Source organism: Cydia amplana, chromosome Z, assembly GCF_948474715.1.
Source record: "Cydia amplana chromosome Z, ilCydAmpl1.1, whole genome shotgun sequence".
NCBI lineage: Eukaryota > Metazoa > Arthropoda > Insecta > Lepidoptera > Tortricidae > Cydia > Cydia amplana.
Window position 1 is genome coordinate 5926972 of NC_086096.1, and position 128731 is coordinate 6055702.

Genomic DNA, 128731 nt, shown 5'->3' on the forward strand with positions numbered 1-128731 from the left:
TTAAGGAGAATGGAGCCAAAGAGCTCTATGTTGATTACAATAATATCAATAAACTGTTAACTTCAAACATGCCAACACAGGTACTCTAGCTGATTTTAAAATGATATAATTCTTGCCACGTTATTTGTGACTTATTGCCTATTACTGTCTAATCTGATGCCCGAGTTGAATGATACCTCTAGCACAATGTTTATAGAAGACAAGTAATAATAAACTAATTTATAAGAGTCGAGAAGTTGTCTTCGAAATAAACGCGTTTGTGCGAGAGGGTCTAGTCGATGACGGGCTTAAGGGTGCGTTCGGTTCGCTATTAACTTGGAGAATAACGAATTGTGCTCAGTTGTCACCGACGAAACCGTCCGGCGAGCCTAGGAAACACACACGTGTAAAAGAGAGGTGATCAACGTGCGTTCTCATGGCTGAGCCATGCCCTGTCTTTGGCGGCTGAGACGTAAAGTAACCTATACTTGGTCAACCAGATCTTGACAGTAGAAAAAGGCGGCAAATTTGAAAAATGTAGGCGCGAAGGGATATCGTCCCATAGAAAATTTGAATTTCGCGCCTTTTTTTACTGACAAGATTTGGTTGACCAGCTATATATAATTTGGATAAGGAAGATATAATGTTGTACATAAATGATATGCTAGGGTCTTATACGGTTCCAAAAAAGTTACGTCCAGTAAATGATTCACTTTATGCAAAATGAAACTTATGTATAAAATAGAGAATTAAATGTACCTACCTATTTCCGTGAGAATATTGTTTTAAACCTTTACTGAATGCCCATTGTTAATATGAGGTCATGAGTTTCCAGCGCGTCGGACGCACCTGTGCACTGTGTATATTTTCGTACCCTACGTCCGTTATGTTACAAATTCCGATCTATGTATGGCCAATGTTTCATTGTCTTGGAGTTATGAAACTTAAGAAGGAAATATTTTGAGATAATTATAAGTGTATATTTTTTTCTAACAAATAAAAAGTTTTGAAATTATATATTTGTTTTATTTCTATCTACTAAGGCCCATTTTCTCTAAAAACTATACGAATAATAAAATAAATAGAAATAGGTGCGCTAAGACTGCATAATGGGATATAATACTTTTTTTTTGCCACCCGAATGCACACTTGATCATTTTGCTTGCAGTCTAATAATAGATAATGAAAGTGAACATATTGTTAATTGACCATTTGTAACACTTCTTTCAACAATAATAATAAGGTTTATTGTCTATGTCCCAATAATTTAAACTACTTTCTTTATCCTGAATAGGCATATAACGACATTTTAAAGCGTTCCTAATGAAACATAATGCTACTCTAATTATTTACAATAAAACAGTAATCTCCTTGTAAAATCACTTTTTATTAGAACCATCATAAATTCACACAATTTATAAACACAGTTGTTGACATTTCGTTAAGAGCAAGTGGTTTAAAAATAAAACAGCATACGTACAATTGTGTGAGCTCCAAACAGTTAATTCGCCTTTTATTTACCCAACAATAAGTATCAGAACTATTTATTTAAAGGATTAAAAAAGGTGTATGTGCTAACACATACCTAGTTAGGTACCCGCTCTTTGACTATCCCAACTACCTTCCAACCTGTATACAAAGCAAAGGTGGTTTGATGTTTGATAACAGTAATATTATATATGTAGGTATGTAACGGTGGACAATATTTCAATAGGTAATCAATTCCATAATTGTGGGATTCGATTGTCAAAAACTTGTTTTATTGTCATGATTTCAACCACTTTTAAATAAAAAAACAACAGTTATTTTCAGAGTATTTTAAATTATTGTCAAAGCTTTACAAGCTTGCGGCGAATTTTCTTTTTGGAGTCTATTCCACTCCGCGGTATCAACATGTATAACCTCACGATATACTGATTTCTTTAAAAGGTAATCTGCTTATTTAAAAATCTAGAAATCATAAAACTCTTTTATTATCCATTGTACCTCTACAAAGCACATAGTGGAGCAGGCCCCGAGTGGCTGCGCGCGCCGCCCGTGCGCAGTAAATTTCCAAACAAAAGTATTCGCAATATTGTAAAGTTTGGTGTATTATTTCCATCTATCGTAGCCCCGCGTGACCGCTGCCATACTTGGGGCGGATGGGAATGATTTATATGTAGGTCTATTCCCATCTGTACCCGGCAGGGACAAATGGGAATACACCAAAAGTTTCCTCTTAGACGTGAGTACACTGAGTACCGGGGCGGCGCGCGGCGCCGCTGCGGCCCGAACAGGTCCTAGTCAGATCCAGCTACTGATCCTGTTCTAACCTAACTACGAAGAGAAACGCCCGCCCTTATGCCGCGCGACACTGGCGATTAACTAACTTAATACATTATACATATAACATACCAATTGAGTACACAATTCAGGTCTATTGTATTTTAAAATAGCAAATCTGTTTGAACATCTAGTGTTAAGTTAGTTAAGCGCTCCCCTGGCTAAAGCGTGCGACCCTGCGACAACAACACACATAAATACTTAACATAATGATATCAATTGTAATGGAGCAAGCAATCTCCTCTATATTTAAACACTTTATACTTATTAAAAGCAGTGAGTGATTTCAATAATCCAGACAACTAAAAATATCTTACTCACAATTAATACTGATGAGCTTAACTAAAACAAAGTAAATATTTCTCAGACAATTTGATCACAACACTTCGATTAATATGAAATAAACGAGTACAAAATATATTTAAAACTTGATTTACATATATATCTAGGCGTTATACATAGGCAAAACAATCTTCCAAAACGCTTTTACGTTAAATAATCATTCTCGAAATTTTTATCTTGGTCTTAACTTAGCACCCAGCGAGGCTCTAGCGAACCGCCGACGTTTCCTCTCACTCTAACGACCCTACAGCGAAAGAGACAACCGGTATTAATTTACAAGTGAATATAATTACACACACATGAAGAAACGTGTTGACTTACGTACACAACAGGAGTTAAGCTTCGTCAATGGGAGGGTTGTCCCTCTCGCCGTTTTTATGTGATCAAACTAAATATTCGTTTCGGGCGGCACAAAACAATTACAAGTAGTGTAAAGTGACTTCCTACACGAACACTACGTCATAGATGTAGTACATAAGTATATTAGGTACAGTCGCCATCAGATATATCGGAGCGGCCAACGGGCTCAAAAATATCTGAACACTAAAGATCGGTTTTCCTAGGATAGCGGTGCCGTCATATAGCGGCCGTCTCCATACTAAATAATACGGCTAAATATGGATGTCGTAGTATTTGTATGGAGACGGCCGCTATATGACGGCACCGCTTTCGGAGGAAACCAAAGCTTAACGCCTTGACAATAAAGGTGTGTTCATATATTTCTGAGCTTGGCCGCTCCGATATATTTGATGGCGACTGTACCTAATATACATGTATAGTTTATACCAGTGGCTAATAACGATTATTTTAAAAAGGTACGAGATGAGTGCGCTTCGAACAAAAGGGTACGTAACCGGTGGCTCGCGGAGCTGTTTTACCATTGTCCCGGAATATTTACATTCCACTGTCCTCACAAGATATGTACACTTACACGATTCTTTGGTTCCGTCGTAAACTTTAACGTTAACATGTTTGTGATGATACCTTACAAACTTTATTATATATACCTACCCTTCGCGGTCACAGTTATTCAAATAAATTACGCACACGTGTACTTATATACTTACTTAGGCAAATAATTACGTTCAGTACCAACAAAATATAAATAATCATCAAAGAACAACGCTCATAATCACATCCATGCCGTAACTTAATAGTTTTAAAGCTTTTCTGTACTTATTAAAAATAAATATCAAGCGATAGGAAACGAATTCCGCAATAATACGCCCCCACTAGCGCATACACTCAACATGGGATTATACAATTTTCTATATACTGCTTAAGAAGCAATGTTTCGCATATTGCTGCAAATTCAAATCAAATCAACTTTTTAGGAGAGGGCATGATATTCGAGGGACATGACATGATGGACTAGCATTTAACAAAAACATAACATTATCAACACAAATTATACTAAGTAACTAGTCTATCTTTTTTGAAAGTTTGTTTCTGTTCAGCTTCTAACAGTTAAATCTTATTAGTTTAGGTAGATGTTATTTAGACAGATACCTATTAAAATGTCAAGGGATTTGCCGTAGGTACGTTATAATTAACGAAATTTGGTGACCTCGAGGGTTTAATAAATCATTACATAATATTGCTATTATAATTACAAAGTGCCGTGATGAAAAGTGCAAATCTTTCGATGCAATAAGTATTCATAATCGCAGTGATAATACGTGATCTTTTTATAATTCGTGGCTAGCATTCAGTTACAGTTAAACGGTATATGCCTACGCAGTAAAATGGATGTCTAAAACAGCGTAACTTCTGTGTGATAGGTTCATCGTAGGATTGTACTATTTGTACTCGCTATTTTAAAATACGTTTCTTTATTATATTTACACGTTATCAATTTAGAGAATAATAGAGTTGGGTGTATGCGCTTAGGTCATGTTTAGGCCAAAACCACGCCGGTGCGATTAGCCATTATAAATGATTGCCGAGCAAAGCGTCCAATCATAGCATGGCCAGCTAACACATCAACCGACATTTTAGGTATTAAACAGAATGTAAACAAATAAAATCTACTGACTCGGTTATTCGACCAATGAGACAATACCATAGTATCAAAACTCCAACCTATCTTAAGATCGGTTTTCCTAGGATAGCGGTGCCGTCATATAGCGGCCGTCTCCATACTAAATAATACGGCTAAATATGGATGTCGTAGTATTTGTATGGAGACGGCCGCTATATGACGGCACCGCTATCAGAGGAAACCGAAGCTTTAGTGAACTATGGTATTTATAACAGACAATCGCACCAGCGTGGCATTCGTGTTAGGTGTTTAGCAAACGATGGCCTCCGAGATGGGGTTCTCGGTGATGCGGATGACGGGCGAGTGGCGGCAGGGGCGGCGGCGCTCGGCGTCCGACAGGCGGCGGAACAACACGATCTTGGTCGGCGAGAGCGGCGCCACTGAAACCCAACGTCATTAATGCCTCGCCCACGTTCATATGTAAACAATACTCGGAAAACATATAAAAACTCGAAAATGCGCGTTTTCCCAGAGATAAGACCTAGCTAGATCGATTTTTCGCCCCCGAAAACCCCCATATAGCAAATTTCATCGAAATCGTTAGAGCCGTTTCCGAGATCCCCGAAATATATATATATATATATATAAATAAATAAATAAACAAGAATTGCTCGTTTAAAGGTATTAGATAGATAGATAGATTAGATGAGCGAATTCGCTCGACGCCGGCGCTTGTTACTTCGACCGTCATTTGTTTATCCCACATGCACTGTGCTCAGCGGGAAGCGTCGGCGTGGAGCGAGTTCACACTGAGCATTTTTCTAATGTAGTCAAGTCTGGTTCAGTACGTCATGTAGATACTGAATCAAGTTTTACTCGGTTAGATTATTCACATTCTTTAAGCATAGACCTCAGCTAACGAAGCAAATTGTTAATATCAAAACATTTTGTGAAAAAATATAGTTGTTAAAAAGCTTAGATTCTGACGCCAAAACTCCGTGACTGCTATGTTTATAATTGACAGCAAACACAACTCCCGCTACGAATCCTCGCACATCTCTGGTGGAAATGCAGCCTTAAGAGGAAAGAAAGTGCGATTCATAAGTGCTTGTTGCTAGGCCTACATGAATAAAGTATATTTAGATTGACTGATTGAAAATCAAAGTATTCCTCACATCACACTTTCACCAATATTGCTGCCACCTACTAGAATCTATGGATTAACTAGACTATAGATAGACCATCAGCATTTGTTCAATAATCAAGGAAACATAAAATATTTACAGTGGATACAAAAAATATAATTTAAAAATGTTGGCGTGTCATACTAAAAACAACAAATACTATTATGTAACATATTAAAAGCACTACGGGGATGTAGTCAACATATATTCAACATGCGAAAACAATAATATCATTGGTACCATGGTTTTAAAGCATATAATGTTATGTTAGGGCGCATGTACACGGTGCCGCCTCCGCGCCGCCGCCGCACCTTCGCGCTATGTACACGAGACGCGTAAAACCCGCGGCGGCGGCACCGTGTACACGCGCCCTTACGCTTACGTTGTCTAGGTACAACGGATATCATTATTTTCGCAAATAAAAAACAATAAATAAGAAAATAAGGTGTGACTTACTGTTTCTACGAAAGCTCTAGACGGTCACAGCTCCCGGCTGGGATTCTCTATGGCAGGGCGTGCTTATTTTTTGCAGTTGCACAACGCCTACCGTGGTGAAAAATAAAACAAAATAAATAGAATGAGAAATAACACGTGCTGTTGTGGTGGCTAGAGAAGTCTTGAATGTGTTCGATTAATTGTAGGTAAATATATCTAGCAAAACAGTTATTCTGAGTAATATTTAGAGCACTACAAGTAATTCTTTAGCCACTAACACTTATGCAAGGAATGACTAGGAAAATCGAGTCTAATATCATGTTTGTAATGTTTTAATGATCACTAAAAGTAGATAAAATATTAGTGACGTAAATTTTTTGTAGTAAGTAATAGATATCGTAGTCGTCCTGTCATAAGGTTATGAATAATTACGTGAAATAAGGACTAAGAATAATGTTTCTAATAGGTATAATACTGTATATGGTACGCGATGTAGAAGAGCATGCACTCGATGTTCAATTTGTTCAACGATAAGTTGATATTAGATTTATAGAATAACAACATAATTGTGTTAAAATACATTTAGACATTTACACGGTCACCTACAGCTCACAACTAAACCTACTAAAGTTATTTGTATTTTTTTATTATAATACACGGAACTCAACTAGCTATTCATATTTCTATAGACAGCCGTAGCTTTAATCTACAGGTTAGCGCACACAACACTAATTGTAAGTAAAAGGGGAAACTAAGCAGTACCAATTAAAGCTCTCCCGCTAATACATACCGGATTAGGATGGCCGCAAAATGCAATATCCAGGCTCAAACGTAATTAAGAAAACAAAGAAAAGGTTCAGAACATATCATTTAAACAAGTTACACATCCATTACATCCTAATATTGTCAAGTAAGACTTTTTTGATTTTATTTTACTGAACCAAACAGAAAAAAACGGGTAAAATAAACATTGACAACACTAAATGATTTTTAAAAATTTAATGCCGGGCGAAAGCCATAAAATTGTTTTTCTACTCCAGCACTTAAATGTGTCAATTAAATGACTGACAGTGATATCTAAAGCAATGTCATTTGAATGCTTTGTCTATAGGCTCATAAGATGACTGCTAGCAGTCATCTTATGAGTATAATACAACTGCTTTATTTTTTTTAAAGATACAAGTTCCGATCATCTTGATTGAAAGAGGTATGTTTTCATTTACAATAATAACTCTTTTTTTTTTTGAAATAATAACTCAATTTTTTTTAAATAATAACTCTTTTTTTTTAATAATAACTCTTTTTTTTAATAATAACTCTTTTTTTAATAATAACTCTCTCTTTTTTTTTTTTTTTTTTTTTTTTTTTTTGCTGCAGCTGTCATAGAAAAAGTAATGTATACAACAGCTCATAATTGGTTCTTAAAATTCTCGGGTCTTTTTTTACAAAACTCGACTTTTTTTTTTTTTTTTTTGCTGCAGCTGTCATAGAAAAAGTAATGTATGCAACAGCTCATAATTGGTTCTTAAAATTCTCGGGTCTTTTTTTACAAAACTCGACTACGTCTCGTTTTGTAACTTCGACCCTTGAATTTTAAGAACCCTTATTATATCACTGTTGCATAAACTACTATTATCTAAGTAATCTATTATCTAACAAAATATTTGAAAATTGTTTACATTCCAAGTATAAACAACGATTAGTAAGACGAGTAGGGTGACGCCTTGGAGGATATAATCAAACGGAGACGCCATGTCTGTAATTTTGTGTACAAAACAGTCTGCCGATTTTTGCGGGGGAGGGGAACGTCAAATGTATGAGTAACGTAAAAATAGCCATGTCAGATAAACGTCAGTCCATACATTGTGTATGACCGTTGGCCGCCTATTTTCGACAGAGGGGAAAGCCTGTCAATGGCTACTCCGTTTAGTTGTATCCTCCAAGGGTGACGCGGCCAAACAGATGCAAAAATAGTGTTGACTAGTTATTTAGTAATGTTATGTAATTATGTACGTTTTCTTAAGGGTTCGGTGTCGTAATGGAAGGTGGCGTTGTGTACCAGTGGTTGCATCTATCGAGCGAGGCGTGGCGTGGTTTAGATATTGGTAATATGTTGGTCGTCCAAATGCAAAGCTAGCCGGTGCACATTCGCACTAAACAGCATGACAATGTTCATGTTGTTGTCTGTATGTCGATTATAGTGAATAACACATTAAAAGCACTAAAAGCAGTCATTTCTTTGAAGATGATTAACCTTAGTGACTATGCTATTATTATATAACAACGAGTAAATGACTAGAATACATTCACATTTGGTACACATTTTAGTAATGATTAATTCGTTATATTCTAAAATTACACCGAAATTACAGTCGCGTGCATAGACTTTATAAATTATATAAAAATATCGCGAGGGGACGTCATAATTATAATATAAATACATATAATTTCGAATTTGGTAGACATTTGAATAGGACGGAAATAGAGACGGAAGGCTGGAAATTAATGATTGTTGAAGGTGTTATAATTCGATATGCACGCGTCCGCGGTGAAGACCCTTATTATAAGACCCGTCATTGAGGGCTTGGTCAAAACTCTTTGGCAGTATCTGTGGCATAAGTATTTGGCAACAGACTACCTTAATGTAAGTTTATTTGGCAGATTCTGTGTTCAAAATTATTGTGTATGTTTATATTCCATCGTGATTAGATATTTTATCCGAATACATGTAATAATAATATTTTAAACACCCATGCCATCCATTGTATCGAATTCCTTAACATTTATATAAATCCAAAATATCTAAATCTTTATTAATTAATTAATATTTCGATATTTTTTTGTAGGCATATATCTTCAATCCAGTAGTAATTTAGGTTAAGTATAAGAAGTTCCAACCCTGTGAAATTGTGTCAAATACAATTCAACTTTTTTGTTTCTCACATTTGAAACGACACCATAAATACTAGCACTGTACTTATTTTTCGTTTAACTTTTCGATAATTCATATCAATAACTAATTATGTAATTATGCATAGTAGCTAACCGTAACATGATGCGAATATTGTAGGTAAGTGTTTACTTATCTAAAATAAACCTTTTGCAAAGGCTTTTGACCTTTTGCAAAATCAGTGGGCTCGATAAAAATGCTTTTCCGATTCTTTACGTTACCTACTTACCTGCGACCACAGACATCTGAACTTTTTAAAGACGTACAAAGTTGAACTTTTGACTGACAATGAAATCTAGTGCAACTGTGCAAATGCTCCCGACTTTATATGTCTATGATAAAGCACCGACCAATGATTTAACATTTATATCTCAAAAATGTCGAAAATAAATTGAGAATTCACTTTGGTGTAAATAAATGGTAATGAATATTCTATGGGTTTTAATTTCCTTTATACCATATTCTTTTTTTTTATTGGTCGATGCTCTAAGTTCAGGGGTCCAATTTGAATTGGTTTTCAAAATTTGACATTTCGGCCGATATACCTATCACATAAGCAGCGATAGTGTAGCCATATGGTAGGTATGCCATTTCGCCTTCTGCCACTGTCTGAAGTCTAATCTGGCCTGGCCCCAGTTGGCTCTGGGCATGGCCATAAACAAAAGAATATGTCAGAACGCGTAAAATAGTGCAAAATATTGGTTGTCAAGCGGTTACCTTTGACAATCCACTAAACCCTTTGACCGCCAAAGACGCGCAAGGTTACACTTAAACACCAGTTAAATATCAACCTTCATGCGTTCCAATAAGGTTTAGGATGGCGCGTTGCATAGAATAGGCGTGGCGTTCAAAAGGTTCAGGAGCCTCACAATACCATCCACATCAACGGAATATTTTGCACTCCTTTCCGCGATTGAATATACTCCTTTGTCTAGGGTCATGACGAAGGAAATGACGCTGACTAGTTCCATGGTTCCATGGTTGCGTTGGCGTGGTCGCGTCCAGCGGTTTACTTACCGTAGCCCTCGCCCTGCAGGAACAGACGGAAAGCCTCGGAGATCTTGCCCGGCTGCTCTTCGAGAACCATGCCGCAGTCGGATATCTGAAATCAGTCGTTGGATATGTTTACCACAATGAAATAAATATGAAGCGTATTTCTGATTTAATGTAACGATTCAAATGTGGTATCGGAGGTACCTACGATTCAGCCTAAAGGAACGTTAGACAATGTTAAGCCGCATTGAAGTTGTCAGCGTCGATAGTTAAACCAGTGAGACATCTGTAGTGGTCATATATCATATACCTTTATCAGGTAGAGTTGTTGAAGATAAAGATAAAAGATTTTTATTCGTGACGATCACAAAACATGTACGGACATGTACAGACAACAACAGCAAGAAAAGAAGAAATCAATAAGTGTGCATCACGAAATGGACCAGCAGGACTCAGCATAATGCTAGCTATAAAGCCAGCGCTGGTCTTCCGTAGGGCCCATTCGGTGATGCCATCACAAAAGGAATAATTAAGAAAATAGAGAATACAAAAAAAAAGAAAAAAATACATACAAGAAAAATAATTTAAAAAAGAAAAAAAAAGAAAACATACTTGGACAAAAAATTACAGTAATATTATTATGAACGCGACCATACCATGGGTCAACGCTTGCCTGCAGCTTCTAGCGTCAGCGGTGACTAGTTAAACAGGAGTTGAGGGGGGGGGGGGACGACGACGTAACCGTATCCTCTACATGAGGCGACAGGGCTCCAGTGATGTTCAGCACGGGCGCTTTGATGGTTTCAGCGTCAATAGGTACCAAGGTGTGACATATAATGGACATACCTTCATCCAGGTGGAGTTGTTAGGGTGTAGCCGCCCATTGAACGTCACCGTATCCTCTACATGAGGCGACAGGGCTCCAGTGATGTTCAGCACGGGCGCTTTGATGGTCTCAGCGTCGCGCGCGATGCCGAGGTCGGTGCGGTGCAGGTAAGAGTCAATAAACAGCGACAGGTTGGTCGGGTTCACGTTGCGGTTGAAGTGCATGCGGTACATCTGCGCTAGGTCGTGGTTTCGCTCCTCGGGGAACTGGAATTTACAAATTCAAAGTTTATGACTTTAAAGTTAAAGCTTATCGTGTGGTCGGACCAGGATCCATGACACGCCAGAGATCGCTATTAATGCTAAATTAGCCGATATCTTTGACCATGACTGTACTCATTAGTCGCAGATATCGACTGCCTCTGAGCAGTCCAAACGAAATTAAGTAATTCTTTAGAAATGTAAAAAAACTCGCTTGTTAAATATAATTTTAAGAAAATTAAAGTAAAATTCGCCATAATCAATAAAATAATATGATTTCATGCAACACGTTCGCACAGCCGTCCTATCCACCACTCAATTTGAGTTTATCATAATAACACATACCTGACTTACTAATTACTATTGTCATACAACAAGGGAACAAATCAAATTATTTTAGCCTTTCAAGGACTGCATATACTTGAGAATTTGGGTGTTTATCAAAAGCTTGTAACATGTAATACAAGTGGAAGTACCTTTCTAACAAAAGCTGTCTAAAAGGGACTTCCACTTGTATTACAAGTTACAAGCTTTTGATAAACAGGGCACTGGTCTAGTGGTCTGGACGTTATTCGCGTAAGCTGAAGACGCTCGATTCCGGCTTCGGCCACCGGAGGGCTTGGTCACTTTTTCTTTAGTATATAACTTTAAAAACCGGCCAAGTGCGAGTCGGACTCGCGCACGGAGGGTTCCGCACCATCAACAAAAAATAGAGCAAAACAAGCAAAAAACGGTCACCCATCCAAGTACTGACCCCGCCCGACGTTGCTTAACTTCGGTCAAAAATCACGTTTGTTGTATGGGAGCCCCACTTAAATCTTTATTTTATTCTGTTATTAGTATTTGTTGTTATAGCGGCAACAGAAATACATCATCTGTGAAAATTTCAACTGTCTAGCTATCACGGTTCGTGAGATACAGCCTGGTGACAGACGGACGGACGGACGGACGGACGGACGGACAGCGGAGTCTTAGTAATAGGGTCCCGTTTTTACCCTTTGGGTACGGAACCCTAAAAACAGAAGATTTGATGCAACCCTTAGTAGAAAGACAAATGAAATTTTCGACACATTAAACCCATCTAATCACGTGATAACAGGTCAAATGAACTCCCAAATTATTGATTTAACGTGGTCGAATAATATCGCCAGCAATATCCGGCATAGGAGGCTTTGATCCGGACAGCGGCGGCGTCGGAAGTGAACCAGGTATTTCACGATGAACTAGGTATTCCGCTGCAGTTTTAGTTAGCCTAAGCCAGTAAATATCCGGACCTAGCTTTTATTTCAAAATAAACCGATTTTAATAACAACCTTTTTTTTATATAACCTATATTGTGTCCCACTGCTGGGCAAAGGCCTCCCCTGTCTTTCCCCTTTTATACAAGTAATAAAAAAATAGAAACCTACCCGATTGGTGAACCATATGTTACGACATCTTTAGTTACGTAAAAACCCTTTAGCTGAAAATGTATTGCTGGAGAGTTGATTATTTTATGTGTTGAGGCAACCGCGCCAACATCTGGACACTGACACCGATTGCTAGATGTCGCTAGAAGTTTCAAAGTAACGTCTCCCAAACGCTCTATACCTTCGGCGCTTTTAACAAATAGTAGAGAATCCCATAGTCCAATAGTAAGATCGACCTTAACTAATGTGCTTACCGGATTTACGGTTTCGACCGCACAGGCAATAGGGACCAGAAAGAAAAAGGTAAGTACCTACCTCGCTGTTGAATGTATATGTTTAATGCTTTCCATTGGAGTTTTAGCTCGTTTAGTAAGCACGTCAGTGTATTTAAAAAAATGATTTTTAATTTTTTTATTAATTAATAGACTAGATGACAAATTTTTATTTATGGTATCAATCAATCAGGTTTGTTTTTAGGATCAAATGTCTATATGGGACCCATTGCATTAAAGCAATACAAAAGTCAGAAATGATAGTCAAAGTCCGACCGTCGTACTTCACTCGCGAAACGCCCCGAACAAAACGCTATATGATCGTGACGTCAAGGTCAACGAGATCGCATCTTGAAGTATGAACAAAACAAGAAAATTGCATTTTTGGCGGTGAAATATTGCGTTTATGTATATAGTTGCTATACAAACTTTTTTTGGATAAAATATGAGGAATAGAATGGTATCCTTAATTATTTCGTTTTTGAAAGTTAAAAAAAACTTAAATTTTGAAACGTTCAGGTGCTGTATTTTTGTATTAATTCCATATATTTTTTTAATAACCACAATATTGTGATAAATTGCTCATTTGCTATCTATTTTACTAGATTTTGTTATAAAATTCAACATGTGTCATCATCCCTATTGCAACCATGAACGTTTTCATTTTCAAATATTTTATTTGACTCAATATAATTTTAATCCGGTAAGCTCATTAGCGAAGGTCAATCTTACTTGGGATTTTAGACTAAGATGAAAAAATTCATACAAGAAACTCGAAAAGTAGGTGCTTAAGGCATTCAGTAATATCTAGGGCCCGTAAATTCGGTGCCAGGCCAACGTACTGTTTAAAGAGGAATACATACTGCCGTATTCGAACTTCAAGATATTCACAAGAGACGACACGTATTAGATCTATTCTAGATACGTTATAGTTTAGATTTCAACTAGTTCTCTTTTGCAGCGCAATTCGGGCAACTAATGTCACTTTTACGTTAGATAGAGTTAGATATCTATTAGATGTGAATTGGATCTCTAAGTCATATCTTGTGGAAATCGATCAAGAGTATCTCCAGAATCGCGCAAATGTCAAATTTGACAGGTTAGATCTTAAACATATCGTTATCGTATCTTGGTGATGCCTAAAAGATATCTAATAGATGTCTATTTCAAAATCAGAATCGGGCCCATATTAACTTACATTTATAGACGGGTCTAACGCGAAATTTATTCACATACCTTTATTTTTTTAAATATTATAAAGAGGAATAATTTTATGGCTGCATGTTTCTTTCCTAAGTCTTCTCATACAGTGTAGGTACTAAAACCTAAAATATACATATGAAAAGGATAAATTTATAGTATATTCGCTTTGGCACACATCATTTTGTTAAAATAATCGCAAAAGCTATGCCTATTTCATAAAATGTATAACGCTTAACAGCTAGGCAAACAAATGACAGCGCAATAGAAAATTTAAAATTAAACCCAGAGTTAAACGTTGACAGATTAGTTTCGTTTTAAATTGAGGTTAGACCACACCGCCTGGTTATATTAAATTAGCGGTTAACAGCAATAACTTCCAGTCGGTAGGTAATAAAGGAAATGTCAGGTCGTGCTCCCGCGCCGAGGCGACATGCCACCGCAAATGAGCCGAACAAACGAAATTGAAGATAATAAGTTTACATTGAGCGAAGTACTCGCGTTTCTTCGCATAAAATCGTATTATCTTGCCCTTGATGGGTGTTTTATTGCACATGTACAGAGTGCTGTATATGTATATTGGCACGTAACGCGAAGGAATGAAAGTCTCGACAAGGCAGCACATTAAAAAAATATTTCTCCACATCCATTGTAATCCTCAATCTTTATCCGTTTTTCTTATAGGTACGTATTAAACGTGCATGTTTTCAATACTTAAATTCTAGTCTAAGTCAATACCGTTATTGACTTAGACTGTCCGTACAAGTACACAGTAATATCCCTAAAAACCCCTTATGCGCCATTAGTATTAACAAGTAACATTCATTTTAAACAGCTGGGAGTTTACATACGTATTAATGCGGAAATGATGTACAGACAGCATCAATAGTAGCGGATAAAACAGCGTTCCAAAAGTATCTGCTTGCCGAGATTACTTCATCTAATTGTACTACATACATACATATAATCAGTAATCACGCCTATTTCCCGGAGGGGTAGGCAGAGACCACGGATTTCCACTTGCTACGATCCTGACATACCTCTTTCGTACTACATACAGGGACATATATATTTTTGTTAAGCTATTAGAGAATGGCAGATACTTTCGACGCGCAGTCTGATCCGTTACTTACTGTACATAGTGTATAAAGTAGCATGGTATACCTTGCCGAAGTGGTGCCACATGAGATAGTCCAGCACGTTCTGCGTCATGCCGCGGGCGCGCAGCGAGCGCGTGTTCATCTTCTGGTAGGCCCACTCGATCCAGCCCGACTGGTTGGACGTGCAGTTGATCAGAGCCAGAGCGTCCACCTACAACATACGTGGATAATAAGCACCAAATTCTCGCCAAAAAATTCTAACAGTAGAAAAGAATGCTGCGAATTCAATATCCACTCGGATGACGACTGCAGTTCGGTGGTGACATTGCCAGTTGCCACCAATTATAAAAGTGGTAGGAACGCAGCCCCACGTTACCATCTGTCACTTATTCGAGTAACGATAGCTTTTATGTACATATAAGCTATCGTTACTATAGGGGCTATAGAGCCCGTAACCCAATTGGCATATCACGCAAACTCAATTTAAAAATTTCCGTCTGTAAAAAATAATGCCGCAAATTCAATATCCACTCGGATGGCGACTGCAGTTACTATATATAAAGTTCGGTGGTGGTATTGCCACCAATTATAAAAGTGGTAGGAACGTAACCCCACGTTACCATCTGTCACTTATTAGAGTAACGTTGGGCGGGTTATATGTAGGTATAGCCCGTAACTCACTTAGCATATCACGCAAACTCAATTTAAAACTGCGTATTCCTTCTAAGCACGACTAAATTAAAAAGACAGGAATTTTCGACATCCACCGAGTACAAATTTCCTCTTTTGGGGAACACGACATTTTTATTAAGGTAAGTATGCGAAGTTTTGATATGGTTGGAAATAATCTTATTACTGACTTTAAATAAGCCAGTAAGTATCAAACAAAGGATGCCCTACATGCCTTTTCATTCATTCATATTTATTGAAAATAACTTTCATCGTATTGGAAACGGGATTTGCTTCGGAAAGTTTTATTAAAATATAGTTCGGTCGTGCAAGTTTTCTTCATGTTTTAGCGTGTTCAGCGACATAAGACTCACGTTCATTTCGACTAGGTCGGCGCATTTGGTCTTCATTGTTATTTTATATTATTTTGCATGCCAGTTGCTGGTAAAATGTGTGATTTTTGTGTTTCATGTATATAACCAACTTATGCACCACTTTTTAGGCAGAATAAATGATATACTTACTTAAATCGTCCTTTTTCCGAGCATTAATTATGTAACAAAGTATAACCAAATTGTATACCTTCTGCGGGTAGGCCAGAGCGAAGCGCGCTAAGATGTTGGCGCCGGCGCCGACGCCAAACCCGATGAACGACTTGATGCGGAAGTGGCCCTGCACGTAGTTGAGCTGATTAGCCAGCTCGTCCATAGTCGGGTAGATGTAGCTGGAACAAACGATACACAAGTAAAGAACAACACCTAAAGTATATGTAATATAATTATAATGACAACCACATGTTCAAATCAGTCAGCCTGTTTAGACTGTAGAACGCTACATGTACCTATATCCTATAATTATAAATTGTTCGTCAATCGATACGCAGGTTTAATCTAGATGTTTACAATTATAAAATGATGTATTTTATCATACAAAAATGGTTGTTGGGTAGTGTCCACCTAATAGCTTATCCATTAGTATTATGACATACCCATGCCTATTACATATAAGAGTAATTGACCACTTAGTACACGCCTCAAAGTCAGGTAGCATACTCGTATACTAGATAATACATAAATAAAATCAACTTCAATATGTAATCAGGGAATTAGGAAATATACGAAGACATACGTACGTGTCTTATAGGGACCTGAAGAACCTAGCTGAGGACCGCGAAAACTGGCGCATACTCCACCGACAAGAGCCACGCTCTTAAATTATGATGATGATGATACGTACGACCGTAGTACGTACCTATACATATTAAATATGCATTCCTGTATCCGATTAACGAGATTAAAATAGATTAAACGAGTATCAAAACTACTCCGTCTGTTACGTAACGGAGTCAACTTAGTACAGCCTAAACAGACTGATGTTGTAAATTGCTTATTATCTATGCCTGCGACACTATATAAGTGATATTTCAGTCAACTGAAAAAATAGAAATGCGCGTGCATTTGAATCTTGATCTTAAAACACGCCTTTTAAAAATGGGAAGTAGGTACGACAAATCGTTATACAAATCCAACATGTTTCGTTTACTTCCGACAACCGGTAGCTGGTATTTGTTCGATACATAGTTATTTACACAAGCGAGTACGTAGATAAGTCCGAAACGAGCCCGATAACTGAAAACGTACCCGATCGACCAAGTTACATAATACTGCGGCAAATGAACTCAAACTTTATAACCAAATTGTGCACGTAGCAACGATAGTCACGGCATGTTTATTAACATCGTTATTATAAACGGATATCAGCGGTAATAAGTGTGGCTAGGTATAGGTAGAGGTAATTAAGGATCCAACATTTGTTTATGCCGTGAGGACACAATGTTCCGGCTGATGATTTTTTATGCCTTAAAGAGGCATGGCCAGGCTAGACGGCCACCTACGTAGGTAACCTATATCGAGCGAGGGTTACATAACACTGCGGTACCAACGATTCCGCTGGCTCCATTCCTTCCGACAAGAGCTATTCAAATGCAAGGTAAATACGAGTGCGAGGCGATAGTGATAATGTACCGAGAATTTGTAAATGCATCCCCATCTTTAAAAGATTTTATTTTACCGGCTGTCGTTTGTGGCGTTTTCGTTCGTTGCAGAGTTCGACCCATCCACTTGAAATTGAGATTTTGCGTAGGTGTAGGAACATATAGTATTATAGTTGACTATAGAATTATAGTCTGTTTTTAATTTACACTTATTTGGAACTAAGCTTAAGATAAGAAAATCCTGCTAAATCAGTGCCTATATGCAGTGGAAGAAATTTATGAAGGATGAGAGATTTTGATTAAAGGGACTTATGTAGTAGCTTATTTATAATACGATTATTTTTCTCATCATGATTATCTAATAGATATGTATTTATAAATTCAATGTTATTGACTGCAGTATAGTTGCTAATGTTTGCTGTGTATTGTATTGTATAATTATTATTTAAGATGAGTTATTTTTTGACATATATTTTATTGCTATTTAATTCTAGTTATTTTATTGTACATTAATGACATTAATGTTAATATTCGAACACAATCTTGTATTGTTATATGAATAAATAAATAATAATAATCGGTTAACTAGGAAGTTTTTAACCTCATCGACCATAAATGATACTCTATAATACTTAGAAATGTTTTATTATGCTTGGCCATGGCCCGCATAATAAACAAACAACCCTTGAAAAAGGAGATATATAAAATATAAACCATAACTAATAATAATATCGTACTGCTGAATTTAACTAAGTATTAAGAACATAAAACAGACCTTGAAACCCTAAATAATATTCAATAATAACTGTTATTAAGTAAGAGTAATTTTAATTTTTCTGGCTAGACTACTTTTTGAGCAACATAACTTACGTTTGTCAGCTGGGACAATAACTATTTATCATTATCAGTAGAGAGGAAAAGTTTTATACGGCAGATTAACCTGTTGTCTATGTACGATAAGGACTCTGGCCGAATTTTTAGCACAACCGAGGTTAGAACCCACGATTTTTGATAGTAATCTAGAAGAAGGGCGTGTTAGACTTTTATTAGTACGAAGTAAGCGCAATTCCGTAAAAGATAGCTACGTAATTGAAGTATTGGAGGGTGTATGAAGCAAGTATCTAAAAGGCATAAGCGCACGGATGTTTCACAATGGATACACCCCCATTTGATTGGCAGCGGGACACAGAAGGCGGCGCCAGCCCGTCGCGACTGTGTCCTATTAATGCAGTTTATTCAGCTACAAAAGAGACACTTCGGGTGACTGACGTACGTTTCTTGCAAGGGAGTTCTGTACAAGGTGTAATGACACAAACAAGTGAAATGAGCTATATGGGTAGGTAGCTAGGAGGGACATATTTGCAAGTAAGGGTAACATTCCATTTCTGACCGCAGCTGCACTACTGGTACTGAACGCGCCGCTGTTACTGTCAATTTCCATAGTAAAATTGACAGTAGTGCAGCTGCGGTTGGAAATGGACTGTCACCTTAAAGCGTAGTGGAGCGTCACAGAATTACAAGGCAACTGTCGTTACTTGTCCTAAAACGTCTTAAGTCCCGTCGTGTCGTCTCGCAAGTGTGAATAACAACTTGTAACAGTTGTAACGTAATCTACAGTTGAACATATAGGTATGTCCCTAAATTAGTATTATTTAGATGAGAAGTCGAGACTACAACGTCAGCCATTTATACTTGGCAAGCCATTTATACTTGGTAAAACGTTAATTTAAAAATTAAATTATCCTGCACCAACAATCGTTCAAACCAAAGACTGTTTCTACATTTAAAACAAAAACGACAAGTCTAAAAACATACGGCTAGCATCAAAGTTTTGAAATAGAAATAACTAGTTAATATTTGACAGTCTTCGCAGTCGTTAAAGTAAAATCTTTCCACATGAATAATTTCTGAAAGTATGTAGAATTGTGCCCCCATTGGTGGCCATCGCCCCCACCGGCCATTTGCCGTGCGCCGCGTGCAGTGGTCATTTGTGGCTTCGCCGCCCCGTAATGCGACCATCTGGAGGAATGCAGCGGACGTGACCTACTTTGCGACCATTGCAGAATGTCATTAAATACCTATTTAATTTAACGAAAACAGAAAAAAAAACATCTTCTTCCCAGCGTTGTTGCGGCGGGCTTTTGCCATAACTCATGGCAGCCTGCGGTCTCATTGACAACTAATAAAATTAGCTTTGGCACTGGTTTTTACGAAAGCGACTGCCATTTGACTTTCCAACCTATACGAGTCATGTTTTAAAAAGGGAAACCGAGCTCAGCGGGCGGACCAATCTCTTCATCGCTTTCAGTTACATAACTAATCCCCTGTTCGCATTTTCACATTTTTTCCCACGGTTTTATCGATTCTGTATAGGGAATGCAAATCGGTTATTTTTTGTATGGAAATAACCGCGGTTTCGGTTAATAACCGATTATTTCCATACAAAAAATAACCGAAAATAACCGATTTTCATTCCCTAATTCTGTATGAAAATTAAATGTAATGTTACGAGTATTCTTTTCTTACGGAACCCTGGAAATGGATGGCAACAAGTGACGTCAACAACACAGCCAGCTATTTTGATGCGTTTAGATCCTTGATTATAAACTTATATTTCAATTGTATGTAAGTTAACTTGTATGTAAGTTAAGATGACATTCGGATGGCAACTGTAGCTACATTAGTGTAAGCGTTCGGCGGGGCGTGCAGCGTGGCGTCGAGCTCCCAAGTGATTTGAGCAGCGTGCACTAAGGCCGCTCCTATACGCTTGCATTTGTTTAACATGCACGCCGCGCGCCCCGCCCCGATGCACGCCCAACTCGAGCGTCCACTCAGGCCTTACACTTACACTTAAAATTATGTGACGCTTTCGGTTAGGCCTATTACTATCTTAATATACGAGTAAGTTCTACCCTATATAAATGTTTGTAATGCTATTAATAAAAAAGTTTAGTTTAGGTTAGCTCGGTCGGTCGCAATTCATGGTCGCTTTCAAAATTCAATAATGATAATTGTCATCTAGAAAAATAGACAGGATATTTAAGTAAGTTCTTGAGAACGCATCAGTTAGTCGCAATTCGTCCTTACGCCGAAATCGTCGGAGCCCTTGGTTAAACCTTCAACTTTGACTTGTGAATTTCGGTCAGGGCCATCTTGGTTATCTACGATTTTCAACTCTGCTGCGCATATATTAAGGCTTAAGAGTGTTCGGCTACTTGCTTTGCCCATTGTACGCCCGTTGGGTACGGCTGAGTGACAGAAAAGGGGGCCCTTTCATACAATTCAAGTCAACCGACATGAGGAAAACCTTACTTAAAATCGTAATAATTTCTGGTGAGGTGAGAGTCAGGATGGCGGGTGTATGGAAACAAAAATAAACAAAAAGCATACCATATTTTAGTACCTAATTTGTACTATTTGGTACCTCCTATAAAAAAATTAGTACCTCACGGTATTTCAAGTTATTACCAAAAAACGTTACACCCGCCAACCTGACTGACAGTCAGAATGGCGGGTGTATTTTATTACGCTATGATCCCGTGATTATTGATAAATTCTATAAAAGCCAAATTTTAGTACCTTTTTAGTACTTTAATATTCAATTATAAATTGAGCCATTTTATTTGTGGTTTCCGAGTTTTACTAATTTTACACTTTGCATTGCTATTAAAAAATTTTAGGCGCTTTAATTTTTCACCGTATCTATATCGTTTTTAAGAAAAAACGCTACGCTACAACTATTTTTATTACGCCAGGATTTAGTACCTTTCATGTTTAATCTGTTACCCTTTCACGGTTAATCTGTTAGGTTCAATTAACTATGAAAATTACGTCTTACAAAATATGGCCAGGCGCCATGTCAAAGGATGCTTCCTAAGAAGAAATTCCGCTCTTCATTGTGCATGTAATTGTGCACCTAATACCTACTCTTAAGTACATGGTGATTAATCAAATAAAACTTGCAAAGTATGTCTGTTTGTCAGTATATTAGTGTGATGAATATACTTCTTTGTGGGATCCCGTTGATGTCCTTGTTTTGCTAAGAAATGCTAAGTACCACATACTATATTTTTATTTTCTACTGTGAGTACGATTGAAATACATACCTTTTGCAAGCAATATTTTCATTAACTATTCTTACATGAGGTATTTCTATCGTCTTGGTTAGTTTCTTAACTTATACATAACTAACAAAATACCACACCCGGTAGTATTTTCATGTTTAATATCCAAAAGGTTCTATACAGGGTGGATTTTCTTTTTGAGTCAGTGAGGGCAGCTACCAGATCCCGTGCTGCTACGAGAAAACGGTCTTAGAAGACCTTCCCTCGATTTCAAATTAATAAAGATTGCCTTTTACAGATTTTGAAAAAAACATACAGGGTGCGAGAAAAAGGTCATTTTTGCAAACTTTTTTTTTGATGCCAATCGATCCCATTCCTATTGAGGATCAAAAGCTTGTATGGAACAAAAAAAAATCCGGCTAGAAAAGCCACAAATCGAGGAAAACTTTTCCCATACAATTTGTATGAAAATGAAAACTTTTATTTTTCACATGCTATATTTGTATGAAAATCGATTCCATTCCTATCCAGTATCAATAGCTTCCTAGGGGTTAACTTCCGATAATGTACTAAAAAGCCACAAATTAATAAAAACTTTTTCCATACATTTACTATGGAGAAAACGTGAAATTTTATTCACAAATTTCTATCTCGCCCATCAGTCTTACAGCAGTAAGATGTCTTCATACAGTATTATGATCTTTAAATGTAACAGGAACAGGACTGATTGGGTAGATAGAAGAATGTGAATTAAATTTCACGTTTTCTCCATAGTAAATGTATGGAAAAAGTTTTTTTTAATTTGTTGACTTTTTAGTACATTACCGTAAGTTGACCACAAGGAAACTATTGATACTGGATAGGAATGGAATCGATTGGCATACAAAAATAGCATGTGAAAAATAAAAGTTTTCATTTTCATACAAATTGTATGGGAAAAAATTTCCTCGATTTCTTTTCTAGCCGGAAATTTTTTTTTTGGTTCCATACAAGCTTTTGATCCTCAATAGGAATGGGATCGATTGGCATCAAAAAACAAGCAACAACGGTTGCACTCCGGGAGTGCCGATAGAAGTGAAAACTCACCACACTATGTTACCGACGCCCGGTAACACGATACATACGTTTAGCGGAGGTATTCTATTTATTTATTATATATTATTATCATTCTCAAATAAGATCACACTTTTTCATTGACATGTTTATTTACATACTGCCATGACAACGTCAAATTATTTGAACATAGGTAAAGTCTTGAAAAGGAGTCCGCAACATAAATGTCAAATAACACTGAGTTTTTCTTTATTCATTTAAATGCCACGTGATCGCCTTACGCCCCTTACGGTCACGTGATCGCCTTACGCTGTCTCGAGTTTATCATTTTTTCCCCACCTCAAAAAGTGCCCAGCGCCGCTAAAGAAGTTTTCACTTCAAAAAGTTTGCAAAAATGACCTTTTTCTCGCACCCTGTATGTTTTTTTCAAAATCTGTAAAAGCCAATCTTTATTAATTTGAAATCGTGGGAAGGTCTTCTAAGACCGTTTCCTCGTAGCAGCACGGGATCTGGTAGCTGCCTTCACTGACTCAAAAAGAAAATCCACCCTGTATAGAACCATTTGGATATTAAACATGAAAACACTACCGGGTGTGGTATTTTGTTAGTTATGTATAAGTTAAGAAACTAACCAAGACGATAGAAAAACCTCATGTAAGAATAGTTAAATGAAAATATTGCTTGTAAAAGGTATATACGAGGGGTATTCAAAATATTCTCGGTATGAGAATGAAAACAAACAAGTACGAAAAGTTTGATATTTTTATTTTTCAATATACTCCCCCCCTATGTTCATACACTTAAAAGATCGATCAATTATTTTTTTTAATCCCTCGTAAAAATATTTTTTATCTTTCGTGTAAAAATGCTCCTCCACTGCCGCCTTCAATGCTTCATCGTCAGAAAATTTATTTCCACGCAGATCCTTTTTAAGATTGGGGAGCAAAAAGAAGTCGCTGGGGGCTAAGTCCGGGGGGGGAGGAGGGAGTAGGTACGCTCAGGTATGCGACGCTGGGCTATTGGCCGACACCTCAAGTCCACCATACACGTCCCCGTCGTCCCTGTATCTGCCGTCGCGGATCAGGGCCGAACCCACCCAGGGTCCCATTGGTGGGTGGGTCGTCCCTCCTGGGCAATGCTAGTGGTCGGATCGGGCGTCGCTACATTTACCAACTTACCCCGGACCACTAGTAGCAAAGTATGGGGGCCCCGCCAGGCGTGGGCCACGCATAGTGATGTGGCATCCCCACCCGCCAGGTGTTCCTTTCCTTACCCTAGAATCCCATCTTTAATCCCATGATCCAAATCGTCAATTCCTGTCTTTATTCCCGTCTCTACATTCCTTCTCCTGGGGTTTGCAGTCCGGAGCCTGAATGTGCGGAATAATTTTTCCGCACATTTGGGACCCGGAATGCAAACCCCAGATTCTCCTCTCCCAACACCATCCCTACTCCACTCCAAGAGGAGAAAACCTCTTTAAAAAACCCCAATCTAAGGTGGACCAATCGTGCCGAGAGATGCGTGGCTGAGGGGGAGCTCAGTCGCTAACGATGACCCTCGATACCGGGCGACCTCGAGGTGTATTTAGCCTTGTACCGGCAAGCGGGGCTCTGCTGGATACTGACCACATGTTTCCCTAGCTTCTCGTGGGATTTGTATGGAGAACACTAACAAAAAAACTGAAGGTACCCTGGAAGACCTATGCCAGGAACTAATGCCCCTGATGGTAGGTGCGGAAGATTCTGTCCAAACATCGGAGCAAGCAATGGAGGGAGTGGAGAGCGCCGACATGGTTGAAAGGAGCGATACTCATTGCCCAAACAACCCAACGGAGGCTCCCAACCCTGACACACGCAAGTCCGTCAAGAAATTGACGGGCTCTGCGAAGGGCCGCTACAAAGCTCTTAGAGGACTTGGAGTTGCGCACGAGGAAGCGCTACAACTGTCCGCAAAGAGCTTTGCGGAACTTAAAAAGATGGGGCACAAGTTCGGGTCCTCACGCTCCAAACCTGAGCCGAAATCGGCCAAACGGCCGCGCTCGGAGGAGAAATCGCCGCAGGGTAACGCCAGCAAAAACCCAAAGGTGAGTGAGAGCCCTCCAACCCAAACCCAACCCCCACAACCGTACAACGAGGTCCTTAGCCAGGTCCGGGTCGGAATCAAGGACTCCAAGCCGATGAATGTCGCGCAAATGGGGTCCCTATGCAACACCATCTTGCAAAAGATTGCGACTCTGGAGATGGATGAGGGACCAAAGTTTAAGGGTTACGCATACAAGCCAGGCTGGTTACTCATTACATGCAGTGACCAAAGATCCAAAGCCTGGCTTGAGGAAATAACACCAACCCTAAAACCATGGCCGGAAGCCAACCTCGGGGTCATCCCTGAAAATGAGCTTCCTAAGCCTAATATAGGGATGGTGTTCATTCCTGAGATAGACGACTCCAAGGTCAAGCAGTCGCTATCTCTACTCTATGCGCAGAACCAGGGGCTGCACACAGAGTTATGGAAGATTCTCCACACCAAAGTCGAGAAGGGCGGGGTTATGGCAACCCTGTCTCTGGACGACGTGTCGGTGGAGAACCTTCAAAAAAAGGGCCTCAAGGCAAACCTAGGTTTCCGGGAGGTCCAGTTTCGGCTAAAGGGCCAACCTAAGACCCAACAGCCAGGAACGCAACCCACCCAAAACCCAACACCGCAGCCTGCAAACCCTGTCCCACCCACCACCCCAACCCCAACACCCGCCCCAAAGGTGCCTTCCGGTCCAAAGCGGGCGGCTCCTTCCACTTCCAATCCCACTCCAGGATCTTCGGGGTTGCAGCGGTTTCTCGCCAACAGGGGAGGCTACAGGGGCAAAAACCGCCCAAGGGGTAGAGGGGACGGAGGAGGCCACCAAGGGCACAGCAGTGCCCACCGCCGTGGCAAATAAAGACGCTACCAGGGGTAGGGGGATGATGTTCCTCCAGGCCAATCTACACCACGCCATAGCGGCCACAGCGGTCGTAGAAAAACTCTTCGGCGAAAATGGCCTGGACATCGCCCTCATACAAGAACCATGGATAAACACCAAGTCCATGGTAACAGGACTCAACAGAGCAGGAAAGGTACTAAACTACGAAAAAGGTGCTAAACCGAGAGCCTGCATCGTATTTAACAAAAATATTAACTTCTTGCCTGTTACAGAGCTATGCAGTGAAGATACAGTAGCTGCCTATGTCGATCTCAAAGGGAGAGGAGCACTGAAGGTAATAGTTTGTTCCGCCTACCTGCCCGGAGAGAAGCAAGACCCCACAGAAGAACTGACTAAAGTGCTAGAGTACGCTCAGGCACAAAAGGCGGAACTTATTGTGGGATGTGATGCCAACGCCCACCACACTATCTGGGGGAGCACTGGAATCAATAAAAGAGGTGAGTTACTATCCCAATTTATCTTTACCAATTGTCTGCACTTGTTGAATAAGGGAAACACGCCCACTTTCGTAACCAGAGCTAGGCAAGAAGTATTAGATATAACCTTCGCTACTGAAAAGGCGGCCAGCTGCCTAGCCGACTGGCGTGTCAGTAGTGAAAACTCAATGTCGGACCATAGACATATTTTGTTCAGTGTTAAAGATTCTCTAGATAGGGAACCACTAACGCGTAGAAATCCAAGAGAAACGTCATGGGAAGCCTATAAGGCTGACCTTGAAAACCGTCTAAAGGATGTACCAAAATATGTCAAAACACCAGACTCTCTCAACGTAGCAGTTAACCTAATATCTGAAGGCATACTTAGGGCCTACGAACAAAGCTGTCCGTTGAAAGAGACTAAAACTACTAACACAACAACGTGGTGGAACAAAAGGCTAGAAAACCTCCGTAGGTCCACACGTCGCATATTCAATCACTCGACCACGCCGAATGAGTGGAAAAGGTATGGTAGAGCGCTGACTGAATATAATAAACAAATCAGGAAGGCAAAAAGGAGGTCATGGAGAAGGTTTTGTGAAGAGATTGCCCAAACTCACAAAGGAGCACGAATTCACAAAATACTCTCAAAGACACCGACGAACTATCTCGGTCTTCTTAAAAGACCAGATGGCACTTTTACGAACACAGAAGAGGAAACTCTAGACTTGCTCAGAGGCACCCACTTCCCCGGTTCGTACACAACCAGTAACACACAGTTATGCGCCCAAAGGAATAATCAAATCCACAGGGCACGCAATATCGACTGGAATTTGGCAACTAATATCTTCAGACCAAACAAAATTAAATGGGCATTGGAAAAATTTAAACCATTTAAATCAGCGGGAGAAGACGGAGTGTTTCCAGCGCTTTTACAGCAAGGACAGGACCTCCTCCTCCCGCATCTGGTCAGAATATTCCGAGCAAGTTTCGCGTGGGGAATCATACCAGATCAATGGACTAGGGTCAAGGTACGCTTTATACCAAAAGCAGGGAAAAAGGACTATTCACAACCTAAATCCTTCAGACCTATTAGTCTAACATCGTTTTTACTTAAAACGATGGAAAGAATCATTGACCAGCACATTAGAGCGAAATACCTGGTGGAAAGACCACTTAGTGTAAACCAACATGCTTACCAAAAGGGTAAATCTACGGAGACTGCCCTACTTGACCTGGTTGACAAGGTGCAGAAAACCCTAGAGGAAAAGCAAACCGCTCTATGTGCGTTCCTTGATGTTGAAGGTGCTTTCGACAATACGCCCACAGAGACCATACTCAACGGTATGAAATCAAAGGGAGTAGACGAAACCACCACCAGATGGGTACATAGCATGCTCTCTAACAGAGTAGCCACTCTGACCCTCCATACTACAGAACATGAATTTTATACCACAAAAGGGTGCCCACAAGGAGGAGTTTTATCCCCACTATTATGGACCCTAGTAGTGGACCAACTTCTTGCAATTATGTCAGGCCAAGACTTTGACACACAAGGATATGCCGACGACCTTGTAGTCATCGTCAAAGGCCCTTGCCTCCACACAATATCCAACTTAATGCAAGGAGCTCTAAACACAATATTCAAATGGTGTAGAGAAAATGAATTGTCCATTAATCCGAGCAAGACTGTATTAGTACCATTCACAAGGAAACGAAAGCTCGAAAAGCTTAAAGAACCAAGACTTAATGGACAAATAATACCATTCTCAGAAGAGGTCAAGTATCTAGGGGTTATTTTCGATCAAAAGTTAACTTGGAACCCTCACCTGAGAAATATTATACAAAAAGCGAAAATGGCCATGTGGTCTTGCTGTCGAATGGCAGGAGCAAGATGGGGCATAAGACCCAATATTGCTATGTGGTTATACACAGCGGTAGTGAGGCCAATTATCACCTACGCCTCCGCAGTCTGGTGTAACAAAACCAACCAAAAGACGGCAATAGAAACTCTAAACAGCCTGCAACGCACGGCTTGTTTAACAGCGACAGGCGCCTTCTCCTCGACTCCGGGGGCGGCCCTAGATGCACTGCTGGACATTATACCACTCCATCTGCAGGTGCAAAAGGAGGCCAAGCAGTGCGTCTACAGAATATGCACGCTAAATAGGCCAAAATGGCGCTCCCAAGCATTAGCCAAACTAAAGGCCTGGGTTTTTGCAAATAAAACCCTTAGCATGCCCACTGATGACACACATACCGATTGTCATTTCACCAAACTGTACACAGTAGAAATACCTCCTAGAGACAAATGGACTAACAACCAAATGTACGTTGAAGAGGGAAGCCACATCTGGTACACGGATGGTTCAAAGAAAGGAAATGATGTAGGATGTGGGATCTATGGTGAGAGACCTAAGCTCAGAGCTAGCGTCAGCATGGGCACAAAGGCCTCAATCTTCCAGGCAGAAGTCTTCGCCATCAACAAATGTGCGGAGATTAACCTGGACAGAAACCTAAGACACCAACATATCTACATCAACTCAGACAGCCAGGCTGCTCTGCTGGCACTAGAATCCCTTGAGTCAAACTCAAAACTAGTCCAGAACTGTAAAACAAACCTAAATGCACTGGCTAACTCCAACAAAGTCACACTTAGATGGGTACCAGGGCACTCCGACATTAACGGAAACGAAGAAGCAGACGAACTTGCAAGAAAGGGCGCAGACACACCCCTGGTCGGCCCAGAACCGTTCTGTGGAATCACAAAACGGGATGCATATTCTCTGCTCAGCGACTTAGAAAAAAAGAGAGCAATCGATTGGTGGAAGTTCGCTAAAGGACAAGTACACTCGAAAGCTCTAATCAAAGGGTTCAACAGCAAAATCGCTAAGGAGCTGCTGGGGCTCAAAAGGCACAAAACTTGCGCGGTGACTAGAATACTGACTGGACACTGTAAGTTGAACAAGCACATGTTTCAAATTGGCAAGAAACAAGATGCGACATGCAGGTTCTGCCAGGAGTCAGAGGAGACTGCAATGCACATTCTCTGTTCCTGTGGACCACTAATGTCAAAAAGAAGTACCTACTTAGGGCGGCATGTATTGCAACCCTATGAGGTACAGAACGTTACGGCCCAAAGCATCTGTAATTTTCTGGATGCAACGGGCATTAGTAATGAACTTTAAAGGGCCGTCACAATAGATCAATACTTGGTCGACGTGACACTCAAAGGCCCGATACCACCCCAATAATAATAATAATAAGTCCGGACTATACGGTGGGTGAGTAACAGTTTTAAACCCACATTCAACAATAGCTGCCTTGGCAATATGAGCAGTATGGACGGGGGCGTTGTCATGCAGAAGCAGAATACCTTTGGTTAACTTTCCTCGCCTCTTTTCTTTAATTACATCCTTTAATTGACGTAGAATGTTAGCGTAGTACTGTCCTGTGATATTTACACCTTTTTCTTTATAATCGATTAGTAATACTCCTTCACAATCCCAAAATATCGTGGCCATGACCTTGCCAGCTGAAGGGATGACCTTGAACTTCTTGGGATGAGCTGAACCCTTAATGTGCCACTGCATGGACTCTTGTTTACTCTCTGGGTCATAATGATGAACCCAGGTTTCATCTCCAGTAACTATTCTTTGCAGCACCTCATCAGGATTTTCACCGCACAGGTCAATAAAATCGGAACAACAAGCTACACGCATGTCTTTTTGAAGCCGAGTCAGCATTCGCGGAACCCATCTTGCACTTACTTTTGACATATTAAGATGGTCATGTATAATATCATGTACGGTACCAATAGAGAGATTGGTTACTTGTGCTATAGATTTTACCTTCACTCGACCATCTTCCAATATAAGTTTTTCCACTTTATCAATATTTTCTTGTGAAGTAGCTACTACAGGCCGGCCAGGTCTCCCTCATCTTCAATACTCTCCCTTCCGCGTTTAAACTCGCTTGACCACTTTTGAATGGTAGATAAAGAAGGAGCAGACTCACGGTAAACACAATCCATATCCTCTTTTATGGTTTTTTTATTTTTACCCTGTTTTGTCAAGAATTTTATCACGCATCGATGTTCTAATTTAGTTAACATTGTCAATTCGCACATGATGTTCATGTTTGTTCAGCAATTGCAGAAAAACAAAGGACTATCTCGGTTCGAATTATACTTTTTTTTAATGTCAATGAATAAACCTTAGCGGCCAGTAACGAAAGAAATTTTAGAAGAGGTCGTAAGATATCAATACCGAGAATATTTTGAACGCCCCTCGTATTTCAATCGTACTCACAGTAGAAATATAGTATGTGGTACTTAGCATTTCTTAGCAAAACAAGGACATCAACGGGATCCCACAAAGAAGTATATTCATCACACTAATATACGGACAAACAGACATACTTTGCAAGTTTTATTTGATTAATCACCATGTACTTAAGAGTAGGTATTAGGTGCACAATTACATGCACAATGAAGAGCGGAATTTCTTCTTAGGAAGCATCCTTTGACATGGCGCCTGGCCATATTTTGTAAGACGTAATTTTCATAGTTAATTGAACCTAACAGATTAACCGTGAAAGGGTAACAGATTAAACATGAAAGGTACTAAATCCTGGCGTAATAAAAATAGTTGTAGCGTAGCGTTTTTTCTTAAAAACGATACAGATACGGTGAAAAATTAAAGCGCCTGAATTTTTTTAATAGCAATGCATAGTGTAAAATTAGTGAAACTCGGAAACCACAAATAAAATGGTTCAATTTATAATTGAATATTAAAGTACTAAAAAGGTACTAAAATTTGGCTTTTATAGAATTTATCAATAATCACGGGATCATAGCGTAATAAAATACACCCGCCATTCTGACTGTCAGGTTGGCGGGTGTAACGTTTTTTGGTAATAACTTGAAATACCGTGAGGTACTAATTTTTTTATAGGAGGTACCAAATAGTACAAATTAGGTACTAAAATATGGTATGCTTTTTGTTTATTTTTGTTTACATACACCCGCCATCCTGACTCTCACAATTTCTGGAACATTTCTAATGGAAATAACAGTGACTTCTCGAGATCGCACGTACCTACTATGAATTTATTCATTCTCGATAGGGTTGTTTTCTAAGGACAAGTATAACTGTGATTTGTGTGTTAAGATTTCACGTGGAACGCGTGTAAACCTTTCTTAGTAGTCTTTAAAAACTTTTTTTCTACTCCAGCACTTAAATGTGTCAATTAAATGACTGACAGTGATATCTAAAGCAATGTCATTTGAATGCTTTGTCTATAGGCTCATAAGATGACTGCTAGCAGTCATCTTATGAGTATAATACAACTGCTTTATTTTTTTTAAAGATACAAGTTCCGATCATCTTGATTGATAGAGGTATGTTTTCATTTACAATAATAACTCTTTTTTTTTTTAAATAATAACTCAATTTTTTTTTAATAATAACTCTTTTTTTTAATAATAACTCTTTTTTTTTAATAACTTTTTTTTTTTTTGCTGCAGCTGTCATAGAAAAAGTAATGTATGCAACAGCTCATAATTGGTTCTTAAAATTCTCGGGTCTTTTTTTACAAAACTCGACTACGTCTCGTTTTGTAACTTCGACCCTTGAATTTTAAGAACCCTTATTATATCACTGTTGCATAAACTACTATTTTAACATTACCTACTCGCCCAATAAATTAACCAGTTCAGCGTATGTTACTCATCAAATTGTTATGTCTCGGCCTCCGCTTGATTTGCTATTTAGTGAGCGGGGTTCACTCGTTATTGTGTATTATATGTTATTTGTTGTATATGTCACCGTAAAATTGTAAACACTCGTCATATTATAATCTCGCTAGTTACATTATAAACTGACGGTAGGGAGATTATAATCTAACCTAACCTAACCTACGTTAGATTATAAACTAACGGGTTCACAATCTTACGGTGTCATATATATACAACAACTTAAATAACACAGCAACATCGAGATCCCATCCTGATTCACTTGGCACCACTGGTTGTGGTATAAGTATTTGAGGAGACAAACCGGATCGATGGCGATGAATACGTAAAGCCCTTGCTACACGGTCGCCGACAAGCCCCTCAGACCGCGTGGCCTTGGTCTGGACGGACCGTGTAGACAGTTGTTTCCAACAAAATTTGACCAAAACTGACCAAGGACAGACCAAGGTCAGACGGTTAGAAGGCTTGTCGGCGACCGTGTAGCAAGGGCTTAAAGCTGACAGCTTGCCGCGCCCGTATTTGTTCTGTAACTTACCACTGTATGCCGAGCAGCGTGGGGACACCAAAATCAACATCACGTATAGCTATAACTTCATGCTATATTGACACTTCACCAGAAATTAACCTTTTTCGTGCGCCTTGACGACGCCTGAAAGTACGCGCACTTTATTATTTTCATTTAGTTTGGATTTTAAATAATTCTGTTGACAGTTGCAAATGCATTGTTTTTGTTGTAACTAATCCTAAAAAGATCGATCATATTTTTTTTAATGTTAAAAAGAAATCTAATAATACGTAACCGCTCATATCGTAATAAAGCATCACCTTCTTTCTCGCACTCGGCCGTTAAGTCAATAGGTAAGTACTTAAAGTACTCGAACAATCTAGTCAATTCACAAAAAAAAAACATTCCAAACGAAGTGACTTGATAGGCGGAAATGCGGAAATGTAATTGAACTGCAAACCCTGACCACGAGTGTAAAAAAATAAATTAGGCTAATCTTCTAGGACTGTTGAATCCGTAAATCGCCAGTTTTAACATTATAGTCTGGCGTTAAATTAAACACAAGTCGTCTCCTTCACGATTTTCGTAGACATCTCTTCTAAATACCTAAAACTGGTATGGATGTGTTCCTCGTGGTCTCTAGAATACGAATTGACCGGTTTTAGTTTATGGAGAGGGGGACGTGTCGATAAAAAGGGGGGGAATGTGGGCGGCCGACCAGCATTGATATTTGTTCACATCTTGAGTCCTATGGGACCGATCGGTTCGTGTGAGGTGTCGTTTGAAAGAGTATTAAACGTGCTATTATTGCTTCATAATAACTGTAGTCATAACTGTAGTCGTTTAGAAAATATTTTAAAATATATGATTTTTTACCGTGCATGGATGGCATAAGTACTGACAAAACATGCGTCTAACTCAATAAATTATAACTTTACCGCAATTAATGTTATTACAAAATATACGAGAAATTTCATTAGCTTTCTAAAAACATAAGGTTTGTTGGTGTATGGTATTATATAACCATGTAATGATGAATTTTGTTCAGCATGGGTCACTACGCACCGTCACGTAAATGGCGGGCGACCGACCACAACTGTTCATTGTTTCTCGGGTTCTATTTTACTGATCAATTGGTGATGGATACCATTAGAAAGAATGTTAAATGTACAATAATTGGTTTCTAATAACCGTAGTCATAACTGTAGTCATTTACAAAATAATTGAAAATATATGATTTTTACCGTGCATGGACATAAGTACTGGTAAAACATGCTTCTAACTCAATAGATTATAACATTACCGCAATAAATATTTTCAAAATATACGGGAAATTTTATGAGCTATCCAAAAATATAAGTTTTATTGCTTTATAATGTTGTATAACTAAGTAATCATGAATTTTGTTCAGCATGGGTACTGTGCACCGTCACGTAAATGGAGCCCGGCCATCGTTGAGTTTTCATTATATTTCAGGTTCTATTTTTCTGATACATGGTGGATACCATTTGCAAGCATATTAAATTTTCTGTGAATACTCGATTGTTTGAAATCTGAGGCCCAAAATAACCATTTTAAAAATATTAAAGAAAATGTTTAATTTTTACCTTAGAGGTTTGCTTAGTGACTGAAATAATTTGAGAAAGAGATAATGTAGTAAATATAGCGTGAAATTTTTAGAGTAAAATCAGCAAACTATTTATTAACTTTCCAAAAATATTGTTTAGTTACCGTACAACTATAAACATATATGTAGGTATGCCAGGACCAATTTCGCCAAGCAAGCAAACACACGGCGCGGCGAGCGCCTGGTAGACCAGCAGCATTCTATATTATTGTTTGACAGTACATTTTATAATGTAGGTATCCAAAATGATAAAATATCGATATAAATGATGGTTTGTTTGTTTTGTTTTTTTATCACAGGAAACTTAAGTATAGTTTGACTCTTTTGACAAAAGCCCAGTTCTAGGTTCATAACATCGTTAAGTTCGTAGCTTTCATGATTGCAAAACCACTGCATATGAAGTACTTAATATCTGTGTTGTTATTTGACTCACGCGTCTACACGTAAAACGTTTTCAAACCCACTCCGTAGTTAATAATTTAAAATCACCTTTTTAGTGAGATCTGAGGCTTGTGGCGTTAAAGAGATATTTGTCGCCGCACGCTCCAGGATGCAAAATAAGTGACTACTATTTGAGTAGCAGCGTATGTCCACATAATAACTATCCGTGAAGTCCGGTTTTAAGTATAGTAATAGTAAGATAAGGTCAATATTGAGTAAACTATCTATATTATATTTATTTACTATTTTATTTTACGGTCTAATTTATAGTTTTTGCTTACCTATTGATTCATTGGCGTTTGGCATTGTAGTTTTAGCTTGTAAGTATGACTCTATTGACAGTTATAAGATGTACTACGGTATTTAAATAACGCTCGTCTGTAACTACATGATCTTAGATCTATAATAGCGACTCATAACTTCTCTGTTCGACTGTAAGTCATACAAGAGAGTTAAGTAGCGATTGCGATATAAAAAGCTATAAGTAGAAGGCTTTATCACACGTTTAGAACCTTAAGTGAAAATTGCAGATTATTACTCATATAGATGTTAAGGTTGTTCAATTCACTTTGAGCTATAAGCTATAATACTAGCAGCTTAACATGCAATATAGCGCCCAAAACAGCTACTGTAGATCTTAAATCTTTAGATGAACCTTTTAAACACTTTTATCTCACCAGAGCCTGTAAACTGTAAACTAAGACTATAGATGTAGCTATTCTAGAGCCAGGCTGTCTTTAGGTAAGAAAATAGGTGCTAAGTGTCGCCTAATTGTTTGTTGGGATTTATATGACGGTGCGCAGTGACCCATGCTGAACAAAATTCATTATTACTTGGTTATATAATATCTTACACCAATAAATCTTATGTTTTTGGAAAGATAATGAAATGTCTCGTATATTTTGTAAATACATTAATTGCGATAAAGTTATAATTTATTAAGTTAGAACCATGTTTTAGCAGTACTTATGTGCATGCACGGTAAAAAATCATGTTTTCAATTATTTTGAAAATGACTAAAGTTATGACTACAGTTATTGAAAACCAATTATAGTACGTTTAATATTCTTTCAAATGGTATCTATCACGAACTGATCAATAAAATAAAACCCGAGAAATAATGAAAAGTTGACACCGATCTCCTGCCATTTACGTGACGGCGCTTAGTGACCCATGTTGAACAAAATTCGTAATTACTTGGTTATATAATATCATACACCAATAAAACTTATATTTTTGGAAAGCTAATGAAATTTCACGTACATTTTGTAAGAATATTATTGGAGTAAAGTTATAATTTATTGAGTTAGACGCATATTTTATCAGTACTTATGCCATCCATGCACGGTAAAAAAATCAAATATTTTAAAATATTTTGTAAATTACTAAAGTTATGACTACGGCTATTAGAAACCATTTATTGTACGTTTAATAACCTTTCAAATGGTACCTATCAGCAATTGATCAATAAAATAGAACCCGAGAAATAATGAAAAGTTTACGTCGGTCGCCCGCCATTTACGTGACGGTGCGTAGTGACCCATGCTGAACAAAATTCGTTATTAATTGGTTATATAATATCATACGCCAATAAAACTTATGTTTTTGGTAAGCTAATGAAATGTCTCGTATATTTTGTAATAAAATAATTGCGGTATTGTTGTAATTTATTGAGTTAGGCGCATATTTAATCAGTACTTATGCCATCCATGCACGGTATAAAATCAAATATTTTAAAATATTTTGTAAACGACTATAGTTATGACTACGGTTATTATGAAAAAATAATAGCACGTTTAATACTCTTTCAAACGACACCTCACACGAACCGATCGGTCCCATAGGACTCAAGATGTGAACAAATATCAATAATGGTCGGCCGCCATCTTTGCCCCCCTTTTTTTCGACCCGTCCCCCTCTCCATAAACTAAAACCGGTCATTTCGTATTCTAGAGATCACGAGGAACACATCCATACCAGTTTTAGGTATTTAGAAGAGATGTCGACGACTTTTCTCGAAACAGGCCGATTTCCACCTGTCTATTATTAACTGTCAGTGAATTTAATGTTATCTACGATAGAACGCTTTCAATTGGGCTTATTTGAAATAAACACGTAAAATATCAAGTGACTCAGTACCTATCATTTAAATGCCAATCAGACGGCCGAAACATTATCCTTAAATCCGGCCATCCGGGCTGTAAAGTCAAAAACGAATGTATATTATTATATTCGATAGCGTTTTAAATTGGCATAAATGTAAACCTTTCTATTGTAATATTTCCGGCGGTGTGATTCAAAAGGTGCGGCTAGAAATATTGAATACATTTGTATTCAATATAAATCGGTTGATATATCTGTAACAGATAGTTTTGATCCCAGATCAAATTGTTTCGAGATCAAGGGCGAAACAATATTCTTTATTCTGAAGAACGATGAAAACGGCAAATTGAGCGAACATTACATAGAGTGAGTACGTAACGTTGCGCCATAATAGTTGTGAAATGTAACTTTATTTTAAATTATACTAATCATATCTGTACCATTCATTTACTTAAGAGCCCATCAACGTGCATACTAGCGCCACTTAATAATCGTGATTATTTAAATTTAACGAAATATATTTAAAAAAAAGAGGGCCGCTACGTACTGTATATTGTATTCAAGTACCTTTTGAATTACATCAAACTAGTTTCTATGTTGCTGGATTCGTCAATCTATGCGTCCAAAGTTAAAATGGCCGTTTTTGTTTTGAGATTAGTTTTGTTTGTAGATTGACGAATCTAGCAACATAGAAACTAGTTTGATGTATTCAAAAGGTACTTTAATACAAGATATAGTACGTAGCGGCCCCCTTTTTTTAAATATCTTTCGTTAAATTGAAATAATCACGATTATTTAGCAGTGGCGCTAGTGTGCACGTTGTTGGGCTCTTAATGTCTTAAGAGCCCAACAACGTGCACACTACGACGCTCATTCCAAACCGTTGAAAATATGTACGTACTGGTGGTATTTAGCATATCCTGGTCGAAATGCTGATATATGGCTGTTGTAAAATAATACGAAAGAGAAAAGTAGTGTAGTGTGAACGTCTCCTTATGGATCATAAATCCCATCCGTCAACATTTATTATCTCGTCCATTAGCGACCCCAATCAAAGCTGCGGGACTGCCGAATCGTTTCCGCGAATCCGGGCTAATTGGGATGAATACGTACCACGTTTCAGTTAAATTCAGATTAGTCAATATTTGTGTTGAATAGCTAATACATGTATGAATTTCCTGAAAGTTTTGAAGTTTGCTTTGTTATTACCGAATTCATATACATGGGACAGGATAAGTCCTCAAGTTATATACAAGTATGAACCGAACCAAGCAAATATTATTCGTACCTACGTTTTTTTTTTACCAATATGTTTGCATGAAATAACAATAACCCAATGCGTCGTGAAACTAACTACATGTATTTCAACGGCACTTTTAAAGTAATTTATTCATCGAATTTAAATTGTCACTCGCGCGACATGTTTGCAGAGCCAGTCGCCATTTTCAAGCACTATTTTTTTTATTTTTTTTATTTTAGTTATTTATTACACAAAAGTTACAACTTTTTTGTTAAGGACAAAGCTCCACAAAACTACATTACGCAACATACATACACACACATACATTTACACACACATTTGTTTGACTGTGGAGTCGCACTATTCTATATAAATAAATTTATGTTATAAGTAATAGGCTTACATTGGTATTATAATACTAGGTAATGAATACTCTATAGGGCAACACATTCCCCTATAGTGTATTCAAGAGATACATTTTAAGACTGTTTTTTAATCTACTTTTTTTGGGCTCTTTTACTATGTCCGCGGGCAAAGTATTCAGTAAATAGGGTAACCTTTTCTTAAGTGTCCTATCGCCATAATAATTATACACCCTAGGTACTTTATATTTGCCCGCCGTTAATGCTCTGGTGTTATGACTATGTTTGACTACATCCCTGTGTTCTTGGCTGCCGTGACTGTTTATAGCTAACATATAATAATAATCTTTTATCTTTTGCACCTGACTGCGACTTGTTTGCCGACCAAAGTCGTAAACTTTTTAAAGATTTTTTACGTTTCTGCGAATCAAACATGCAATAGGTAGCTTATTAATCGCTTTATTATTACTTACTTAATTTTACAGTGCATTGGTGTTAGCTGTAATGCTGTAAAATTTGATTTCAATAAATATCATATATTTAAGTTTTAATCCCAGTGGTAAAATTTTACATAATTTAAATAATTGTCTAGTCAGTTTTGCAACTGTGTTTTATCTTTTTATTAACTAGTAGTTTTAGAAAACGGATTTGTAACAATTCTAATTTATCTATGTTAGTTTTAAACGTGAGGCCATAATAGTCAAGACCGTAACTAATAATAGACTCTACTAAACAAGTATCTATAAATACATTTCAACGTGCTAACAGGAACTTTAAAACTAAGATGGTAAAATATGCTTAAAAGTATTCTTAATTTATTACAAATGAAATCTACATGAGTTGTCCAGGAGAAGTTTTCGTCGATTTTCATGCCAAGTTATGTAAAACTGATAACTCTTTCTATGGGCTGGCATTTACAAGTTACGGAATCAATACTATGTAAACAATGGAAACTATGTGTGAAAATGGATGGGATATCGTTTTTTAGGTACCAAGTATGGAGAATGTATTAGCATAAGTTTTGTCTTATCGGCATTTAATACGATTCCATTATCGTGAGACCACTTGACAACGGCATCGACGTCCTCCTGTACAAGCCTGCAGGTCTGCTCGAGGTCGGTGTAGTGTAATTTATTTACGTTAAGTTTAGCGACACATTGAAACGGAGTATTTTTTTAGTTTAGCCAAGTTTAGCGTAACATCGGTAATTCCAATGCGTTGCTTTTAATAGTAGTTAGTTATTCAGATACCGATTAAAAGTATACTCTATACTAATTACTATGCATGTATGCATGGAGTGTGGTACGAAGCGTAGCATGTTTTGGAAACTAATGCATAATATTGATCCAAGCTAACCCTATTCGGAACGTGACTTTACTTTCATGTTTACTATCCTTCATAAATTTAGTACGAGCGAAAAGGATAGTATAAAGTTAAGTATCGAAGTTTTATAATTGCAGTCGTAGCAACAGTGGAGCAAACAAATGAAAACTTTATTCAACTTCGTGCTGGTTTTCGGTATGATGACACCTAAAACTCACACGACATACCTATGCCTACGTGTACCTGTACGCTTAATCGAGAACGATCCCTCATTTTATTGAGCCCCCTGAGCAAACACCTCTGGATTATTAGTTGTTTACCGACAGATCATTTCATATGCCATCATGACCCTAGTTCCATGTTCAGAAACGAAAATACGGCCGTAAATATTATAATACTAAGTAGCCTATACTAAATAATTCATGCATTCGCCAGCAGTGCTTTTATCGTCAGTGATATATTAATTGCTAGTGAGCCTAGAATCGAGACCTTGTGACTGGCAAAAACGTAATAAATGTAGTGTGTAAAATTAATGATTATTGTAAAATAACACGAGATGACTAGACATGTTTTGTCGGTTGGTGTTCGCAGGGTTGCTAAGGAAAATTTACATAAGAAACTATTCGGTATAGGTACCACATTATCTTACAAAGGTAAGGCAACGTCGCCAGGTTTCTACCAAATTGTGGCACGTCTCTCGAAAGGTGGGCCAAACGGCAACTATTTATGAGGCGAAGTTTTGCATGCCGTGTATGGGAAAGTTAGTGAGATTACAAGCATTCTGAAAGCACTGATAACTGTATAGTTTATAGTAGACATTAGTGACATTTAGCTTCATAATCTTCATATTAGGCTATGTATAGGGCCGCAACTGACCACGCATATTTTAAACTGAAAGATCGTTCTTGCTATTTTTGATTTATTAGGTACGTAAAACTTTAAAATTACCACCCTTTGGCTTAACCGATATCGATCTACCTCTTATTAGTAGTCGGGACAAATTCTATGCTAGTTGAAAACCACTGGTTGGTAAAATAACTTCTTTACTTCCAGCCAGTTTTAAATTGAGCCTTAAAAGAGTTCACAGAAGGCAGACTCTCCTTAAAAACTTAATTTGCAGTTAAAAACCTAATGCTGGCCCGGTCTAATTAAGTCCAAAGACGTTTGCGGGGTACCTCACGCTTTTACGCCTTAAGGATAACTTACGCTGAGAGTAGTGAGAGCTCGGATACGATAATTTGTGAATCGATCTTCCTTTTATCGAAGAACTGAAATAGACTATTCATCTTGAACTTTTCTAACTTAGGGTTCTTTAGCTTAATGCATAAAAGCATCATAGCTATGTTTACTTACTCAATCATGACAGATCAAGTTCAAGGTATTCATTCGCTGCTGCAGCGCTGCCGTCTTGCGATTAGACTAAATACTCGTACATAAGATTCTCAAGATCTGTAGGAGGTATCAGAGCGGTGCTAGCGCCGTTAAGATTTTGGAGTGTGTAGCTGATGGTGGATTATTTCAGTGCGCTCCGCTAACTCGCACAGACCTGGTTGATGAAACTCCTTAATAGCGAAAGCGCTTTTATCCGAAACTGCATATTTGATAGACTACGGCATGCACGTCTAATCTTGCTAAAACAAGCTCATACAGCGACGTGCCTGGCATCGCTTTTAACGGGAATGCTTCCGCCGCTGCACTATATACGCTGAGGAATTTACTAAATAAGTGCCTGGAAATTTCATTGAAACTGCCAGTTATGCCGCTATCATAAGATTTTTCGCGTCGAAAATATAATTTGAAGATGTATACCTATTGTTTTACCACGCGTGTACCTATTAGTAATGAGCATTTCTCATCGCAGGTAATAAAACGTGAGTAAAGTACGTCGCGATGCGTCGCGGAGCCGTTGACGTCACGTCCCCTTCGTCTAGTTCTAATTGGAGTCTGACCTAGTTCTACCGAACAATGGTGGAGTACCACGAGTCTATGTGTAAGTGTAAGGCCTAAGTGGACGCTCGAAGCGGAGCGTTTGGCGGGGCGTGCAGCGTGGCGTCGGGCTCACAAGTGATTTGAGCAGCGTGCACTAAGGCCGCTCCTATACGCTTGCATTTTTTTAACATGCACGCCGCACGCCCCGCCCCGCTGCACGCCCAACTCGAGCGTCCACTCAGGCCTTACACTATGGATTCGTCTGGATGTCTTCGGTGTATGTAACTTTTTGGATTTGTAAGTATCGTTGTGGTTCGAATGCGGGCTGATACTATCTTGCGGCATCAGCGTATTTCATTTGTTACGTCAGCTTGGGTGTTTCGAGCTCAATGTTGCAACTTTACAGTGACAAAATTAAAAGATGGCTGTCCTTATAGTAAAAATGTACGGATAGATTGGATAGCTGTAGCGCGACAGGTCGAATTGTCGCGTGGTAGCGTCATGTAAGTATAAACATAGCCATTGCTACACTTTACAGTAGGTACCTACATAGAACAACTACAATGCGTTTTGAGCGGAGTATTAGTAAAAGGGCTAATAGACATTATGTAATACGAGTACATAATATATCAAAGGCTAGGGGGCTCATGAAACTGATAAGAAGATTTGGATTGTGATGTCTACTTTCATGTTAAGTACTTTTGTACACAACGAATGAAAAACACCTTCAAGAACACTTATATGTTTTCTTCTAACAAATCGCTGTACTTATTAACTTGGTAGTTCTATATTATATGTATAATAGATACAGGATATGATTTTAGTATCTAAATTTAGTGTGAACTGTAACATAAAAATGATATTTAAAGTGGGATGTAAATTTAAACATCTGGCTTACGGAAACAGCCTGTAAAATACTAATTAATCTAGTAATCTCGCTGAAAAATATACCGAGAATTTAATTCCATTAATGGGTTTTTATTCAGGTTTAATAATATCATTGCGGTTATAATCGACAATCTTTAATATGCTTACCTAATAAATTAAGTATTGTACTTAAGTACATTGAAAGTAACACAAATAAAAAAGCTACTTTCTCTAAAGGAAGGATAACTAAGGACCACCATTTCAAGGCGTTCAAGCAATTTAAGCTCCTTACGTCAACTGCATTTTGCAACCAAACGAAATTGGTACGGAAAATGCTGTTTCCACAAAACTTGTCACTTGATAACAATTCTTTACAGTTTATTCTACTAAACTTAAAGAAAACTTCGATATGTTTTGCATATTAGATATCTTATTTTAACACACAACAGTTTTGTAGTGCTAAAAACTGGAGTTTTTTAAACACTTGGGGCACTATGCTTACCGTTCTCCTTTTTATTTTACAGATTATTCCTCTTGGCGTCATTTCCTTTTCGTCAAACAATACGTATGTAGACAAAGATTGCCTGTGTTCCTTTTCTTTTACATATTTTATTTATCTTATTTTAAATGTCTTATTTCTTTTTGCCGAAGCAGACAATTCTTTCGCTTCCAAATCTGTCATTAGCTTCCAACCAAGCGGTCCTTCCTTTAGCACAGAATAAATAATAGTACTAAGTACAGAAGACTCACTCTCTAACAAAACGCGTCTGTTACGATCAGCACAGATATGGCCGCTAGGTGGCGACAGCGCCACGCGCGGCTTATGGCTTTCCCCAAAATTGGGGCCGAACGGATGTACTTTTAGCTACCTGTAGCAAAGCGACGAAATCGCGGAGTGAGACACGCCTGCCTTTAGCAAAATTACAGATAATTTTCCTCGCGGGAACCCCACGGGGGCCACTCGTGCAGGCATATTAAAAAAGAGTAACGGAGACGGAGGTGAGGCGGCATAATTCAAATGGTATTACAGCCGGAGCGTCATTAAAAAATCAATACACGATGTCGCCAACTTTTACAGAATCACAGGTATCGGCCACTTTCTTGTCCTATACGGGGGCGGTTATACGCTAGGGTCCTGCCCTTGGTCATTGCAACAATATATAATATACACTCCTCAGGTATATATGGTAAAAAATGGTATCACAAAAGTTGTATCGAGACGACGAATTTCTCTCTACTATCTCATCATCTTCCTCGCGTTGTCCCGGCGTTTTGCCACGGCTCATGGGAGCCTGGGGTCCGCTTGGCAACTAATCCCAGTAATTGGCGTGGGCATTAGTTTTTACGAAAGCGACTGCCATCTGACCTTCCAACCAAGAGGGTAAAATAGGCCGGTATTGGGATTAGTCCGGTTTCCTCACGATGTTTTCCTTCACCGAAAAGCGACTGGTAAATATCAAATGATATTCCGTACATAATAATAGGCCTTCACCATCTGTGTCAGATGTTTAAGCAGCATCCCGGTTACGACACTTGTGTTCGTGGCTGTAAAGCCCTATACGAGAGAGGATCCCTCGGCCACACACGCAGCAGGTGTATGCTCCCCCAGGTGGGCGGGGGTTGGAAACCTGCTCGTGGCGCCTCATGCGTTTTTCTTTTAATAAGGAAAACCAGGCATCGTCGTGCTTGGATTGATCAACATGAATAGCACTTCGCCACATGGGTCGGTCTTCGGCCAGTTTCTGCCATTGGTTGCATGAGATGTTAAAAGCAACCATGTCACGTTTCGCGCAATCTTTAAAGCGCAGCATTGGCCCGACCGGTCTTTTTGCGTCCGCAACCTCTCCTAGCAAGATTTGGCGTGGCAAACGAGTCCGTCCCATTCGATACACATGCCCAAGCCACCTCAATCGTCTCTTCTTCAGTGTGGCTGTGATACTAGGGAGCTGTGCCTCGCTTAGAACAAACTCATTTGTCACGCGATCCCTCCATGTGATGCCAAGTATGCTCCGCAGACAGCGCATATGAAAGGTGTTCAGCCGGCGTTCTTGTTTTGCGTAAGTCGTCCAGGATTCCGCTCCATACAGAAGTGTGCTCAGGACACATGCTTGGTAAATAAGCATTTTAGTTTTTACCGTGAGATGTTTGTTGTCCCAAGCCCTTGCACGGAGCCTCCCGAACATAGTGGCTGCTCTGCCGATGCGGGAGTCGATCTCTGCGTCAAGCGAGAGATTGCTCGACACAAGCGAACCAAGGTAGCAAAACTTGCTGACCACCTCGAGAGGTGCGCCGTTAAGCATGATCGTTGGCTGTTCTGAACATCCTTGCGCTAGTATGGTGGTTTTCCGTACATAAGTTCCGAAAAACTCATTGTTACGAGCCAGGGTTCGAACCCGCGACCTCCGGATTGCAAGTCGCACGCTCTTACCGCTAGGCCACCAGCGCTTCTCTCTACTATCTACTATCTCTAATTTATGTAATTGTTATTATATCTGTAAAAGTAACCCTGTCTTTCTGTTACCTCTTCACACTTAAAACGCTGAAATGATATACTTTATGAAAGATGAAATTTGGTATGGAGATAGTTTCAGACCCGGGAAACTTATTTAGGATAGTTTTAATCTATCATAATCATCATTCCACACAGATGAAGTTGCGGGCAGAAGCTATTAGTAATATAAAAATGCGATGTAACTCTGTGCGTCCGACGTTTTAGGTCATTGGGGGAAGGAGAAAGGTAGGATATTTTTTTAAACGGAATATATTCTACGCAGAGGCGCGGCAGAAACTATATAGTTGAAGTTAATAACAAATAGGAAATTATACCAAAATGGACGGACTCCCGTTGAAAGCGAGATTGCAATTCAGGACGCAATTATAACTGGGTAAAGCAGACATCCTTTGAGAAATATGAAATAAAATAAAAATAAAACAGAAATCAAAACTAGACCACATAAAAATAAATAAAATATAACCATAGATCTTTGTATGCGGTATGCGGGTCAATTTCAAAATAATTTTGAACATGCAGAAGTGGCAGTAGAAAAAGTAGTAAAAACAAAGTTCGAGCAATCAAAAGCATCTGGACCGCCGCAGATTATAAAATGTTACGGGACAGGGTTGCAAATGAGGTCCAGCACGCTTCAAGAAAAATGTTTATGCGCAAAGCCAAAACTAATTATAACATTTATAACGTATTTCAGACCGTGAAAATTAAGAGCGGCCCGGAACAGGAAATGACTAGGCGAAAGGGCCACGGTAAATTTATAAGCGTAAAAACTGGGAAATACAGATTAATACGTGCACTTTGGAATCGTGATTACAAATGGCCCATTTAATTTAATTATTAACAATTCTAAACCAAGTTATACTTGTAGCTTTTTCAATTTTACCATACGTAAAATTGGTGAAAGTGATTAACAATTGATTTAAGCGCGACATTGATACTCGTGAATGTGAGTGTAAAACTTGGACGCATAACAGAGTGGGTAAGCGTTAGCGTTTAGTACGGCTGAAATTAGTAATTATTGGGCATTGCAAAATATATTACCGGTATGGCGTATACCTACTGTGTGACGTGAGCTTAACAAACTGCAGGTTGTTGACAAACACTTACGAGGGGTGTTCAAAATATTCTCGGTATGAGAATGAAAACAAACAAGTACGAAAAGTTTGATATTTTTATTTTTCAATATACTCCCCCCCTATGTTCATACACTTAAAAGATCGATCAATTATTTTTTTTAATCCCTCGTAAAAATATTTTTTATCTTTCGTGTAAAAATGCTCCTCCACTGCCGCCTTCAATGCTTCATCGTCAGAAAATTTATTTCCACGCAGATCCTTTTTAAGATTGGGGAGCAAAAAGAAGTCGCTGGGGGCTAAGTCCGGACTATACGGTGGGTGAGTAACAGTTTTAAACCCACATTCAACAATAGCTGCCTTGGCAATATGAGCAGTATGGACGGGGGCGTTGTCATGCAGAAGCAGAATACCTTTGGTTAACTTTCCTCGCCTCTTTTCTTTAATTACATCCTTTAATTGACGTAGAATGTTAGCGTAGTACTGTCCTGTGATATTTACACCTTTTTCTTTATAATCGATTAGTAATACTCCTTCACAATCCCAAAATATCGTGGCCATGACCTTGCCAGCTGAAGGGATGACCTTGAACTTCTTGGGATGAGCTGAACCCTTAATGTGCCACTGCATGGACTCTTGTTTACTCTCTGGGTCATAATGATGAACCCAGGTTTCATCTCCAGTAACTATTCTTTGCAGCACCTCATCAGGATTTTCACCGCACAGGTCAATAAAATCGGAACAACAAGCTACACGCATGTCTTTTTGAAGCCGAGTCAGCATTCGCGGAACCCATCTTGCACTTACTGTTGACATATTAAGATGGTCATGTATAATATCATGTACGGTACCAATAGAGAGATTGGTTACTTGTGCTATAGATTTTACCTTCACTCGACCATCTTCCAATATAAGTTTTTCCACTTTATCAATATTTTCTTGTGAAGTAGCTACTACAGGCCGGCCAGGTCTAGGGTCATCTTCAATACTCTCCCTTCCGCGTTTAAACTCGCTTGACCACTTTTGAATGGTAGATAAAGAAGGAGCAGACTCACGGTAAACACAATCCATTTCCTCTTTTATGGTTTTTTGATTTTTACCCTGTTTTGTCAAGAATTTTATCACGCATCGATGTTCTAATTTAGTTAACATTGTCAATTCGCACATGATGTTCATGTTTGTTCAGCAATTGCAGAAAAACAAAAGACTATCTCGGTTCGAATTATACTTTTTTTTAATGTCAATGAATAAACCTTAGCGGCCAGTAACGAAAGAAATTTTAGAAGAGGTCGTAAGATATCAATACCGAGAATATTTTGAACGCCCCTCGTAGGTATCTTATGTTTTCACGCCGCCTGTGTTTAATTTGGTGACGTTTGTGTTAAAGTAAGCGTTAATACAAATACATTATAATGTTAGTGTTTTCTACGACAGTAGCAAAAACTTAGAAAACACTAAACTAAAAGGTTATTTTTTAAAGACGTGGCGAGTCACACAGCTGGCGAGGCGGGAATGCTGTTCGAAATATGTCGACGGTGGAAATATCTAGAATATAGCCGATTTCGTAACAAAGTACCTAACAAATTTTACCGAAGGCACTTTCCAAAACGAAGCGAAACCAGTTCCAAATTTCGATTTCCAGAAATCAAAAGCAAACGGAGTTTCTAATTTGCGTTTAGCGTGACTCGCATTGAGCGAGGGGGCGGGGTGGAAAAAGCCGGTAAATTCGATACGTTGTACAGAAAGAAGCTCCACTTTAAATCAGAGAAGGAATATCAGAATTCTGTATTCTTTTCATATCATTTTAAGACTGATCTATTCAGAATTCAACCCCATTTCACACAAGAATTTATCGCATTGAAAAATCTGCCGGCGATCAGTAGGTATAAAACTAATAAACACTATATCACCGTAGAAAGAAAGATGTTTCCTTCTTTACGCAAACCCTTTAAGGATGACAGAACTCACTTGGCAAAGAGATGAATGGTCTCATTTGTAACCCAGTCACTTACGGTATATCATAGTTGAGACCGGAGTCCAAATAAAGCGTTTACCAATTCGATATATTTCTGTTTTGTTGCCACATTAATCATTATACTTTGTAAGAGTGTTAAGTATATCGTATTTATAATATTATAATCTATTTTACAGTAGATATGGTGCTACTTTACCGCCCTAGTGCGGTAATTGGTAATATGTACTGTAAAACGTTGTACAATTCACGTGCGAAAAGGTAATTCGCAACTCGTGTCGATTTAAAACACTCCCTTCAATTTATCGCCACTCGTTGAGAATTTTCTACTTTTTACACGACTGCCCAAAAAAAAGAGTGTATTTACACTTGTATCGTCGTAATGTACTATTCATTTATTACTTATCTGTTTTAGAACTCTTTGAGAAAAGAAAAATATACTTTCTGCCCGGACTCATTTGGTGAGCTTGAAATATTGAAATGTCAATGGGCTTACCGCGGGCTGACTTGCCCTCCCTTTTACTTTAATAACAGACAAGACATCCTCCAGACTGAGCATAGTAGCGCTACCCCCTCTGCCACAAATATACGGTAGTTTTACTCCATTTTCGAGTCAATGTGTCTTTGTGTGACGTCCGTGGCTTTGAACGGACCAATCACGGCACGGAACTCGCTCACCTTGTCCCCCGCAGCCCAGTTTTTTTGGCAGCACCGGTTTCATGAAATAATTGCTCTAAACTCGGTCTAGGAGATTCCTAGTCTATGACTTTAATAAAGAATCGAACATCGTAAGCTTAGCATATATCGCTGTGTTGAGGTTTTTCAGAATGCTGGATAAATTTACCCATTTCAGTTAGAATACGGTTGTTTGTAGCATTATTACCTGTTTGGATAGCTATTAAAACACGGTCTACGAGTAAATACGGATCTATTTTGTGGGGACGTACCAACCAGTATACCACCAATATTAATTTTAGTGTTAATTCAAAATTCAAATTCTGTTAATGTGGGTAACATTAACAGTAACCATAATTAGTGATTAGTAACATTCCAGTGTACTTAAGCTAAACTCAGTAATTAAGTACAAGTCACGAATAGTTATTTCTCAATAGGTACCTATTTAAAGAATTTGTCGCTATTGCCGAGTTGTCGTCACGTGAGTGTTACCGTTATTCTTGAAATAGTTTATCTTTTTTTTTTTGTGGTTTTCGTTAGCGTTTGCATTAACAAATGCCACGGGTAGCCTAGATAAACTAGCTTGCCTTACATACTTTTCCTGAAAGTGACATAATTAATTACTAGTTAGGTACTATACTAGTATTGAGTATCGAAAGTGCTGTATAAAAAACGCGGGAAACTACATTTTTTTTTCTCTACGTTTTTGAATCACACTATTTAATTATAGGTACATATTAAAAACACTTCAATAAAACTAACCAAAGACTGGATAAAACTTCAATATCGGGTCATAATGAACGCATTGGAACGCAATAAGTCGTCAGGCTACGGACTACCGGAGATACCGGCGGTATTGTGCTCGGGCTGCCCATTCATTGCAGCTGCAGCTCTATTGGAAATAGCTTTATGCATATCTCTTTATGAACCATTTTCCATCAAACACAGTTATAACTGTTTTATATTTTTAATCATTTATTTTCCAGGCGACCCTAACGAATTAACGAATATTTTCGTGCATCGAGTAAATGAATTAATTTACATTTATTTGCTTTTCCAAATGAAACATTTTTTGAACCATTTTTATCTTATTTACATAAAATTTTACACTCTTCCAGGGGTTAGAAATATGAAGACGTCACATTGCTATAACTAAATAATATTCGAACCTACCTATAAATAGGTATATGATCCGTGTTTGGAAAAATGTCTGAACACTTTTTGTTTTATTTCCATGTCTGAAACATGTGCGTTAAACCGAAGGTAAACAATAGCTGATCAGACCTTTTCGACGACCAGTACGGATATGATGGTCGTTCTTGTCTACGTGACAGCGTGATAAAACGGTGTCCGTCACTTTCTTTCCCACGGTGTTAAACAGTGACAGTTATTTTATCACGTGGATAAAGATGGATAAAGCTATCCATAATAGGCTGGCAGCTTAGTTCTCTAATTTCAATATGTTAATGTAGCATCGACCTTGAAGGCAAAAAGTTAGGCTGTCTGGCTACCTACCCTCAGTTTAGCTAAACTGTGGATTACTTGTGTTGCGCGCTACTTAGGAAACTCGTATTATATTTAATCCCGCTACGGGATGGCCGACAAAGCTCCCCAAGTTTTTAGATTTGTCATTCTTCAAGGGTGTTGTACAGAAAGAAAAATATAAGTACATAATATGATATTTTGTAATAAAGTACCCATCACCTGGTTTATCGTGCATCTGTGTTTTGATTTTTTGGTAGTATTTTTTTCTACATTTATTTACAGTTTACGTTATTCTAAATTAGTAGAGATGCCACGAATATTCGGCAACTATTCGGTATTCGGCCTATACGGCCACTTTGCCGATTATTCGGTATTCGGCCGAATGTTGTCTACTATTCGGCCGAATACCGAATATCTGTTGCACCTACTTAAAAAGAAAAATTGTACAATAAAAATAACCAAAAACTATGTAGACGGTACATATATTTAGAATGAGTTCTTGGAAAGTTGTTAAATACGAAGACCATTTTTTGAGCATTCCTTGGTTAAGAAACATTTTATTTTTATCGTGAGTCTGATTTGTTTAACTCTATTCATTAATTCTGTCCAACAAAAATATATCTTAGCTAACGTCATCTAACGTTGATCTTTGTTGGCGATCAGTTTTCATAATAATTGTGACTCAAAATGTTCGCTTTTCATGCCGAATATTCGGTCGCCGAATATTCGGTATTCGGCCGAGAGAGAAGCCGAATATTCGGTATTCGGTATTCGGCCAAAACCACTATTCGGGGCATCTCTATAAATTAGTGATTCTAATGAAAATAAAATGATATAGTGGTAGGTACCGTACCTGTAATGTAGACGGTGTATCGTTATCTGGCGGCTAGACGTGTTAAAGAGGCGTCTGGCTCGTTACGGCGCTTCCTTTATGGGATTGTTAAGCTCGGAACTGGCCTGGATTGTATTGTTCATGACATTACTATTGAGAGCGTGGGCTCGTTGCCGTTCTAGTTACTAATAAAGCATATACTTGTGTAAAAGCAACTTACTAAATTGTTTAATTTTAGCCACCTAGTCAAATTATAATGTAAAGTGTGATATTCGTTTAGTCATAGTCATACATCTCGGGAATTTATATGCGTAGGTATATGTCATGAGTCACAAAGATGGTTAATTAAAGCCACAAAAATTAAACTCGCTCTATACGCTAGCCGACGGCAGGATTAACAGGGAACCCGAACATAAGTTTCAAACCCTCTTGGCATTCAACAACTTTTAGTTTTAAGGAATTAGTGTTAAGTTTCTCATAGCATTTAGTTTTCTTTCTTTATACTTATTATAGTATTTATTTTCATTTCGTGCTTTTATTAAAGAACCTTCGCTTCGACCCGTAACAAATGGCGTGTAATAAAGGTGATGACGAGGGCCACTCACTACAGAAAAGATATAGCCGTCGCCATCGTAGACCTCTGCTTTTCTGTTTGACACGGTAATGAGAGGTTTACGGGCGTCATTTCTACTCAGATAACTAGGCTACCTATAAATAAGCAGCCCCACTACAGTCTAGTCGAAGAAAGTATCAAAGTTTGTGTTAAAGTACCTACTCCGCTATTCGGAACTGCCTAGACGACACGTACGAGGGGCGTTCAAAATATTCTCGGTATTGATATCTTACAACCTCTTCTAAAATTTCTTTCTTTACTGGCCGCTAAGGTTTATTCATTGACATTAAAAAAAAGTATAATTCGAACCGAGATGTTCTTTTGTTTTTCTGCAATTGCTGAACAAACATGAACATCATGTGGGAATTGACAATGTTAACTAAATTAGAACATCGATGCGTGATAAAATTCTTGACAAAACAGGGTAAAAATCAAAAAACCATAAAAGAGGAAATGGATTGTGTTTACCGTGAGTCTGCTCCTTCTTTATCTACCATTCAAAAGTGGTCAAGCGAGTTTAAACGTGGAAGGGAGAGTGTTGAAGACGACCCTAGACCTGGCCGGCCTGTAGTAGCTACTTCACAAGAAAATATTGATAAAGTGGAAAAACTTATATTGGAAGATGGTCGAGTGAAGGTAAAATCTATAGCACAAGTAACCAATCTCTCTATTGGTACCGTACATGATATTATCCATGACCATCTTAATATGTCAAAAGTAAGTGCAAGATGGGTTCCGCGAATGCTGACTCGGCTTCAAAAAGACATGCGTGTAGCTTGTTGTTCCGATTTTATTGACCTGTGCGGTGAAAATCCTGATGAGGTGCTGCAAAGAATAGTTACTGGAGATGAAACCTGGGTTCATCATTATGACCCAGAGAGTAAACAAGAGTCCATGCAGTGGCACATTAAGGGTTCAGCTCATCCCAAGAACTTCAAGGTCATCCCTTCAGCTGGCAAGGTCATGGCCACGATATTTTGGGATTGTGAAGGAGTATTACTGATCGATTATAAAGAAAAAGGTGTAAATATCACAGGACAGTACTACGCTAACATTCTACGTCAATTAAAGGATGCAATCAAAGAAAAGAGGCGAGGAAAGTTAACCAAAGGTGTTATGCTTCTGCATGACAACGCCCCCGTCCATACTGCTCATATTGCCAAGGCAGCTATTGTTGAATGTGGGTTTGAAACTGTTACTCACCCACCGTATAGTCCGGACTTAGCCCCCAGCGACTTCTTTTTGTTCCCCAATCTTAAAAAGGATCTGCGTGGAAATAAATTTTCCGATGATGAAGCATTGAAGGCGGCAGTGGAGGAGCATTTTTACACCAAGGATAAAAAATATTTTTATGCAGGATTAAAAAAAATAATTGATCGATCTTTTAAGTGTATGAACATAGGGGGGGAGTATATTGAAAAATAAAAATATCAAACTTTTCGTACTTGTTTGTTTTCATTCTCATACCGAGAATATTTTGAACACCCCTCGTATGAACTTTTTTGAACTAGTTACAACTGCTACGACAAGCATAAGTTCTGCGCCAAGGAATAATTCAGGGATTCAAATGAATATAAGTAAGTAATATGTGTTTTTTTAAATACGGATGTGAGAGTCAGGTTCAAAATACTAACAGACTATAGGGTTATGTATAGTTTGCCGTTAAAAGTATTATAACCATCAAATATATCTGCAGTACCAACCCCATAGACATGCACTTTACAATGCTTTACATATTTTTATTTAAATAATACTTTAAGTTTCTATCATACAGAAAAAGGCCATCTGTTTTGAAATTGTATACGAGCAGAACGATGTGGCCCATCCCATGCCCAGTCAGTCATAATGAGGATCCAAATCGCAGTTATCCTATTCGGGTGCCAAGTCTGTAGACCATCGAAAATTTGTTTCCTTAGGAAACTGGTTAAAGCACACTTAATGCTAGTAAAGACCCTTTTACGTGGCAATTACACATTAAACACTTTAATGTTCTCTCTTAACGCCGCGCCAGGATCGCGTTAAGCGTTTAGTGTTCTAGCAATCATTTGTTTGCTATAAAATGCTACGCTGTATTTATGTTGATTTTGATAAAGTTAGTTACTTAATGAATGCTAATAGAGCAAAAAATTTAAATCTCGCACTTGTAAAACTATGTACCAGTAATGTGTATCGTGTAATGTTCCAATACCTCGCTATTGTACTCAATGAATAAACGTTAATAAAATGAAATGAAAAACTTGATTTTCAGGCAACTATTGGCCCATAGATAACCTTAAAACTAGCATACATATTATTATAAAATATATTTTGAGACTAAAATAATTAATTAATGTGTCAAAAACGATTTTTAACAGTAGCCGGATGATGTATAGTGTTTTTTATAAAGAGTTTTTATTTTACATATTGAAAACGACATAAAAAAATGCCTATACAACATGCAATGGAATGGAAATGGTGTTTACGTTACGAGAGTAACGTTATTTCATCAGGTTTCCGTTAGAAATGCATTTCTGACACATTTTGTTCATTCATAAGGAAATTCCCTGGATAAATGACTCAATAAATTATCATTATACGGTATCTTTGTTATGGCTCTCGCAAATAGACTCTTTTTAATTGATTGACCGCGCTCAATTAAGATTGTGACAGATTTATCCGATACCTCATCGAGCGCGCCGTATTTCGGGAACGAGTACTCATTTGTTACCCACTGTCATTGACGTTTTAATTAATATTCTACATATTTGCCACTGGAATGTTTGCCTTAAATAGGTCAAACATGCCTTAAACTAACAAAAACAAAAAACTTCTTGTTTAAGTTAGGAACAATAACTTTGACCGTGGTACGTATTTTATCTACTTTATTTTAAATAGGTTCAGAAATATCGTTGCATGTGACCGTGATCTTACGAGATATGTACCTACCTAGTTATTATATTTGTAAACCTTGTTTAATATTAACAAAAAAGCATTAGTGTAATATAAGTACACGCAGTTTAATCCAAATCTAATAGATTACAATACTTTGAATCTTATTATAGTACATAAAATAATATGAGTGTGTTGGGACATGCAGATGTGAGAACATAAATGAAACGCCGCACATTCCGCGTTGTAGAGATACGAATCGCGGAGTGAATGTTTATTAGACTCTCGACTGAACTGAGTCTCGAGGAAGGGATCTGATTGATCTAATTGTTCTGTGCTATATACAAAACTAAAAACAGCCGACGCTTAAAATGACAAATTGAATTCAATCTATCTGTGAAGTTACTTTTAATTTAATTTTGACCATTACGCTCAACGTTTTTACGAATTCCAAGTACTGAGGGCCTACCGCGAACCATGTTCGACGTGTTGCCGTCGCACTTATAAATTCAAACGTAAGTGTAACATAGACAACTCGTCGATCGTGGTTCGCGGTATGCCCTCTGGTAGGTACTAGTATACCTATTTACTATCAGTTTTGCTAAGAAAAACTTGTCGACTATTGATGGACGATAATGAAGATTAATGATACTCGATTAAGGGCTCATTTAAATAGACGGCGCGCGAACTCGTATACGATTTTAGTTACATTGCGGACCATTGACGTTACATCAATTCAGCCGACCGATCAAATGACGCAATGTAATGAAAATCACATGCGAGTTCTCGCACCGTCTAAATGAGCCCTAACGCTATAGTTAAAAAATGATACAAATTATTATAATAATTTCTGAGGAATGCAGTGAGGTTGACACTTGTGCGACACTCTTCGATTCATATCTGCCTGACGGTTTCGCTCAGGATGCCAGCCCTTTACGGGCTGTCATCAGAATCAGCCAGGAACCAATCCATTAACACAGCTGTTCGGTCATTCAAATAGTCACTGTATCGTAGCCAAACACACCCAAACATAGACTAGGTATTATTAAAATACTTGACATTCCATCAAACGCATCCGTCATAAGAGACGGTCTGCGGCATATTTAAAACGTAAATCGATTCCACATTAGCGTTGTTAACCAGTTGTTACAGTCAGACCGAGAAAAGTCTGCAGCGATTTTGATAGCCCACGCAGTGCAAGTGTCATTTTAAACATCAAACTTCTATGAATTTATGACGTGTAAATAACACTTGCACTGCGTGGGCTATCAAAATCGCTGCAGACTTTTCTTGGTCCAACTCTAACACATAGCGAAATAATCTACTCCTACTTTTGTTTGTGTATGTTTCATCTTCATTTATCTATTACGTGACATGACAGAATGGGGTCTGAAGTCATCTGTGAAATGACGGAGATTCCCGGTAGGGGCCCAGCATGATACGCCTATTACTGGGATGGTTTAGATAGCTTTCATTATACGAATTACTGTGTGAGGAGAATATATAAAGTATGTTTTGTCCTGTACAATGAAGGGACCGCTTTGTTTCCTATTATAAGTGAAAGTAGATTTTCTGTTTGGTGATCCGCTGGTCATATCAGATATTTTATTGGTTAATTAAACAATAGATTTTTTGGAAATGTGGCTTATTTATAACGACATGTTTTTATCAAAAATACTGCTGCATTGTCACCGAAAGTTATTTAGGTAAGGTCAATGTGGCTAATTCCGTCATAGAGACTATTCCGTCTACTAGCGTTTTTCTCGAACAACGAACAACGGAAAAAACTTCTTCGGCAAAGTAGCGATTGCTTTTAGTTTCAGCAATCAAAAGCAGATGGTTTTTTTCCTATGATTGAAAATCAAAAAAATATACGCTCGTGGTATTGCACGTGTGGCTATTGCCACATGATTTGAGCTTTGCGAGATAGGAAACCGGCTTATGGAAATAAGATCGTAAGTTGTCAAGTTTAACTTGTAAGACAGAAACTAAATAAAGGCCTGTAAAATACTTGCGCCAGCGATCTCTTGTCAAGTCATCATAACCTTTCTTTGTTATCTCGTAGGTAGGGAACATTTTTCCAGTCTTTCAGAAATGGGGCCAGAAACCTAGATCGAGACGGAAATGAGCACTGTTCGCTCCGGGAAACCGGCGCATTGCAGCCGGCATTGTTTGCGAAAAGAAAATATTTGACGCTGAATAATAGGTCGTTAATTGAAGTACCTAAATAATGTTTCAAATTAGACAAAGAAGTAAAATTGTTAACGTTTTACCGCAGAGTGAAAGTAGGCAAAGTGTAAATAATCGCAAAATAATCGGGTTTAACCAATAATAATAAGGTTTTTATGTAACACATTGTATCAACTCTATTGTTTTCTAATGTTCAGAATGGATCAATCAGCCCAACAGTTTGGCACGCGGGATTGAACGGATTGATAATACAATTCTTTCTGCTGATGAACGAATGTCATTATGGATCGCATTGTTTATGCTACCTCCGCTACATAACGGCGTTGTCGAACCGTAATTCTCAATACATGCCTAGGAATTGAAGGTATTTTAATATAGTAGGTATATATTTCCATGTTTTAAGGCATGCAGGGTTTCTAAATAGGTAAGTTTTCAGCTGACGCTACAAAAAGTTAATGTAATATTTACATACTCAGTTTGTATTCTTGTTTTTTTAATGAAATATAAACAAAGCATTAGGTCATGTCAGTACCTTTCAAAATGGTACCTACTAACATTCTATCACTACACCTTGAATAGATAAAAAATCTACCGTGTTAGGTAAATTTATGTAAGCTGAGTATTTATTCATCGTTTATCCGAAAAAGAATTTTGGTTACCGAAAATGGGTAAAAGAATTGATGTTATATAAGCTTACAGTGAGCTGATTACTTAACAATCGGCCATTCTGAAGCTTTCTAAAGGAATTCGGTGTCGTTTCAAATTATAATAGCTAGAGTCGGACTTTTGAGAAAGTCAATTATTTTACATAAGCACCTGAAACCTATCATAATTGAAAAATACACAAAATAAAACAGATTGTCGGCAATATATAAACGTAAGAAAACTACACTATGAATTAACTTGTTAGATAGTTATTGTTAAAAAATATCACATAATTGTAGCTAGCCTGGCTATATCGCATATAACAGAGGCAACGGTATCTGGCTAATGTTCGTCAGCTCTTCGGTATAGTAATACGAAAGACATCTTAGCTCCTGAAAATGAGACCGAATCTCGGACACTTCCCGTTCGCTTAGTGCGCGGGTCGAATCCCTAATGACTAAAGATATATTTCTATAATAGTCATTACAGTGACATTTATGTAAATTTTGCACGTAAACTACTTCTTACGTACACACTTGAAGAATGTTTTGGATTCATATGTATAATAAGTCGGAAGTGGAATATATTTATTAAAGAGACTTAAAGTTCCTAAGAGATATAAAGTTAACTTAACGTCGTATTGGTCTGGATGAAACATCAAGTGAATAGTCACGTAGTAGGCAAGCATCTCTTAAAGGCGCTGAGCTAGATTTATAAGCTTTTATTGCACAATATTCTATTTCAGTTTTGATAACAATTTAACATAACCCAACACGTTAATAGGACCTTAGTGTAAGGCCTGAGTGGACGCTCGGAGCGGAGCGTTGGGCGGGGCGTGCAGCGTGGCGTCGGGCTCACAAGTGATTTGAGCAGCGTGCACTAAGGCCGCTCCTATACGTTTGCATTTGTTTAACACATTAACTGCCAGCGACTCGCTAGGGGAGTTCACTGTTCGTAGGCGCTTTTCGCTACATACGGTTTTTCCCGTGTTATCGGCTACGCTCGTAGCGCGTAGCTCGCGCTGGCACTGAAAGTGTTAACATGCCCGCCACACGCCCCGCCCCGCTGCACGCCCAACTCGAGCGTCCACTCAGGCCTTACACTTAGACAAAAGCAATAGCTGCCGTTGGACGTGGCGATCCTGGGATTAAACCCAGGGTGATATAATAATTATGCGCGCGGGATAGAGATTGGAACAATGTACTATTCTAGCGTTCTAAGGACGTATCTTTATTTGTGCGACGAGCAAAAACTTGTTGCCGAGGCGTAGATTTTTGTCATGTACCTATCTAAATCAGGCTGGTGGTAAAGTAAATATACGGTGGTTTTCTAGTAAAAGTATCTTAGTTATGGGACTAAGTAGTTTAAAATATCCCCAAACTGATTTTATTTAAAATATATATATGTCGGTCCCGCTAGGTAAAAACGTAATTTATTTAATATAAATTTCAAGTTTAATCAAATAATCACATTATACCACTCTCCAGAAGCGCAAGCACGTCACGTGTCCTCGTAAAACACCTTGCACCGTATTTTACAAACGTGTTACTCCGTAATAAACTTGCTATATATATTCCAGAAAGAGGATTAGACCTTAATTAAATTATCAGGCAGTGGCAGTAACACGTGAAACATAAAAGTCGCTCAAACCCCTTACGAACGCTTCGCTTGGATCTGAACAAACGATGTTTTTTAATGTACTTATTTGAATTACATATGGGAAAACGGCCAGCAGTCAAGAATGCTGAAGAGGCAGGGTCGACGCGACATCTATTTGTTTATAATTTGCTATAATGTTTAAAAAGGCCCAAGCAAACTGTAAAAAGAACTTGAAATATTACCTTCTAATGGGGTTGGCCGGTCGAAGTATTTAGCAGATGGCGCCATTATAGCTTGCCCTGTCAATCCCTAGAAATGTGTCAAATGATTGTTTTTATAATGGCCTGGATGCCAGCCCTTTAAGCCAAATCTCGTAGAAAAAGGGGCAAGCTATGATGGCGTCATCTATGCAAACCTTTGACAGTCGCGCGCGGGTAGCCTCACGTCACTGACGGTCGCTCGTCATAAAAATCACAAAAATCTAAGCCAAAATGCCTCCAAGTGATAGTGACAGTTTAAAAATCCTTCTGACGAGTGCTCTTAAGCCAATAGAGAATAAAGTTAGTGATTTATTTACCAAATTAGACGAAATAATGCTAGAACTAAACCAAATAAAATCCGTTATATCTGTGCAAAAAGTGAACGGCAAAACTAAAGTGGTGGACGAGTGTAATAACAAAAGCGCCCCGTCTACGCCAATCGGAGGCGTCTCGAGCAACGCATCAACACCTAATAGCCATCCCGCTCCTGCAAATGCGCCTGCGCGCACCCAACGGACCACTGCAATGCGCGCGAAAGAGAAGCTTGCTGCAACCTCGAAAACTAAGCAATCGCTAAAACCACCGAAACACGGCACATCGCAAAATTCACAAATTAAAAACAAAACCGCCGCCGCCGCGACAAATTTACCGACATCTTCTTTAACGACTGCAAACGACTGCACAAAAACTTCAACAAACGATGTGATAACGCAAATCCAACAACAACAAACAAATAGTGATGGACCTGAAACAAATAACGATCACTGTGATGGAAGTGAGAATGATATGAGTCTGTCCGACAAAAATGACTGGGAAACTGTCCAAAGGCGTCACCATCGGCGCCGTAGCAATAAAACTAGTCATATCATAAAGGGTTCCGCCACCAACACGACCCTACACGGAATCGAAGCCTTCAAATTTCTCCACGGCTGCTACTTCGAAAATGATACAACACCAGAAAAATTAATACATCACCTAAAATCCATCTGCGATGAATACGAATATAGCGTTGAACAAATAACTTCTAAGCACGCGTCGTACAAATCATTCAAAATAGGTATTCCCGCACCAGTGTTTGACAAGTTCCGTGAATCATCTGTATGGCCACTAAACACCAGAATATCCAAATGGCAGCCCTTTCTCCGACCCAGGGCAGACAAGGCCCCCAGGGAACAAAGTGCCTGACAAGACAACAAATCTTCAAACCACGCAAATAAGTGTGATGCACCAAAACGTAAACCGTCTCCAGCACAAAACCTACAGACTTGAGTGCGAACTCCAGTTACGCAATCTAGCTGTAGACGTACTATGCCTGACTGAGCACTGGCTAGAGGACAACCAGATATCATCGATAAACATCCATAACTACAGTCTACGTGCCCAGTACTGCAGGAAATCGCGTCAAGGAGGCGGTGCCTGCATCTACGCCAAATCAGACCAGCCAGCCTATTATGGATAGCTTTATCCATCTTTATCCACGTGATAAAATAACTGTCACTGTTTAACACCGTGGGAAAGAAAGTGACGGACACCGTTTTATCACGCTGTCACGTAGACAAGAACGACCATCATATCCGTACTGGTAACAATGGAGAGGAAGGAAATTTCTGAGCTATCCGTAGAAATGAACTTTGAAGTATGTGCCATCGAGTGCATCGGTGCAGATCTAATTGTAGTGTGCATATACAGACCCCCAAACGGTGATGTACAGCTTAATTTATCTAAAATATCTGAATTATTGAGTATGCATGTAATTCAAAATTATAATGTATTGCTAATTGGTGACATAAATATCGATTTAATGACGAAATGTAATCTTAAAAATAATCTTAATGATACCATTACACAATTTGGATTTAGACAATTAATAAAAATACCTACCAGAATAAATAACCAGTCTAGCACATGTATCGATCACGCATTTACAAATATAATGACATCAAATATCTTGAATGTTTTTTGTGATGAACTTAACTTATCTGACCACTTGAGTATTAACGTAACTCTAAAAATAATAAAACAGGGAGTATCTAACAATCATATTTTGAAGAGAAACTTTACGAATACTACCATATCTAACTTTGTACAAAATCTTGAGCTATACAACTGGAATCACATTTATGATAAATGTATATGTCCTGGCAAAAAAATTGAACTAGTAATGAATGTATTAAAACACTACTTTGATATATGTTTCCCGCTTAGGAAAACGTTGTTAAAAATAACACATGTGTTTGGGTTACCGACACGATTCGACAATTACGTTATAGTATCCGTAAACTCAAACAAAAAATATCACGTGATCCCCATGACACCGAGTCACGCTCGAGCTTATCAATAAATGAAACACTATATTGGACTACTTTAAGAGACTCACGTAGCAACTACCTAAATGAACAAATTTCAAATGCAGGTGCCGATATGTGTCGCAGAATATGGCGTGTGATAGCATCTGAGACGTGCAAAAACCGTAATAATAAAAACAGTGCGATAAACGTTTTTATCTCAAAGTCAGCTGGTGAGTGCGTAGACTCGCGGGCCGCCAACGCTGCGCGCCGGCTGAACCGGTATTATATACACACGAACACAAACAACGTTAAACCGTGCGCTCGCACTGCACTCGAATATTTAGATAAGTACTTGTCCTCACCGATACCGACATTTAATTTTGAACCCTACTCCCTAAGTGACATTATTATAGCGTTAAAAAAGGTCAAAAGGAAAACATCAAAAGACATAAACGACATGTCCACTCGTCTGCTCGACTATCTACCACCAGTAGTTATATCGATCCTCCTTGCCCTATTTAATGAATGTGTACAAAACGGTATATACCCTGACGCTTTGAAATTAATAAAAATCCAACCTATTTACAAGGGTAAAGGGGAGATGGAACAGGAAAAAAGCTACCGGCCAATATCCTTAATACCTGTCATCTCTAAAGTATTCGAGAGTCTTATGTGTTCCTCGCTAATGAATTACTTTAGTAGTAACAATTTATTAAACAAACAGCAGTACGCCTACCAGCCCGGGCGATCAATAGCTGACGCAGCGCGCGACGTCAAGTCGCGCGTGCTGACGCACCTCGAGGGCGGGCGACAGGTCGCAGCGATATTCTGCGACTTGTCGCGCGCCTTCGAGATGATCGACCACTCCCTGCTCCTGGAAAAACTTTCGCGTTACGGCGTAAATGGATCTTTCTTACGCACTATAGGTTCGTTTTTAAAAAGAAGAAAGCAGAGTACGCATCTCTTAACGTCAAAGAGTAACCTGGAGCTGATAGGCGATTCTGCTGTCCCCCAAGGTTCGTCAATGGGTAATTGCCTGTTTTTAGTTCTAGTTAACGATGTCTCGACCGCCTGTTCGGAAATTGAATTCGTGACATTTGCGGATGACACGTGCCTACTAGTGAGCGCCGATAACTTTGAAATTTTGAAATCAAAGGTAAATAAGTCAATGTACCAGATATCCCAGTGGTTTACCGCGAATGGTATGATGTTAAACATAGAAAAAACCAACATAATGCATTTTCAACTTAGGCACCACAATAATAATCAATTTGACATCATGCTAAACAATACCAGGGTACCTCAAATTGACAGGGCAAAATATTTAGGCTTCACTATCGATTCCGGACTAACATGGTCCCCTCACATCGACCTCTTATGTGAAAAGTTATCGTCAGCATGCTATGCGCTCTCGAGACTTGCTCCGAGTTTGTCATTCAAAAATGTTAAAAAGGCATACTATGGATATTTCCATGCCTTACTAATCCAAGGTGTCGATTTGTGGGCCACCGCGGCCGATCGCGACAGGGCTTTTAGGATGCAGAAACGAGCTGTTAGAATTATAATGAGAAAGGCATACGACTGTCCCGCTAAGGATCTTTTTAGGGAGTCGAAGATTATCACCCTGCCTGGCGCATACATACTTAACGCCTGCAAATATGTGAGAGCAAACCTGAACACATACACCACTCATTCCAGTACCCGTCGAAGTAATGTTCTGGTCGTGCCGCGTTGCAGATTCGCAAAAACTCGAGGGTCGCTCGGTGTCACGGGTGCAAGATTATATAACTCACTACCTATGGAGATTAAATTAGTACAAAGCGATGTTGTTTTTGCAAATCGCCTAAAAACATTATTAACAAGCCTCGCTTGCTATACCATTGACGAATTTGTCGAGGTGTGTAGTGACCCAAATATTCAAATTTAAGTTACGAACCTTATTGTCAAACCTGCTTAGAAAATAATGCAATGCATGCAGAAGTAATTTAGTACCTATCTACGTGTTAAATACTTATCTACCTAAGATCTAGTGTATAAATTGTTTATGTACCTTATCTGACATGTAAAACATTATGTTTTATGAATAAATAATCAATCAATCAAAGTTGCCAACCCCCATTCGACTTCAATAAAGTACTCACTCTTCTGGCAAGCTCTGCGCGCCCTCCTCCTGCCCTGGCGCGTTGATGTGGTACACGCAGAAGTTCTCGAGCAAGGCGCGCATGTCCACGAAGTTGAAGAACGGCTGGAAGCAGATGTCTGCAACAAGAAAACTGGCTGTAAGACATGTTCTACAAATTGCTCATTGTGCTGTTAGAGCAGGATCACGCTAAGAGCTAGCCCCACCTGAGTCCCATTTGTGAAAAGAGTGTAACTTTTTCGACAGCGAATGTATGAGAATTGTAAGGGGGAAATTCAAGAGGCTGGTGGTGGAAACGGCACCACTTTTCAGCCCGACCAACATCAAGTTCCTTGAAGCCTGGGAGCACCGCTACAAGGATCAGTCAAACTACGGTCTAACAATTATGCATACGACACAGTTCTAGAGAACCTGGTCTATGTCAAACTAGCGAAGCCGTCGGACTTCGGTATAGTTCCACACTTTAAGGGGCCCACTGATTAACATTCCGCCGGACGGTATCGGCCTGTCAGTTAGAACAAAATTTTGACAGTTCCGAACAACTGACAGACCGATACCCGTCCGGCAGACTGTTAATCAGTGGGCCCCTTTAGTAAGTTGTCGCAGTAACTCGCAGTCGCATTCCTTAATCCTTATTATGCCTCGACAGGTTGAATGTACAGATGTAATGCTTAATTGTTTTCCATCGTATTTTCTCGGAAACCTTAGTATTTGTCATGCTACTTCAGACAACGTCAGTACTTTTTGTACAGAGACTGACTGAAATAGCAAGACACGTTCGTACGTTTCCGTGAAAATACGATATGTATGATTTTATTACTTACCTTATATGTACCTTAATGTATTTTGCGAAACATAGAGATTTGATTTAGAAGAAAAAGCTTGCCAATCCTTAAGCTAATTACATATTTTATGCTGGATATTTGAAACGTTATTTTATAATAAAGTTGAGCAGTTATCAGAGTAGAACAATAACGCGTGGCTTGGCAGTAGCTTAGACCTATTAGGGCATAATTATAGCTTACAACTCCCTATTGCAGCTGCAGGGCATATAAATCAGCATTAATTAGTGCATGGCCATCATAACCGCAACTCTGCCGCTGTAAGGCTTAGTACACCGCAAGTACCAGCTTGTGGTGGTTTTGATCCTTTGCGTGTTTGATCGCTGGTGCTGTAACGCGCTAAAGTTTACCTAGGTACTTTGAAATTATTTTGCATTTATACGATTAAACAGGTTATGGTGCATGAGTATGTAGTGTGGTGTGACTGGTTTTTTTTTTACCCTATACTTTATAAATTAAACTTATGAAAAACAGCTTTGTAATATTTAAAAAAATGACCGAACCCTTCAGTGACCTACGCCGGATCCGTTTATTTCAGTTTATAATTTTTATACCTATGTATTGTGTGTGACTTACTTAAAACAACACAAATAAAAAAAAAGTTGTATATGAATCACTTAGTTCATACTCTTAATGGGTGATATGCACAGTAAGAACTCCAATAATTCCAAAACCTAAGAATTGATCATATATTACTTTATTTATAATTATATAAAAGTGTGTACGGGAATATACTTAGAGCGAATGACACAGAATTGCGAGTAGACTCTAGTTAGATGTAAAATCCGCAGTCATCGAATACTTGCACACGAAAAAAAAACTGCATTAAAACTAGTATCTAGGTACCTACATAAAATAAAGTTCGAGTATAATTTATTAATCGCCTTTGAGAACTTGGCCTTGGAGCTTATTTGCAGTTGAAACTTGTACAACTTGTAGTAGTCCTATGCAAAGCGAGTTACTTTCTCGGAACAGAAGTCTTTCTGCAGATAAAGTTAACCAAGAGACGTTCAGCTCAACTGTACGCTGAGCTGGTCTCTTGGTCTTCACAATATTGTTAAATTAATATGACAAGTTTTTACATAGGAACATAACTTTCATTGTAAATTCAGCCGACTGCAATATCACATTAATGTCACATTGCCTACCTAAGTTTAACTATATATATGTCACCGTAAAATTGTAAACACTGCACTCGTCAGATTATAATCTCGCTAGTTACATTATAAACTGACGGTAGGGAGATTATAATCTAACCTAACCTAACCTACGTTAGATTATAAACTAACGGGTTCACAATCTTACGGTGACATACTTATACACAGTATACACACACACTCATACTCTCCAACGTACTTATTACACAAAAATAAACCACCTACAACACATTTGGTACTCGTATAAAAGTGGAAATTCAGGTGAAACGAACGAAACAAACGCGAAACGACATGTCACAGGGTTCTGCACTAATGACACTAACAGACGACTTTACGTACGTATCTGAAAAGATATAAGTGCAATTTATGCAAACAGTAACATTCGCGAATATGTTAATCAGTCAAATTGCTTATTTGTACTTTTGTAGGTACCGTACCGGTTTCTCTGACAGGAGCTTACTAACAATGATTTATGTCATTCATTTAGTTAATTTCACTAACGTTGGCTTTAATAAATCGGCCTATAAGTTCATAAGCGCTAATTATAGTAATTAGGCACGAGGCAAGTAATGCCATTTCCATTCCGTTGCGCCGCCCGCTTCCGTGGCTGGAGGCGAAGGCGCGAATCGGGTTTCCGTCACCAGCACAAATTATGGCTTTTCTGTTAAAAACAATATTCTGCCCCCACCCATAACATTATGAAAACTGAGATTTTGACCTGGATTTTCTTAATAACGGACCATCCGTCAAACATAATTTGTACTGGTAGTTCAGGGTTTAACCGGCTAACCCCGAGATAGTGGCTAACCCTGGATGGCGCAAGTGGCCCTTAATCATCCACTTGTATACCAAAAACATTATAATATTAAACTTAACCCCTGGAGCGCCCCGGAATTACCGTAGTATGGAACTCCTATACTAGTTACTAGCACACGTGTCTTGTTAGGGCGCTCCACGGGTTAATATTATCTTGCATATAAGTAACTAGCCACTTACGAGCAAGTATTTTCACAAAGCACAATACAGAATACACATTATCATTACAATGAGGTCGTTATCTGTTGTCGCTGTAAGAAATCTAGGGCGCTACCTCTGTTGCACGTGAATGGCTCTTTTCATCAGTCCCATGCTCACAGATAGGACAGACGGGACAGATCTTGAATACCTTTTATGTGCGACCTAGCTTGCAAGGTGCGAACTGAGTCTATGGCTTATTCAAGAACGTGCCATTTTTATTTTAAGACTAGCTTCTGCCCGCGAGTTCGTCTGCGTAGACGCCTCTTATGCGGGCCTCAAACTATCTACCGATTGAGTGGTTTAAGCGCGAAGAGGTAACTGACAAACAGGGTTACTTTCACATTTATAATAGTAGGTAGTAGCGATGATACCTAGCCGACGATCGATTTAGCTTTGTTATATGTTCCTGTTGTGGTTAGTCATGAATGAGATCTAAGTATTTAATTATTTATTTATTTATTGATCTATACATAGACGGATGATGTCTAACTTTGACTAACTTCGTCAGTGCAGAGATATCCCCAAAATATTTACTTGGAAAATGCTTGCTCGGTCTAAAACAATTAAAATTTTATTACATGTTTAAAAACATCAAAAATAACTTTGTCGCCTGGTGTTATTAAATGGGTTCTCTGAAGCATTTTGTAATTTGATTTAATATATTTAGCCAGCTTTAAATAAAGAGCACCTGAATGATAAAAATTGCGCGGAACGTTGACTGAATTCTTTAATGCTTCGGAAATCCATTTCGCTATACAGATGAAGCAATTTGTCTTTACGAAAATAATGTGTATTAGTAATGTTTACACAAATTACAAGTAGTAAAATAATATAAAGGGATACTAAATTAAAGCGGCTTAAAAATATTATTATCTACTTTTTACACCGTAATTAAGCGGTCTAACCACTCTACGTGCGCGCGCGCTTTTCATCACAAGGAATTACGATATTTAATATTATTCGAAAACATTTTGATACTTGTAGAATATGAAACCTTCTCAAAGCCTGTGACTCGGATGACTGAACTAGTGAACCTATTGTATTCAATTTATTGCACCTAGTGCATTAAAGTTCCTGTAGCATTACATTGTCAAACATGTCATCCCAAAGTGATAGCTTGTCGCTTAGCTGTATCTGTTATACCACAAAATGATGATCATGTTAGGTTTTTTTTTAATGTAATAGTCAGCAAACTAGCAGACGAGCCGCCTGATGGGAATTGGTCATCATCGCCCATGGACATAAGCAACATCACAGGAGCCACTTAAGCGTTGCTGACCCTTGAGAACCCTAAATACCCGCTTCTTGAAGAATCCCATAAGTTTCATCCGTCAGACATATCGGTGAAGGTCGACCGGACGACCGCGTGTATGCCGGATCTTAGGGCCACCCCACATCTAGCGTCTTTCGAGCGTCGGCGTCTACAACTCCATGGCCGTGCTCGACGCAACGTCGACGCAACTGCGCAGCGACGTCATTTTCCATAGCGCTGAGTGGCGCTGACCAGACGCCGACGCTCGAAAGACACTAGATGTGGGGTGGCCCTTAGACTATTTCTAACAATACATTTTTGCACATTTACTATTTCGCTAGCCGTATGTTATGCACACCCACGGCGTAGCCCTTGAGACACTCGGCGTAGCACTCGTAGCACTCCGGCTAACCAAGCGCGAGTGAGTGACATTCTACGGGTACAGTCGTAACACGAAGAAATTCCTTATACATTTTAGTTCTGCTATTATTATTGTTTTGCTTGTCTATTGTTTGGATACAAATCTATACGTGTTAAACATATTATTTGGATGGATCTTGGACCTGGACCTGGCTGAAACTCAATTTAATTGATTTCCACGTTATATCTAAACTCCCCAGCCAACAGGTCGGTTAACAACAAAATCGGTATTAGGATATTGATCAAAATTTAAGTTCAGTTATTTTTTTAATTACTGAATAAGTTCGGCTTATTATTTTTAGTGTAAATAGATGTAACTTAAGTTTATTAGTTTATTTGTATCATCAACTGACTAAGAACTACTTTGATGCATGTAAAACAGACACATAAATAAATTACGGTTTTTATGGGTCCTACGAAAATCGGCAAAACCTTTCGTGTCAAAGTACCTACTTCTAAATCAGCCTAAACACGATGTTGTTTCACCTGAACGCCGCGATTTACGAGGGCCCGGAGCTCGTTCCATGGCGAATCACAAGACCTAAAATAAAAACCCGCGGATATATTAAATCCCTTAGTGTAAGGCCTGAGTGGACGCGCTCGAGTTGGGCGTGCAGCGGGGCGGGGCGTGCGGCGTGCATGTTAAACAAATGCAAACGTATAGGAGCGGCCTTAGTGCACGCTGCTCAAATCCCTTGGGAGCTGGACGCCACGCTGCACGCCCCGCCGAACGCTCCGCTTCGAGCGTCCACTCAGGCCTTACACTTAAAGGCGCATTTCCACCCGGGACACATTAAACTGGCGACGCGATGAGTAGCGCGCTCGAGTCTCGTCTTGTCGGTGCGGCTGATCTCGTATAAAAAGAGCAATGTAAAAATACAACAAGAAAGTTTTGACTGAGACCGCTCTGCTATTGCGATACTGCCGTGGTGTTAGACGAGAGGATGTAACGGGGGTTCTAATTTACGTGCGGCCTTTTATAAAACCTACTTTGAGAGGCACGATATTATTATGTCTGATATTATTTTAATATCTCTTATTTACGTATGCGAGCTTTATATGAAGTCCGCTGTACCTTTTGAACGTATCTACTTGAGTTAATCTAAACCTCAGCTATATTTTGTGCTTTTAAAGGTTGAATTGCCCCTATAGAAACGAATTAATCACCAATTCACCAAATTAGATCTGGTTTAGATTGCATGACTAAAATAAAATACAAAAACAATAGAAACCGCTTGGTTCGGTCGCGGTTAAATTTCTTACCTCTGCGAACTTTATCAAGTATATTGAAAAATCTGTATAATAATCTCTGTTTCTAAATATTATCAACTTTTTAGTGGTGTCATCAGCTTAGATCTCTATAGGATATCTCATTTAATATCTAACTTTGTGGTTTAACTACTTGTAACTTTAGATTAGATTAGTTCAAAAGTGATTGCTCCACGCTGGAAATAGTTAAAGCAATAGCTGGAGTCAGTTTGGATAACTTTAAATGCCAATACAACTGGCCTAGAATTGGACAATTATTGTCTAAATAATCTTCTACACGTGACTGACGACGAAGTGAAAATATTGTTACGTTTCAGGTGTAACGTACGACATTCTCGGTTGTCCTTATCGATTTCTCATCATACATAATATATATATTTATTTATTTATTTAATCTTTATTGCACAAATGAAAATACAAACGTACAAAAGGCGGACTTAATGCTACAATGCATTATCTACCAGTCAACCTTCGGGCAAAGCAGATAACTTTTAGGCGATGCAATATCATGTTATAATTACAAAACAAAGTAGGTACCTACTTTTACACAACTCATACAACTAAACAAATACAAGTAATATTATAAAAAATAAATAGGTATAATACACACATAATACATATAACATATTAGAATACATATACATACATATATAGGTATAATACACACATAATACATATAACATATTAGAATACATATCTATATATATAAATGCAAGTGTCCTGACTGACTGACTGACTGACTGACTGACTGACTGATTCATCAACGCAGAGCCGAAACTACAAAAGCTAGAAAGTTGAAATTTGCACACTAGGTTGCGTTTGTAAAGTGTATAAGAGATAAGAAGCGATTTTGAAAAATTCAACCCCTAAGGGGGTTAAAAAGGGGATGAAAGGTTGTATGGGGTTCAAGTTTTAGTTTAAGCTAGGAATTTGAAACTTTGTGAAAATGTATTATATTAAAAAACAAGAAAACTAATTTCAGCGTTTTAGAAAATTCATCCCCCAAGGTGGTGAAAAAGGGGTTGAAAGTTTGTATGGAGATCAAATATTTTTGTGAGTGTGGGACTTGAAACTTTGTATATGGGTATATTATTATAAGACAGAAAAAGTAATTTCAGCGTTTTTGAAATTTCATCCCCTAACAGGGTTAAAAAGGGGTTGAAAGTTTGAATTCATTACAAATGCTTTGAAACTTCTTAGAAAGGCATAATAGCCGATTACAAAAAAAGTAATTGCGACGTTTTAGGAAATTCAACCCCTAAGGGGATGAAACTTTGTCTTGGGGTGCAAATTTTATTTTAAGCTAGGACCTTGAAACTTTGCAAAAAGGTATTAAATTAAAAAACAAGAAAACTAATTTCAGCGTTTTTAAAAATTCATCCCCCGAGGTGGTGAAAAAGGGGTTGAAAGTTTGTACGGAGATCAAATATTATTGAGAGTGAGGGGCTTGAGTCTTTGTATAAAGCCATATTATTAAAACTTAAGAAAAGTAATTTTAGCGTTTTTAAAAATTCATCCCTTAAAAGGGTTGAAAAGGGGATGAAAGGTTGTATGGGGTTCAAGATTTATTTTAAGCTAGAAATTTGAAACTTTGTGAAAATGTATTATATTAAAAAATAAGAAAACTAATTTCAGCGTTTTCGAAAATTCAACTCCCCAAGGTGGTGAAAAAGGGGTTGAAAGTTTGTATGGAGATCAAATATTTTTGTGAGTGTGTGACTTTAAACTTTGTATATGGGTATATTATTATAAGACAGGAAAAGTAATTTCAGCGTTTTTAAAAATTCATCCCCTAACAGGGTTAAAAAGGGGTTGAAAGTTTGAATCCATTACAAATGCTTTGAAACTTTTGAGAAAGGCATAAGCCGATTGTAAAAAGAAGGAATTGGGACGTTTTAAGAAATTCAACCCCTAAGGGGGTAAAAAAGGGGATGAAACTATGTCTTGGGGTGCAAATTTTATTTTAAGCTAGGAACTTGAAACTTCGCAAATAGGTATTAAATTAAAAAACAACAAAACAAATTTCAGTGTTTTTAAAAATTCATCCCCCGAGGTGGTGAAAAAGGAGTTGAAAGTTTGTACGAAGATCAAATATTTTTTAGAGTGCGGGACTTGAATCTTTGTATAAAGCCATATTATTAATTCTCAAGAAAAGTAATTTCAGCGTTTCCAAAAATTCATCCCTTAAAAGGGTTAAAAAGGGGTTGAAAGATTGTATAGGGTTTAAATTTTATTTTAAGCTACGAATTTGTAACTTCGTAAAAAGTTATTTCATTAAAAGAGAAGAAAACTAATGTTAGCGTTTTTTAAAATTCAACATTTAAGGTGGTGAAAAAGGGGTTGAAAATTTGTATAGAGGTCAATATTTTTTTGTAAGTACGGGACTTGAATCTTTGTATAATGACATATTATTAGAATACGAGAAAAGAATTTCAGCGTTTTTAAAAATTCATACCCTATAAGGGTCCAAAAGGGGTTGAAAGTTTGTATAGGGTTCAAATTTTATTTAAAGCTAGGAACTTGAAACTTCGTAAAAAGGTATTTTATTAAAAAACAAAAAACCTATTCAGCGTTTTTAAAGATTCATCCCCCGAGGAGGTGAAAAAGGGGTTGAAAGTTTGTATGGAGATCAAATATTTTTGAGAGTGCGAGACTTAAATCTTTGTATAAAGCCATAGTATTAGAATTTAGAACACAAGAAAACTTATTTCAGCGTTTTTAAAAATTCATCCCATAACAGGGTTAAAAAGGGGTTGAAAGATTGTATAGGTTATAATTTTATTTAAAGCTATGAACTTGAAGCTTCGTAAAAAGGTATTTTATTAAGAGAAAAGAAAACTAATTTCAGAGTCTTTGATAATTCATCCCCCAAGGTGGTGAAGGGGGTCGAAAATTTGTATGGAACCCAAATATTTATTGGAGTGCGGGACTTGAATCGTTGTATAAAGGCATATTATTACAATACAAGAAAAGTAATTTCAGCGTTTTTAAAAATTCATCCCCTAAAAGTTTAAACAGGGGTTGAGAGTTGGTAGAGGGTTCAAATTTTATTTAAAGCTAGGAACTTCAAACTTCGTAAATAGGTAGTTAGGTAGTAGGTTTTATTAAATAGTGGACTTGAAAATCTTCTCGGGGTTGAGAGAGATTATATCGAGATTATCGAGAACAATTTTATTCAGTTAGGGGCTTGAAACTTCGTAGCCAGGTTGTGAAAGACAAATCTCATGCGTTGTATAATAATTAACAAATGATTAACCGTCCCTACTGCTATCTTTTGCTGCATATTGTTCTAAGCTAATGTAGAATTTATAACCACCAATATACAAATCCACGCGTACGAAGTCGCTGGCAACAGCTAGTACATACATATACATAAGAAATCTGAAGAAACTAACAAAATAGAGAAGCTAAGAATTTGCCATTTTACCAGCAAAGTACACACTTAAGGTTTTTTAAAAGCAAATCTATTCGGAGACTCTAATTTTAACAGGGAGACTTCCAAGTTCCATTTACTCATTTACATAAAAGACAATAACATACATTTACAACAATAATTTTGAGGTACATATATCTATGTGTGTAACTGTGTATCTCCAAACATGTATGTAATTGTTAATCAATTTAATAATAAAGGCACTAAGTCTTTGAAAAGAATACGTGGATTATTAGGCAATAGACGTTATGGCAGACCATAGAATAGTAGTCCCATAGGCCATTATGATGAGCTTGCCTATTTTGAGACGATTTTTAAATGTTCCGACATTTGGATTTATATAACGACCTGTTACTGAAGCATACCCATACTTCGAATTTAAACTATCGCTATCCCTAAGTGATACCCATACTTGTTTATGGATGCAAGGTACAGTAGGGCCACGTATTGTATTTTGTTGCTGACCTACACTGTATTTACAGCAACTGCAATATATTCCCCGGTTGTAAACATTGGTTCTCGCTTTATACGGGCTCGCTTCACCGCGGAGGGCAAGAAATACAAACTAAGAAATATATTTCTACCTCGTATCGTATAGTTCAGTCTAAGAATAGTGTGGTGGCGGACAGCGCGCTAACAATAGGTACTTATAGTTTGCTGTCATAATGACTTCTCATTTAGGTAGATATCGACTGTGTTTATTTAGTTATTTAAACTTATTGCACAAAACGCAAAAATGATGTACAAATGGCGGACTTGTTGTGACAAAAATGTAAGATAAGTATCTTTACATTTAGGGTTTCTAATAAAACGTAATGTAACCATAAGGGTCCCGTTTTTCCACTTTGGATACAGAAAACTGATAATTAAAGTTTTAGTAAATAAGTCATCTTGGCTTGAAGACGGTCATAATAACCCTTAGCGCGAAAATATTACATTTTCTATTCATGAGCAGGACGACGCATTAGGATGAGAGCGGTTTACCATACATCCTTTTAGTGGACGAATTGCTACTACACACAGATTAAATTCACTTTATATTAGCCGTGTGACTCTCTTGAAGTAAAGAGGTCCACGGATGGCCTGCGTCGGCGTATATCTTAGTTTATTACTTCAATCAGCGCATAAAGTTTCAGGAAGCGTCCGAATGAGCATTATTTACGAGGATGACAAACAAGTATACCGCCAACTAGATAGTAATCAGACACTGTTGCTGTGGACAGGTATGTGAAGAACTCCAGAGACCTATTTAACGCGTTAACGGTCCTTTATTTAGTTATACAAGGATTAACAAATGCAGGTCCCTTACCACCATTACACATTTTACCCCTGCCCTATCATATCACCCTTTCAATAAGAGTGCTTTGGATACAACACCGTAAGGTTGTGCGAGAAGAGGGAAAGTTATTAAACTTTTGGACAAAAAACAGAAGTTTATCACCACAATATGTTTTTATTCCTATCGCATACCGAAAAATAAATAATAATTCAAACACACATGACTTAGGGCGGAATCACATCAATCAGCATCGATCCGAATGTGTCTATAATAATTTATTTAGAATTAACGACCGAGAAGCGATTAATATGTCTGAAAATAATGAGATCTCTGCTGCTAATACTCGAAATATCTTGGCCGGACTCCTGCCTTATGTCCCTTAGGATGTTTTTAGAGGCTCTTTAGATATAGATTAGCCAGAAACAAATACTCGCTTGCACGCGGCGACCATCGAGAACACGAGGCCTGGTTTGTTCGGAAACCGGAAGGAGTTTGTGACTTAACTTTCAATTTACCATTTATTTACACGTAATAATATGAAATCCGACCATATTTGCGTGAATCTTTGGAAGCAAGTAAATTTCAAGTCTAATCAGTCTCAGTTATATATTTGTTTTTTAATGTTCCTGACATAATGTTCGAACTACGTACACGTGCCAAAATGCAGATTTCCTCAGATTGACGTCATGTTTAGACGACAACGGTTTCACTCACTTGAATTTTTAGTCGCTATTGGCGCACTCGAGCCTGAAGAAGGACCCCCGAAGGGCCCGAAACATGTCGCCAATAGCGACTAAAAATTCAAGTGAGTGAAACCGTTGTCGTCTAAACAGTTTAAAATATGTCTCACGAAAGTTTAATATCGAGGATGACGTCATGTTAAGTTACGTAACCATTGTTCAGGAAATGAGAGGGATCGAACGAAAGGTTACTTCCCTATTATTTTACGTTCACTGCAGCGTCGAATAATAAAAGTGACATCGCTCCAGTACACTATTGTCAAATGCCAAAAGCTAAATTCGCAAGTCTTTCCAGCGATGACGTCACGGTTCAGTTACGTAAACATCTGTTCGACCGCGTTTTCAGCTACTGTGGAAGTTTCAGAGGGACCAAAAGAAAGGTCACTGATTAAAATCTATAGGAAACATCGAAGACAGGAAAAAGAAACATTCTTTGCGAAGACAAAATGTAGGTCATAAAGCAAGAACTTTTTGTAACATGGAATGAATCTGAGCAAGATTTTAAAATAAAAGTTATCACGCCTGTAGTCAAGAGTAACCTTTAACTAGAAATATTAAAGTTTGGCCCTTAACTTTGAGTATATTTACAGGAGAGATGTGAATCTAATTGTAGGTACGTACCAGGGCCTCCCTGAAATGTGATGATTACATGTTGCATTTTCTATGAGCCATATTTTTTCGGGATCTCAGGGTTAGCCTCATATTAAAACATGTCCAATTTTTATGTCGCAGATTAAGAGGAAAGGGACGACTTCACGTGACCGCTTCGCCATCTAAACGTAGTCCCCATTTTCCCTCTTTTCTAAATATATGGAACTTGTTTTTCGCTCCCAATTCTGATAATATATGTACATAAAATCTGGAAAAAAACGAAGGGTAAAAAGCTATGGGTAATGTACAATATCCAGGGAAGAAAATGTGGACTACCTATTGGTAAATAACATCCTGTATTATTGTAATTTGACGATGGTCTATGTAAGCTAGCTAATACACCACGAGTACAATAACCCTCTAATATTGTACCCAGTAAATCACCCGTCGCGGCAGGCAGCGCCTATTAAGTGCATGAGGAAATCGCGTGCAAACTTTCGATAATTCTTTAAAAACGGTTCCACATGGAGCTGAGAAATACGTCGGTAATTCCTTGTGGTTTTAGGTTTTTTCATATTGGAAAAAGGTAAGCATTTGACCATAATCTCACCTGATGGTAAGTGCTGATGCAGTCTAGGATGGACCTACCTACCTACCTAAAGGTAATTCTGAAAAGATCATTATTTTTTTCCATTCCGCGCTTTCCTGCTTTCTAACATTGTTAGCCTAGTCACCAACTCTTGGTTTATGTAATACTTTCAGTCTGGTCCGACCACTACAAAATTTCCATCAACATTAAATTTTTACTTACCGCCCGACATCATCAGTTCTCGGAACACCCATTCATTATCGAATATACTACACATTTTACTGTTAGCTTGTTTATTTAGGACTATAAAATGCTCTTTCCCTGTTCAAATAATCATTTCATCATAAATATTTAATGAACACGCGTAATTTGAAATACCTACACGAAATTATCTTTGACGAAACAGAAAATGCCGCCACATAGGTATGTACAGTCGGCAGCAATTCAGTATATTAACAAGTGAGATCTACACACGCGCTTAGAATCTTAACAATAAAGAGGTGTTGACACCTTCTTGGTGTCAATATTCGGGCTCATTAAGACGGCGCGCGAACTCGTATACGATTTTAGTTACATTGCGGATCATTGAGGATACAACAATTCAGCCGACCGATCAAATGACGCAATGTAATGAAATTCGCATGCGACTTCTCGCACCGTCTAAATGAGCCCTCTCTCCTAGCGGCGGGCGTAATTTGTTTGCTAGTGTTCTTATATGAGGACTCCATTGTAGATCTATTCTAGCCACTTCTATAGTTATTCTAGTTCGTTAAATCGTTCGTAGGTATCTGGATACCTAGTCGTAAAAATAAGTCCGAGTACCGATACGGGACAAGTATTTATCTGTTAGGTACCTAAATCTCGATTTAATGGAATTCGTTCGAAAGCATCACATCTCTAATAGATGGAGTCTGAGCCGGAATAATCCGTTTAAGAGTTTTCCAGTAAACAGTTAAGCTAGTAAAATTTCCACTGGGAAATTTGTTTTTAACTTTAAATAATCGTTTAATCTGGGCACCTACTACCTATTTTAATACTTTTTGCATGATTTTATACATATTTATTGAATAAAATAATTACTTATTTATGTTATATTTTACACTTTTTACAGCAATCAAAAAAGTTTTAAAATAGGTACCTACTATATTCAAACGTTTATAGTTGGAAATTTTACTAGCTTAACTGTTTACTGGAAAACTCTATATCCCAAATAAAAATACCAATTGCAAACTTTACAGTTATAAAAAAAGTTAAATATGTTCTTCTATACACTGTTGACAAGAGTGGTCGTGGTTATCACGTGGCAACCTCAGCAGCAGACAGGACTCGCCGCACCACTTCCCGCCACCTCTGCCTGCCTTATTAGAACATGTAAACCTAATTTTCCATCCATAATTCGACACCCCGCAGCACTCCACAAAATTAATGATCCAAAATGGCTGGTAACTAGTAAGATTTATTTAATCTATTGTCATTAAATTTCTTTGGGATAATTGGACTTGTTTTAATGGTAATTGGTTTTCATACCCAACTATATTGCTATTTGTATTTCGTAAAATACGAACGTTGGTATTTTTATAAACAAATACCGGTTATAAAATGACGATTTAATATGATAAATGTTTTTTAACAATACTGTCTACCTGTCTACAGTTATCCACAACCACCCCACATATCGATGTAAACCTTATTTCCCATCCGAGTCGACTCAGAGGGCATGTTATATCACATCTCGATTTAATCATGTACATGGAATCAGATTTCCCTGGACGTCGCGTCTCGCAATGGCGACAGACACGCGTCGTTCACAAAATATGTAAGGAAACTTTGTGACTCGCAAGATCTATATTGAATCGCATGCTATGACATTTTTGCTGTCTCGGTTTTTAAAGCATGCTACATTTCGACAGGGCGATATCACGAGAACCAAAAGAACTAGTCTAATCTAGTTACTCTATAGTCAGGTATATTGAGGTTCATATTAGTTCTCGAACTAAAGTTATTCAAAGTTTATCTGTAAGAATTTTCATTTTAATCAATATAACCTGCATATACGTTTTAAAGACTTAAACTACAGTAATATTTATGTTTTTCGTTCATGTGATTGCTTTGGTTAAGTAACTGTCTACATTGTGTCTCGTCAAAAGTGCCCAAATACAGGGTAGGATAGCTGGGTGTGTAATTTTAGTGAAGTGTCAATGCTGCCAGTAGAGCAGAGGACCCCGGAAATGTAACTCAAGACACCGACGCTTCGCTCCCGAATGTTGGGAAATATCTTGAATTCATTCGCGTGCCGCTTGTGGAGACTTTGTGCTGGAATTTTAATTAAAACTTGCCATTTTTAATAGAAAGCCTTACATTGCAATTTAATGAAAACGTATAATAAAGAACCTATTAAAATTCAAGCTTGAAATTTTAATTGGTTTGTTACATTTTCTTTTTACGGCTAGTACATACCTACTAAGGTTAGTATGTTTTAAACCGTTTATTGTGTTTATTATATTGAAAGTAAATTTGCAAGATAAATATATGAAACATTCAAAACCTAAAGTCCCCAGGACGCTTGCTGCGTTTCCCCGCTGGATTGCCATTTTGTAGATATAATATTAATTTAATACGACAGTGAACGACTGTTTCTTCATACAAACCCCTCTTCCTCGGTGGATAGTAATATTGTTACGCAATATGTGTATTTTAACCACAAGTATTACTCATTGTGTACACATTTTATGACGCAGGTATGACTATAATTTACATACTCTATCTATACCAACATACCTGTATAGGTATTAGTCCAAATTTAGTTAAAGATTTTTGAGTTCTAATCCGTATCAATGATTGATGTTCATTTGAATATTTTCGATTTATTTACTAACTATTTAATGATTCGACCATTCGATTCGTTTTTTTATTAACCATGCATTTCGGTATTATTTTATTATTTATATACCTAGCCCGCTTCGCCGAAGCGCTCAGGAAGCCAAGGCTCAAACATCATGTTTTCGAACACACAAGAAAGATCGATCAGTGAGAGTACTCACAGTTTAGGCCAAGGTCGTGGTAGGTGAAGATGGCGGGCTTGTTGCGGTCGCCCTGCACGGCCACGAGGATGTCCCCGCGGTCGGTGCGCACGCGCACCTCGGTGCAGCCCGCTTCCCCGAAGCAGCGGGCGGACGGGAACTGCAGCTGAATGTTCTTCAGTTCAATGTCGTCCATGCTCTCCATCGGCGCCACGCTGCGGAGATAGGGGTCGTTAGTGTCACTCCTAACGTTATCACATCACCCAGTAGATTATATTACTTAATAGGGTATTTGACTACTAGTCAAATCAGTTGCTTTTTTCGAACTGTCAAAACGATTTTGCTACTATGGAATTTATATGAAACACTAGCATGTGACGTCACGATCAAATTACCTACTGTTTATAGTTTTATTACGGGTTTTAAAATATAAATAGTGTCTAAAAATTACTGCTGTCTACGTTTCTCTATTAATCTTCTGGTGCTTTATTTCTTGCATGATGTAAAATAATCTATTTTAAATACAGTCAAATACCCAGGTTACCTTCGAGAAGGGCTATTGGCGAATGAGCTTTGCCATCTATTTTCTTTTATAATACGTAGATGGCAAACAAGCATACGGCCCGCCTGATGGTAAGCGGTCGCCGTAGCCTACACCTATTTATAAGTAGGTATATCAGTTTATCAGGGACAACATGTGTTATTAAAGATAGCTCCACGAGCCGCTGATGCCTAGTGTAATCTATTTAGTTCCATTAGTATCGTATATTGTTGTATCTCCAACCGAGGGTTGTAAAGCGAAGGGTCATCGTTCAATCGCTTTCAATCTAAAACACTTCGAAAACCCTACAGTTAAGTGAAATAATAAACAAACAAAAACAGCTTAAAAAAGAGACTATAGGTTAATGAATTAAGGTTGCAACTCAATTTTCCAAAGTATCTTCAGCAGGTAAGCAACAAAAGGCGTCCGTAAAGCGTCGGGAAACAAAGGCAGAGGACGATGTCCTTTACTATAGCTGGGGCGAAAATGCTTCACATTTTAAACAAAGCTGTTCCTGAGAGCCTGTCAGACTAAACTACTTATTCATTTGCAATTTCAATTTGTTACGGAGAAAGGAATGAACAACACAAACAATACCGCGTGATATTTTAAATTATTAAACGCATATTTGAACTGTTACCGAAACAGAACTAGTAGGGGAAGTAGGTAAGTACAGTGAGTAATTGAGTATGCATACATTGTATACTCACTCGCATAAGTACCTCATACGATACGTCGCCTGAGACAAAAGTGCATCCAGCTCCATACACTTCTGCACTTACTCCCCCCACTAAAACTAGAAGACTGTACTAATATGTGTGCTTTTACTTACTTTAAAGTTGGTAGACACGGACAACGGACAATAATTTGACCATCGGATCCATTTTGCCAATTCGACTAGTGAGTGAGGATTTTGAAAATATTACAAGACACTTCAGTACAGTACTCTTTTCACTCTGTTGTGTTTCAAATACAGTCAAGAGGCTGAAATGTGTAACTGAAATTCTAGAAAGATTATGTAATCTCGATGAAACTCGGGACTAGTTCAGCGGAAGGGCTCAAGGAAGTAAAGAACCAGAGAGCTAAAAGCGATATCACGTCACGTAAAGGATCCGAGTTCCGCTCTTCTCAATCAGATACAGAGATCCTGAAATAATTATGCTGGTACTTAAGGCCTTTGCCTTGCTTTTAGTTTGCCTTTGAATAAGAGGACATTTTGATCTGGTTTCGATATTATCTGTGCCGAAAGGTTTATTCAATAAATTAAAAAAGGTATTTGAAAAACAAAACAAAATGAATTGTTTTACTGACAAAATCGACATTGCAACGCAACTTAATTTTTTTCGCTCCACGGTACATTTATTTTGTCAATTCCGACTGCGCAGCTATTTCCACTGCTATTGAGTGGCGGATAGAATTGAACGTTACTCGTTAGCCTGAACAAACTACAGATCATAGTCCGTTACAAGCTAGCTCAAAGGCACTTGTCTGAGCACTCGCTAGCACGCCGATAAGCGGGTTAGAAGCTCAGCGGTGAAGCCAAGTCAAAGGTACAAACATCGTTACATACCCGAACTTGAGAAATACTGGATTTACTCGGGTGATATTTCATAAAATAATAGTTAGTTAGTAATGCCTCATTATTGATATGAGTATTATTAAAAAAAAACAATATGCCAATTCGAACGTACATTTTGATATCTAACTGATGTGTTTTAGTTATCATTGCATTTCGCTAGTATTGTCCGTAATGTATCTATTGGCGCAAGCGAAACGCATTGGCCAATGATAACAAAATTAATAACTAAATGGAAACTGGGGTGGAAACCCTGGGGCCGTGGGGCCCTAGCGCGCGTAGCCTCTATAAGGAGCTGTCAAAGCGCCTTATAGAGGCTTCTGGTGACCAGAGGGCTGGCCAATATTTTGCCCAGCGGATCAGCATTGCCATCCAGCGGGGCAATGCGGCCAGCCTTCTGGGTACCCTACAGAGCGACCACGACCTAGGCCAATTTTTTTATTTATAAGGTTTTATTTTAAGCGTTTTTATTAAATAAAAGTCATTTTATAACTAAATTAACCATGTCGCGTTGACATTGAAAGCAGTTTAAAATATCTTCCCGCTTCGATGTCTGACTCGGTGCATCGAGTTAAAACGTAATCGGTGTAGTTAATTCAACTGCAATCTTAAGGTGAATGGCAGGATTCCAACATCTGCTAAAAAGCCATTTTCTAAAGTAAAACGAGCCACTTAGCTCCGTCGAAGCGGTTTCGGGCGACTGTTATTTCTTTAAGGAAACATTAAAAGGGAAACCATTTGCTGGGAAACATGGACCCGGGGTTAGTGTTGATCAAGGCTTATAAAGTAAATACAGATCAGATTAGGAAATGATTTTATGTTTTCATTTCAACGTATTTTCTCATTTGTATTATGAGTTTATAAACTAGTAAACTCATAATATAAATGAGAAAATACGTTTTATATTCGCTAGGTGCACGACTGGTGCTGCCCTCATTTTGGCAGACTTTCTACGTTAAATCTTATGGAGTAAAATTAGTTCAAGCGGCTGCCGCTAGTACTAATGTCAGACATTCCATAAGATTACCTGTGTTTGTGACGATCAGCGCCACTTCCCCCTCCACCGACTGCGCACCTTGCCAATAGCGTTCCGTATCTTCTGATTAGACACTACAGCATAGAAATGTTAAAGGCAACAAAACTAGCTCTCAATGCAATGAGTGTTTTCTATGACCATGCAACTATCGTATATAGATACGATTTTCAATGTTTTTTTTTCATAATACAAGCATAATTACAAGTTTGAGCGGAAGAGCACTCCCAAACCATGGCAGATACCAAAGAATTACCGAAGGACTAAACTTGCTGCAGTTCGCAAAATTTGCTTTTCTAGTGTACTAAAAGTACAAAACCCTCAGAAGTGTTTGCAGTTTTAAGGACTTAATTCTGACATACAAGTAAACTGTTCCTATAATATTATTTACGACCATCATAACTCAACTATTTATATATCAACATCTCAAGTGGAAATTACCGCGCAGTCATAGAAATTGCGATTACAGTCAGCTGCATCCTCATTCTACTAGGATCGGTGTCTTGATTGGTCTCCAACACCAAAGGCTGCCGATCTGACCCGGGCCTTTATCGTTCGCCGCTAAACCCCTCACGTTAATTGGAATGCGAATTTTAATTCCGGTTTGAAACCCATCTGCGTATCGTTTCACGCATGTGTACACTTAAAACGAATCCGAAAAAACGAAAAAGTGAAAATGATAGCACAGAATCTACCTACGGCAACAGGATATTCTTAGGAACGGAACGGCTGCTTGTCAAATTTATATTGAAGCCACTGAACAACATACTACAACGTGTCGTGGCCGTCGTAGGCAGGGGCGTATTTACCCTAGGGCCAAGGGGGCCATGGCCCGGGGCGGCAGGCCTCGAGGGGGCGGCGAAGCCGTAAACCTTAAAAGAGTACCTATACCCGTTAGATCTCGCGGTAGACCTACAAGACGAGTGTGTTTTATTAAAACATTTTTTGACCGCCTACGACAATAAAATGAGCTTAAGGCAACTAAGCTTAGGTACTCATAAAAAATAAGGGGCATAAGGGCCTTAAAGAAGCATTCCATTTTCATTTTTCTTTGCACCGCAGTGACTAATTGCAGTGCAGAACGATCATTTTCTGCACTCAAAAGAATAAAAAAATATCTATGTTCCACTATCAGCGAAGAGCGCCTGAATAGCTTAGCTCTTCTTAATATAGAAGCTGAGCTGACAAACGTTTTAAATTACGACAGCGTCATTGATGATTTTGTCAACCAATTTGTACATATTGTACATAGGAAAACAATGTACCTAAATAGTACAGTCATTTTATCCAAAAAACCGACCCTACCCGTGAATAATTAGTTCTTGGATTTTGTTTTCGTAGGTCTCTCGGGGGGGGGGGGGGGTCACTGGGAGTGTAAATTCAAAAAGTAGACTGAATCAAGCTCCTGTGTATATTTGAGAAATGTTTTTTTCCAAAAAAAAGGAAATTTGATTCTCTACAAGTTTTTGGTCCTCACAATTTTTCCTCCAGGATCGATATTTTGGAAATTAAATTTGAAAAACGCGACAAATTCAAAATATTGTCATTATCTCCTATGTTCCACGTTTTACGGCATGAATGAAGAGAAACAAAGTTGTAGAGAATCAAATTCTGAACAATTTTTGTTCGAACTTTTTTTGCACCAAAACGATATTTTTTGAATTGGACCTAAAAATTATCATTGTCTCGTTTATTTTCAACTTTACGGCATAAATGAAGAGGACTAAACTTGTAGAGAATCAAATTCTGAACAAATTTGGTTCCCACCTTTTTTCCCCCAAAATTTCCAAAATATCGATCCTAGAGGAAAAATTGTGAGAACCAAACTTGTAGAGAATCAAATTTCCTACAATTTTTTCCTCGCGGTTTTACTGTAAAATCAAAAATGGCCGAGTTATTCAAGAAAAACGGTTTTTTTTGAAAAAAAAACCATTTTTCGTATAGGTATACACAGGAGCCTGATTCAGTCTATTTTTTGAATTTACACCAAGAACGAATTATTCACGGGTCAAAATCTATAATGACTGAACTAAAATGCCTATGTGAGTAAATGGTAAATGTTTACTTTTTTTTTATTTCACACCCCAAAGGTACTTGTTGCAGGTTTTTTTTTCTTAAATGAAATACTTTATCGTCACTGATGAAGGGGGGCGGCAAATCAAAATGGCCCGGGGCGCCAAATTTGTAAATACGCCTCTGGTCGTAGGCCAATTTAAATAAAGAAAGTAAATAGCTAGTGCAGCCAGCCTATTATGGATAGCTTTATCCATCTTTATCCACGTGATAAAATAACTGTCACTGTTTAACACCGTGGGAAAGAAAGTGACGGACACCGTTTTATCACGCTGTCACGTAGACAAGAACGACCATCATATCCGTACTGGACACATTCATTTATTTATAAGATGGTATTCCCTGCGGCGGCCTAGTAGTGGTGACTTAACCACACTTGTTTGCTTTGTATGAATTTCTGAAGTAGGTACTAAAGTGAACAAGTGGCGGAATTTTACTTACAATACTCCTGTGACAATACGGTATATATACATTTACATAATTTAGTAGGGTGGTTAGTGGTTACGGTCCAAAAAGAGCAGGTCCGTCAGTAGTGGTAATATAGACTGGTGATGTACCCTGTAAAACTGTATTTTTCATGAAAAACGATCTGGATAAGCGCCTGCAATGAATCTCACGAAATATTTATATTACGCTTTAACATGGAACTTTATTGAGGTGATATTCGGAGTTATCGTACCTATAAAAGGACGTAATAAAGGCGGTAAGGTATCAAAACATGGTGTATGTTTAGGCTTAACACGGGATTTATCTTTACTGCTTATAAGAGCTACTATTTTCTTAGCGGTAAGCTATACCGTATTAAAACGAAATGATGTTCATAAGAAATTTTAATACACACTAGAATCTAGACTAAGAAGAAACTCTACTTTGTGTTTAGCATGTAGCTCTGCGTGAGACTCGAACGTATTGTTAATATTTATACAGGGTGTTTCCTGTAACAGGAGCAATAAATTAAACTCTAGGCTGTACTCCTCAAACTGACCAACATTTGTTCAGCAACTTTTGAAAATAACTCATGTTTTGATTTTTATTACACTTTAAAGTTTATTCTAAGACGCAATGTATTGCAAATTTTGTTATGTTTAAAGCGTGACAAGCAACGTCAAACACACTGATGTCAGCGTACATGAAGGCAATATTTATTTTGTATGAAAAAGAGGGAGTCTAAAGGATTCATAATTTTTAAAAGTTGCTGAACAAATGTTGGTCAGTTTGAGGAGTACAGCCTTTAGTTTAATTTATTACTCCTGTTACAGGAAGCATCCTGTATAGGGGCGTATTTTTTTTTATAGTCGAATACAGCTCGGACTGCTTCGCGTTTTACAAGATCGGATACTCGAAAAAGCTGCAATTTGCAGGGATGTATTGTACTGCAATACTTGAGTGACCCGTTTACATCCCAAGACCCAATGTTTCATGAGGTCGCCTTGTCACTGTCAGATATTATTACTAAACCGTATAGAAAATAAACATAACTAACACACAAAACAGAGTAAAATTATAGCTATCTTTTTCGCATAGGGGTTTATGAAAACTCAAGGGAGGTTATTATGGAGGTTAAACCCGGGTAGGGTGCAGCAAAAAATACCCGGTCGCGGAAAATTACAGAGGAATGAAATATAAAACTACCATCAAAATCGTGGCGAGAAGCCAGGGGTGAAACTGATACATTTACAAATACAATTGTACATAGATAATTATCATACTGAAGGCATAGAGCGAAAAACCAAAAATTTTAATTTCGTTATCTGCCACTCTATCGCTCTTCTATATTCGAGTGATAGGGAAGTGAATAACCAAATTTAGATTTTCGATTTCCGCGGCAGGCCCTGTGTTATGAATAAAAAGGCCGAGTAGATTAGAGTTCACGTTTGATTGAAATTGCATTTAAGCACGGTGACATAACCAAATAGTTTGCAACTCTTACAACTTTAAAGCGTCGCGTTACAGTCGCCCCTTGTTCACTTAAGTGGATGCAAATCAAAACAAGAAATTCAATTTGCTACCAATCTATTCTTAAGGTATCTACAATAGAGCGTCTTAATTGATAGAAGACTGGCTATTCATTGAAACAATTTTCTTCAACATCCCTGATAACTTCATAGATAAGACACTACTTAACACAAAATAAGCCAACCTGGCCCATTTGAAGACATTAACTCACATAATACATTCTCTCATTGCGGGTATAAGTCAAATTAATAACCAAACATTAGTTACTCTTGTACGGTAAGAAAAACTTCATTTTACCTGGAGCAAGACGAGGTATAAAATAACCACGTTGTTAAGTGTTCAGTTTTCTTACCCCGCCTTACTTTAATTAAGTTTTTAAATTAAGTTGATTAAGTGATTTGTCGTTATTGACCCAGAATCCTTAAATCTAGAGTACATTCATACATAATTCTGCGCACAAAACAATTAAAATCTTACAAGGAGCATGAACGCAATCAGTCATAAAGATTAGTTTGTTAATTGGGCTTGTTTGACAAAGGAAGCTCGCATATTTAAATAAATTGCTCTATAGCCGATTCAACGTTTCCTTTATCCACTGTTAATTTAATTAGTTGTACGTTTTAATTCGATTACAGCGAAGGGCCGCGACGTCTCCGTCGGCTCCTTTATAAATGGCTCGGTAAAAAGACACATGTGACATTGATTTACCTACGTTATACGACATACAGGGTGTGCACTAGCTTTCCTTGCAACTGGGTCGGAACGTTCGATCATAATCCAGACGATAATATATCGGCTTGATACACATAAGAGGGCAAGAAAAAGGTTTGCTTTCTTTGGAAACATAAATAAAATAAATGATGCGTAAACAAGGGAAGGTCCATTGAAACGTACTGTGCAAGTTCACTATGTAAATACCAGACATTGTTAGCATAATAAAATACCTTTATGACAACATATTCTTGTCTTGAAAAAAAAAAGGTTAATCTACAAAGGTTAGAATCTTCTACATTACCAGTGGCAGATTCTGCTCATCAGTCCTACTGTCAGTAACAAAAATGTTAACATTTTAAAATGTGATAATAAATTGAGAAGTTTAAAATGCTACTCGACTAACCGAATCTTAAACGGGCCGAAATACAAACAAGGTCCAGCGTGGTATCTGGGCAACTATCGACAATAACTACGTAAATTTACATCTAAGCAAAGTACACGATGACTATTACAAAAAATGAAGAAACTTGATGATAAACCTATACAATGAGCAGCGAACGTCATTCGTCGCCAGGGGGTAGATACCGCGCCCAACGCACGGACGTCACAAACATAAAACCGATCAGGCGATATGCTATTTGCCAACGTCTACTAAATGCACTTTCTCGACGTGTTTTCGCTCTTCGCGGGTGAAATGGCAAACATTTGTTATTGCGCCACTAGGAAGAAGCCTATGCTATGAATAGGTACCTAATAGTATTCATTTATTCAAGGCGAATAATTAAATATAATTAATTACATTACAAGCCGGTGTTAGTATCTAGGAACTTGTCAGTGTTGTTCCACCCCTTAAACAAAGTAAAAAAAACACATAAGTAATAGTTGTCAATTCTTCTTTTCAGACGTCTGCCCAGAAAAAAGAGTGTTGTTTTCAGCGTTCATGTTTATATGCATATTTTGTATTATGTTAGTAACCAAGTTTAGTCTTCTGCCTTCTATTTAAATGTGTATTAATTATCATAAACAAATTGCTTTCCCGGAACCTAACACACTCAAACATGCATTTAATTGCTATATAAAAACTAAAACACAAACGATTTGGAAATAAGGTCGAGTCGGAAAGCGGCTCGAGTAGGTACGAGCTCTGCACGATCGACCGGGCGTCTTGGCTAAGGGCCAACTAAAGGCTGGGGCAACTTCGGCACTTTCAATTCGGAAACGAATGTACCAAGCACGTCCTAGTATTCGGATCTTAGGGATCCCAAGATTTAGGACGCTTACGCAATGAGCGTGATCTTAGATTTCATAAAAACGAATTGTCTTTGCTTTTCGACGCAAATATATCATGATGGTGGAACGTTCGTAATCCAGCTTTACGTCCACATAAGGGCTTGGCGGCCTTGACGTTGAGTGGTGGCTAAAATTAAGCGTCACGAAGGGGGAAAGCGTTCATTGTACGTGAATTAATTTGTCAGGCCTTTATTTAAGTATTCAAAGTATTCACTTAATCCGTCTTAGTGTAAGGCCTGAGTGGACGCTCGGAGCGGAGCGTTCGGCGGGGCGTGCAGCGGGGCGTCGGGCTCACAAGTGATTTGAGCAGCGTGCACTAAGGCCGCTCCTATACGCTTGCATTTGTTTAACATGCACGCCGCACGCCCCGCCCCGCTGCACGCCCAACTTGAGCGTCCACTCAGGCCTTACACTTAGAGGAGTGAAAATGAATGAGGCGACCTTACATAGTCAGTCAGCAGAAGGTACAGTATCTAAAATTCTAAACAATCTATTCTGGCATAAAAATGTATATGATGATGAGGCAACGGTGGCCCTTGTCTACAAGCATGTCTATGGCACATCGGCTATTGTGGAATCAAGCTATTGTGAGGGTCTAAAATCAAAATTCGTGTATGACTCTAAATTCTCTAAAAGATAGATAATCTTCGAATTTCGATGTACGCGGTAGGTTCCCAGTCCCACGACCATTAAAATACAACTTTAATTTGTTATAATAATTTGTTAAAATTGCGGCTTAATTGCCTTCACTTTTATGAATATGTAAACTAACTACTAGCATAATGGAAAATTGTTACCCTGGAATGCTTCCAACTGCACGAACACCCGTTTTCATCGCAATTTAACGAAACGCAGACGTCATGGGTCAAAATATACGTTCATGAATAAAACTGTGAAAAACCTTCCTAGACGCCTCCATTACCATAATTAAATTCCGAATACACATATTCGAATTCTCACGAGGGCACATGTGCTCGGAGCCCCTCGACACGTGTTTCCCGAAAGTTAACACAAGTCACTATCGACATTAACATAGGTATACCCTTATAGGTACTGTCTATAAATATCTTGATCTGCCAGCCTATTATGGATAGCTTTATCCATCTTTATCCACGTGATAAAATAACTGTCACTGTTTAACACCGTGGGAAAGAAAGTGACGGACACCGTTTTATCACGCTGTCACGTAGACAAGAACGACCATCATATCCGTACAGAACAACATTTAACGAGCTGGTGCCCTGCTATGGCCGAAAATATCGCTAGCGCTATCTCATACAAAAAATACTAACTTGTAATTTAGATTCTATAGCTGAGAATTCCATTTTCAAAATCATTTGTTTTTGAGATATATAGCGCTATTTGGCTTAGCAGGGCAAGTTCGTTAAACTTTGTTCTGATCACAACTTGTGATCAGAAAAACACTGAGTGGTGTGTGCTGGCGTGTAATGGATGGCGTTATGCACGTGATAAAATAATTTGAAAGAGACATACAATGTCATTATCGAGCTGTCATGTAGACAAGTGCGACCATCATGTTATTTACTTAATCACGTACGTATGCTAAGTTCGCTTGTACTGGCAGACGACATTAAATTTAGGGTAACTGTATAAAATCAGTTCACTTGGTATAGAGTTGATTAAGGAATTATGGGTTAGCTTTAGCTCCCTGGGGATGGATTTGTTCCTACAGGTATTGTTTTCTTAAACAAAGCCAGAGGGCATCCGCCGCTTATACCATTGTTTTGGTAGAACATTAACTCAATTTACACGTCAAACAGTGCTCTTAGATAAATTACATTGTACTCAACGGGTAAAATTTCTTTAATATTTAATTTCACAAACGGGTCTACCGCGATATAGTTTCATTGTAGACCCGTCGCGACTCGCGGTAGACTCGTTTGTGTAATTAAATATGTGTACAAAAGTTTAAATTTTCTTTAAGTCGGATATAAAACGAATACAGGTGATATTTCTGAGAACCCTGAATACCCTCTTCTTGAAGAACCCCATGTCATAACGCAAAGGAAATATTTCAGGAGATAACTCATAACACATTCTGCACAGTACAATGTATATCAATTTAATGTTTATAGTTACACTATCTCTTCCGGTAGGATACGGCCCCTGGGCTGACGTTTCGCACATTAAATTAGTCATATACCAAATACATTTTATAGACGATAAACTGGCCCCGATAATCTGGATACCCAATACCCATTCACGACCAGACGCCGCGGTTATTGGCCGATAGATATTTTCGCTAGAGCTGGCCAATAATTTCGTCTAGACGAGAGAACTGAGTCAGAATCGTAGCGAGCACCTACTTGGTATCTATCTACAGCTGTATTTTTTGGCGCCATTTAGGATCGGAAAGGATATTTTAAAAGAAAATTTGACTACGTGACGCTTTGACCGCCAGGGTGTTTTAACTTTAACCATTGACGTATAACATCTAGGGACGGGCTAATGGGGCACTAAAAATCGTACTAGTTCAGCGGTGCTACTCACGAATTCCAGCCAATCGTGCAGTCTAACGCAACTAGTTGCGACCAATAGCGCGCGTAATGCGAATTTGTCAACCAATCGCGCGCGCGATGCGAACTCATCAACCAATCACGTTGTGGCGATTTCACACCGCTGTACTGGCCCCGGTCATGCCTCATTATTATTGCCCGTAAAGCCAGTCCCTAGATATCTATGTCAATGGTTTTAATACAGCGACGGGAAGTAGTTCCCCAGATGGTGCAAACGCCACGACGTCTACAGAGGTTCATCCTAACTGTACAACTCTGTAACCAGAATAAGATGCTCTGTTTTTTTTTGGGGAAACATTTACGATATAAATTTTTAATACTAAGTATACTTTTAAATTTTTGCCTCCAAATAATTCTCCTCTAAAATAATATACCTAGACAGGAACTTGAAAATCGTTATGACTGCTGTAAATGATCAATCTTCAACTTTGGTAGGATACTGTTTGAGTATTGATATACATACTGAAATACATAACCAATTAGAATAGACAGTTCGATCACCTACTCAAAATTATACTTAGGTGATATTACTGACATTAATGAATATGTCGTGCACAGTTTAGGTTCTAATTTGCATACGGACTACTATAACAGAGCCAAGTAATTAAGCGCACTTTGTAATGATACAATTATAGGCTGTATACTAATATTATTAACCAATTATAGCGTATTAATTATAATTAGGTTGTGGTATTAACATGGTTCAGACACAACTATCAAACGTAGATTTTGAATACTTATTACTTAGGTAAAACGACACAAAACTTTTCACCAAAAATCATAAGCTGTATTCCCATTCAATGGCGCAATTCATGATTTAAAAATAGCTCCGAAACCCAAACTTACGCCTAATGATCTGTCAAAATATGAGACGACACATTTTTCCCCGAAACATACGTAGGGACGTCATCGCAAATAAAGAGCGGGCTATGAAAGAAAATATGTTTTGTAATTCTTATTTTATTCCTTTTGAAGCGTTCTCCAAGGTTCTCGTAGCTACGTGCTTATTTTCCGATGTACCCAATAACGGCAATACGGCAAAAGAGTCAATCTGCCTACAATGATGTTCAAGACATACTTTGGGCCTTTAATGATTGCCGCGTTTAGGTCTGTACGGGTATGTAGAGCGGATTATTTTCGCGGGAAGGGTTACAATTTGCGAATTACTTTAAATGAATACCGTTGCGCGGTTTTGTTTCATATTTGATTCGGATTTCAGGTTCTTTTTCAAATATATTTTTCCGCTTGTGCTCACATTTTGGACGCCGAAGCCGATTTGCTTGTTAAAATTTCCTTCATTTTCACGAGCAAACTGGCAGTAGGTAACAGGTCGCAACCGTATTGCAGCTGCAGTTGCTTTCCGATCATCACCTTAAATAGTCCAAGCCTCTATCTTGGCCCATAAAATCATGAATCACCATTTTTGCCGCTATTCCTATTCCGCGACCGACCAAGACAACGCGATCAATCTCGATCGAACAATCGATTATAATATTCCTAAGACTGGTACTCCAAAAACACACTTAAAGAGAAATTTATTCGCCTTCAAGATTTACCCGTCGAGTTCAATTCCGTTAAATTAGAAAATAAGGAATAATCGCGGATTTAGAGATAGAGACAATAGCTGTCTATTCTTCTTTTAATTAAAGTGTCTATTCAGATTCAATCCCTTTGTGTCCCTAATGAACTGGTTTCATAGTAAACGTGCCAGAGGCTGATTATGACACTCAGACGCAGAGAGATAGTTTAACGTGAGTTCTTATGGAATAATCTGTTTGCGTATGTCGTGTACCATCAATCATAGACACAGTGAACTGCCCACTAGTAAACCTAAAGCAACGAGATAAGGTCTACATTCGTCACTTAAAATATTGCTGTTAGTAGGTATGTCAGTACATCGGTAGCATTCCAATCACTTACCCGAGTTACCCGACTACAGCTCATGAGGACCAGTATATGTGCGCTCTGCAATTACGAATAGTTGATACACTGGTCCCGATAGTAGTAGCAGTACTGGGCGCAATAGTAGGTAAGTGGTTAGAATAGGTAGGTATGTAGTTGTGTATTTAATGCTAACGCGATTAGCTGCCTAGTGCCAATAACGACGCAGCACGACCCATTTCATATTGAACTAGTTGCGGTAAAATTTAACAAACGCTTGTGTTTTCTTGTTCTTATTGCTTGTAAAATATGGTAAAAGCAAATTGAATATACATTTCTTTGGGAGGAACGCATTCGCTCACGCGTAATAATCTCGTCATCAGTACTTATTTTCGTTTCATATAATTTCATTTCATTTTCATTTCATTTATTGAATGCCAACCATGGTATTACAAGGTGCTTACATATTATAATAATAACATTATAAAGTACAGCATGGACCCTGCTAGGGCGTGACAAATCTTAAAATATAACTTAACATAGGGGAAAAAAAATGTAAAAATTTACACTTAAAACTAATACATATTTTCCGATCCGTCGTTCATATATTCTTCGAGAGTGTAAAAAGCTTTAGATATTAAATATTTTTTTAGTTTTGTAACAAAAGTAGTGTATTTCTCTTCAGCTACTATGTGACTAGGTAAGTTGTATGGAATGTGGTCCGTTCGAGATCATTTTGAGTTTGGCTATTCCAATTGGCACCATTTTGTTCCTTGGCCTCAAGTTATGGTTTCCTTTACAAAGGTCTTTAGCTTGGGTATATAGATAAAAATGTTTCCGCACGAATTTACATGACTCGAGAATGTACAAGGATGTCAGTGTTAGTATTTTGAGTTTAATAAAATGGGGTCTACATGATTCTTCCACATATATATTGCTCAAAATTCTAATGCATCTTTTTTGAATCAGGACCATGTACGTCAATATTATACATACATTTGCTATAATACCTATAAGTAGATTATTTAATGTCATTATATAAAGAACGCGGTTACAACTGTTTAATGTAATTCTATATAAAATATATATGTAAATGTATTTATGTACTTAGTCCCACAATCTTAAATTGACAGACTGGTGTATTCTGCCCCACCACACATTAAAACATTAGGTTAATAAACCGTTACTCGTTTAAAGGTATTAGATTATGTCAAACGAGCGATCGCATTAAGCTACTCTAAACTACTTATAAATTATTACTCTATAATAACTACAACATAACGTTTTTAGGGTTCCGTACCCAAAGGGTAAAAACGGGACCCTATTACTATTTCTCACACACAACCATCCATTAACTAGATATTCATTTCCATTCCAATCAATACTCTAGCTAGTCGGATTGTGAAAAGGTAGTCAGTACGTGGACAGAGTCGTGATTGAAATGAACGATTCTGTACTTAAAGTTGCACCTTAACGGGAGTGCGTAGAGTTGAAAATGAATAAAACGTGTAATGCAATACCTTGTAAAAGAGTTCGGACGGTGTAACCCACGTGTAACTTGATAGTTTTGCCAGGGCTGCCTTGTTATTAGATACATGCTGGTAACTACAGAGAAAATTCTAACAACGGTTCTTTGATATAATACTTCAGTTTGAAAGGAAAATAGAATAAGCATTGCGTTGTATTCTGTTTGATAGTTAATCGCCAAATTTACCTAAATAGGGTCAGCAGCTTTTGCGTGATTAAGTAATACAATGTTTTACATAGTAGGTATCATTACGGCGAAACCTTGATATAATGATAAAGTAAACCTTTTCATCCTTACTAAGAAAAAACATGTATTCTCTTCCCCTAACGTCCCGAAGTCTCCGTAACTCGTAATTACTACTAATATTAGGCTCCTATTCTGACTAGTTATTTTTTTTTGTTTTAACACCGAATAATCTAAAAATACAATGTCTACAACATGTCTTTAATGTTCAGTAGGTTACCTTAACAATTATACATTATTCTATACAATATTACGATTCGTGTTATCCACTGTAGTATGATGATTTATATCAGTTCAATTTAGAAAACAACAAACAAAACAGTTTAAAGCCAAACCTCTGTCGAAGCATTTAAGATGAATGATTAATTTAGTTATAGCAAAAGTTTTAGATCAACTTCGTTTATGGTTCTATTCACTCCAAACTATTCATCCGTGGTAATCTCTGTTTATAATTCCCAGATACTAAAATAGACAGGAAGATTTATCAAACTCACGAATAATGTGGCCAGTTTTAGCGTCAAAGCGTTCATATCGTTTCTGAAAAATATGAACAGGTTGCGAATAAATAAGACACTGCAGTTGATTATAGACCTTAATAACCCTTTACAAAAACTCGAAATTCGATATTGGGATCCTGTTATCGTTTCTGGTTCATGTGTCACTCTCGGGCACAATACTTGTTAGAAAGACACAATACCTACCTATATCTTATCTTATACCGTTTAACGAGCAATTCTTGTATATTTATATATATATATTTCGGGGATGTCGGCTCTAACGATTTCGATAAAATTTGCTATATGGGGGTTTTCGGGGGCGAAAAATCGATCTAGCTAGGTCTTATCTCTGGGAAAACGCGCATTTATGTGATTTATATGTTTCCGAGCAAAGCTCGGTCTCCCAAATATTATTGTGAATGTGAGCGTAATGACTCTTCGTGGCAACGGAGATCGGCACGTCGCGTCGTGTTTAGTATTCTTAAAGGGTAGTTCGAGTCAGCATCTGTATACGAATTACTTGTCCGGTTCGGACAGCGAACATACACTTGTCACTGGTAGGTACCTTTAAAAGTCAGGTGTCAAGTGTACACAATATTGAAACACGCTGACAATTTTCTGTTCATTTCCGGATTTATAAGTAAGAGTATGTAGTTAGCATCACTATATATTTACTAGTTGGGCCAGCAGATGTCACTGCAGAGCCTACGAGCGTTCTCATGAAAAGGTTATTACCCCCACACACGTGCCGACACGCGATCACGTGTATTTCACAGAAATAGGTCGAATATTCACATCTACAACGTTAGAATTTATACTAGGAATTCTTTTGATAATGTTGGATTCTGCTATAACTATAAATAGTTACATAATTACAGTAGTTATGTAGCCATTATTTTTGCCCTACTTTTGTCATTAATCACACAACACGCTGTTAGATATACCTAAGGTCTCTCATATTTTAAACTATAAATGTATTAACCGTCGCAATCTATATTCAGACATTAAACAGAACACCGACGACACAATTTCCTTGTCACGTCGTTCTTTAAATACGGACTGCCTTACAACAGAATAGACAGTTTCTAATAATTAATTCACGGCACTGACTTGGCGTCTGATTGACGCTGTATATCGGCTTTAATTACAATACATATTATCAAATTGAAATCTAATCACACGTTTAGCGGTTTAGTAGTTAAAATATCATTGGACTCGTGGTACTATGTACCATACATACCATACATTTAAGTAACTAACTTTGTATAATGATCAGATATATACATAATTAATACAATTAACTATGTATTAGTTTAACTACTAATAGCATAATTTAAGTTTAGAATTATGATCATTTGTTATTTAATCTCTGTTTTAATAAATACGTTTCTGTTAGACTAATAAAAAGATAGGCTTTTTAGTTAACCGTAGCTGTACTGTTTTGACTTTATGACCGAGATATAGACTTTTTTGAGTAACTCTTGTAAGTGAAACGCTGTGTAATAAGTACGAGATACTTCTCCAAGTACAGTAGAGTCCGGTTATAACGACGCCCAAGGGACCGCTGATATTACGTCGTACTAACCGGACGTCGTACAAAACGAACTGCCAATTTTAATATATTTTTTTACCAAAATAATTACGTCATTTTGTATTTATTAATACTTATGCGACAATCAAAGAAAAAAAAAACATTTCCTTTAAAATATTTATTTACGTTAGTATTACAACACTTTTTCTTAAATGGAGAGACTTGTGTGTTTAGAAGAAGCCACTTTTCAAGGTACGCGTAGTCAACCCACTCGTCGTCCGCAAATTACTCGAATCCCGTAAAATAAAAAGTCGTAATTCTTGGGGATCTAATCCAGCTGACGTTGTTTTATCACACAGTTCCTATGTCCATATCCTGTGTCCATAGATCAGCTCGAAGGTACCTACCAAAATATTGCATTGTACCTAACTTATGTACATAATTATGTATGTGGAGTTTAAGCTCAATTGAAAAATGGGAATTGGGTTTTATTTAGTTTGCAAGATTACGAAAAGTCACATGACTATTTCATCTTGCTGCGTATAGGCAAAAGGGGGAGGGGAGTTAGGTGCGCGGGACGGATTAAGCTTCTTACCAACTATTTATTTGTAAAAACTACGTCGCTCGTCGTTGTAACCGGACTTGACAGACGGATTTTGAGTCAATTTCCGTCGTTAAAAGCGATCGGTCGTTATAAGCGGAGTCGTAATAAACGGTTGTACTTTCATAGTAGCTCGTACTAAAACCAAACAAGTGCCTATACTTACGTCGCTATAAGCGGTTGGTTGTTATATGCGAAGTCGTACTAATCGGATTCTACTGTATGAGCTTTATCATTATCAGTCTATCAGATATTTTTGCAGTAACTGGTGGAGGGATGCTCCAAACCGTGATGAGTGGCGGAAGAAAGGGCAGGCTGTTGCCAAGCAGTGGGACACGAAAATAGGGTATTAAACAAATATTTTTACGAGTAACATGTTAAGCCATTCAAAATTAAAGAACCCTAAAAAAGGCACTCCAATTTCATGAAAACACACATGTGCTGTTACGAAGTTCATTAAATTCACGTTACATTAAAGACTTGAACCTGTGTGGCTACCGCCAGTTTGGCACTGACATAAACGCTATCGAGAACGTAACTTACTTTCTATGCATCTCGCCACTACTCATATATTAGTGCGAGCGAGATGTATGGAAAGTAAATTACGAAGACGTTGGCGTATATGTAAGTTTTGAAACCGTCAGTGCCTCATGGTACGGGTACTGGTGTTACTAATAGCTCAGTCAACGCTATATTTAGCTGAACCGGGGTGAACTTTTTGATTAAATAATTGTTTAACGTTGGGGGTGACATACCTGTAACTATTTGCTTGTGACTATTAGTAGCGGAGCTAATAACAAGTTTGACCCGACTATCATTTGTTTCATGTATAAATAGCGGTTGTTGTTTAATTCAATCGCTTACATGAAGCACACAGTAAGTAATAGAATTTTGGACAAAATAGGCACGAAGGGCTACGCTATATAATTCTAGAAGGATATAATAATAACTATAAAGCTACTCATTACCTGGCGATATTTTGAAGTATGATTTATGTAATCTACTTTCAGTCTCCATAATAATACTCATAAAACGCAATCTTCTGTAAGGTAATTAAGTAGGCAAGTCGAAAGCTTTACAAATAAATACTCGTAACGTTGGTCTGGGGGTGTTAAGTCTGGCTTTTTCGCGGTCGGACGCCACAAGTGCGAAGCCAAAACGATGTGAGCTAGTATCTTGCAAAAACAGAACATGTATGTGTTTCACTTTGTTATACTAACGCTCGTTCGTATCACTATTTTAACTAAATGCGTATGGCATAATACATACTGCATCATGCTCCTACGAACTACTCGCTATTTATCGAGGAAATCAATGCTACGCAGCACGCGAAAAATTAAAATAGGCACCAGGAGCCGTGTTCTGATTGTAATAATAGGGTGTGAATTTAATCTGGATTTTTTCATCAACCAGAAACGTCACTTGACACTGACAGACCATATCCATTATAATCAGAATACGCCTCCCGTCCCCATTCAGTGCTCATGACACAATGCAGCGCTTCAGTACTACGAACCATTTTCCGCTACATTTACCTTCTACGGGCTACGGCGTAGCACATGTGTCTACAGTATCACGAAAAAGTTATACGCATCGGTACCTAATAGTGGCTACGCGAATATATGTACAGGCTAATTCGAACGAGCACTGACATCAAACCGATATTAGAAATTTAGAATGATATTTGAATCATATCAGTTAGGTGTCATTCGCGCGTTCAATTCGGTCAGACTTGTCCGCACAAGTATAGTGCGAGCGAGACGCCCGCGTGAATGACAGCTAACTGATATGATTCCAATATCATTCTAATATCCGTTTGATGACAGTCCATGTTTGAATTGGTTTTAATTTCTATCCTTGGCATTGACTCGAATGCCACGAAAAATACGCTCTGAGCATATTAGATTTACGCTAGTAACTTTGTAGCATCTACCGCCATTGTCAAGTGTAAAAATATGGGTGCACACATCATACTCAAAAATATGTGCCATAGCTTATGAGCTATATATTCGCTGACATAAGTGTCAGCGAATTAAGAACGATGGGACATATTTATGAGTAAGTTATATATATTTGGTCAACCAGATCTTGAGTATCTTGACAGTAGAAAAAGGCGGCAAATTTGAAAAATGTAGGCGCGAAGGGATATCGTCCCCTTTTTTAGGGTTCCGTAGCCATATGGCAAAAAACGGAACCCTTATGGATTCGTCATGTCTGTCTGTCCGTCTGTCCGTCCGTATGTCACAGCCACTTTTTTCCGAAACTATAAGAACTATACTGTTGAAACTTGGTAAGTAGATGTATTATCTGAACCGCATTATGATTTTCACACAAAAATAGAAAAAAAACAATACATTTTGGGGGTTCCCCATACTTAGAACTGAAACTCAAAGTTTTTTTTTTTCATCAAACCCATACGTGTGGGGTATCTATGGATAGGTCTTTAAAAATGATATTGAGGTTTCTAATATCATTTTTTTCTAAACTGAATAGTTTGCGCGAGAGACACTTCCAAAGTGGTAAAATGTGTCCCCCCCCCTGTAACTTCTAAAATAAGAGAATGATAAAACTAAAAAAAATATATGATGTACATTACCATGCAAACTTCCACTGAAAATTGGTTTGAAGGAGATCTAGTAAGTAGTTTTTTTTAATACGTCATAAATCCCCTAAATACGGAACCCTTCATGGGCGAGTCCGACTCGCACTTGGCCGCTTTTTTACTGACAAGATTTGGTTGACCAGCTATACCTATATTTTTACACTTGACTGTAGGCGCGCAGATCAAATTCTCTTACAACCTTTTTTTGTAACTGAGACATATTAATGTAATCAAAGATAGGAAAGTGCATAACTGTCATCGCGATATTGTAACACTTACATACATTTCGATAAGAATTTGGTGACATTTTTGTACTTACCCGAGCAGAGCAGCTTCTTCAGCACTGGTTGTGGGCATTTTCTCGGTGCTTTCTTCCTTCGTGAGGATATTCACTCTGAAATAGTGCATTGTACGATAGCTTACTCGATGTATGCATGAGGTGATTCCAATCTCTACGCTCATTACTTACGAAACTTGAAATTGTAACATGTCAGATAGATAATTCGTTAGTTCATATTTTCTATTGCTGTTTCAGAACAACAAAATATTAATAAGATTTATCTTTGTTTAATCTGTTCATAAGAACAGCGAAATGTGATATCGAGTGTACATAATACATACTTACCTCTTAATCGTAACAAGCTTTTATTATAATTATCTAGCTGTTACGTAAGTTCTGAATAAGACTCAGCTTAACAGCTAGATAATTATAATAAAAGCTTGTTACGATTAAGAGGTAAGTATGTATTATGTACACTCGATATCACATTTCGCTGTTCTTATGAACAGATTAAACAAAGATAAATCTTATTAATATTTTGTTGTTCTGAAACAGCAATAGAAAATATGAAGCTGCTATGATAGTGGGATGATGACATCGACACTTTTTATTGCATGCAATTCGGGGATATCTCTAGTCCAGTGGTTCCTAACCTTTTCAGTCCGGTGACCCCTATTAACTAGGGAACCTGATTTTACCCCTCCTCCCAATGGTATTAAAAAATAAAACGTGTACTTTTGTTGTATTGTTAAATTAGGTTAGCTTATTACCCCCGTAAAATACCAGTTTTACCCCCACGGGGTAATTACCCCCAGGTTAGGAACCACTGCTCTAGTCAATCCCAATTTTTACAATAGGGTCCTACAATCATAGTTGATGATAGTGGGATGATGACATCGACACTTTTTATTGCATGCAATTCGGGGATATCTCTAGTCCAGTGGTTCCTAACCTTTTCAGTCCGGTGACCCCTATAACTAACTAGGGAACCTGATTTTACCCCTCCTCCCAATGGTAATAAAAAATAAAACGTGTACGTTTGTTGTTAGGGGATTCTCACGGGAATTCCCGGTTCTCAAATTCCCGGGAATTCCCGGGAATTTTATAGTGCTGAAAGAACCGGTACTGAAGACCCGGTACCGGTACTTCCCGGTTCTCATCAGTTTGCGTATTTATTCCCATTTCAATAGTAGTTATCTTTTAGTAGTTTAGTTTTAGGATATTATATTCGAATATTCTTCTAGTAAGTTGGTTTTATATGAAAATATTCCGTTCTCAGGTTGAATTTTTACCTTTTGACCCTTCTATTATATCTTCTTCTATCGTATCTGTGCCGTCATAGTGATGAGTGTATCAACTACGGCCGTGTGGCTCGTACACCTTAATGCCCAGGCGGAGGCATAGTGTGCCGGTTAACTTCGTAAAATAAGTTGGAACTTGGAACCCTAATAAAGTGTTTTTTTTTTATAAAATAAGTCATTTATGAATATTTATGCAATTATTTATATGAAAATAAGTCATTAACGCTAACACAAACAATTTCTTAAAAATAATCATAAGAAGCCTAGAGAACCGGGAAGAACCGGGAATCCCGGTTCCGGCTATACCCAGAACCGGGAAATGAAATTCTTGGTACCGGGACCGGTACTGCATGCCCTATTTGTTGTATTGTTAAATTAGGTTAGCTTATTACCCCCGTAAAATACCAGTTTTACCCCCACGGGGGTAATTACCCCCAGGTTAGGAACCACTGCTCTAGTCAATCCCAATTTTTACAATAGGGTCCTACAATCATCAAGCCGTAATAATTAATTAATCATTAATTATGATAATACCTTAAACAATTTTATTCAACATTACATTGCGTAAACCGAATGTATATGATGCCAGAATTAAGGTTTCGTCACACAGGCGCGTTTTCCGGGCGTGGCGTGAGCGGGGCGTGCCCCTTTTACATATAAAACGCTCACGCCCCGCCCGGAAAACGCGCCTGTGTGACGAAGCCTTTATAAAGGTTAGCGAGTGAGAGTGAGTAAAATTGTGATTCCAAAATAGAAGTCTCTTGTTGAATTTTAATTTTCGTGCATATTTTTATCTCGAATATTTTTTTAAGCTGTGTCATTTGATAAGAAATTAAAAAGAGACTTCGGTTTCAGACCTACTCTCCTGGCAGATAGAACCTGTAGGTACCTGTTAAATGTATTATTCAATCCGAATCCCAATTATAGCAACTCGCTAACCTAACTAATGTAGTAATTTGATGACGAACTGTTGTTACCATACCAGTGTAACCTACCTACTTAATTTACATGAAAATGACCAAACTAATGCGTTTTCGAAACAGACGTACGAGATCAAAGGGCTCGCTCACAGATTTCAAAGGTAGGTAAGTTTGTAAAGTTTGTATACTAAATATATGATATGATTATTGGAGTATACGTATACGTATAGGTATACGTTTAAAGATTATCTGTATTGCTTGAATGAGCAGCCTTGCAGATTCCATTAAAAGTGTTTACTTGATCACCATATAATACATTGTAAAGCTATTCCGTAGTACAAACATCGCGTGAAAATAGAATAAGAGTAAAAACCTGACACTAAGCTTTAGTGGTTTAAAATAAAGGGTTATTTTTTTCAATTAGCAACAGTCAGTTTATTTTGAAAAATGTAATGAAATTTAAAAATAAACATCTGACAATAAACTGTCATCCACCGAATGAAATATTCGTAAATACATTGTTGATGCCTGGGGCCCGTTTCTCAAAAGCTTGTACGAGGGTAATTTGAGAAGTAACTTGTTTCGCCTATGTATAGATGGCGTTGGCGTCAACTCTGTATGTATTGATTTAGTTTAGTAATTAAACATATTTAATATGTGGCGTCATGTCATTTTTGGCAGGAATTTGTCATTTGACAGTAGTTCAAACAAAACTGGTCTGAGTTACGCGGGAAAATTGAGAAAATTGGAATTCGTGGAGTTCTTCAATTCTTTTTTTTGGAAAGCAAAACTGTGAAACAAATCCATTAAAGGATTTTACCTACGTTAGGTAGTTCGTGACCTTCCTAGGGAACGGTTTGACTTTGGGTAAATGAGTTTAAGCGAGGCAGGACACGCATTAAAGATGCACCTCGCCCTGGAGCCCCGAAAACAGCACTTTTACCCGAAATCATCGATAAAATCCATGATTTAGTTTTAGCCGACCGAAGATTGAAAATACGCGAATTAGCTGAAGCCACAAACATCTCTTCTGAGCGGGTGCATTTTATTTTACACGACGATTTGCACAATAAAAAGCTTTGTGTAAGGTAAGTGCCGCGATTACTGACTCCACAACAAATGCGTATTCGCATGTGAACATCTGATGAAGATTTGCAGGTGTTTAAAAAAATCCAACAGATTTTATTCGCCGTTTTGTCACTATGGATGAAACCTGGATCCATCACTACATCCCGGAGACGAAACATCAGTCGAAACAATGGGTTGGTCATGGTGAGCCAACTCCAAAGAAAGCCATATGCATTCCGTCTGCTGGAAAGGTGATGGCGTCTGTGTTTTGGGACGCAAAGGGATACTTTTCATTGACTACCTGGCCAAGGGAAAATCTATAACTGGAGCATACTACGCATCACTTTTGGATCAGTTACAGGCGGCAATAGCTGAAAAACGTCCAGGTTTGGCAAAAAATAATGTGATTTTTCACCATGACAACGCTCCGGTGCATTCAAGCCGTGTCGCTGCACAAAAATTGTCGTAGTTACGATTGGAACTTCTTCCACACCCTGCTTATTCACCAGATTTGGCTTCGTCGGACTATCACCTCTTCCCGAAACTGAAAACATTTCTCTTAGGGCGAAATTTTAAGTCCGATGAGGAGGTTATACGGGAGGTCAATGCGTATTTCGAGGCCCTTGAAGAGACGCACTTCCGTGAAGGCATAGAGATGTTGCAGACTCGTTGGGACAAGTGCGTAGAACTTCGGGGGGATTACGTAGAGAAATAAAATAAATACATTTGCAATATTATTATTTTTGATATGAAACCAAGTTACTTCTCAAACAACCCTCGTAACTTGTAGGTAATACAAGCGGATGTCACTTGTTGACAGCTTTTGAGAGACGGGCCCCTGGGCTTCGTAAAAGCTCTCAAAGAAATAACTAAACGCTGACGCTTGCGGCGTTGAAAGATATACAAGTGTGAAAACCAATATTCACGATGAGCGTCTTTTAGTTGCGATCGGGTTATAAAAGGATCAAGAATATTTTCGCACGCTTCGTTGTGCAAGGAATAATAATATTGCATCCGCAGAAATTCGGTCTAACACTGTATCTACTGTTTTGATGTCGAAACATATTATTGGTTTGTTATTATACCTATTACTTACTTAGTTACATAAGAAATCTATGAGCGAGGCCGTTTGTTCAACCTTGGAGGTATAGCGCTCATTGCGTACAGAAAGGTTATAAGGTATTTGTACAAGCTTCAAAAATAGGCAAAGGTATAAATGATATCACTACAACAGTAATATTAGGTAAGTAGACTCAAAAAAATCATATATTATGAAGATATCAGCGGTTAACTACGGAAGATGTTTTCTATTAGGCAGGTAGGTAAAGTGTACTGCCTGTAAAGGGCTGGCAACGCGCAAGTGACACCTCTAGAGATTCAACTGCCATTTAGAATACAGTGTCTGTAATAAATTTGGTCGGCTGTTAGGTTGTTAGTCACCTTCGTGGTACAATTCTGTGCGTAGATAAAGTTGGAGAAATATAAATGTGTTTCGTTTCCGGCCCCTGTCCTTCTTAGCCTTAAAAGTCCAAGTTATATTTAGAATGTTTTAGCTGCCTAGCCCTAGTTATTTTGAGAACGTTTTAGCGGAGTGTAGGGACATATATATCAGACATTAATCATTACAATAGTAAATATGTTGTTCTATTTTAGAGCTTCAGGTCTTTGAAGTTAAATAACTTTGATTCAGGAAATAATTCTGTTAAAGCTACTATAGTTCGTTTTTTTTAGCATTAGAAATAAGGTAAACAATCTTGACAAACACGTTTTAAAAATAAATAATGGCAAATATGTAACAATTATGAATCTAATACGATCATTTATATTCTTATGCTTTCATAAGTAATAGTTACTAATTTTTAAAAAGCGTTTTTCAATTAAAAGACATGTCAAGATCGCTTACCTTCTTTCTAATGCTAAAAAAAACGAACTATAGGCTAAGATATATTGATCCAGTATAGGTATCTTGTATTTTAGACATAACTTTCAGTGATATGTGTCAGATAAGTAGACATAAGGGCCGTTATTTGAAGTCGAAAATGTATTGAGAGCTTCGCCTATATTCCGTCGCTGCCTAGCTCCAATACATTATCTGATGACGACTGCCCGATGATTACTGTGCAATCATGTATACCCTTGTCATTGCTTGCCTTTAACTGGCATAATCAATAAATCGAATGAACGCTATACGACCAACTTTATGAAAAGCAGACGGTATCATTAATAATGAAATTCCTTTGTGTTTTACTCAATTATTCAGTATTTTAACCGCCCGAACAGCTGAGTCTGCCTGTCTGTCTTCAAATTCGGAGTAGTCTGAATTTTAAGGCCAAGCTTATTTTATGCTGGCAAATAAATTATTCATATACAGTACAAAAAACGCCTTGACACAAATTAGGTATAAAGCAACTTGTTATTAATCATTTTTAATACCTTAGCAGAATCATAGACATCGAAGTGATAGAAACACTAAAATAAAGACGCGTAAATTACTTGTGTATCGATTAGCCTTTAGCTCGACTTTTAGTTAAAGCAGACTGCATTTGTTATTCCAAATCAGTTGTATCTTTGGCCTGTTGTAATTTGTGATGCATGTATGAAAAGAACTGTCATTATTAGTGATACCGTCCAGAATTCTAGATACAAGTATATATGATAGTATCATCAAACTGGTGTGATGACTAGTGTTGGTTAAGACTCGAGTCCTTTGGGTCCTCTGCTTGGGACTCGATTTTTCAGATTTTTCTTATAATGAAGTCAAAACTCGATTTCTTTTCAACTTGTTAAAGACGCAAATCAGTTGTAGAGACTTGGGCCCTTTTCAGAAAACTCCCTTTTTTAACCCCCTTAAAAAAAAGGAGGGTCTCAGTTTGTTGTACAAAAATGTTCAGTGTTAGCATTAATGTAAAATTCGTAAAAAATATTAGTTACTCATACCTACAACATACAATAACGCTTATTTTCTTTATTGCTTCTAGTATTTAAATACAAATAACAGTCTTTATTCGGAGGATTGAGTGCCTTTGAGTTGCGCTGTGTGCCTTTGAGTAAAGGAAACAAGACTCAATGAAGGACTCTACTCAGAACTTAAAATATTCAGAAGTTTTTTTACACAGTCTCGTGAAAATGAGTTGAGTTCCACCAATTTAGACTCAAAAGATTCTATATCCTACCAACACTAGTGATGACTGGAGTCATACACTATCATTCGCACTTGCATGTATGAATATGACTCCAGGGGCCCATTTCTCAAAAGATTGTAACTTGTAATACAAGCGGATGTCACTTTTTGACAGCTTTTGTTAGAAAGGGAATTACAAGTTACAAGCTTTTGAGAAACGGGCCCCATACACGAGCATGGTTTGCAGACACTACAACTTATGATGTAAGCGGACGAAGCAGTGCCCATGCATGTAAGGAAGCCTGCCGTGCATCATGCATGTAGCTACATACTCACTCCGCTTCTTCATTATTATCAAACTGACTGAATAATATCTCATTAAAATTTAATCTCTTCTTGGCCTTAGACATCTTTAGGACTTTCTTTATTCTACCGTCCTTAATGTTAGGCACGGTGGTGCCCTTGTAGACTGGGTCCAGCGACGTGTATGAACCCTCGCTCAGCAGACCGCGAGGCATGCTACATACACCCAAAAAAAAACATAAGCCTTAAAATGGTGGAGCAAAGAAAAAACATGCTAAGCCCATGCCGGTTGTGCTGGTGCCCAGGTAGTAATTGCAAGTCCTCAGTCAAATAAATTGTACATATTCACGATTATACAAAAATGTTTGAAATTTAAAAATTTGAATATGCTTTAGGACTTACAAATGTTAGATACAGTTAACATAACATAAAGGATTAGGCATGTAATCAGCTTTTTGGTTAAATCCAAAAATTAATAAGCTGTCACGCTTAAAGCATTTGCAAAAGTTTATTGTTCGGGAAGTTTCATGGTGACAGCGGAGTGACATTGATCAATCCGCTAAATGTGGTTGGTGCAACTGGCCCTTAGAATGGCATGGTGCAATTTTCCAGAGTATGCCTTATTATAAAACTGGACCGTCAATCATCTGTTAAAAAAGTTAAAATAAGGGGACGGACTGAAAATCAGCGCTGCGCAGGCAATTTGTAATGAAATGACTGACGCAGCGTATGCTGAGCCCGTTCCTTTTGCTGCACAATTGTATATGTGCTTTTTTGTGTTGCAATAAATGGTTTCTTATTATTAAAAATAAAACAACACAAACAACATTCAAACATTTCAAACACGAATGCAAATTTGACCTTTCACTTAACAAACAGACCTTAAAAATAAGCATTAAAATAACAAGAAAACATTTGCCATCAGTCCATCACATACTTTCGCTTGAACTTTGCCACAGAAACCAAATAGGTTACTCTTAACATGTGAAACAGCTGACGTGCGATATTTCTTAAATTTAAATTTCGAAGTTAGCTCTTACCTGGAAGTGTTGGAACGTCGGTGTTGTTGAAGGCTGATGGAAAGTTGTTTTGCCGCCGCCGGGGTCCGGGCCGCGCTCTAGTCACTCTGCACTGCCTCCGATCAGGGCTAACGACTAAATAGTACCTGCCCGAGTGTACTTCTGTTCATGAAACTGCAGCTGATGGCTCACTTCGCGGCGTACTGAAAGCGCATGCGTGCTTTATTACGTCAATTTTTCAATCTAGAACCCGGGAAGTGGTTACTTAAAACGTAAATGGCAAGTTATACGATGATGATATACGTTAAATTGAGAATTTCGTAATCTAGGTACTGCAGCTGTACATAAACGCACGCTTTTAAAAAATATAGTTTATTCGTTAAATGTTTTACGCGTATCTATTTTTAGTGTAATAGCATTGCAAGAAGTAAATGCTAGTGAACGGCATAGCGGATCAATGTAAATTAAATACTTACGATAAACAACACCCTGCCGCACTTTAATTACGATAAACAACTGCAAAACACTCTGTAAGTAGCTACAAAACAAATAACGATCTTTTTTTTCGTAACGATTCAAAACTTTTCTTTCAGAACCATAAACACATAAACAGAGATGCAGAGATCAAAGAGAATATAATCACTACGTTTTAATTTAAGAGACGGGACTTCCATACTAGCCACCTGAAATTCTGAGTAGTATGAAGCGTATGCTAGAATCCTGTACCAATAGGACAGAAATTATGACAGCTTGATGACAGCAGACGTGGACGGCACTGCTGCCAACATGAGCAACAAAAAGGGATGTGCTTCACACACTGTTAGATATTTTTATCGATATCGATAATTTGAAAAAAAAAATGCGTTGCTTTTAGATTAATTATTAAACTTTCGCAATAAGTACTTTTCGTAAAGAACTACTATTTTTTTACTTAGAAGTTACGAAAAGTATGATTGTAATAAATGATAACAACAGTTTTCTTCTTAATTAATTAATTTTATTAGATCTTTTAAAATAATATTTACTATACTTGGTCAACCAGATCTTGACAGTAGAAAAAGGCGGCAAATTTGAAAAATGTAGGCGCGAAGGGATATCGCCCCATAGAAAATTTGAATTTCGCGCCTTTTTTTACTGACAAGATTTGGTTGACCAGCTATACTTTGATATACCCTGTTATTGACCTTTTTTTACAGTGTCTAAGGGGTCTTCTAATTCCGCGAAAGATCTATTTTTAATTCGGCATTCATTTCTGATTAATAAGAGGCTTAGGCGCCTCAGCAGTTGGTCAGTCATGGTTGCTTGATTTTCAATAGGCACATAGGCTAAATCTTCATTACCCGTCACTTGAACCCATCTTTTACACCTGGAAAGGAGCAATTTTTTTCGATATTAATAGAAAGATATTATACTCGGGTTATTTTAGTCAAGTAGTGTTTTTGCTCGTCTCTTTCTATTTATATATACCCATAGCAAGGGAAACCAAAACATTTTTCAATAACATGGACCTAAGAACTGGTCAGAAAAAATATCGATATTATCTGGGTACTTACCGCACTAACTTTTACAATGATATTATTTTATTCCAGAATTTATTATAATTTCTAAAGAAACATGCGTTATGTGTTTTATGTAGAAAAACAAATAGATTTTTGAACTTACCTATTTTCATCCAATGGAAATTTAGCCATAAATGTTCGTTTTTGACCACCAACCACCAATACGACCGGCCTTTAAACCGCAAATCTCACACGTTTTGTAGTGCATATTTGCTTTAGAAGTTTAGATCACATAATAGGTACACATTCACAGGCTCAAACCAAGTTATGGTCGTAACTGTTACGTCAAATCAGTAAATTTTAATTTTTAACAAGCAGAAACGTCTGCGAACGATGCTATTAAGCTTAGAATAAATTTAAAAGTGGAAAAATTACTGTCTTGGATGAGACTTGAACTCACGGCCTCTGGATCGATACTCCAGCGCTCTGCCATCTGAGCCACCAAGACCTCATCCATAGCCAGCAAATCTTTCCACCATATTATGGGTCAAGGGGACCGTAGCGACATCTACCGTAAGAGTGTTACACTTCTTAAACGGCTACCGGAGTTCCAAGTCATATTGGAAATTCACCTGTTACGATGTGCTACCCATACTAATTTTAATTTTTAACAAGCAGAAACGTCTGCGAACGATGCTATTCAGATGGCAGAGCGCTGGAGTATCGATCCAGAGGCCGTGAGTTCAAGTCTCACCCAAGACAGTAATTTTTCCACTTTTAAATTTATTCTAAATCAGTAAATATCAACAGATTGTAACACAAAAATGCACGATTCAAAAAGCCCGGCGAACAGTAAACATAAATCATGGCGGACAATCGCGGATGTGAAGGTAAGTGAGAAAGGGATGCCGCTGTTAGAGCAAGATATATATATCCGCCATACCAGCTAGCTTAAACTTCATACAACGATTTTTATAAGGAGACTTTCGCCAGACTGGCAGAGATGAGCAATAGACAAACTAGAATAATAAAATCAAATCAAGAAGGAATTCATTCTCATTCATTCTGCTATTGTAACTTATTGCAAATATTTTATATTAGAATTTATTATATTAATTTTATGTTCATCACACCATATTTTTTATTTCAAGGAGTCATTATTTTGTTTCATAACGCCATCTTGTGATAATATTCATGAATTCGCAATCCTGCAAAAAGGTTGATCCTTTGCAAAAAATCCCACAGATGGCTCTGCTTGTTCCGGCGTAAGCTTCTTCAATAAGGGAATATTACTACGCAGTAAGTATAGAGGACGCTACTGACTGATATATTTGAAACAAAATTTAATGTTATTTGCTTATTATTAATTATTATATGTATTAGCATAGAGAAAAAAATACATAGAGTGCTCACTCCATACATCAGTTTTAGTACCAAAAAGACTATTAGCATCTAGCATCGAGTAGCGGAACTATCAGTACTGCTACTTGACAATAGCTGTAGCAGTACTGATAGTTCCGCTACTCGATGCTAGATGTAGACACTGAAATTAATAGTCTGAACTGATGTATGGAGTGAGCACTCTTGTCTTACTATATTTCTCTATGGTATTAGGTAGTATGGTAGTAAAACGGTACATTTTCCAAATAAATACCAAAGATATAGAATCACGAAAAATGTATCTCGAATAGATGGCGCCATACCTTTTGCCTACTCGTGTAGATGGCGTCACCGTTTGATATCAGTGAAATAAAAATCTTTTTACAAAAAAAAAGAAAACCGACTTCAAAAAGGATGAAATAAAATATTATCCTTTTTGAAGTCTATGCGTTACCAACTGATATGTTTGAAGTCGGTGCCAAGCCAAATTTTGTTGCATACCATGATTTTGGTGCGATTCAATAAGGATGTACGTTGGATTGTCTTACACGACGACAATGAACGTACTTTCTGTAGGTACAGTTGAAGTTAAAAATATGTTTACACTTTTCGCCTTATTACAAAGGAGTAAGGTGCAAAAGTGTAAACATATCTTTGACGTCGACTGTACCTAAGAACACACGATCAAACCTTCTTGGCGCAGTCCGTACCATGTTTGTCGGCACATAGTGTAAATCCAATGCATTTTTGTGCCGTCGTATTTTTTAAAGAACATTTCTTACAAATGTGTGGGATTGGGACTGAGTTATTTCCCGTCCCTTATCCAGAGGACTACATTTCAAAATATAAAACAATTCAAGGAATTTACCTTTTTCCCAAATTTCACCTAAAGCAGTTCAGTTGTTTAGCCATGAAAAGGCGACAAAGAGGCAGACAGAATTACTTGCACATTTACAATAGTTATTATTAGTACAGTTCTAATGGGATTTATAACCATAAAGCTGATTATTTGTGACTGGTATTGTTACTACTTGGCTTGGCACCGACTTCAAACACATAGACTTCATGGTAACGCATAGACTTCAAAAAGGATAATATTTTATTTAATCCTTTTTGAAGTCGGTTTTCTTTTTTTTTTGTAAAAAGATTTTTATTTTTCAATTTTTAGTTTTAACGCATTGTTAAGAGCGCGACGCATGAGTGAAAAGCGAGATCACGTTTAACATTAAATTCGTGTACCTATAAATATGTAATCAGGAATTTTCTCGAGTCCGTCTGGGAAATTATAATTCCTGTCACTATCACTACACTAAATCCATCCTCCGCCCCGCCACTACCCAATCTCTCAACCCCCCCGATCACTCAACCTCACAGCGCATCAACCCCTGATCCAGGAACCCCTCGACCCTGAAGCAACAGCCCTTCAACCGCCAGTGTCCGACCCCTTAATCCCTAACCCTAACCCCCGATCAGTAGCCTTACCAGCTTACCACGAGTTTGACATTAATATATTCGCTAGCGTGTGTGTAACTTACTTTCTTTGCATCTCGCTCGTACTGGCATATTAGTGCGAGCGAGATGCATAAAAAGTAAGTTACGAAGACGTTAATAGCGAATATGTTAATACCAAACTTGTGATATGGCTACTGATCAGGGGTAGTGTCGAACTCATGGTAAGGCTACAGTCGCACTACATCAAATTGGTGGTTTTCCGAAGCAAATGCTCGAGTTACTTTAGGAAACACCGAAATCACTTTACACGTGCCTTTAAAAATTGAGGAGTTCCCTCAATTCCTCATGGATTCCATCATCAGACCAGAACCAAAAATATAGCTGATCAACCAAATCTTGTCAGTAAAAAAAGGCGCGAAATTCAAATTTTCTATGAGACAATATCCCTTCGCGCCTACATTTCTCAAATTTGCCGCCTTTTTCTACTGTCAAGATCTGGTTGACCAAGTATAATACGGAAACACCTTGGAGGTAACTTCTTCCAAACAAAAAAAGAATTACTCAAATCGGATCACAGGTGCCGGATTAATCACTGAACATACTACATTTTTAAAAATCATCATCATTATCATCAAAACAATCATCATCATCAGGTCTACTTCATCAAATTGGTGGTTTTCGGGAGAAAATGCTCGAGTTGCTTAAGAAAACACCCAAATCACCATGCATGTGCCTTTAAAAATTGAGGAGTTCCCTCAATTCCTCATGGATCCCATCATCAGAACAGAACCAAATTAATATGGGACCAACTAGGAGGTAGCTCCTTTCAAACAAAAAAAGAATTACTCAAATCGGACCACGGATGTCGGAGTAATCGGTGAACGTACATAAAAAAAAAATAGCCTAACCCGAATACAGAACCACCTCCTTCTATGAAATTGAAGTTGGTTAATAAAATGGGTCCACCGGTTATAATTAATATGTTTTAGGTCGTTTCTCAAAAAGTTGGCACCGCCAGGTTAAAATTTATGATTTTCAAAAATTATGCATTTTCGCATTTTTTTTTATTGAGATCGTTAAAAGGCAACTTAAACTATTAGAAAATGTGGAAGGGAAGCAATTCCTTCAATTAGTTTAGAAGATATAGGCGTTTGAAAATTCAGGTGAATGACATCAAGGACAGGTGAAATATATTTTGTCCCCAGGTTATCGATAGTAGAAGCAGGTTATCGAGAAATAAGTACAAATTCCACTGAAAATATTGACAGGTTATCGAGAGGCTCCATTAACCTGTGTCCGTTGACGTTAACCTGGTTTCTTGTCATCATTCACCTGAAATGAGTGTCATTCACCTGTCCATCACATAATTTTCAATGCCTTCTAAAAATAATCGAAAAATGTGTCATTTTCTATAAAAAGGGACCTTATTGTCCACTACGATGATTACAATAGTAGGTTACAATTTTGGATGGCAGGACTTGGGAGGGCAGTACCCAAGATAAAGCTGATGCTGAACCCTCGCAGTACCTAGTGGAACTCAGGTTTGGTGCAACATAGACACACGCTGTTTTGGTCATTCGACACGTCTTGATGAGCACTTGGGAGAGCAGTACCCAAGATCGAGCTGATGCTGAACCCTCACAGTACCTACTGGAACTTAGGTTTGATGCAACATAGACACACGCTGTTTTGGTCATTCGACACGTCTTGATGAGTACTTGGGAGGGCAGTACCCAAGATAGAGCTGATGCTGAACCCTCGCAGTACCTAGTGGAACTCAGGTTTGGTGCAACATAGACACACGCTGTTTTGGTCATCCAACACGTCTTGATTAGCACTTGGAAAAGCGGTACCCAAGATAGAGCTGATGCTGAACCCTCGCAGTACCTAGTGGAACTCAGGTTTGGTGCAACATAGACACACACTGTTTTGGTCATTCGACACGTCTTGATGAGCACTTGGGAGAGCAGTATCCAAGATAGAGCTGATGCTGAACCCTCGCAGTACCTACTGGAACTCAGGTTTGATGCAATATAGACACACGCTGTTTTGGTCATTCGACACGTCTTGATGAGCACTTGGGAGAGCAGTACCCAAGATAGAGCTGATGCTGAACCCTCGCAGTACAAGTGGAATAGACTTGGTGCATCATAGGTATACGTTGTTTTGGTCATCCAACACGTCCTGGGAGAGCAGTAGGTCCGGGTCATAGTCCAAGTCCGGGTCCGAGTCCGGGCCCAAGTCTGGGTCCGGGTCCCAGCCCCAGTCCCAGTCCAAGTCGAAATCGAAATCGCCAAACGTGTACTATGCGTCGTTGAAGAGTTCTGTTCTGATCATCATCAGCAGTTCCACTTCATCAAATGCGACAGTTTTTAATGAAAATGCTTGATTTTCTGATGAAAATCCAAAAGTCTCTATACGCATACCTTTAATATTTGAGGAGTTCCCTCGATTCCTCATGGATCTCATCATCAGAACTCGAGCTTGACAAAAATGTGGCTTACAAACTTAACTTGTTTAACAAACATAACAAAGAGGACAAATCGCCAAACGTGAACTATGCGTCGTTGAAGAGTTCCGTTCTGATCTTCATTAGCAGTTCCACTTCATCAAATGTCACTTTTTTGAATGTATATGCTTGATTTGTAAATAAAAACACAAAACTGACTATATGTATGCCTTTAAGATTTGAGGAGTTCCCTCGATTCTTCATGGATCTCATTATCAGAACTGACCTCTCTCTCTCGCCCGTCATCTCATCACACAATAAAAAAATTGAGCATGTTTTCACCTTTTTACAAAACATTTTAATATGTCTAAAACTAAAAACCCTTATAAGGTACCTTTTCCCATGGGACGTCACAAATCTACTTAATCACTGTTTGAGTATATGTAACGTGGATTTAAAATAGTTATCGTTCACCTGTCATATGGCAAGTGAATGACGCTTCATTCACCTGCTATTGCATCATTCACCTGACTTTTTTGGACAGGTTAACGAGACGTAAGACAAAAGTACACAAATTTGAATAATATGCAGCTTTAACAGACAGGATAGTTTTTATTCCTAAATTAACACACAAAAGCGATATAACCGCTATACAATTATATAGTTACGAGTATTAGTTGTGGTATCAGTGACATTAACCTGCCGCAAAATCTCATCCACCTGGCAGTTTTAGCCAGGTGGACGATATGCAGGTGATGGGGAAAATGGCAGTTATATCGCGAATACACAAAATGTATTAGCTTGATGACCTCCATACTTAGGCATATAAAACTAAACTATTGATTACGTTACATATCTTAATAGTAATGCGATAGGATACCCAATTAGCAAGATATCCTCGCCAGGATAAAGAGTACTTACCCATTACAAACTCCAATTTCCGATACTTTGTCGTTTGTGTTTTAATTGCGGAGCACAATAACCACGCCTTCGTCCTACCAGGTGATAGCTGATGACTGACGGCTTCGGCTCGTGCGGAGTGATACGGGAAAGGTGCGGTGGGGGTTATACAATCGTCGTGAACGTGACGCGACAGGTGAATGTCAAGAATTGCCTTGGACAAACTTTGAAGCCGAATAACTTAAAATATAACCATAATATTGTTATGCGACAGTAATACTTTAAAAGTTATATATATATGTTAATAAAATACAGCAATGACGTTAAATTAAGTTAATAATTTGTGTGGTTTTCATAGCTCGGAACATCAGTACCTCGCGTTGGGACACGACAGGTTAGCGGATAAACGTAGTTACAATATATTTTTTTGTAATCAATATTTATTAAATCTTTTTCAAAGTATTAGGCCTCTGTGTAAAAAGTCTCTCTAAATATGTGTTAAAATTTTATATATAAAAATTATACATAATGAAAAAAAAGTTCTAACATAAACCTATTGACAGGTGGCGGTGCCAACTTTTTGAGAAACGACCTTTAATATGATACTGCATTCGACGTTACTGGTCGAATTTTTGACATTTGCTGCAAAAATGCAGTTGCTGGCGAATGCCGCGCTGCATTAGGTACTACAGCAGTACCAAACGCTAGTGCAATGCTGGTAGTGTAGTGTAATGTTATGCGTTGTAATGTTATGTGTTATGTGTAAGTTTGTTTTTTGTTCCTCTTCTTATCTGCTTTTTTGCCACGTATAAACAATTTCTATTTCTAATTCCGAACTGCCGGCCTAGCCAAGCTGACAATCGCTATCGCTTCGATAACGAAACGCTTTGTGTCTCTCTATCACTCTTCTATATTAGTGCGACAGTGACAGTTGCGGTTCGATCGCTACGGAGCGTTAGCGATTGGCACGTTGGCTACGCGGCCTGTATCTTTAGTTAGTACCTATCTTAGTAGTTTGTGGGTGGGTACCTACTACCTATTGTTGGCTGCTTAGCGCGGCAGATTTGTCCACGCGTTGGGCAGCGTGCGAATCAAACGAAGGTATGTAGAACGAAAGCGAGTTAATGAGGACATTATTCGTGAGTGAATTATAATTGCGCATTAGAGATATAATAAAACAAAAAAAGCGGACAAGTCGAGTCGGTATCGCCGACCGAGGGTTCCGTACTTCTTTTGCCACGCGTTATCCCGGCATTTTGGCCACGGCTCATGAGAGCCTGGGGTCCGCTTGGCAACTCATCCCATGAGTTGTCGTAGGCACTAGCTAGTGTTTACGAAAGCGACTGCCATTAGACCTTCCAAAGTAGAGGGTAAACTAGACCTTATTGCATTGACATAGATATCTAGGGACTGGCTTTACGGGCAATAATAATGAGGCATGACAGGGGCCAGTACAGCGGTGTGAAATCGCTACAACGCGATTGGTTGATGAGTTCGCATCACGCGCGCGATTGGTTGACGAGTTCGCATTACGCGCGCTATTGGTCGCAACTAGTCGCGTTAGACTGCACGATTGGCTGGAATTCGTGGGTAGCACCGCTGAACTAGTACGATGTTTAGTGCCCCATTAGCCCGTCCTTAGATATTATACGTCAATGCCTTATTGAGATTAGTCCGGTTTCCTCACGATGTTTTCCTTCACCGAAAAGCGACTGGTTTTTAATACAAAAATACCTTAATGCTTTTTCGTACTTACATAAGTTCACTTACTTTGTTGTATTAAAGGTAGTGTGGATGCAGAGATATCTTAGACAGACAGTATCCAGTTTTCAATTAGAAAGACCGAATGCAAGATTTGACTTTTCGACATTTCTATTCTGATTTCTGACGCCAGGCACCACACGCGCTGCATCCCACGATCATGTATCGATCGTAACGACCAATTGCTCCGTGTGTTGACTGTCATTTTCAAAGCGACTGCGATTTTCGTCAGATTGATCGAAGCGATTATTCGTACCATGAGTGAACCCCGAAAAGTGAACATGTATAAATGCAGCTGACGCAGTGAGTAGACGAAATTTAATAGCATCCATTTTTAAAAGTCATTAAATATGCAGAGTATTATCGCGACAGTCTTTAGTTTCAGATCCGTACTATTTATAAATTGCACTCAATTCACGCGCTAAAATCAATAATTATCAAACACTTTTTATTAATCGTCACTACCCAAGTAGCATTTCAAGCTGAATAAAAGCTGTACATAAGTTTATTTGTATACTTTAAGCTGTACACTTAGGCTGTACAAAGTCTGTATAAGCGCTTATACAGCCCTTATAAGTTAAAAAAGGGCCCAAATTATACAGCTTTTCGCGTTATTGGAGCTGTAGAGTAGCTGTATATAAGCTGTATAAATTGTATAATAGCTGTATTATAGCTGTAATTTGGTGTAAAGGAAACCTTAACACTACAGATAATATCTTATAAGTATGATTTAAGAATATAAGTTGTAAATAAGTTTTTAAAAAGAAATACAAGAGAATAAAAATAATTTAAGAAACTAAAATGTCTTCTTGTTCATTCGTAATATTTGTAATGGCGAAAAATGTTATAAGTGGATGATAAGTAAGGGAATTTAAATATTAATAAAGGACCTTGGGAGCGGATATTATATAGGTACCTAAGTGCCGATTAATATTTATTGTGAACCTGTGTATATTTACCGGCAAAATATTCACGCGCCTGCAAAATAATCAAGAGAAACACAAGAAAAAAAATTGCTAAGTGTTTGTTTTTAAGGTTAGAATGTATTTTTTTTTTATTAAATATAATTTCTTTTGCTATAGTCATAATATTCAATTTATTTTAAGCTGGTAATCTTAAAACGGCTTTAGTTTTTGCTAAATATTTGCAAGTATTTCTTTAATTACATTTTTAAATACGTTTTTATTAATTGTAAAATGGCGACAATTTTGAAACAGCCTACAAGATAGTTGGAGAACATTATAATCTTAGTAGCTTTACTATGTAATTAGTGGAGTAACTTTTATAGCTTTTGGATTCAAATCAGCTTTAAAATAGAATATTTTTAATCGTTTGGCTGTATTTTGGTTCTCCTTACATAAGGTATAATGCTTCAGTTTTATAATACACAGTGAGAACTCGTAAAACTATACTATACTTATACGAGTGTCAAATTACGCCACAAAATTGCTTTAATCGGCTCTGTCAGTAATACAGAAAAAAGCTGTACTATAGCTATCATTTATTCTTTTAGTTTTATAATACCCTTATAGGCAGAAGTTATACAACTACTATACTTATAGGAGAGTAAAATTACGCCATAAGAAATAGTTTTAAAACGGAGTTGACGGATACTTTTGTACAGCTACAAGTGCCAAGTGATACTACAATACAGCCAATATACAGCTTTTACGCTAAAATTAGCTTGTAGTGTCTCACAACTCTTAAAGTTTTAAAACGGAGTTGACAGATACTTTTGTACAGCTACAAGTGCCAAGTGATACTACAATACAGCCTGTATACAGCTTTAAGGATAGAATTAGGTTGTAGTGTCACAAAACACCTAAAGTTTTATAGTAGATTTTTTAAATTCTGATAAAGCACCTCATGCTTACGCAGTATCCTTTATGATGCTTTTATACAGCTTGAGCTGTATAATAACTGTAAAATACCTTTTATACAGCTTAAATCTTTTCTGACACACTTATACGTCCCTTAAATTACTTTAAGTTCTTAATTGGCTGGTATATTGATTTTGCCGACACTTACATGCTACTTGGGTATAGTCTTTCATATATAGCCTGACCAGTAATATATGATAATTGTCAAGAGGGCGCTGTTATTCTCATGTATAGGGTGACAATTCAGTGTAGTATGAAAAAATTAGTTCCAGTGAAATTCCGCAATATGGCGCACCCTCAATAGATCCTGGTTCACCTATAAATAAAACGGACTCTACAATTTGTATTTCGTACCTACCTAACATTACGTACCTATGCTTAAAGAGAGTACTTATAAGAGTCATCGTTTGTTGTTGAACCTGGTAAAGGTTAATGAAAATACTCAAACAAAAAGAATGTTAATAATAGATTAAGAGTTTTGTTTGTAATATATAAATAGGTTAATACTCATACATAAGGAGCACAAAAATACTTCTATATTTATTTCTATACCTACGAAGAAATCTGTTATTTTTGATTAATTTTCGCATTCCGTTCATCTTTTCAGGTACTCGTTGTTAAACATGAGCTTGTCTCTTTCTCTTTCGTTGAGCGGACCGAGCTCGTTAGCACGTGCACATTTCTCGCTTGCCCAAGTGCGACAGGCAACTTGTACAATTTGTCACAAGGTAAGCGCTTAAATTTGTAACGCCTATAACATTTGAGTTAGTACACAAATCATTGACGTCATTAGCCTGTGAAAATACTTACAAGCCATAGATGGGTACGACGGCACCCCCACTACAATGAGCCCCACAAGCACTACCGTACCCCCCACTAGTATAAAATGCCACACAGTTCGGCACATGTGTAACCTCTACATCCCCAATGACCGGCAACGGCTCATCGACGACGAAACTCATATTGTCCATGGTTTAAAAAAAAAGTGGTCGAATTTGAAATCTAAATCCGACAGCAACCGGCGGCGAAGCTATTCTGAAATGGACTGAGTTGATAATAAAATCGAGGAGTGGTATTTTATTGTTATGCCTAGGTACATTGATTAGGGCAGTGAAGCGGAAAAATGCATTTGTTCATTTTATATGGAACGAGAATAGCCTTAATGCGAAATTGTACCTACTTAAACATATTACAGATGTATGTATCTTCTAGTGCATAATTGTTTTCCATCGTATGTTCTCACTCTCAGACACGTTCGTATTTGTCATGCTAGTTCAGTCAATGTCAGTAGGTACTTTTTGTATCGAGACTGACTGAAATAGCAAGACACGTTGACACTACAAGTAGTTGAAGTAGTGTCAACGTACAAGTAGTGTCAAGACACGTAATAGCGGAAAAGAATTATGCCAGTGATCAGGTATACAATACAATACAATACTCTTTATTGCACACCTCACAAACACGTAGTTTACAATAAATGTACAATAACATAAACAAAGACAATAGAGGTAACAACTGGCGGTCTTATCGCTTAAGAGCGATCTCTTCCAGACAACCTTTGGGTATCGGAGACAAAAGAATTAGAATATACGGTAGGTGGCGCAAAGAAAAAATATGAAAAGTCGAATTGAATATAACCAAACAACACAAAACATTAATAAAGATAAACACACTTAAATACGTATAACCATAAACATACATCTAGACATACATAAAAACTATATATTAAATAAAGAAACAACAGTGTCAATTATTATAAAAATAAAAACGAAGGCAGGGAAAGATAGTATTCCTTAAGGTTTGATTTGAAGGAGGTATAGATTGAGAACGTCTTAACTCAACAGGGAGAGAGTTCCATAGTCGAATGGCCCGAAAAGTAAATGAGCAATTATAAAATTTGGAAGAGGAAGATGGCACAGATAGGAGCAAATTTTGAGAGGATCTATAAGAACTAACATAAGGGAAACGCTATTTGAGATAGCGGGGAGTTGCAGGATTAAAAAGTATAGAATAAAGAAAAGAAAGTATGTGAGAGTTACGACGATGACGGATAGGGAGCCACTTGAGTTGGGATCGGAAACAGGAAATATGGTCATATTTGCGTAACCCGAATATGAACCGAATACAGACATTTTGAATGCGCTCAAGTTTATTGAGTTGCTCCTCAGTAAGGTCGAGATAGGAGATGTCAGCATAATCAAGAATGGGGAGAAGTATCGTTTGAGCAAGCGCAATTTTAGTAGGTATAGGCAGGAAATTACTAAGTCGCCTGAGAGACCCTATAGCGGCAAACATCTTCATGCTCACTTCACTCACTTGAGGTACCCAACATAGAGAGCGATCCATAACAACGCCAAGATTTCTCACTTGGCTGGAATAAGGAATTTGGATACCATCAAACACTATCGGACGAAGCTTAGCGAAGCCGATTTTGGAAATCAGTTTAGGGCTGCCTATTACAATTACCTGAGTTTTCAGTGGATTTACTCTAAGGCCATAATTCTGACTCCAATTGGATAAGCGCATCAAGTCAAGATTCGTGCCCTCTATAACTGAATCGAGATCACTAAGGACACCCTGCGAATAAACTTGGAGGTCGTCGGCATAGAGGTGATAATAAGAAGAGAGATTAAGAGTGATGGAATTGATAAATATAGAAAATAATAGGGGAGACAGCACACCGCCTTGTGGAACACCAGCCAGCGTGCTGCACCAAGAAGAGTAAGAAGAATCAATCTGTATTCTTTGCCGACGACTAACTAAATTAGCTACGAAACCAGTCAATCGCTGTAGCAGACATGTTAAGAGAGCGTAATAAAGCGAGCATAATGTCAAAGTCAACCGTATTAAAAGCGTTGCTAAAATCCAAGAGAGTAAGAACGGTAAGCTTCTTATCGTTCATACCCAATCGGATGTCATCTGTGATTTTAACAAGTGCCGTAGTAGTGCTATGGCCAGGACGGAAACCATATTGAAACGGGTTCAATAGGTCATTTCTGTTCAGAAAGGAATTTAGTTGCTTATGTACTAGCCGTTCCAGGACTTTAGATAGGAAAGGTAGGATGGAGATAGGACGATAATCGGAATAAGAAGTGGGATTGGATTTTTTTGCTAAGGGAATAATATTGGCCTCCTTCCACAGACTCGGAAATAATTTAAAATATTGGTGAGAATAGGAATAAACAAATCGAGAAGAGGGAGTATCATCCTACGGCTAATACACGTACAGTCAACACCAACAGCATTGGAAGTGATGTTTAAAACCGCCATTCTAACATCACTCTCGGTGAACTGACAAAAAGAGAAAGTAGAGTAATTAGGTATAGGCAAAGATGAGAGACGATGGAGAGTATGGATGGAGGTATATAGTGTGTTTGAATTTTTCTTAGAAACCATAATATATTACCTATTAAACAGGCTAGTGCCGTGGGAGTGGACGGGTTAAAATAGCCTAGCCTGCTAGATCATAAGAACCAGGACAAAATTAAATTATATTTTATAGCAACTTGGGGGTCAGTTATCTCTGTAGCTTACTGTACATTTTCGTATAATTATTTACCTACCTGTTAGCGCATCGTCTAATGCACGAAATAAATGCATAGTCTATAATTTCCTAATAATGGCCCAATTGGTTAAGTATACTAAGTTCTAAATCGGTTTCCTTAGTCTGTCTGACCGCAGCGCAGGTCAATGGCGAGAAATGCCGCGACCAATATAACGCCTAGCATTGTCTGACAAGCCAAATTGGACTTACCTAATTTAGCGAAAAGGACTTACTCGTACCTAATTAAAAAAATCCATCCTCAAAAATTTTACATTCAATTAAATTAATTTTTGGTTTTGCCAGAAAGTTAAAATTCTCTTGAATGATTTTTGTGGAATGGATCCTTTTCCTTGAACTTTGGAAAGTTTGAAGAAATCTCCAGGACACTTTTTTTTCTATGTTACTGCAGTTTTTCTTCTCTGATGGAAAGGTGCACCTACCTATTAATGTCACCTGGGAACTAACAAATTGAGTAGGGATAAAAAACTGTTTTATTAGAATTAGGTATATAATATATGCTAAGTTATATATATAATGTTTTAATAATGATTATGACAATTATTTCTGCTGATTTTGCCGAGACAATGAGAGTACATGTGACGACACTACAAGCCATCTGCTGCCGATATGTCGTGTTAATTAAAAACAATTTAAAGCTTAACTATGATATCTTCAGAAATACCTATATATACAAGTGGCTTATAGTTAAACAAATGTCTGGAATCTTTATAAGTATCACATATCTTTAAGAACTGCATAAAATCCCGATTATAAGTTCGTCTATCGCAACATGCTAGTTTTCTTAACTAACAAAATCTTTACCATAAAGAAATGTCTTAAACGATGTTACTTAGGGCCCGATTCTGATTTTGAAATATACATCTATTAGATATCTTTTAGGCATCACCCAGATACGATAACGATATGTTTAAGATCTAACCTGTCAAATTTGACATTTGCGCGATTCTGGAGATACTCTTGATCGATTTGACTTAGAGATCCAATTCACATCTAATAGATATCTAACTCTATCTAACGTAAAAGTGACATTGGTTGCCCGAATTGCGCTGTAAAAGAGAACTAGTTGAAATCTAAACTATAACGTATCTAGAATGGATCTAGTACGTGTCGTCTCTTGTGAATATCTTGAAGTTCGAATACGGCAGTTAATTGCTTATTGCATCGATATACTCGTACATGTGACTTTATAAAGAAGGGATGCAAGCTCGCTCTGCGTCTGTTTGTTTTTGCAGACAGTAGCCAGCTAGTACGTTCATATTTCGCGTAGTACCTATTTCGTTTGTTGCCCTTACAGGAAGGGCGGGCAAAGTGATTGAAGTTCGGCCTAAACTCACCAAATAGAGTTGTCTCAAGTAAAGAGACGCAGGTATTTCATATTGACCTGTGTCGAAACATCGGTAAATAAAATAAATTACGCGATAGCCCGTCTATAAATGTTTCGTGTTCAAAACGCGAAAGTTTTAAATATGACATTTTCAATCGGCTTTCAATATAAGGTGAAAATGCTTAAAGAGAAATTGTCATAAGATATTTTTAACTCAAACCGCCCGTAGTTCCACATCGTATGTATATATTGTAAAGCCATTATGAGATGGCTATATGTGGCACGTACAAAGAAGTCATACTTAGTACTCGCTAACTCTCGCATGATATTCATAGTCGCAGTCGCAGTTTCAAGGATATTTTTCATATATACATGCATTGCATAAAACATTTCTTTCATCACAGCTAATAAAACATTTCTTTCATCACTTGGACCACTGGGCTCGCGGCGTAGCACTTTCTTCCGAGGTAAACGGTGTTTCATCCATTTCATAAATTTGTTTCATAAACTTCTGCCCTGTTTCCCTACTGAAAGAGTAAATAAAACTAAGCATTACTCTTACAAATCATATTAATTTATCATATTTAATCGTGTCGTGGTTAGGAAATTGTTGAGTTATCGGATTAGAATTGATAAAATATTCTATAAAGTTATTAATTCAATTCAATCATCGAAAATCATTGTGGCACGGTCGATAACGACAAACAAGGCTAAAGGTGATCGATTAAGACGATATAGCAGTCTATGTATAGGTATTGTCGCTAGTCTATAGCGTCAATGTAGGTGACCAGCATGACTTGGTCATTTATTTATTTTAAAGTTTATTGCACAAAATAACAACTTACTTAATGTACCTACATAAGGAAAACTTAATTCTCTAGCATTAATACATAAACATAGATTAATACATAATATGTATATATAGGACTGAGAGTTTTAAACATACCTATATATATAAATATAAAATACCTTTAAACAAGCAATTCTTGTTTATTTATTTATTTATTTATATATACCTATATTTCGGGTACATATATGATTCTTCTACTAGTTTTAAGTATTTTTTTGTTTACTCGTAGAAAAAGTATTGTATACAATAGTGATATAATCAAGCTTTTCAATCTCGTACCTTACTTAGGCAACTCAGCAAGCTTCGTTGCCTAAACACGGTACTCGACTGAAAAGCTCTCCATTATATCACGATTGTATAAAATACTATTGCAGTTCCGAATTGTCCTGTGGTATATCTGCTTAGGTAATCTTATGTAATCCGTGACACGAGCTCAAACAAATATGGATCCTATGTGTAAACTAACTAAACTATAACTCCAACCAACTCTCTGGCTCTCCCGAGGTAGATATTTGTCATAAATAAGTTTTCTTTTGCTCCGTTCCCCAACTAGCATCCAGCACTCGACGTCAAAGGGAGGGCTTGATATAAAACGTAAAGAGGTACGTGGCAAACTCATTTCAACTTAGGATGAGTCCGTTAATACCTGTGGTTGAAATGCACTGTAAAGTTAATTCATACTAGATAAGATAATGGATGGATAAAACGTAAAATATCTCAATTTGACCGATTTTAAGGTGATTCCTGAGAAGCCCGATGTTTATGTTCCTATTGAGTAGGTATATATATAATTATTGAGTTATCACCGATATTATCGAATAGCCAAAATAAATACTAGTTAAGGTCAGCTAAGGCTCTTGCAACTATGGGGCAAATGCAACTACCTACTCTTAAATTACAAGAAGTTTCGCCAGTCATAAAATACAGTTCACCCGTGGTATAACTCTAGTTCTAGAATAGACCGGTAAATTCCTCTACTTTTAGAGTACTTACTTGCAATCGTCCTGACTGACCTTACTCAATTAAAGGTACCTACGAATTTTATATCCCCAAAAAACAAATACCAACCCGTCTCACCTGTTACTACTTTATCGACTCGAATAGGCAGGAGCAGTATTTGACGGATATAAAGTCGTTTTTTGAATACCATAAAACGAGGTCAATTGTAAAAATCGCAGTGTGAAACGAGATTAGAGGGGATCCTTTGCTATATCGCTGTGCCAAGCAACCCATGGCTTCAAAAATGTATATTATACGAGTATGTAAAGCCCCATTTACTTACCCACTTTCCTGACGAGTGACGGTAATGATGACTGTCTTGTATACTAGCGAAGTACAGTGGGCCAAGAAAGTGGTCTACCACCCTACGGTTGAGGTTAGTTTGAACGTTATGAGACAACAAGGTCGATTTACTTTAAACTCCGTTAGAAAAGTCAACCTTAGCGATCGTTAGATCTCGCAGAAACTTTTGTCAAAACTGGTAGACCACTTTCTTGGCCCACGTACCAGAAAAATAATACTTTTAAATTTCGTATTCAGTGATGTAATAAGTGTAATAACCTAAAAACATGGCAGGTTTGCTTCGCCGATGCTGTGTCAGTTCGGCGGAACATTAGCGCTCCCCAGACTCGCCCCGTAGCAACCTTCATCTAATTACTCTTTAGCTACGAGAACAACTGTAATTCATCAACCTCGTATGATACAACTCGAATTAGTACAAATCTAAGTTTTATCGGACGGGATTGGGAATTATATTCGCTTGCAAGCGGAATCATGTTTGCGATATTATGTGAGAATAAGAAGTAAACGAGGTTTTATAAATCTTTTGAGGCGAATGTCACTTGCAAGGTGGTATTTGAGTAATAAAAGCGTAGAAAAACCGAGAAATATACGAGTATTATAACATTTATAAATGTCTTCCTGTCATGCCACGAATTCTGAAAAATTGATTAAATATATCCTTGTCTATATCAATATAACATATAGATAGACGAAGGTCTATAGTAGATATACTGTCTAGGTACTAACTTACATTCGTTCTAGATGAAATTATTTCTTATTTAGTCCATAATTCACTGCGGTAGAAATAAATTATGAATGACACCAAATTATCCAACTTGAAAAACATCTGAAAAGCTTTAAAATCCAGGGCATTTCATAAGCAGCGCTTTTAAGGAAGACGTTCGCGTTCAGTAGATACTCCAAGGTGCTGCCAGCGACTTGCACAACCTACTTCTAAACAATTTACGATTCCATAAAAGTTGTTATAAGTGAGAGAGGCGTTAGTGCCTGTAATTTCATGGACCAGCTTTTAGAGTGGGCGGTGCGGCGGGACTGATGACGGGTAGCGGGAGCGAGCGTGGCGAAAACCATACTTATTTATCGGGAGGAGTGGGTATGATATTGAATAGCGTTTATGTAAGTGAAAATTTCCGTTACATAAGCGTTGCAGTGCGTTTCATTTTTCAATGCTGTCAAAATTATAATTTAACATTAGGTATTGGGTGATGGCGCCAATCTACGATGACCACTAGCAAATTCATTGCACGTATCTGTTTGTGACGTCATAGTTCCCAAATAAAACTGCCTTGTGGGCTGAAAATGCAAAACATGATAAAGGTATATAACCATAGTGTGGTTGTATTAAGTAGAGATTTTTTAATTTATAAGTTATTAATTTAAGAGTTTTTATTGTTTTATTTACTTAGTTGTACGAGTATGTTGTATTACTTTAAAAATAATAATACATGTATTGACAATAATAAATGTTTTTTCAGGTGCGGATTCAGTGGAGGACAATTGTCATCAAAGTCTACCAACTTGTGTAATTATTATGAGTAGGTATTATCTACGTTTACACTTGCATGACGTAACTATATCGAAAACACGATCATTTTTGTTTGCTTTCTTAGTATAACTCTTTAGTGGTGGTATGGGTCTTTAGTGTCAAACAAAAAATAATACGGTAGTCGGTAACAAATACTTAGATACCTTCTAAATTATAACGAAGACGGCCGAATTTAGGTACTTAATGGTACTTTGCGCTTAATGTAACCATTGCTTTGACTTCAACCAGAGTCGGTTACAAATTTACAAAAACTACTTAGTTGAATAATTGTAGAAACATTCCTTACAAAGTTTCGTGATTAGGTAATAATATGTACCTACATATGTACTTGCATAGGGTTGTCTCGCTCACATACCGCAGTGGCGTGCAGGTTACAGTCTGAACCCCGCTATCTATAGGTACATAACGTTGTTATATATATCCTTATATCGCTCCGGACGAGCCGGAGCCCTATTTCCGCGCGCAGAGCGCCGCGCCCGTCGCGATGCCAGCGCCAGCTGCAAGGACACAACGAAGGCTCCTCTATTATTCAAATATTAGTCTTCTGGCGCGGCTTTATTTTACACCAAGCTTCCGTCACCACCTCTGCCGGCGTTTCGACAACTTTTTATTACACCGAGGCCCCCGTAAGCTTCATCGGTCGCGGTTGCGAATGATCGTAACTTTTTGAATGTTAAGTACGCAAAGTTGTGCGCGGGGTTAAGCATTGGTAACAAAATACAACACATGTATTAATTAAACAACTGAAAACCTAGGATTGCGCCTAATTAAACGATGTGTTTGAACGTTTATTAAATAAAATAAAATATTTGCTCAAGTGCGAATCGCGCTCGCGCGCTCACATCCGAAACTTATCACTTCACACACAGTTTCTTTAAA

General features: G+C 37.9%; 1 protein-coding gene across 3 annotated transcripts; it reads right to left on the minus strand.

Moving 5' to 3' along the window:
- Positions 1–4881: 4881 nt before the first annotated feature.
- Positions 4882–120291, minus strand: LOC134660906 (protein NDRG3-like). 3 transcript variants are annotated; one of them, XM_063516779.1, is made up of 10 exons: positions 106959–107155; positions 100252–100326; positions 79351–79544; positions 63722–63839; positions 16505–16646; positions 15318–15464; positions 11033–11278; positions 10211–10295; positions 6265–6351; positions 4925–5064 (listed from the first exon to the last, which is right to left on the minus strand). In XM_063516779.1, exons 1-9 carry the CDS (start codon positions 107138–107140, stop codon positions 6281–6283), a joined length of 1260 nt encoding a protein of 419 aa, XP_063372849.1. In that variant the 5' UTR covers positions 107141–107155; the 3' UTR covers positions 4925–5064; positions 6265–6280. The 3 variants fall into 3 exon arrangements, with proteins under 3 accessions (XP_063372848.1, XP_063372850.1, XP_063372849.1); XM_063516778.1 differs by lacking the exon at positions 6265–6351 and having other exon boundaries at positions 4882–5064; XM_063516780.1 differs by lacking the exons at positions 6265–6351; positions 100252–100326; positions 106959–107155 and adding an exon at positions 120076–120291 and having other exon boundaries at positions 4882–5064.
- Positions 120292–128731: the final 8440 nt, after the last annotated feature.

Coding starts and splice junctions, on each gene's coding strand:
- LOC134660906 (XM_063516778.1), bottom strand. CDS start 107,140: ATGCCTCGCGGTCTGCTGAGCGAGGGTTCATACACGTCGCTGGACCCA. Junction 11,279..15,317: donor TGTGGCACCACTTCGGCAAG/GTATACCATGCT, acceptor TGTAAATTCCAG/TTCCCCGAGGAGCGAAACCA. Junction 10,296..11,032: donor ACAACTCCACCTGGATGAAG/GTATGTCCATTA, acceptor GACTGATTTCAG/ATATCCGACTGCGGCATGGT.